The sequence below is a fragment of the Marmota monax genome, unplaced genomic scaffold, assembly GCF_021218885.2.
Source record: "Marmota monax isolate L192 unplaced genomic scaffold, Marmota_monax_Labrador192_F-V1.1 WCK01_AAM20220418_F8-fsc00238, whole genome shotgun sequence".
Classification (NCBI taxonomy): domain Eukaryota; kingdom Metazoa; phylum Chordata; class Mammalia; order Rodentia; family Sciuridae; genus Marmota; species Marmota monax.
In genome coordinates this window covers 1,936,713-2,048,709 of record NW_026693175.1, presented here as the reverse complement: position 1 = coordinate 2,048,709, position 111,997 = coordinate 1,936,713, and the positions used below count along the sequence as shown (strand labels likewise).

Genomic DNA, 111,997 nt, shown 5'->3' with positions numbered 1-111,997 from the left:
CACTGTATCTCGGGGATGTGACTAATGTGACCGTGGTGTCCGATCTTTTTGAGGTTCTATTGAGTTCAGCTGCTGGTGTTTTGCTGAGTTTGCTTCTGTTCATCGGGGATCTCAGTCTGGAGTCTCTGTTTTGCTGTGTCCCTATCTGGTGTTGGCAATGGGGCAGTGAGGCCCCAGGGATTTGGAGGTGTCTGCCCTTCGGCTCTGGGAGCAGTGAGGAGCGTGGTGTTCTTCCAGGGTCTGGTGGTCAGCAGCGGCAGCCCAGGGTCCTGGGCTCATCTCTGGTGGACTTCACTACTGGTCCAACTACCTGCTTGTTATTGGGCTCTTTGGGATTTTTTTTAATATGCTCTTAGTTCAGTTTTGGCATGTCATATGTCCAGAATTTGCCTATTTCTTCTAGATTGTCCAATTTGTTAACATAAAGGTTTTCAAAATAACCCTTAATGGTGCTCTTTGAATTTCTGTGGTATCAGTGGGGATGTTCCCTGATTCATCTCCAATTTTATTTACGATATTCTTCTGTCTCTCTTTTCCGTTAGTCTAGCTAAAGGTTTCTCAGTTCTCAGCACTTTTTCACAGAAGCAATTCTCTGATTTATGGACTCTTCACATTGTCCTTTTAGCCTCTCTTTCATTGGCTTTTGCTCTGCTCTTTCCTCCTACTAGTTCCGGGTTTGGTTTACTTTTGCTTTTGTGAGACCTTGAAAGTCACCCTCAGCTTGTGTATTTGGAACTTACTGTTTTGATATGGGCACACGTTGCTGTGCGTGGGGATCCAGAGGCTGGGGCTGGAGCTGGGCCGCCATCTCCACAGGTGCTCGCGGGAGGGGATGTGGAGCACGGTGGGCTGTGGCTCCTGGGCTCAGGCATGTCCTGTTTCCATTTTCATTTGTTTCAAAGAGTTTTTAAATTTCCCTTCTGGTTTGCTCAATGACTTGCTGTTGTGTGCTGTTCACTTTCCCTATGTTTGCGTAAATTCTAAAGTTGCTGTTGATTTTTAGTTTCATTCTTCAACATAGTAAGGGTGACCCATAGCCAACATCACAGGGTGGGGAAAACTGAATTCATTGCCTCCAGGATCGAGAACAAGGCAAGCGGTCCCCTCTTGTTGCTCTTAGTATAGTACTGGAAATCCTAGGCAGATCAGTTAGGCAAACAAAGAGATGAAGGACAGACACACAGGAAAGGAGGGAGTCAAATTATCCCTGTTTGCAGATGATTCGACCTGATACCTGGAAAACCCTAAAGATTCCACCAAAAGACTCTTGGAACTGATAAATAAATTCAATAAAGCAGCAGGATCCAAAATCAACATGCAGAACCCAGTAGCTCTTCCATATACCAACAATGAACTTGCTGAGAAGGAAGCAAGAAAGCAATCCCACTTACAATAGCCACAGATAAAACAAAATACCTGGGAATAAACTGAGGAAGTGAAAGCTCTCTACAGTGAAAACTACAAAACTGGAGAGAAATCGAAGCCCTCCGTGTTCACGGACTGGAAGAATTCAGAGTTAAAAAGTCCACTGTCTTAAGCAATTTGGAGATTCAATGCAATCCCCATCAAAATACTAAAGACATTCTTCAAAGAACTGGAGAAAGGACCCTGAAGTTCATATGGAAGAATAAAAGACGCAGAATGGCCACAGTGAGCGGAGAGAACAAAGCTGGAGATACTACAGTACCCCATGTCCTGATAGTAAAGCCACATCACAGAGTCGGCATGGCATGGATATACGCAGACACAGGCCAGGCGCGGTGTCACACACGTACACACAATCCCAGCGACTATGGAGGCTAAGGTAGGACAATTGCAAGTCGGAGCCCAACCTGATCATAGCTCAAAAAGAAAAAAAGCCAGGCACAGGGGTGCACACACCTGCCTTAGGAGGCTGAGGCAGGAGGACTGAGTTCAAGGCCAGCCTCAGCAACTTAGTAAGACTCTAAGCAATTCAGTGAGACCCTGTCTCTAAATAAAATACAAAAAAGGGTTGGGGATGTGGCTCAGTGGTAGAGTGCCTCTGGGCTCAATGCTGGTACCGAAAAGAAAAGAAACTGCTCCCCACAAAATAAAAACCCCAAACACATAAGTGATGGAACAGAATAGAGAAGACAGCAATAAACCCACAAAGCTTTACCAATGAAGTCTCAACAAGTGTGCCAAAAACCTACACGTGACCTTTTAAAGATGGTGTGGGGAACACTGGGTGTCCACCTGCAAAACAAACCCAACCATTGTCTCTCGCCCTGTCCAAGAGTCAGCCAAAACAGAACAGAAACCGTAGTGCAAGACCTGGAACTCTGAAAACTACTAGGGGAACACGGGGACACTCCAAGACAGCAGCACAGGCCACGGCTGCCTGGGTAGGGCTCCAACAGCACAGGAAATAAAGCAAGAATTGAAAAACGAACGGGACCACAGCAAACCATAAAGCTTCTGCACACAAAAGAAACGATCGACACAGTGAAGAGAGAGCCTGCAGCACGGAAGGTGGCTGCCAATCACCTGATGAGGGTTCCCATCCAGAATATGTAAAGAACTTCGAAAATTTAAGAACAAGTAGTCCCGTTTTTAAAATGGGCAAATAAGCAGCTGGGTCTGGGGCTCTGTGGTAGAGCACTTGCCTGGCATGTGTGAGGTCCTCGGTTCAATTCTCAGCACCACGTATAAATTTAAAAAAACCAAAGGTCTGTTGACAACTAAAAAATTTTTTTTAAAAAGAAAATGGGCAAATAATCTAAACAGACATTTCTTAAAAGAAGAAAATACAAATGTCCAATAAGTATATGGAAAAATGCTCAATATCATTAGCCATCAGAGAAAAGCAAATCAAAACAATGATTGCCTAGTATTCTAGAGGCCCTGGGTTCCACCTCTAGTAATGAGAAGAAAATTATATATCTATTTACATATGTATAAATAATACTAAACTACAAGGTGATACCACCTCACCTCAGAGTGGCCATTACATTACAAAAACAAGCCAGTGCTGCCCAGGATGCGGAGAGAGACACTCACATTAACTGGTGGGAATGTCAGGGCAGCCTCTGTGGAAGGTAATATGGAGGTTTCTCATAAAACAAGACAGAACTAACATATGATCCAACTGTACCACTCCCAGGTATTTATCTGAAGGAAATACAAGAGATACCTACGTGGCTATGGTTGTTGCACGATTCGCAATAACTAAGATATGAAATCAGCCCAGGTACCTGTCCATAGATGATGGATATAGCAAATATGGTACACACAATGGAATATTATGCAGCCTTAAAGAAGAATGAAATCCTGTTAGCTGTAAGAAAAAAGATGGATCTGGAGGTCATTATGTATAATAAGCCAGACACAGAAAAACAAGTACTGTACATTCAGTTTCACATGTGAAAACATGAAAGGAAGAAAAGGAAAGGAAAGGAGAGGGGAAAGGAGAAAGGCCAACCTGGAAATTGAACAGTGTGATTATGAGGGACTGGGAAGGGGAGAGGGCAAGATAAAAAGGTGGATGGACGTGATCTACACAGAAACTGCTTGTGTATGCACTAATTTCATTAATCAGAAAATGAAAAAATAAAGAGCTAAACAAAAAAAATATAGAAAACATTGTGTAATTAAGTTTTTTAAAAGAATGTCGTGCTGGATACAGTGGTGTAGCTTGTAATCCCAGCTACTTGGGAGGCTGAGGCAGGAGGGTCACTAGGTAAAGGCCAGCCTGGGCTACTAGTGAGACCCCGTCTCAAAAAATAAAGCGGCCTGGGGCGCAGCGCAGTGGTAGCGCAGCGCAGTGGTAGCGCAGCCTGGGATCAACCCTCTGCGGAAGGAAGAAGAATCCCAATGCCAAACGCAGATCAAAGCCTCAGATCCCAGACACCTTCTCCAGGAAGGAGACCCGGCCCAGACCCAGTGGGCACCGCCTGACTCAGTGCGCGGGGGCGCTCACCTGCCCCGCGGACCGCATCCTGCACTGCCTGGCCAGGCCCCAGAGACCCCGGTGAACTGCCGATGGCTCGGTGGCTTCCTGGGAAGGCATCCAACAAGCGCAGTTTGGGGCCATTTTCCCTGAGGGAGTGGACAGAACCACCAGCCCCAGCACTTCTCCCCGGAGGGGCTCCAAGCTGCGACTCTAGGCCACCCGGGAGCATCTGGGATCCCTTAAGGAGGACTCCCCTGCGAGTCTACCCCCGCAACTGCCGTGCCTGCCACCAGGTGGCTCACGCTCACCTTTCCTCCAAGAAGCTCGCAGACAGTGGGCTCAGCGCCCTGACCCCCTGCGTCCAGCACGCCTACAGCGACTGACCTGAGCTAGCCGCGTGCCAGCTGTGTACGCAAGACTCGACCATACAAAGTTTCCTGGCACTTTTGCCATAAACTGTTTTTAAATTCCTCACAGGGACGATGACTTAAAGCAGAAGACAGGAAGTTAACCTAGCGACCACTTCCAAGGACCTCAACGTCCAGTCTCTTACTAGGCACCTCCTCTTTGGGGCGTGGGAGTAGCCAGCCCCCCTGCTGGTGCCTCCTTCCCCCTCTGGGAGACTCAGAAACGTTGGGGGAAGTAGAGAAGTGCCTGGGCAGTGGCTCCGGGGAGTAGGAGAACTCTGGTCGGTGGGGTGGGCAGTAGACCAATGGAAGCAAGAAGGCCAGGACCTCAATTGGCCCAATGTAGGTGGACAAGATAGCTACTGAGCTTCCCTTCCAGAACTTCTGTGGAACCCAGGAGGGGGTGGCTAGGGGCAGAAGGCTGGCTAGTGCCCCTTTTGAGGATGGTGGGTTTCCCAGGATTCGGTGGTAAAAGTTGGGGTCTTAATGGAAAGCCAAAGAAAGCTCCTGAACTGAGGAAGGACACGGTGACACATTTTAAAGTCACTGTGGCAAGTGAGCAGGAGGGCTGCCCAGAGGGAGGAGCTGAGCCAGGGGCCAGGTGGAAGGCCAGGCCTTCACACAGCATGAGCCAGAGACAGCTCCATGTGCACCCACCACCACCCAGAGGGGCACTCTTTGGTGGCTTTTGGTGTGGAGTTTGGAGGGACTTAATGGGGGTGCTGTGGTGGTGGCTTCCTGTCGGGAAGAACCCATCAACTTCCTGAATGATGATAGCCCAGAGAACATCCTCATGACAGGTGACAGTCACCCTGGCCCAGTGCCTCTCTTGTGCTCCCCGGGGAATGTGGTAGAACTTACCAGGGGATGTGCAGAGCTTCCCAGCCCAGAATTAGGGTGCCACCCAGGAGGAGCTGGGGAGTATGCTCACTGCCCAGCAAGGTCACAGCTCCACCTGGGGGCAGGGGGAGAGCTTGACATCAGAAGTAATGAAGGAGAAGGTGTCCCCTCTCCAGGAGGGTCTTCTGAGGGCTGGGCGCGCTGCATGGTGCCAATCCCAGCACCACCTGCATCCACACCCAAGGGCTCTTCTGACGACCTCAGAGCAGCTGAATAAACTAAGTGTTCCAGTGGAGAGGCCTCCCGGCCATTCTCTGGATGTGAAGCACCTGCGAAAGCAAAGGAGTGGGCAGCAGAAGTGGAACCACTAAACGGCTTAGTCACACCAAGGTTGATAAATGGCACATTCAAATTTAGAGATGTGAATAGTCGGACTGTGGCCAAGCCAGATAGCTCCGCTGCCTGTGTCAATGGGCATGAAGTTTTTAAGGGACCCACACCCAAAGGCTACACTGGTCACCTCGGGGAAGCTGGGAGGAGATGTTAACTTTAATGTGCACCTCAGTGGGGTTTGACTTCTTTCCAAGGGTGTAATTAATAATTTTTGGAGGTGCTGGGGACTAAATAATGTTGGGAGCTGCCACATAGGAACCAAGTGTCCCTTAGCTTTGAGCGATGAGAGTGTGGAAATGTGGCCAGCCAGTCATAGGCTGTGTGTGAACTATGAGCACTGAGCGCACAGGGTGGACTGAACTCACATTGCCTCTCTGTTTGGGCCGTCGACATAAGGATCTTTTCCCTCTTCTGCCATGATCCCCACAGGGCACATGAGATGGGTGTGGCCTTTCTAGCTGTCAGTCAATCTACTGACACAGACATCAGGAAGCCAGGCTCAACCCCCTGAAACCTGACCCCTTGCGTCAATTGAATGGCTTCTCCCCAGTAAAAGGGTTCAGCAGGTGCTCCTCAAGTGTTCTTGCCTGCCTTGTCCCCCTTGTGGGAGCTGCAGCTGAGGAGCAGTCACTGAATCCAAAGAAAAGATACTTCTTGTGTCTGTGTCTTTATTTATTCCCCAACTCACTTGCAGTGACCCTGATGGGTTTAGTCCAGTGAAGTGACAAAATAATGTTGCAGTTTTGCTGGCGGTGCTGCTGGGCCTGTAGCGTGTGAGCACGCTGAGCTTTACACTGAGCCACATCCCAGCCCCATATTGTTTTCAAACATTAGGGAAAGAGGTGCCAGTAAGCAGCATGTGCAGTATCCCAGTGGCTCTCATATTCTCGGGTTTGTCCTCTGCCAACAAAAGAACTTGACATGGTCTCCTTTCTTCTACCACAACCTGGCGAAGCAGGTCCTTCTCACTGTTTTACCTGTGAGGGAGCAGCTTGCACTGATTAAAGTAACTACAGTAAGCCAACAGGAAGTTCAACTACCCACTCAGCCTTCCACCACCTTCTTGCAGACAGTGCCACTTCTCTGCCTTCCGCAGTCTGGAGGGTGTTTCAGAGGAGTGGCAGGTGACAAGGTAACTTTGGGCTTTGGACTGCAGCTTGAGGGTACCTTGATTTTACTTTGGCTCTGGACTGCTTCCTCCGCTCGCCTCGCATGGCGCGTGGTGTGGAGATTAAACAATGAAACGTTTCACCCGGAGCACAGAATATGGGTAATCGTGCGAATTCAATAAGGAGAGATTCCCTGCACTCTGACCTGGGTGCATTCCGTGGAAGGTCATGCCGAGGACTTGGTGACATGACCACGAGTTAGGAGATAGGCTAGCGTGTGCTATATGCTCACAAAGCTGAGAACCCGGGGCTGCTCCGTTGGCCCCTCGGGGAGTGAAGGAAGGAAACCCCAGAGCCAACTGCGAGGTCCGCGGGGACTGGAGAGAGAAAACTCCATGTCCCCCATCCTCCGCGCTGGGGCGGGGGCAAAGCCGTGCAGGGACGACATGTGCCCTCGGTCCCCCGCAGGGCCTTGGACCAGGACCGCTGCAGGCGACAGCTTCCCTTAGGCGCTACCGCAACGGTGTGGGCGGGAGCCACGGGCGGTCAATGCGCACCTGCACGGAGGCGGGCGTCTCGGGACCTGGCGCACCCCTGACCCAGGAGTGTGTCCATGGGGGCTCGTGGGGTCCCTCGGCATCGCAGGACAGGGACGCGTGCCTAGCCCGAGGAATGACCCACGTGGGTATAATCAGGCACATCTCCGTTGAATTGTTAATAGTTTTTAATTTTTTTTAAGAATAAAATGAACTCCGCCCAGGTTACTCTTCGGGAAGTACAAGGAAGGCACCAGTAGGGTCCCATTTTTTCCACTTTTAAAGCGGCAAAAAATTTTAAAGATTTGCCTGTGCGAGTGGAGGTATGAGGAGGAATTCCCTCCTCCGTTCCTTGGAACCGCAAACTGAAATGCATTTTTATGAGGTTTTCTCAACAGTGTCTGTCGAAATTGGAAAAATTCCCTCGACACAGCAATTCTGCATTTGAGATCCACCATTTAACCTGCAGGTGCGGCCAGTGTTGTCCATAGTGGAAAGGGCCCGTCCGAGGGCTGGTGGGTTTCTTTGTTTCCATCACCCATCCTGGGTGCTGGGAAACAGGAACCTGGAAGTGAAGGGGCTGCCCAGCCACATGCTCGCCCTGGGCTCCAGGGACCACACTGCATCTTCAGGACCCGTCCCCTCTTCCAAGTGGGTTTCCCTTCGCCTGAGATGGCACCTCCAGGCATACACATGCCTTCCAGGGCCTCTTCTAAGACATCGAAACCAAAAGCTCTAAGGGGGATCGTCCTAGAACAGACGTACTTTTTGGTGGTGGAGGAGGAGCTGGGCAGTGAACCAGGGCCCTCTGCCACTGAGCTACATCCCAGATCCCCGCCCCCCATTTTTTTTTTCTTTTTATTTTGAGACAAGGTCTGACTGAGTGTTGCCCAGGCTGGTCTTGGACTTGCCATCCTGCTGCATTGCTGGGATGACAGGCCTGTGCCATTGCTCCCAGTTTAGAACTGACGTTTTAAAGATGTTTTCTAGGTGACTCTAATGTACCACTTCTCAGTCCTGATGGTGCATTAGAATGCTTAGATCTTTTTTTTTTTTTTTGGTACTGGGGATTGAACTCAGGGGCCCTCGACCACTGAGCCACATCCCCAGCCCTATTTTGTATTTTATTTGGAGACAGGGTCTCACTAAGTTGCTTAGCACCTCACCATTGTTGAGGCTGTCTTTGAACTTGTGATCCTCCTGCTCAGCCTCCCCAGCCGCTGGGATTGCAGGCATGCACCACTGTGTCTGACCAGGATACTGAGACCTTTAAGGCATCAGACTCAGAGGCTCAGTGGCAGGGTGCTTGCCTAGCGCATGTGAGGGCCTGTGGTCAGTCCCCAGCACCACACACGGTGCTGAGCCCATCTCCAAGCCTCACTTCAGCCTACACATCTCAGCCTGTGGCCGAACAGCCCAGGTATCAGTTTCTTCATTACTTATTATTTTGTGTTGGACATCAAACCCACAGCCTTAGCTGGGCACAGTGGCACACGCCTGTAATTCCAATGGCTCGGGAAGCTGAGGTAGGAGGATCACAAATTCAAAGCCAGCCTCAGCAACTTAGCAAGGCCCTCAGCAATTTAGCCAGATCCCATCTTTAAGTAAAATACAAAAAATGGCTGGGGATGTGGCTCAGTGGTTCAGTGCCCCTGGGTTCATTCAATACCTGGTACAAAACAAAAGAGCCACGGCCTTGTGCATGTGAAGCACATTCTGTCGCTCGGCTGCACCCCCGGCCCATGGGTTTGTTAAGGCTCCCAGATGACTTCCGTGCCACAGGTCGTGCCACCCACACGGGTTCTGTTAATGCACAAGAAAAATTGCATAAAAACCTTTCACCCCACACCTGTATCACAGTTCCCACCCCTTGCTGGCTTTAGTGGGGAGAATCCAGTGGGGCCCAGTCCAAGAAAGAATTCCCTCAAGGACAGAACTGTCATGGAACGGAAGCCGCGATGCGCTCCACACCTGGAAGTCATGCTCCCGGATGACTGGCCGCTCTACCATGGTCAGGTACTTCCTGCCTCCACGAGTCAGTGCCCCGTCTCAGCTCCCATAGCTAACCACAGGGGACCTCGGTCCAAGTCTGCATTGGATGGCTTTGCGCTGGGGAACACCTACCCAGATTAACTGCCTCTCAGAGAGGTCTGCCCTGAGCACCATCCCCTGAGGGGACAACAGACCTCTCCTATCCTGTGTGTCTGCATCTCCCCCCCACCCCCTGGTAGGGTTTCTCTGTGGCGTTGGGGATTGAGCCCAAGGCAGTGTGCATGCTTGATGGCATGCTGTCACCGGGTGCCTCCCCAGCCAGTTGCTTGTGATCCTCAGAGATACGAACCTGGGGTTCCCATCCTGCTCTTCCTTCACTAGCTGTGGGAGGGTGATTCTGTGCCTCAGTCTTCTCATCTTAAAAAGGGAAGAACAATAGTACCTGCCTTCTCAGGGTTGTTGAGAGCATAGTTACCTCTAACGAGGCCACCTTGGTGGCTCTGCTCTCACAGAGGAGGGCCCCCTTTCTCCAGAGTACATTACGTCATGAGGAGCGCTGCCTTCCCCTGACTGGGCAGGGGGTGGCCTAAGGAATCCAGGTCCTCAGGGGGACCACCAGATGCTGGCTCTGCATGACAATTTTGGGACCAGGAATCTGTGTCTTCACATGCCACCAAGTGATGGGGTGAGGGGAGTGGGTGCCACTGGGTTAGAGAACCCCAAAGTCCCCTCTGGCCCTGCCAGATATGACCCCCGTGTGAACTGGTGTTTTAGACTTAATTCTTAGGACAGTCCATGAACAGGGTTAAAATGTCAATCAGTGCGAAAGGAGCCTCTCCCTCCTCAACCCGCCCTCCTTCCCAGCCAGTCCTGTATGGGCTTTCAGACGGGGAGTGGGGGGTAGGTGTACCCGTTCCTAACAATACAGGCAGCTCTGTGCCGTGCGTCCTTGCTTCTAGTTCACGCAGTAAGTCCACATCTGCACACATGGCTGCCTGTGTTCTGCTCACGGCTGCACCCTGAGGCCAGCACATGGACATCTGGACTGCAGCCAGCCCTTGGCTAATTCAAATAACAACACTGAACATGTGCATTCAGGGTTAAGTGCGTCTTCTCCCAAGCAGATTTGGAGGAGAACACCTGGCTGAGAGTAAGTGCATTCACCATCCAGAAAGGCAGTATGAATTTAAAGTCCTGGCCATGGTGGGTGGGAGCTGGCTTCTCTGCCTTTCCCAGCACTATTTTGCTGACTTTTAAATCTCTTCTAATCTGACAGTGTAAAGTGACTTCTCTTCATTGTGACACTTACTGGATTTTGAAGTTGTCCTTTCTATATATCTGAAAGCCACGTGTTTCCATTTATGTTCCCACTTCTTTGCCCAGTCTGACTCCATTGCACCTGTCAGTGTATCCATGCTGTATATGCTGCCTCCCTGACAGTCACCTAAGTGGCTGTCTAGTTATCAGATAGACGGTCAGGTGTCCTGGTGCTTGTATTCAGGTGACTCCTACATTACTTAACGTGGACTCTAAAGAGCAAAGACAGTGGTGCTGGCAATTCAGAGGTGATGAAAGACGACTCACATTCCTCCCAGGACAGAGATTTCCTGACACTACTCAGAAAGCATGAGATCTAAAGTCTGTGATGTGCTCATGTCTGGAATTTCCCATGACCACAGCTGCATGTAACTGAAACCAAAGGAAGCAGAAGTTCACAAGGGGGGGGGGGGACGACTCCGGGCCTCAGGTCTGTTTTCTCCCCACTCTGGCCACGCCGTGGCCACCTGAGCCTAGACTGGCTGGTCCCCTGCCCTGCTGCTGCCTTTGCCCTGGTCTTTTCTCCACCCAGTGGACAATGGATCCTTCTAAACCAGAAGCCGGTCATGCCTCTCTTCTGCTCACCGCCTTCCACCGGCTCCATCTACCCAGAGTCAAAGGCTTTGCTGTGGCTCACCTGTCCCTGGAAAGCCCCGAGGGGCCTGGGCCCTCTGCTCCTGCGCCCCCTCAGGCCCTCTGGGGTTTTGCTCTCCTGGCCATTGGTCCCTGGAGAAGGTCCCTCCCCTTCCTCAACTCTGCTCAGAGGCCCCTGCTCATCAACACCTGCCTGGTGGGTCCCGGCCTCTACCACAGCTCCTGCTCTTGCTGGCTTTAGGCTCACTGTGACCTTCCAACATGCCATGCTTTCCTGCCGTTTATGGCCATTGTCCCCAAATGGAATGGAATCTCCTTGTTTTCCCATTTTTAAAGTTGCCATGGTGGCCGCCACTTAGAATTTGCTGTCAAATAAACATGAGATAAATATTTGCCAAATGAGCAGATGGTTGAGTTAAATAGTCACTTATACTCCTGCAGGGTGGCCTTTTTTTCTCTTTGTGGTACTGGAGATGGAAGCCAGGCCTTGTGTGCTAGGCCAGTGCCCCACCACTGAGCAGCCCCCAGCTCCTCGCCAGAACCGGGCTCAGGGGTGTGAGGAATGCCAACAGCCCTTCAATGTGTATATTTTTATTTATTTTGAGACAGGGTCTCACTAGGTGGCTGAGGCTGGTCTTCAACTTGCAATCTCCTGCCTCAGCCTCCCAGATAGCTGATCACAGGTGTGCACCATCATGACCAACAGTCTTTCTCTTGGTGTGAAGGGAATCAGATGTTTCTGGCATTAATGTAGCAAATATCTTCCTAGTTTTTGCTTTATGATTTTATTTAGGTATTTTTTTCTATGCAGAAGTTTTGATAACTAAGTAGGCAAAATATTTAATTTTTAATTTGTGGTTTCTGGATTTTATTCAGATTAAAAAACTTTTATTTGTTTGCGCATATATATATATATATGCTAAAATATACATAGAACATAAAATTTGTCATTTTACATGTGCCCTTCAGTGATATTAAGCACATTCACACTTTGCACAACCGCCCATCTCTCCACCTCCCTCTTACCCTCTCTCCCTCCCTGTCTCCCTCTCCCTGTCTCTCCCTCTCCCTCTCCCTGTCTCTCCCTCTCCCTGTCTCTCCACCCCCTGTCTCCCTCTCCCTGTCTCTCCCTCTCTGTCTCTCCATCTTCTGCTTCCACCTCCCTCTCTCTCCCTCCCTGTCTCCCTCTCCCTGTCTCCACCTCCCTCTCTCCCTCTCCCTGTCTCTCCACCTCCCTGTCTCCCTCTCCCAATCTCTCCCTCTCTGTCTCTCCACCCCCCTGTCTCTCCACCCGCTGTCTCTCCCTCCCTATCTCCACCTCCCAATCTCTGCCTCCCTGTCTCTCCACCCCCATCTCTCCCTTTCTCTCCCTCCCTCCCTTTCCCGCCTTCCCTGTCTCTCCCTCTCCGTCTCTCCCTCCCTGTCTCTCCCTCTCTGTCTCTCACCCTTCTCTCCGTCTCCCTGTCTCTTTCCTTCCCTCTCTCTCTCTTCCTCCCTCCCTCTCTTCCTCCCTGTCTCTCCCTCTCTGTCTCTCCACCCCCGTCTCTCTCTGTCTCCACCTCCCTCTCCCAATCTCTCTTGTCTCTGTCCCCCCCCACTCCACCTCCCTGCCTCCCTGCTTACACACCTGTTCCCTCTGAACACTAAGACTCCTTCCGGCCTCGCCCCGTTTCTACCTGTCTCCAGGGGTTGGACTACTGTCCAGGCACCTTGAATTTGAGGAACGTATCTCTGTTTTGATGTTCGGGGATAGGGGACACATTCTGGCCACTATTTATTAAGAACGGCGGCGTTGAGATGTTTCCTTCCTTCGGGCTTGAACCCAGTCGGCCCTTGCACCCAGCCCGCCTGGTAGGAAGCTCATCTCCAGTGGGACTGACCATTGCCTCCCAGGAGCTCCGCCTCCACTGACCTGGATAACTGTGGGTTCCCAGGGTGGCTCCCTCTCCCTGTCTCCACCTCCAGTGGCCAGTGGAGCTGAGGGGTCAGCCTTTTACCAGGGCACCCTGAGACCCACCGGCTACAGGGGCCGCTGAACCTACCAGAGGATGCCCTGCAAGAGAAACCTAGAGTGTGAATCCCACCCAACCCCATGGTGAGTGTCCCCTCTGAAGTGGGTATGAGAATTCCCAGGTCCCAGAGACAAAGGAGGTGCCGATGCCCTCCGGGGCTGGTCTGTCAACTCTGAGCGCATGGGCTAGCAGGAGGGGTCAGCTCACCTTCCAGCCCCAGCCCCTCCTGCGGCCTGCCAGCCACAGTGGGCGGGCAGCTGAGCAGGAGGGTCTGCCATCAAGTGCAGGAAGCGAGAGCCAGTGGGGGAGAGGGAGGCGTCACTAACCATGGCCGCTCCCGTGTTCCTGCCCGTTGCTGTTGGTACCTGGGGGCGGGTGGAACTGTCTTCACTCCGGTGTTTTGTGTTCGGTTTTGGTTTTGGTGTTGGTGTGCATCCCCGCCCAGTGCATGCCTGGCGATCCCTGTGCCCATAAGCAGCATCCCCAGTCCTAGTTACCCTCGCTTCACCCACGAGAAGACGGAGGGTCACAGGGAGATTTCATGGGAGAAAGAAGCCTGGCTGAGATGGCAGCAGGGGGACCTTGGGTCTGAGGCTCAAGCTCGCCTGAGGAATCAAGCAGTGTCAGGATGACTCTGGGCGTCCTAGAAGAATTCCTGGCCCTTCTCTGCCTCAGCGGCAACCCAGGCAAGGAGCACAGTGTGGTTCTGAGAACTCAGAGGGTGTGCAGCCCACGGCAGGCTCCTCCCACATCTACTCATGAGATAGTTACTGGACCAGGCCAGAGCTGGCACGAGGCAGGCACGGGGCAGACAGACACCACTCAAACCCAGTGTGGAGTCCCCACAATCCTGCTTTCTCCCCAAAGACTGCATCAGTCGGTAGAAAATAGAAGTCAGTGGACAAAGTTGCAGGCCATCCTTAGGAACATGAAGCCCTGGAGGCCAGAGCCCAGCGCTCAGAAGGGAATAGAGCATGTGGGTCAAGCCAGTGTACTTGGGCTCTGTGTTACAGCGACTTGGCGGTTCCCAAGCTGACTCATGCATGTGTGGTGTGCTGCATGGTGAGGTTTCCATCAACAATGGCCTCCCACATGGTACTCCCAGAAGATCGTATTGCCGAGTGATGTCACAGCTTCAGCACAACACACCTCCAGTTTGCACACATACACTCCACGATGTTTGCAGTGATATACTTGCCTAACAAGGTATTTCCCAGAACATATGTTTTTACATACAGTCCACCAAGCAAGAAGGACAGTATGAACAGTGTCCTCTCAACTGTTTCCATGGATTACTACGAGGGTGGACAGGGTGGGAAAACAACACAGGAGTGTTGAGGGGAAAGTTCTCCAACAGCGTCTCAGTTTCACAATCACACCCAATATCTGGGTGACTGTGGGAAACACACCTTCTCCCACTTCATGTCGTAGTCTTATTCTCTATTGCCACAAGAAAATACCAGAGGCCTGATAACTTATAAATAAGAGAAGTTCTGGAGGCGGGGAAGTCCATGAATACGGTGCCTGGCTTCTGGCGAGGTGGTGAGACAGCAAGTGTGCATGCTCAGGTCTCATCCTCTTGTAAGGCCACGGATGCCATCATAGCCCCATGACCTCATCAAATCCTGTGTCTCCCCAAAGGCCCTACTACCACGTGCCAGTAACACGAGCCTGGGGACCAGGTCCCCACCTGGTGGGAGGAGGCACCTACAGCAGGAGGGAGCTGTGGAGCAGGACTCGTAACCACAACAAAATGTGGCCAATTTCAGTTCTCCACGCACCCTGGCCCTCCTCCCTCTGCAGGGAGGAGGCTGTGCCCTGGGGCAGGGGCAGCAGGAGGAATGCATGGACTGTCAGTCTAGTTGGAATCTGTCCCTTTTATTTTCAATATCCCTCTGGGTACCCGAAGGCAAAGCAGTGGGTGCAGGGTTCCCACGTGCCCTGGGAACAGCCCTTGGCAGGTGTCCTTGCCACTCCTACTGGTAAAATGGCAGGAGAGGCCCCCACCGATACAAGATGGGGACCTTGAGCATTTGGTGACGAGGACAGGGACAGCCAGGCAGCAGAAGGTAGCCTTTGCCCTCCACTGCAGCAGGTTGGTGCCAGGGTTCCAGGAGGCACGGGAAGTGGGTGATCTGGGGAAGCTTATTGGGGTCGCCCTGGGCCAGGCACAGGTTGGGGGAAGCCGGGTACGCCCAGGGGCAGATGCTGGACAGCAAGCACCTCGACCCCGACTCCGACTCCGCGCTGGCCCCAGAGTCCTGTGGAGGGAAGAAGCCAGGCAGTCCCTGGTCTCTGGCAGTCATGAGCGGTCTTTCGAAGGCGGGGAACCCATCCTCCAGCTTGGGGTTGGGGCTGGCCACAGGCCTATAGAACTCTTTGTAGCGGAGCTGGGCATCGAGCTTGGCCTGCTGTGGAGACAGATCACAGGCCAGGGCTGAGGGGGACACCCGGCCTCCCCATGCACCCCAAAGTGCTTTTCTTTATTTTTAAAAGTTCTAAACTCTGTTTGCGTGGTGGTATAAGTGGCAGAGGGGCTGCTGGGGGACAGAGGGCTTAGGTGGGACTCAGGCTTGCTCCCCCAGGGAAGCCCCCGGTGTCTGTGCCTTTCTAGAATGTTTCGTGGACGTGGGAACATCTGCGTGTGCATCTGCCCCAGCTGCTGGCTCTGCGTGGCCCGCCATTCTGCTCCCTCTGGGTTCCCGTCTGTGGATCGACACCTCCCTCAGTCTGGGTCTTGTTTTGGGTGGGGAAAGAGGCCCCGGGAGAGGAATGATAGTGACTCTGACCACTGTGCACATGACAGTTATGTCCAGTACAAACCAGCGACTGAGACCACTCCTGCTGTGCGGCCCCCGGAGGCTGCCAGCCCGGCGCATCTGAGCGCCCTGCAGGTTCACTAGCCCACCTGGCGCCCGCTGGGTAGCGACAAGGGACAGCCTGCAACAGGGGACATCCTGCGACAGGGCACGACCTCTCACTGGGGAAGAGACGGCCCATCTGCAGTCATGACTGGAACCACGACCACACGCACTGAGCAGCAGTCAAAGGCCTGGCAATGCCCATGACAGCCAGAGGGTAGGGGACAGGAGTGACCGTCCACTACTGGGGGGACACACATGGGTGCCTCTGCTGGAGAGAGGAAGGGGCTCGGCCTCCCCCAGACCCCCGTCCCACCTCTGGGTGGGTGAACACCACAGGCCAGGTGGCCAGGTGTGGCTGAGTGGGACAAGTGCCCAGAGGAAAGGGGAAGTCCCCTGCTAGGTCACCCAGGGCGCTCGGTCATGAAGGCCAGGGGAGGGTGTGAGTGGCCCAGGCCAACACGTGAGAACATTCAAAGGCCATTTGTTCAAAGGGACACACATAGGGAGAAGCCACTGCACAGGAGGCCCACAGGAAGGAGGGCTTGGGGCTACACAGGAGGCGCGGGCGTGGGGGGCCCTGAGTGGTGATGTGGGTACTTGGTGCTCCCTCTGTCAATGTCATGTATAATTTACAGTCTTTCCTACGTGGTGCTTTTTTGTTTGTGTTTTGCAGTAGGAGGGACTGAACCCAGGGGGGCCTGACTACTGAGCCATGTCCCCAGCATTTTTGACTTTTTATTTTGAGACAGGGTCTCGTTGTGTTGCTGAGGCTGGCTTTGAACTTGCAGTCCTCCTGCCTCAGCCTCCTGAGATGCTGGAATTACAGGTGTGCGCCACCGTGCCTGGCTGTGTGCATAATTTCTATATGATGTGCATTTTAACCAGTGCCCACACACGTGCAGACACACACGTGCACACACACATGCAGACACATAGGTGCAGACACGCATGCAGGCACACACATGCAGACACACATGCAGGCACACACGTGCGCACACACAGGGCCTCTGAGCCAGGCTTCCTGGCACTGGGTGTTGTTTTTGGTAAGTGTGTAAGGTCTGCACTCATAGGGGATGAGCAGGGTGACTCGGGTGGAGAGCTGAGTGGGTGTCAAGGTGGTGACACTGTCCTACCTCTCCCGGCATGACCCTGGAGTATCTGTGCTTCCCATAAGGCTGGAAGTGCACCATGTAGGAGCTCTGGTACATGTCTAAATCCACAGGGGCCTAAGCACAGGGAGAGTGGGAAAGAAGATCCCGTCTCGTCACCCTTCCTCTAAGCCATCCAAGAGCTTCTCACTGCAGGACGAGGGCCAGCTGTGGGGCCTGGCATCCACCTGCCTTCACCACCTCCCCACCACGGCGTGTCCAGCTGCTCCTCTTCCCACTTGTCTCAGGGCTGCACCCTGCTGTCTCCTGATGGAAACAGGGTTCCCTCTTCTCCCACCAGCGAACTCCTAGGTATCCTTCAAGACCCAGATCAAGTGCCACTTCCCCCAAAGTCTCTCTCCCAACCTTCCATTCTCCACCTCACCGAAATCAAACCCTTTCCCTTCTGCTCGGAGAGCAGTTTCACCCCCCTCCAGGGCGGTCCTGTGGTGTGTCGTGAGAAAAGAACCTTGTCTTAGGCATCTCTGTAGCCCAAGCCCAGCACAGGTGCCTGGCACGCTGAGGGTGCCTAATAAATGCATGCTGGATAAATAAATAGATCCCAGAATGCTGTAATGCTTAGCTGCTCTATGCCTGTTGCAAAAACATAAAAACAAAGGCCTTTGCTCCAGATGAGCAGAGGGAGCCTCCAAAGAGCCCCGTCCTCTCCTGGGGCTCCTTGCTGAGATGGTCACAGGGGACCACACCACTCACCTGTCCTGGGTACACCGTACGTTCCATGTCCAAGGCTCTAGAGGGACAAATTGGTTAGCCAGCAGCTACCATTGACAGTCGTGCCGACCGAGGCCTGCTCCTGCTCCTCCTGACTGTACCTCCCACCTCCCAGCCACCTCCCTGCACAGAGCCCCCACCCAGGGTTGCTGGAGGCACCAGAGACCCATGGATGGTGGACAGGGGCCCTGGGTCAGGGGACCTAAGGCCTCTCACACATCAGATTTACCTCTCCCACAGGAGAGGCAGACAGAGGGCAGGTGGTTTGTGGGAAATGTCAAACCACCACCTGTGTAGGGAATGTAAGCCCTGAGCCCATATTTCCTGCCAATTCCATGGTGTAAACACTCCACCTAGGAAGTCACTGAGGCTGGACTGCAGGACATGCACACTCAGGCCCTGGGGAGCCAGCTCCCCGCACCCAGTTCCCACGGGCCCGAGGCTCAGCCTGCCTGGGGGAGGCTGACTCAGGCCCAGTCCCGGGCACCCCACAGGAGCAGGCGTGTTCTGGGCCAAGAGTCAATAGCTCTGCATTTGGGTTTCAGGACGGCAGCTCCAAGTCCAGCCTGCCCCTCGGCTGCAGCACCCGTGAGCTCAGAGAGCTCACTCCACTGCATGTGTGTGGACCCTTGGGAGTCTTGGGGGTCACAAGCTCTGGGGCTTGAACCCAGGGAAGCTCTCCTACTGAGCTAGATCCCCAGCCCTTTTTATTTTATTTTGAGACAGGGTCTTGCCAAGCTACCCAGGCTGGCCTTGAACTTGCCATCCCCCTGCTCAGCCTCTCGAGTAGCAGGCATCACAGGTGTGGGCCTCTGTGCCCAATGACCTGACACTCTTGATGAGGGCTCCATTCACTCTGCTGAGCAAGCCGTGGCCAGTAGGAGGGGCGCAGGCACAGCTCAGCTGGCCCCATGTCCCTCCTGTGCAGACAACTGCTCTTCCAGGGCTGTGGACCCTCTTCCATGCTCGGAGCCTACCCCTCCTTCTGCCAGCGTGCACGGTGTTCCTGCCCTTGTAGCCCAAGTGCCCCTGCTGCAGGGAGAGCTGCCGTGGTGTCCCATGCCACACCTGTGCTGAGACAGCCTGACCCATGCCATGGGGCTGTTGTGGTCACAGGCCTGGCCATTGTGAAGTGGTGGTGAGTCAGCTGTCCTGCATGGCAGTGCCCCGTGCCTGGCTCACATCTTCAGGGAGAGCCTCAGCAGTCTGCACCCCAGGGCCAACATGAACCCTGGTGGCACTGAGTGGCACCAGGATCAGGCACTGCCGACATTGCACAGCAAGCAGAGAAGCAGGTGAACAGAATCCCAGGTGGTTTGTGACATCAGACTGTCCAGCTGAATTACCTTATGCCACAGTCCCCAAGCCTCTGCTGCTTGGGGGGGCCGCTCACTCTGCGTCCAAATCCCACCCTCTTTTGCATGCGTTAGGATGAATAAAATCAGAAAAACAATACAACACAGAAAATAAGAGCAGTAGTGGAGGGCACTGAGAAATCCCAGCCTTTGTTCATTGCTGGTGATCATGCACAGGGGCAGCAGCTGCTACGGAAAATAGTTCGGTGCTTTCTCCAGAGGTTAATCCCAGACTCACCACACAATCCAGCAATTTTAGTTGTTATAAATCAAACAGTTGCAAGCAGGGACTCAAACACATCATGTGTATGCCGGTGTTTAAGGCAGCATGACTCACTACGCCCAACACCCATCAGAAGATGAATGGATCATCCGAATGTGGTACATACACATAGTGGAATATTACGCAGCCTTGATGCTAAACATTCATAAACTTGAAGATACTGTACTTAGTGGAAAAAAAGAGCATCACGAAAAAATAAATGAGGTATGATTCCACTTAATTAAGGTGCCTAGTCCAACCAGATTCACAGAATGAGGGAAGAGCTTCCAGGGACTGGGGGAAGAGAAAATGAAGAGTGATGTTTAAATGGGCACGGAGGTGGGAAGAGGGTGAGGTGCGGGAATAGGCAGTGGTGATGGCTGCTCACCTCTGTGGCTGTGCTTAGTGCCTATGAACTGTCACTGAAAATGGCTAAGATAGCTGGACACAGTGGTCCCCAGTATACACAGTGGTGCATGGTGTACACAGTGGTGCACAGCACTGCACACCTGCATTCCCAGCTAGTCAGGAGGCTGAGCTGGAGGATAACAAGTTCAAGGTCAATTTGGGCAAATTAACCAGACGTTGTCTCAAAATATAAACAGCTAGGGCCTCGCACGGTGGTAGAGTGCTTGCCTCTGGTGCCACAAAAGGGAAAAACAAAGCAAACAAAGAGCAGCGGTTAACTGGTGTGTATATACACAGCCAGGCCCAGGGCGCACGCCTGTCATCCCAGCAGCCCAGGAGGCTGAGGCAGGAGGACCGCAAGTTCAAATCCAGCCTCTGCAACTTAGTGAGACCCTGTCCCTAAATAAAAATAAAAAAGGCTGGGGACGTGGCTCAGTGGTTAAGTGCCCCAGGGTTCAATCCCTGGTACAAAAGAAAAGGAAAAAAAAGAAAAAAGTTCCTGTGAATCCGATAAAGCTGAAAGAGACAGCAGGGAGCGGGCACAGCAGGAATTCCACAAGGGACGGCTGGTGAGGCCAGTGGTTCTGTGGCCCAAGCATAATCTTTTTCAGGGAAATACGGGCCACTAGCCTTTGCAACCTGGCCTCATGCTGACACTGTGGGTGCCCCTTCATGGCAGTGCGGTCAGCAGGCACCCTGGAACGCAGTCCCAGCAGACCCTAGAGGGCTGAGACTCCTATTGCCTGGGACAGCGAGGTGGCAGTGCGTGCGTCCCCGCATGCCCAGGAGAGGCCGCCCGTCAGTCCAGGACAGCAGGGCAGTGTGCACAGTACGTGGGCTCCACATCTGCTGTGCCGCGGGGCAGTGTGCTCCTGCTTAGAACCAAGGCCCTTGAGGGGCAGCAGCCCAGGCCCCCTCACTCGGTCCCTGCCCGAGTGAATCTCGTGTCGGTTTGCTCCTCAGCCTCCCAAGTTGCTGGAATCACAGGCATGGCCACCACACCCCACACCCAGTGAACTACTAAGAACAGGTCCTTTTTTGCTAAACAATGTGAGTCTATACTTACTGTCCTGCTGCCCTGATCAATGGTGTAAGTTCAGAAGAAGGCAGCTGGACCATCTGAGGGACAGACGCTATAGCTACCTGGAGAGGGTGCAGGAGTCAAGTACATGTGTCTGTGAGGGAACCCAGGCTCGTCCTGCCAATGTGGCCCAGGTTCCTGAAGGGCTCTATGCCAGGCACCCGTAAGGGCCCAGACAGTGATAAACAAACAGAGATGACCTCTGCCCTCCGGCACTTACAGCTCGATAGTAGGCAAATTCCTAAAGAATCACACAGGCGAGTCTTTAATGGCAGTTATGACAGCGTACAGAGGGAGCTGGGCGGGGAGCCCATCCAGCCCCGGGCAGCCAGAGAAGACCTGCTTGGTCCTGGGGATAGTCCTCCATGCCGGAGGGCTGGAGAGGCAGCTCTGTCAGTGCAGAGAGGAGAGGCCTCCTGCATGGCATCCTGAGTGCTGTGCCTTCAACGCAGGCCAAACACTGTGGCTGTGCGCAATGTCACAATGTCGTGTTCAGTGCCAGCAACACATTCGCAGGCTGAGCCTCTTTCCTCATTGGCAGGTCACTGAACACTGGTGAGTCACCTGGCAGGCCTGAGCTGGGCCATCACCGGTCCTTTCATACCAGTCTTGCTTCCTAATACCTGTGACACTCCAGCCACAATCAGACTTGACACAGGTACATATGTGGTCACAGCAAGGCTGGGAAAGGGCCAGGCAGCCCCAGGGTGCGGCAGGCTGGACTGACAGCAGAGCAGAGAGCAGATATGAAGGCACAGGGTCACTGCAGGTGGTGACATGGTTAGGACCGGCCAAGGTACTTCTGCAGGGCGCAGAGCCACCAAAGCACAGGACTTCTTCCAGGCCAAGGTCCAGACAGGGCAGTGTCACAGTGTCAGCCTGAGGAGTGGGACTTCTGTGATTGTCACAGACAGGAGAAACCACATTTTGCTAAAGCAGAGGTCCTGAGGTTCCTGGCTGTGGTTCACTCGCTCAAGATGAATGACCAGGTGATAGGGTCCAGGCAGCTGGACCATCTGAGGGACAGACGCCATAGCTACCTGGAGAGGGTGCAGTAGTCAAGCGCATGTGTCGCGTGTCTGTGAGGGAACCCGGCCTGGTCCTGCCAAGGTGGCTCAGGTTCCTGAAGGGCTCTATGCCAGGTGCCCCTCCTCTTGGGGGTCTGGGGGTGCATCCTTGGTGGTCTGGTGTGCTCCATAACTCACAGGCCTGGTTTGCCAACATGGATTTGGTGTGTCTGCGATTTCGCCTGCTTCTGACTGATTTGATGGATTCACAGATGGTCATTCTCATTAGTGTGGCTAATTTACTTTTCAGCTGTGCCTGGTGGCTGTGCCAGGCAGGTGGTGGCTGTCCACTGGGACAGACAAAGCACACAGTCATTTCTTCCAGCACTAAGACCCAACGTGGAGGAGCTCGTGGCCGCTAGCCTTGCAGAACCGGCAAAGCCCTGGGCAAGCCGAGCCCTGCTGCTCCACAGACCGTGGAGGAACTCGGGGAGCTCCCTCCCTGGGCACAGGGGGGTCCGTGACTTTATCCTCTACCCCTGCGTGATGAAGGTGGCTGGGGGGTGAGACGAGGTGCCAGCGGACCTGGAGAGATGTGGATTGGTTGAGGGGCATTTTGAAAGGAGAGGGTCCAGGGTTCAGCCATGGTTATAATGGAAGCGGCAGGGACGAGGCCCAGAGAGGTGCCTTTTGGAAGGAGCCCCTGGGTCCTTTGATGAGGAAGGAAACACTGGAGGCGCAAGTCGGGGAGCAAGGCCAGGAACGCAGTAGGGCTCGGTCTATAGCTGAAGGGCCTCCGGAGAGGGATCCCGTGGGCAAGGAGCAGGCTCCGAGCGCTGGTGACCCGGTGATACCTGGAGTTGTTAGGGCTCTCTAAGTCCCTAAGTCTGCCTCCCAGGCAGCCCTGTGGGGGGCGGGGGACACTGGCAGCAGCAGGGGGTCCTGCGGCCTCCCAGGAGTGTTCCAGCATGCGGGCCTCCCTCCGGCACCTTTGGTTGCCTCCTTCGCTGCACCTGGATTCCTGCAGAACCTCTGGGCTCCAGCAAGGCCATGTTAGATGCAGCAGGATGCTCTGCGAGAGGCTGGTGCTGTGACAGGCCAGGCGCCTGGCCCCAGGAGCCTCAGGGTCCCCTTCAGGGTAGCTGACATCCTGTGTGGCAGGACCTCCTCCGCCGCAGACCATCGCAGCCTCCAGAGCGCCTGGGCCTGCCCTGAACAGCATCACATGTTACTGTTGTTAAGCGTTTCCACGGTGAGTCCATCTTGTGTTTCCAGAGTATGAAACAGTTGTATTTCTCCTGGTTCCTGTCCACTTTGGCAGACTGCAAAGGGGTCACCTGTACTTTTTTTTTTTTTTTTGATACCAGGTATTGAACCCAGGGGCATTTAACCACTGAGCCACGTCCTGGGACCTTTCGGTATTTTATATAGAGACAGGGTCTCACTGAGTTGCTTAGGGCTTCACTTTTGTTGAGACTGGCATTGAACTCTGGGTCTTCTTGCCTCAGCCTCCCAAGCTGCTGGGATTACAACTGTGCGCCACCGCACCATTTCAATCACATGTAAGTTTTTACTTCAAACTGTGCAGGAAAAAATGAATTAATTGCATTATAGGAATGTGAATGTAGAAGTTCTGGGACGTTAAAATGAACATTAGTTAGCCTGGTGCCTGGCGCATGCCTGTAACCCTTGCAACTGGGGAGGCTGAGACAGGTCGGTGGCAAGTTGGAGGCCAGCCTCAGCAACTCAGTGAGACCCTCTCTCAAAATAGAACATACAGAGCTGGGGATATAGCTCAATGATAAGGCACTCTTGGGTTCAATTCCCAGTACAAAAAACCAATAAAATAAAATAAATATTATTTGAAAGGATGCAAAAAAGATGTGTGGACAGGATCAATGCCCAGTGTACACCACGCTCCCTGGGCTCTCAACAAGCCTCCTTCAATCCGCCCCTCCCTCCTTGGGTGGCGATATTCACCTTTAAATCTACTTTTTTTTTTTTTTTTTTTTAGTGATAAAACAACTCATACGGGTTCATGGCCTTGGATGTGAAAATGGAAGGAGAAAAACATGTAAATTGATTACCTGGCTCCTGGCCTGGTATGCCGTAGGAGCTTAATGATTGTTAGGGAATGCCCCCAGAGTGACTTCCATGTCACCCTGCAGCCTGGAAGGAGTGCCTGCCCCAGCTCCTGTCTGTGTAAACCCAACAGGTTCACGTTGGACTCAACTCGCAGGAGGAAAGCCTCCTGAGCGGGAGCCTCCAGCCTCCTAATAAGGGGATTACAATCCATTTCCTTCCTGACCCGATAATGCCCATGGAAGGCCCCAGGCCAGGATTAGGGCCTTTAATTACAGCCACCGCTTCTGGCTGCTCACAGCTGGACACTGAGGGCGGTGAGCTGCCACCCCCCCTCAGGCCCAGGCCCCAGGAGGCCCAACCAATGCCCCCTCCTGAAGGGCCACCTCCTGCAGGGACCGGCCTCCAGGGGAGCCCAGGGCAGGCAAACCAAGGGCAGCCCCCGCGCACAGCAGGCAGGACAGGAGGCCAGCTGGGCACGCTTAGCTTTTGAGTGGACACGCCTGAAGACTCGTTTGGGCTCCCCTGGGCCACTCAATGGCCTCCACTCCACGGCCTGGGGGACCTTCCCATCCTGGGACCCACCCTGTAACACAGAGCCTTCCAGGGCTGGGACAGAGGTGGACAGCCCATCAGCGCCATCCTGCGCTGCCTGAAGGTGGTGGGTGTGCAGGGTGGGCACCCTGCGAGGTGATTAGGCAGAGACAGGACCTCAGGAAGTTAGCGTCCTCGGTCAACACACGTACAGGGGTGCCCCCCTATCCACCGGGACAAGGCCCAAGACCCCCAGATTGCCGGCACTGCAGAGTGGTACCCGACCCTATATGTCTGACTCTGTTTCCCCTGACATACATTATCTATGATCAAGTGTGACTTACAGTTAGGCACGGGAAGAGATTGAAGGCAATAACTGGCAATAAAATACAAGAACATACTGTGTACTGTTGAACAGTAACACCATGGACTGTAGTAAAAGTTCCTCAAGACCTACGGATTGCATAACCACAGAGAAAGTAACCACCCATAAGGAGGTGCAGTGCGCTGACTTCAGTGGCCCTAGGAGAGCACGGTGGTGCTAGCTGCCCAGGGAGTGGTGTCCGGGATGATTAAAGAGCCCACTACAAGATCCTGCCTCTAGCTCTTTGCAGGCTGGGAGAGGCATGAGCGACACAGGTGGGCAGGGCAGAGGCAGGTGCTAGAGCAGGGACAGCGAGGACCCGAGGACCCCCGGGCTGCGGTCCTCTTGTTCAAACCTGGCCCACCCCTGCAGGCTGCGCACTCTTGACAGTGGAGAGAACCACTCTGGCTGCCCACCCCCCATGGAAGGTCCCTCCTGGCTCCCGCCCAGCCTGCCAGACTAGACCTGTCCATGAGAATTGTAACTGTGTCTTTGGTGGCTGGGGATTTTTAAAGGTCAGGCTGTGGCTGGTCACCAAGGACATTCAGTGCAGGCCCAGGGGATGTGGGCGATCACAGCGGAGGCTTTAGGGCAAGCTGGTTTTGCAGTAGAACTCAGCGCTGCTGCTTATACACGGTGTGTCAGTGGGTAAGTGACTTATGCTGTCCTCTCCATTTCCACCGGAAGTGATAAAATGAGATAAAAGTGTCAGCCTTGCAGGAGAATGGGGCAAGGTCCTGGGAATGTCCTCCTGAGCTCAACTCCCACCAGTAGTGCGTGCTTGATAGACTAGAGTGCGCTAGTTCATTCCCCTAGGGTGAAGGGAGCCTTAAACAAGTGCTCTACCACTGAGGTACTCCCCAGTCCCCCATTTATTATTATTTTCAGACAGGATCTCACTAAATTGCCCAGGCTGCTCCTGCCTCAGCCTCCTGATTTGCTCCTTACAGATGAGTGCCACCTTGCCCAGCACGAATGGGGACTTCTAAGAGATCAGTGTGGGATCAGGCACAGTGGCACACACCTGTAGTCCCAGTGACCAGGAGACTGAGGCAGGAGGCTCGCAAGTTCCAGGCCAGCCTGGGCAACTCAGGGAGACCCTGTCCCAAAACAGAGAATAAATAGGCTGGGGCTGGGGCTCAGTGATGACAGCACTTGCCTGGTACGTGTGAGGAACTGAGCTCAATCCTCAGCACCACATAAAGATAAATAAATAAAATAAAGATATTGTGTCCATCTACAACTAAAATTAAAAAAAAATAGAGAATAGGGCTGGGGGTGTAGCTCAGTTGGTAGAGTGCTTGCCTGGCATGCACAGGGCCCTGGGTTCAATCCCAGCACCGCACATTTAAAAAATATGCAAAAAAAAAAAAAAGAGAGAGAATAAAGAGGGCTGGGGTTGGAGCCAGGGTAGAGCACCCTTGGATTTAATCCCAGCACAAAAATAAATAAGTGAATAATTTCAGTATGGGAAAGATAGCAGCACAGCCAGGAAAGAAAAGAGTGGAGGAGAAAGGACAGCGGCCAGAGGCCAGGTGCCTGCAAGCACTGTGCATTGAGGACTGGCATGGTGACTTGATGCTGGGCAGGGTTCTGACAGCTGGATGTGGACAGACTTCATTTAATCCTCCTCCTAACCACATGCAGAGGTCCTTTTTATTCTGCCTACTGGGTAAGCAGGAAAATGAGGCACAGAGAGTATGAGTATACTAAAGTTCCCCAGACAAACAGAACCAGTAGTGTGTGGAGACAGAGATGTAGAGATCAGGAAGAGGAGTGGAGAGAAGGGAGACGGGGAGAGATTTACTCTCCATATGCCGGGTGCAGTGGGGCAACCTGTCATCCCAGCAGCTCAGGAGGCTGAGGCAGGAGGATCACGAGTTCAGAGCCAGCCTCAGCAACTTAGTGAACCAACTGACTGAGACTCTGTCACTAAATAAACCATCAAAAGGGCTGGGGGATGTGGCTCAGGGTGAAGCGTCCGGTTCAATCCTCAGTACCAAAAAGAAAGAGAGAGAAAGAAAGAAAAGAACAAAGGGAGGAGGGAGGAAAGAAAAAGAAAGAAAGGAAGGAAGGGAGGGAGGGAGGGAGGGAGGAAGGAAGGAAGACAGAAAGCGAGAGAGAAATAGCTCACATGATTATAGAGGCTGAGCAGCCCACGAGTTGCCCTCTGTGAGCTGGAGAAGCAGAAAGGCCAGGCGTCCTCCAGCCTGACCCGGAGACCTGAGGACCAGGAGCTCAGTGTCAAGGGCAGGAGAAGATGATGCCCAGCTCAAGCAGCCTTTTCAGGGCAGCTGGAGGTTTCCCCAGGAGGTCAGTGCTGTCCCTTTGACCTTGTGGCTGCCTTTCCAGATGTCGGTCACACAGCCGTGATCGCTCCCTGTGCCAAGGACAGGCATGGCTGGAAATTGGAAAAACTTGCATTAACTTATGTCTACACTGGCAGAAACGGAGGAGGTGAACATGGTGTGAGCAGTGTTCACCTGGGGAACAGCAGTCTCTTTCTAGAGAAAACAATCTCTTCGGACCAGCGGAACCAGAAAGAGCCCATGTGCAGGAGAGGCACGTATGTATGACATCAAAACAACTCTGATAGTCTCCAAGATGGCTGGCTATGGTCCTGTGCGGAAAGGACCGGAAGAGGAGCGGAGACTCATAGCCCAGGGGCTCTTTCCCGTGCAGATCTAGGGTGCCCCCACCCCGGCCCCGGGAGTGCTCACTAACTACTGATGGCTGCTGTGACCGCAGCTGCTGATAGTGAAGATGGACAGCTGCCGAGTCTGGGCCCCAGAGACCTGGAAGCCGGCCATTGCCCCTTAGAGACCCTCTTTGCCTAACAATTACGGAAACGTCAGCCAAGCATATTCTGTCTCGCTGTCCCTCCGTCAACTTTCCTAAATTCTTTCAAATGCTTTTTGGGACCTGTGTCCAGGGTCAGTGCTGGGTCGGCCACGGGATGTTGAAAGCACCTGGCCATCAGTAAGTCCTGCCGGTCCTCACCCCGCCTGACTGATGCGGCAGGTGTAATCTGTGAGCGCATCTCCCCCCAGGCAGCACGCTGCCTCCAGGTCGAGCTGACAGGCTGCCATTCATCGCGGGTCAGCTCTGTGATGCGCAGGCACAAGCTGGCAGGGCGAGGTTGAGGGACCCACTCTTCTGGTCTCAGCACTTTCAAGATGAGTAGGTGGGTCCTAAGTGTTGTCCTTGTCCCTCTCGGTGTGATAGCTAAGAGAATCCAAGGTCCCCTCCAGATCTTCCAGCTCAGAATTTCACTGGGAGGCAGCAATGGGGACAGAAATCAGCATTTTAAACAGGAGCTGACGAGGTCTTCTGTGTCCTGAAGTTTGGACCCGACTGAGGGAGGATTGGGGATAGCCTGTCCCCAATCATCTTTCAGGGTCCCATCCTGTCTGATTCTGAGTGGAGCATTGTCACAAGCTGTCAAGAGGCCCTCTATTCTGTTACACTGGCATAGAAAACAACTGGAAATCGTAAAGGCTGATTTTACCCTCTGTGTGTACTCCAGCAACCACGACACAACTCCAAAAGCAGTAGCAATAATGTTTGAAAAAAAAGAAAAAGAAAACATCAAGACAAGTTGTGTGAATATATGCCCTTACTGATCCCTGTGTTTCACAGCATTTATCAAATAGCTCTACATAAACACCTGTCTTCAGGGGCTGGGGTTGTGGCTCAGAGGTTGAGTGCTTGCCTCACACTGGGTTCGATCCTCAGCACCACATAAAAATAAAATAAAATGAAAGTATTGTGTCCATCTACAACTAGAACAAACAAAACTGTCTTCAGTCCCTGGAGATGTCCTCTCTATCTGAATTCATTTGTGACATGTCATATACACAGGTTAAAAAAAAAAAATTCTCCATTCTTCTTCCCAGAACCTTGAGTGTAGCTTTATCATTAATCAGAACCGATTAACTACTCGTGTATGACAGCACCTGGGAGCTGTCATCACCCCTTCCTTCCTATGAATGTTTATTGAGCAGCTGCTACATGCCATGCACCCATAAATGAACAAAAAACATGTTCCTACTCCTTGTACCTCCACGATGTTTAATGGGCTTCGTGTGTGTGTGTGTGTGTGTTTGTGTGTGTGTACGCATGCGCGTGTGCATCTGGGTAATCAATCACATAAGTGCAGCTGTATCAAGGTCTATGGGTAATGCATGAAGACAGTGCCCCATAGCTGTTCCTAATGGTGGCTGGACTGGAGGTTGGGGACAGACTTAAGGTTGTTTTTCCTTCTGTGTTCTGCCGTGCTGGGGATTGAACCCAGGGCCTTACGCGTGCTAGGCAAGTGCTCCACCCTTGGCCACGTCACCAGCCCCACACAGGTCTAAAGACAGGGCTCTGCCATTCACCAGTGTGATTCCTGCGCAGGTCATTTAGCTCTGCATGGCCGTGTGGAAAAAACAGGGAAAACCAGTGGTGTAAATATAATGCGCGTGCTGAGGAGGCAGAGGCAGGAGGGTCGCAGGTTCAAAGTCAGCCCCGGCAAGTTAGAGGGCACCAAAGTGCACAGTGACCGGTACAGAATAGCCACAGTCTGTCATGATAGTCATCTAAGTACTGAGGGCGATGTCCATCAGGGTGGCCCTCCAGTATCCTGTCCATCCTGCTGCCCTGGCGTGGCCGTTAGGCCTCTGGGCAGCAGAAACACCACACCAGCTCCACAGGCGGCTCTGATCAGCCCCTGAGTAAACTGAGCGGCGTCAACCTCGCCTGGATGCCTAGTGCTGAGCCCACCCTCAGGGTGAAAACTCCCATTTCTAGAAAGTTCCCAGAGGTGCTGCACTGGAGCCGGTACTTTGACAAAACAGGGCTTCTCGTTCCTTTTCCTTATGCATAGTCAGGGGTGGGCTCCCAGATCCTGGTTGCTGGATGCCCCCTCCCCAGCGTGAAGCAGGCCGCTGTGGCCACTGTGGGACCAAAGGAGAGGCCAGCCTCAGTGGATCCCACACTCAGAAGAGAAGGTCACAGAGAATGAAGTCCAATCTTAGCTCACAGAGGGAGCCCAGATCCATGGTTGTTACTGAGGTTACAACTTCTTTTATTGTTTAGATCAGCTGACGTTGAATTTTCTGTTACTTGCAACCAAAATATTCCAATATGCCAGTCATTCCTGTGAGTGTAAGACCCACATTTACCCCCTCAGTAGTCCATGCTGGGTCTGAGCTGGCTCAGAGTAGATCCTCAATAGATCTATGTCAAGGACATCCAGTCTCCCCTCACAAGACCCAGGGGTGGCCATAACAGGGGGCTAAGAGCAGTCAGAACTGGCCTGCCTCTGCCGCTTGCCCGGCTTCTGTCCTGCCCCCCCCCCATCTCCCCTGTGCTGAAATGGCCAGCTTGTTTCAGGCCCCAGGCACCAAGGGGGCCTTGTAGGTCCAGCTGCCATCTTTCAGGTCACCTGCTTGCAAATGCTCTGCGTTCCCTTACAGTTGTAGCTGGATGCAAGGGTGCACACCTGTAATCCCAGCAGCCCGGGAGGCTGGGGCAGGAGGATCACGAGTTCAAAGCCAGCCTCAGCAACTTAGTGAGGCCCTAAGCAACTTACTGAGGCCCTATCTCTAAATAAAACATAAAAAGGGCTCAGTGATCAAGCACCCTGGATTCAATCCCCTGTAACAAAACAAAAACAAACAAACAAATAGACTCTAGCACCTGATTTCCACTGAGGGTTTTCTCGCAAGATGGGCTGCCTGATCTCCTCCCCATGGCTGGACGTGTGCTGTGGCCCTGTACCCTCAGCACGACACCCTGGCCACTGTCCGAGTGCTGGGAGGGCCAGAGCAGCAAGGAGGCCCTGGAGCAGGAGGGCTCCATTGTAGTTTCCTCTGGCTACCAGGGCAGACCCCTGGAGGCCCGTTGCCTAGAGCAACAGGACACTGGCAGTTCTGGAAGCGACCACCCAGGTGGCAGCCGGCCTCACCCCCGAGGTGAGGGGACGCTCCCTGCCCCCTCAGCACCTGGTGTGGGCAGAGGCTTCCTGGCCCCTGCAGCCCAATTCCAGCAGAGTCCGGAGGAGGTGAGCAGCAGGAGAAGGATGCTGGTGGGCCTTCCTTTGAGCCCCAGGCTGGTCCTGCTCTTCCCAGGGGACCCAGCACTCCTCCAAGAACTCTCCTGCAGCAGGTTCTTCCTCTAGGAAGCCATCCCTGACACTCGCCTTTTGTCATCTCCCCAAGAACCGTCCCCATCTTGCAGCCCCAGTTGGACCGCACCATGGGTTGGCTGTATCCAGCAATGTGCTGTTTGACACCAAAGACATGGTCCTGGTCCACAGTGTCCACTGATGGAAGGTGCTGGACATGCCCTTCTGCATCACGGGCAAGGAGTGGACAAAAGGCCACAGATAATGTTAAATTGATTATACTGAGCATATTTTTAAAGTTTACAGATATCTTGATGGATATTCCCAGGGAAGTCCTCTTTGGGGGGCCAAAGTTTCCACACTAAAGAAGCCCTTCTCTCAAGAATCCGTGTTCCCCTGGCCACGGGACCCCCTGAGAGCAAGGGGTGTCTCTGGCTGTACCTGGTCGGTGGCTGATGCAGAGTCAGCACAGCTACTTCCCGGAGTCTGAAAGTATCTTCTGCAGTCACATCACGGGGCTCACCCAGCAGTGAGAAGGGGCCACTGCTGGGACAGCAACGTGGCAATAAGCCAGGAGGGAAAGGCCACCCAGAGGCCACAGGCTGCAGACTTCTTCTGATACCTCGCTCTCTAAATGGCAAATCCTAGAGACAGAGCGTCTGGGGTTGGCACAGGCCGGTGGAGGCGGGGGAGGGGGGTGGCGGTGTGCAGTGCTGGAGATGGACCTCACGGCCTTGCGTTGGTGGGTAGTGGATCTACCTCTGAGCCCCATGCCTGGCTCCATGTCACCTTGAGTCAGAGTCTTGCTAATTGCTGAGGCTGGCCTCAAACTTGTGATCCTTCTCCCCAGCCTCCCGCCCTGAGGATCACAGGTGTGTGCCACCGAGCCTGGTGCCAACTCTGCCTCTCGACGTACTGGAGGTTGAGTGAGCTCACACTTGTGGCAAAATCGCAGTCACACGCACCATCACGTGTGAACGAGAGCAGGTAGGCTGAGCTCTGGATGGGCCTGAGGATATGCCGCGCCCACTTCCCCATTGACAGTGGGGGTCCCTGGACACCCAGTGGGAAGTGGGTGGATGGGAGAGGAGACCTCTGCGCGGTTCCTGCTGCTTCCTGTGAATCTAGACGCATTTTGGAAACAAGAAACTCTCTAAGAAATTCACTCTGTGGGTGAAAGAGTGACTGTGGGAGCTCAGGACAGGGAATCCCAGAGGAGCTGGGAGGCCAGGAGGAAGGCCAGGAGGGAGGCCAGGAGGGACGGAGGCTTCAGAGTGCTGACGGACTGGTGGGAAGGACGGGTGGGAGCCCCAGGCCTAGACCTCAGTGACTGATGGGGCTGGGGTGGGGCTCAGGGGGAGGGCACCAACATTGAAGAGCAGATCATCAGTAGTGCTGTGGGTCACGGAGGAGGAGGGGAAGGGGAGGCCAGGGCCAGGTTGGTGAGGCTCACAGACACGCTTGTTGTCCATTATGAAAAGCTTCATCTAAAAAAAAAGACAAAATATACAAATTCTTTTTTTTTGGGGGGGGTCACCAGAGATGAACCCAGGAAGGGTTTAACCACTGAGCCACATCCCCAGCCCTTTTAAAATATTTTATTTATAGCCAGGGTTCCACTAAGTTTCTTAGGGCCTTGCTAAATTGCTGAGGCTGAATTCGGCAATTCACGATCCTCCTGCCTCAGCCTCTCCAACTGGAATCATAAGCAGGTGCCACTGTGCCCGGCTACACATAATCTTAATAAATTGGGACTTCTTGCTGGGCACAGTGTTGCACACCTGTAATCCCAGTGACTCTAGAGCCCGAGGCAGGAGGATCACAGGTTCTAAGTCAGCTTGGGCAACTAGTGAGGCCCTAAGCAACTTAACAAGACCCCGTCACAAAATAAAATAGGCTTGAGATGTGGCTCAGGGGTAAAGCGCTCCTGCATTCAATCCTCAGAAGAAGGAAGGAAGGAAAGAAGGAAGGAAGGAAGGAAGGAAGGAAGGAAGGAAGGAAGGAAGGCTTTTGTATGTGTGTAACTTCTACCCAGGTTCAGAAAAAACCCTGGGATTCCTCACCCCAAGTTTCCTTCCATCACGAACATCCCACCCGCAGAGCTCCCAAAACCCGCCCTGACTTTTGGAGATTGCATCCTTGGTTTTCTTTCCAGTTCCACTACTGAGGTGTGTGGGAGCCACATTCAGTAGGAGACACCAAGAGGTGTCCAGGCGGGTGTTGGCTCTACAGAGCTGCAGGCCTCCCTGCAACAGCTGCAGCATCGATCAGATGCCATGGTGTCCGGGGTCCCGCAGGCCCTGCCTCCTCCAGGCTGGAGGAAGACAGGAGGCAGCCTCACCTTCACCTCACCATTGCCGGCCCTGTGGGGCAGGCCTGTGGCTTGCTGGAAGCTGCCCAGCTGCCTTGCTATTCCCGTCCCTGCATCCTGTGCCTGAAGTCTGACTCTGAGCACAGTTGGGTACATTGGCGGTCCCCTGGGCACCCTGACTGCAGCAGTGTGCACAGCTGGGCCCAGCTTGGCTCCTGCCCCCACTGCCTGAGCAGGAGCACTCTCCAACTCTGGCAGCTCCGATCTCCCTAGAGGGGCAAGGCCCATCCATGCTGCTAACAAAGGCCTCCATCTCCAGGGAGCACTGTCCTAGCAAAGGCATCGACACGGATACTGCCACCAACATCCACAGACATGGGACGTTGGGCTCAAGGTATCACAAAGGTGAGGTCCCCTACTGTTAACTCAGGCGGCACTGACTGGGCCAGGGAGGCAAAGCAGAGCGGGTCTGGCTGTAGGAAGATGCAGCATGTCCAGCAGATCTGAGTCTCCTCCTGCGAAACCTCTCAAACGGCCCCTCCGGCAACCCTCAGCCCCTGGCAGGAGCAGATCAGGGGACTGCGGGACGGTGTCCCCCAGAGCACGTGTCTGGCCCCGTAGTCACCTCTCTGGGGAACATGACCTCTCTAGCTGCCTCTCCACGCGCCCGTGTGTGCTTCTGGGGCTCTGTGTGCTGGACTCCTTCCTCAGGACTGCACTGCGGCCTCCAGCCTCCCAGACACTCCGTCCACAGGCAGGAGCCTGAGGCCAGAGGCCCCTCCAGAGCCAAATGCCCAAACTGAAGAACCTCCTCTCTTGCCTTACACGACATGTGCAGGACACCGTATGCAAGTAGTGCTGTGTGCTCCGACGCAGGAGAGGCCAGACGGACCTGAGACTGCTCTGGGTCCATTTTGCACACGCGGTGATGTGAGTGCGATCTGTAGCAGCTAGTGGATGGAAACGCTATCTGAAGGCACAATTCACCGGATTCGCAGTCCAGATCAGGGTGCTACCGGAGAACTGTAATGAAGAACTATGTAGAGGTGACTTTAGCGTTTCCCACTGATAGGTACAGAAGCCCATTTAAATAGTCTTTTAAAAATTTGTTCTCGTAGCTGCACTCGACAGTGGAAGGCACTCTGACACATCATACATGGATGAGCATGACTTCCCAGGCTTCTGGTTGCACGTGATGTAGAGTCACACTGGTCGTGTAGACATATATGCACACAGGGTGATAATGTCAACCCACTACTGTCCTTCGTACCCCAGGCCCCTCCCCTCCCTCCACTCCCCTCTTCCTAATCCAAAGAACCTCTGTTTTTCCCTAGCCCCTTCTTATTATGAATCAGCATCTGCATATCGGAGAGAACTTTCAGCCTTTGGTTTTCTGAGACTAGCTTATTTCACTTAGCATGATCCCTTTTTATTTTTTATTTTGAGACAAGATCTCCCTAAGTTGCTAAGGGTCTTGCTAAGTGGCTCAGGATGGCCTTCAACGTGTGATCCTCTTGCCTCAACTCCTTGAGGTGCTGGGATTACGGGTGCGTGCCCGTGGTAGAGCTCTTGCCTAGCATGGGCACAATCCTAGGCTCAATCTCCAGGACCACACAAAAAAATCCAGTATTTCAAGAAAAATTTACTGCTCACCCCTGCACTTAAGAAATATAATCAGATAAAACCACGAATATTTATGCATATGCACACACTCACAAAAGTGATCATGCCTGCATCTTGAAGGAATTCCCACAGCCCCTGAGGCCTATCCATCCACCCCAGTGGTAAGAAATTCTAGGGATTTACAATTGGTGAGATCCTTTGTGAAGGAGATATTCTTCCTCTGATTTGTATTTTATAACTCTCTCTGCCCTTCTCGCTTTTCCTCTGCACTTCAAGGTGAGTCCTCCCTGAACTGCCCTCACTGGCACATTTCCCTTACATCCCATGTTTCAAACAGACCTCACCAACAGACCCCGCAGTTTTGCAGAACACAAGCCGCGTTCCAGCTCCGTCTTCTGGTGGCACGGCCAGGGCAGCGAGCGTGCAGACCTCTCGTCTTCAAGCCTGAACTTGGCTTTGAGCCTAGGGGTGGCTTTTCCACAGCATGTCTCAGCATTGCTGTGGCCCCAGAGCCACGCCAGGCCCACACAAGGGTGTGGTGGGACAGGCTGCACCAGGCTTCAGAAGCCACTTGTTCACCTAGGACAAACACATGCTGCTGATAGGACAGTCACCTCTCCTGACTTGGATTTAAAAGGCTGGATATGCCCTTCAGGTACAGTGTTAGGACTGTAGTTGATGGGCAGGCACACTTCTCCTGATCCCTAAGTTCACTGGACTTGCAGGCACAACTAGGGTGCTCAAGGGTAAGTGGTAGCAGGGTACAGAATCAATCTGCTTCACCCAAGTCACCTCTTGAGAATCATGTGCTGCTTACTCCACAAACATTATCAATAATCCTCAGCCCGCTGTCAAATGGCAGAACACCAGTCTTACAGACAGGAAACTAAGGACCAGAGACTCGCATTATCTTGCCCAAGGTCACACAGCCAGGAAGAGGCTCCTGATTTGTTTGGCTACAAAGTCCACACTTTTTTAGCTATCGTGTTGCTTTCCTGGCCTTGGGCTCAATTTGGGTTCAGGCCAGCATTTATAGTGTCCTCACTGCCCGTGGAGCGATTCACTTCACCCTTTGCAGGGCCACATTTGCCAACTCACTGTAACCTTTAAACTCAAAGCTGACAAAGAGGACGCTCACACTAAACCAGTGGAGGGCGTTTCAGCTGACGTTTCTAACACTGCCACGTGATCTGTGTTAGAATACCGAAGGAAGGCATTTGGCTATTAAAAGACGCAAAAGAAAAAAATAATGTAAGACCTGAGCATGCATCCGGTTCTGAGTCAAGACTGGCTAGGGCTGGGACATTTCTGTCCCTAAGCGTCACCGCAACCTGAACAATTAGATGCACATATGTATGAGTTGCCCATTTGGCTCTGGTAGGTAACAGAGACCTGTGCGGACAATCAAAGACTTGCTGGGGACGCCCCGCCTGTACTGACAGACAGGCAGAGAGGGAGGCCATCGCACAGACCGTCAAACACCAGGGCTGTCTGAAGTCCCCTCTCCCTTTGATCTGCACTCAGCTGAGGTGCGGCGGGGACCTTGGGGTCATGGGAGAAGAGGGGCAGTGCGGGAGGAATTTCAGGGCACCCAGGAGTGAGAAGTGTTTGTTTCCGTCTTCTCGTCTCGCTTCCTCTCTGGTGAAAATCTACCCTCTGTTTCCTAATGAGGGTCCCCAGCATTCCTCAGCCTGCTTCCCAGACTTCAGGAATCTCAGCTCGAGTCCTGGCTTCTGAGAGGCTTCCAGTGCCAAGTACCATGCAGGCTGTGGGTTCTGGGGCGCGTCCTGGGTTTCTTGGGCTCCTGTGACTTTTTTTTCTTTAATGTAGTAGTTTTGTCTCATTTTGCTTTTGCGGTGCTGGAGATGGAACCTAGGGCCTGGCGCGTGAGGCCGGTGCTGACCACTGAACCACACCCAGCAGGGGCAGCAAAGTTGTCTTTGGTGCAGAATACAAGCAGCTCTGTCTACCCTCTGAACACCAGAATCATGGCTGTGTTAATTAAGAGTCCAGGAAGTCTGTCACTCTAGAATGGGGAAAAGGTCCTGTGGATCACATGCTTGCAGAAAGAGGGCTTTTCTCTGCTGCTGGGAGCCCACTTCCAGGAGGCAGTCCTTTCCTTTGTGTCCCTCCCAGGACTCCGTACCTGAGCAGGGCAGTCAAGCTGGGTATTCTTTGTGCTTTCCCAACTGCAAGGCCCCAGGCCCATCAGGTGGAAGAAAGATGAGCCTGGCAGACCCACTCTGGCTCACTCCGCTTTTACCTGAGTCAATCAGAAATCCTGGAACCTAGCGGAGCCCATCACTAGGGTCTTTCCAGATGCAGAAGCCTCAGTTCTCTGGGACATAGGACTTCAGTTTCTCGGCTGCACAACCATGAAATATGCCATCTGCCATTTCAGTTTGAAGGTGATGCTGATCAACACAGTCAGTGTTCCTTTCAGATCTAACCGACTAAAGCAAGGAGGGCTGAGGGCCGTGGCACAGGGCTGTAATCCCAGCCACTCAGGAGGCTGAGGAAGAAGGCTTCCAAGTTCAAGGCCAGCCTCCGCAACTTAGTGAGGCCCTGAGCAACTTAGTGAGACCCTGACTCTAAATAAAATGCAAAATAGGCCTGGGGGCTGGGGTTGTGGCTCAGCAGTAGAGCGCTCACCTAGCATGTGTGAGGTGCTGGGTTTAATCCTCAGCACGACATAAATAAAGTAAAGGTATGTGTCCACCTACAACTAAAAAAATATTTTTAAAAAGGGGGGAAGGAGCTGGGGGTGTAGTTCAGTGGCTGAATGCGCCTGAGTTCAATCCTTGGTACAAAAAAAAAAAGAGGAAGACGGGCGGTTCCAATCAGGAGATGTGGAATCAGGAAGGTGGCAACATTCCTCTGGAGGAAATCGGGGTCCCCCTGGGCCTCCATGGCCACCACCCACACTCACTGTCACAGGAAGCTGGAGGGAGCTAACCCCAGGGGCACTTGGGACAAGCTGAAGACCCTATGACGCGTCCCCTGTTACATCTTAGAGCAGAAATCACACAATGCTTTTTTGGAAATTGAGAAAACAGCTGTTCCTCTCCACAGCTCCCGTAGGTCTTACACAAAATACATAGTCCTTGTTGTCCCTCGAAGTCTCTGTCCACTGGTGGCTTTGACTGACGGACTCCTGGGATTCTAGCACTGACCATTCAGTTCAGGGAAACTTTTTACATTCAGTGACCGAGAGTGGGTGGTGACTTTTAAGTGACCTGTGCCTGCACTGTGCAGACCCCAGAGGCGGGTTTAATCAGTGCAGGCTGAGGAAGGAAGTCAGGACCCATCTCCATAATCAGGCTCCTGGGTGTCAGGTGCTCCCGCGGGAGCATCCAGAAGCTGGGTGATGCCAGGCCCATGGGTTTCCGTGCATTTGGGGAATGGGGGGGCATTCCCATTTTAAGAGTAATTCTCAGGCTGGGTGCATGCCTATAATCCCAGCAACTCAGGAGGCTGAGGTGCAAGTATTAAAATTTTGAGGCCAGCCTCAGCAATTTAGCAAGGCCCTAAGCAACTTAGTGAGATTCTGTCTCAAAATAAAAAGACTAAAAGGCTGGGGATGTGACTCTGTCATAGAGCCCTCTGGGTTCAACCCCCTGTGCCACACATGGAAGGAAAGATGGAAGGAAGGAAAGAAAAGAAAGTAATTCTCAGAGATTCCAGGGCTCCCCATATTTTTGACAGGATTTATTTTTTTTCTTATTTAAAAAAAGATTTCAAAACTAGTGTAGGAAAAAGAAAGTCTGAATAAAATAGCATGATTGGTGGAACAGCACACATTCTTTCTATATGACAGAGGCACTAGTTTACAACACTTTATTTAGTTTAGTTTAGTTTTTGGTACCAGGGATTGAACTCAGGGGCACTGGGGTATGAGTCACATCCCCAGCCCTTTTTTGTATTTTATGTACAGATGGGGTCTCACTGATTTGCATAGGGCCTCACTAAGTTGCAGAGGCTGACTTTGAACTCACAATCCTCCTACCTCAGCCTCCGGAGCTGCTGGGATCACAGGCATGGATAGCTATCATACTCAGCACAACACGATTATTTTATAAGCATTTTTTCATGCTGGGAATTAGACTCACTAAACACACTGAGTCAGAGCCCTCAGCCCTGTAAGTCTTATTTTAAAAGAATAATTCACCAATGACCTCAGTCAATGTTAAATATACAAAATATGAACCCTCGTTTGTTCTAGAACTTTCCTCTGCACTCATGCTCCTCTCACATTCCCGTGAAGAGTATGGTCTCCCATCAGGTACAGATTCAAACAGCCCCACCAGAAGCCTGTTCTCAATATCTATACCCTTTGTAAAGTTTGGAGTTTATGAGGACAAAGAAGGACTTGGGCACAGCATCGTGGGTTTTGGTTTGGGGGAATCAAATCCAAGGCCTCCCATGTGCCAGGCTAACGTCCACGGCATCCCGGCTCCTGGGTGGGACTTTCCCTGACAGCCGGGAGACCTACAGAGGCCGAATCAGAAGCTTTGATATTTCTGTGTTTTTCTGTCCCTGTGTTTTTTGGATTTAAAACTGCCTGGGTTATACTTGGTAGGGTGTAAACCTCAGCCAAAACCGATGCCCCTACATGATTAGTGTCATCCCACAGAACGCAGAGTAGTCACAGAACTGCAGAAACACGAGCAGAGAAAGAACAACGGGGCCAGAGCCCAGGAGGCATCGCCAGTGACTGTCCCCTCCCTGCATTTCACCTGGTCTCCTCCATTGCTGCTAGACGTCCAGTGCTGGGGGTGAGCAGCCCCTCTGGGATGATCATTGTCCTTACACTGCTTGATTTGTCCCTGGATCACCACCTGCCCTTGGGGAAAGACCGAGAAGCCTCCACAGGCTTCAGAAAGATCAACCAAATCCTGGTCTGAGCTGTCCAGCAAAGCAAGCCTCATCCCTGCTTGGCTCTGGTCAGAACTTCATGAGTCAATGTCCTCCCAGTGTGGGACAGAAAGACCTGGCTTCTCCCAGCCTCCCACCTTTCAGCCTCAATGGCCATTTCTCTCTCTCTCTGTGAAAGGTCTTTCCCTGTCATCTCTTTGGACCTCCGTACTGTTCTTTCGGTCTGAGCGAATCTGATTCTGTGGCCATACCACCCTCAATGTGCCCGATATCATCTGAATAAATCGTGCTATGGTGGCCACCGGTTCCAATGCCACCTCCTCCAGTTGCCTCCCCTGGTTGCCCCAGATTCTCACTGCCAGTCTGTGCCGTGCCTGCTCCTCCTCAAACAGGCTGAGATGACTCAGAGACCACCTGACATGAGAGGTACCCATTTTTTTTCTTTAATATTTATTTTTTAGTTTTCAGAGGACACAACATCTTTGTTTGTATGTGGTGCTGAGGATCGAACCCGGGCCTCACGCATGCCAGGCGAGCGCGCTATCGCTTGAGCCACATCCCCAGCCCCCAGCATTTTCTTTTCTAATCTTCATTGCCTCTGCAAAGAGCAGAGCCCTTTCCTCAATCCTGCAGCCTCCATGCCTACTTTGGAAGGTGTGGTTTCCCATCCGTCCTAGGAGTCAGGGAACCAAGACTTGAGAATTGCTTTTCCTTGATGGGCTAAGGATATAACTTCTGCTCCTCATTGGACTTCCAGCTTCCAAGGGGTGGGAAGGTCCCACATCCCACAGGTCAACAGATGACCATCTGCACATTGCCTCCAGCTCCTGGAGTAAGTGTGGAGTGGCAGGCTCGGGGGCAGGGGGCATTTATGCTGATCCCAAAGAGCAGCTGGAACTGGGAAGCACTAGAGGGAGGAAGCAGGGACATTCCAGGGAGGAAACCAGTGTGAGCAAAAAGAAGGAAAGAAAAAAGAACTTTGTTCTGCTTAGCTTTCCACCACCAGCTCCTCCACCATAAAAAGAAGGAAAAAAAAATAAGATGAGTGGCAAATACAGAGCGTTTCCACGGTTACTTGTGCTCTTATTGTTGCAGGTGCATGAATCTTCTTCTCCTTCACCTTGTCCTCCTTCTCCTCCTCCTCCTCCTTCTCCTCCTCCTCCTCCTCCTTCTTCTCCTCCTCCTCCTCCTCCTTTTTTTTTCCCTGGTACTGGGGATTGAACCCAGGGGTGCTTGACCCCTGAGCCACATCCCAGCCCTTTTTATTTTTTATTTTTAGACAGAGTCTCACTGAGTTGCTTAGGGCCATACTAAGTTTCTGAAAGATAATTTTGCCTCCTCAAAGGGCCCACTTCTGCCAATGCATCTTGGCTTGGGCTTAATGGAATTGCCTCGTGTCCACACAGCTGAGAGTAGAAAGGCAGACCCCCGCATACTTGTTCTGTAGGGTTGGTAACCTAAATTTTTTTTTAAATGGTGGTGGGAAATATCCAGTGGTCCTCCAGCTGTGAACTGAGGTCCCTGGATCAGCAGAAGCTCCCAGTGAAGGCGGAGGGACAGAGAGGTGCCATAAGACAGGTCCCGGGGCAGACCCAGGAAGCCAGACTCTGACGCTGGGGCCAGGACCCTAAATGCTTGAAACCTGTACTCATTCAAGTTTGGAAACAAATGCAGACAAATAACACACCAGGAAGGATATGCAGCTTTTGAAAACATCGCATTTGCTATGGTCTCGGACCCTCTACTTTATATACCTTGGTATTCATTCTTTCAGGAAAAAGAAAGAAAGCTACTTCAATGTCTGATGCGTAAGTACAGGGAAAACATCCCAGAGATGAACAGACTCAGTAAGAAGTAACTCTGCAGATCTACCAGGACCCACGTTAGCTGCAACGATACAATAAATTTAGGGCAAGCATATGGAGAAATAAATAGACCATGATAACTTAAAAAAAAAAAGCTGGAATGGCTATATTAATATCAAAGTAGGTTTCAGAGGAAAGACCATCACTGGGATGAAGAGGGTCACTTCATAACCACAAAAGCAGGGAGAACTAACGACACTAAATATTTATGCACCAAATACTGAAACTTCAAAATACATGGAGCAAAACCTGAGAGATTTGCAGGAAGAAACGGACGAACCTACAGTCAGGACTGGAGACTCTGGTCAGGAGAGCAGCTTGGGTGGAGGGTTCATCCTCACACTGGAGGCTCGGAGTTCAGTCGGCAGAGAGGGAAAGAGAGTGGTATCTCAGCATTCCTCTGTCCCCACTTAATAAAACAAGTGAAACCAGCAAGGATGGGGAAGACTTGGCAACAGGATTGACACCTGACCAAGCAGACATCTGTAGACCCCTCTATTCAACAAATGCAGGGTGTACATTCTTTTCAATTCTCATAGACCACGTTCTGGACCATAAAAGGAATCTCCATAAATTTTAAAAGTCTCAAATCATACGAAGCACATTCTCTTATCTCCATGGAATTAAATTAGAAATAAAAGCAAATATTTCTAGAAAATTCCTAAATATTTGAAAACCAAATAATGTATGTCTAAAGAAATCAAAAGGGAAATTGGGAAGTGTTTTGAACTAAATGAAAATTAAAATATAACATCAAAATTTGTGTGATGCAGCTGGGCACAATGGCACACGCCTGTAATCCCAGTGGCTCAGGAGGCTGAGGCAGGAGGATAGCGAGTTCAAAGCCAGCTTCAGCAAAAGTGAGGCGCTGAACAACTCATTGAGACCCTGACTCTAAATAAAATAGCAAAAAGGGCTGAGGACGTGGCTCTAAACTGATCTTAGCTTTATTACAATTTCAAACAAATTTCCAGCAGAATTTTTGTAAAACTCAATAGCTTATTTGAAAATTTACATGGAAAGGCAAAGAAAAATAACCAGAGCAATTTTAAAAATAACAAAGGTGGCTGGATGTGGTGGTGCACACCTGTAATCACAGTGGCTCAGGAGGCTGAGGCAGGAGTATCACAAGTTCAAGGCCAGTCTGAGCAATTTAGTGAGGCCCTAAGCAAATGAGTGAGACCCTGTCTCTAAATATCTGTATATATAGGGTGTGGTGGCTCATGCCTGTAATCCCAGCAGCTCGGGAGGCTGAGACAGGAGAATCACAAGTTCAAAGGCAGCCTGAGCAATGGTGAGGTGCTAAGCAATTCAGTGAGACCCTGTCTCTAATAAAATACAAAATAGGGCTGGGGATGTGGCTCAGGGGTCAAGTGCCCTTGAATTCAGCTCCCGGTATCTTGCAAAAAAAAAAAAAATAGTGGAGTGGGCTTGGGTGATTCCATGAGACCCTGGCTCAAAATATAAAATTAAGTGGTCTGGGATGCAGCTCTGTGGTAGAGGTGCTTGCCTAGCACACACAAGGCCCGAGATGCATCCCCAGCATTACAAAAATGATGCTTCCAGAAAAAACATTAGACAAAATTTTGTGACTCTGGGATGGTAAAGATTCCTCCGCTGTGACACCAAGAGCATGCTCCTTGGGGGAGTCATTTGGTGCTCATCTGTGACTGCACATCTGCATGTGTGTGTTCAGATTCCTGGAAACAGACATGAGCATGGTGAATTTCATGTATGAACTCAATACATACAATGGATTTAAATGGAGAAGGGTGGGGGAGAAAGGAAGAAAGAAAGGGGGAGGGGGAGGAGGAGGGAAGGCAGGAATGAAAGGGGAAGTAGTGTGCTCTGTAGGCCCTAGCTGTGTACACGCAGAGCTTCCCAGGAGCCCATCATCCTGGGGGACCCATGGAGTAGCTGGCCGGTTGGGGGCAGAGACAAGCAGCTGATGAGGTGCTAACAGGAAGTCAGTAAAGGCTTTAAATTAGACCACGAGGGGCTGGGGAGAAGCACCTGGCTGTGGAAACGGGGAGAGAGGCTCAGACTCCTGGGGCCCTGGCTCCTCGCTGGGCAGCTGCGCGCTACAAAAGCTGCTGGCAGCCCAGCTGGTGGAAGTGGAGGAGGACCAGGGCAGCCCTGGGGACAGGCCCAGGCCTGGAGGCTCATGCTGAGCTCAAGCCACTGACCCTGTGGTGGCAGGCAATGGGAGGGAGGAGGCTCCAGGAACCAGGACACCCGGGTTCCAGCACTGCCTGCCTGGGGAGCGGAGCAGTCAGGGCAGCCACACCGGCCTCCGAGCCACGTCCACACAACGAGCTCCCCGCAACCGTGCGCCCTAAAGGGCCTGGCCCATGGGAACATGCACCTGCCCAGTCCCGGCCGCCTCACGGCCCAGGGGGTGTGGCCTGCCAGCTGCTCCTGTTAAACCCAGGCAACTGCGCCTTAGAGGAGACCATAGCTCGGTCGTCAAGTCAGCCCAATCCAGTGCCCATCTTCCAACCCTCACAAGGGACAGGGCAGCCAGGGGCCAGGTTCAGCAGGGAGGACCCCCAGGAGCAGTCTTTGGGCCAGAGATCAGACAGACAGGTGCATTCCTGGACACTCAGTGACAGCGTGCCAGGAGCACTAACCCCCTCCCGACCAGTCCATGGGCTGACAGGTGCTCAGTGAAGGTGTGCTGGACTGAATCCTGACCCCTGCCCAATGCCTTCACCCAAATCCTGGAGACTGGCTACAGCAGCTCGCCCAGGGGAAGGGCCTCTGCAGATGATTCAGTTCAGGATCTTGCAATGGGAGATGACCCTGCCTTGCCCTCCAGGATTAGTCTTTTTTGGTGCTGAGGAGTGACTCCAGGGTTGCTTAACCACTGAGCTACATCCCAGCCCTTTTTATTTTTTATTTTGAGACAGTCTCACTAAATTGCTTAGGGCCTCACTAAGTTACTGAGGCTGGCCTTGAACTTGAGATCCTCCTGCCTTAGCCTCCCAACAACTGGGATTGCAAGCAGTCACCACTGCTCCTAGTGCACCAGGGTCATTCTAAGCAGGAAGCAGAAGGGTGAGGGTGAGGAAGAACTGAGAGGATAGAGCAGGGGATGGAATCGTGTGCTTTGATGAGGAAGAAAGGGACCACTAGCCTAGAGATGCAGGCAGCCTCGAGAGGCTGAGGAAGGCAGGGGGTGGCGGAGGCTCAGTGAGCAGTGCGGCTACCGGACACCTCGACTCCAAGCTCTTGGCCTCCAGCACTGATGGAGGATAAACGTGTGTTGCTTGGCCTCCAAGCTTGTGGTCACTTATAGTCATCTTTTGGAGGGTGCTGGGAATGGAACCCAGGGCCTCACACATGGTAGGCAAGCACCTTACCACCAGGCCACACCCCCGGCCCTGTGAGCATTTGTTACAGCAGCAATCGGAAACTAATACAGTGGGGAAGGGCAACCTTGGCATTTTGGAATTAGATATATTCAGAAAAGTTAAAGCCAAGTATTTTTAAAATCATTTCCTCACATTTGTGCACACACACACACACACACACAAACACATCTCTGTCCATAGTAAAATCAATGTAGTCCATCTGTCTTATAATGATAGGATCGTGAATTTGCTGTGTTTAAGACATACTATTTAACTGAAAGAAATTACTATGCAATTCACTCTAGAGCTCCAAACAACTGAGAAAAAAGATCCTGAGAACACTCTTTTACCCAAATAACTGGGGATAATTTTCACCAATGCCAGCCCATTCCAGGGAGAAGACCTTGAATTGAGAAAAACCCGTGATCTAAAATTTGGCTGGAGGTTTGGATGGTTCTATCATTTCCCACCCCAATTCTAAAGTTGTTACCCTTGTCTCAAAAAATATACGTAGACTTCTGAGGTACAGATTTTTTACTTAGAAAATCTGTTCCTGATTCTCAGAAAACAAGTGCTGAGGTGTCTGGACAAAGGTCCGTGGGCCCAGCTTTCTTCTGATTGTGAGCCTTCTCTTGTGAGTGTGCTCTAGGGCGCTGTCACTGCACTGAAGCCTGCCATTCCAGGACGTGTTAACAGATGTGACATCACCCCAAGCAGGAAATGGCTCTCGAGTTACCCTATAAATTGACTTAAGCTTCGGGGAAGGATTACAGGGCCGACCTCTGCTAGGTGTGGAGATGCCGTTTCACCTAAATCAAAGGTAACTGTGGGGTCTGGCAGGCACCTGTCAACAGGTAAGGGAAGGGGGAGCCCAGGAGGGAGTCCGAGTCAGGGTTACGTTCTCCACCTTTATTTTTATTTCAGGTTAAAGGGTCAGAAGAGGCCATTCGCAGAGGCCTTTATTTACGGTTCTCGGCAGCCAGGCAGGCGAAGCGTCATGAGGAAGAGGGATGGTGTGGGCGGACCCCCCCCCCTGGCGGGGCGATGAGAGACTGGAGCCTCCAGCTTTGTGAAAGCCCAGGTTTTTAACGAATATGCATCAATGTCCCCTCTGTCACCCCTGCAGGGGCAGTGTGTGTTTCCATCCCCCTCTCTCCTGCCCCCTCTGTCACCCCTGCAAGGGGAGCATGTGTTTGCACCCCGCCCCCTGCTCTCCCTGCACCTGAAAGGACCTGTCGGCACTACTGTCCTCACCTCTGAAGGACAGTGGGGAGGCCCGTGCCCTGAGTGCCAAGCTGGGCCCAAGAGAGTCGCACATGGTCGGCCAGCTTGTTCCTGGCAGGGACTGCCTCATAACTGATGCGGTAGTGACCATCGCCCATCCCAAAAGACAAGGGATTTCAGCGTCCCAAACAAGAACTTCACAGTTGGCCAAACAAAAGGGTGATGAGTGGACCCTAGAACCCAGCTGAGAACACTTCCGTCACCCCCTAAGAACACCTCTGCGCCCATCAGCAGTGATCCCCTTCACCATTAACGATCACTGACCTCTCTCTCGCCCTGCACCTGTGGGTCCTGGGTGGCACACATAGACTCCTGTGACTGGTTCCATAACTCTGGATTGGCAAGGCCCATCCACGCCAGAGCAGGATCAGTGTTTTGTTCCTTTATTTATGTTTGCAAAGCTGGGGCTTGAACCCAGGCCTCGTGCAAGCCGGGCACGGTCTGCCCCACTGGGTACAGCCCCGGCTCCCTTCATTCCTTGTTACTTTATGGATATCCTTGTATTTACCCGTTAGTCAGTCCATGGGTACATGGTTGTTTCCTCATTTGGGGAAATTCCTCTGGATTCTGAAGACATTTCTGTTTCTCTCCTACCCAGAATTATTATGTTAATATAGTCTGATATAGTCCTCAGTATGGGGTGCTTTTGTTGTTGTTGTACTGGAGATTGAATCCAGGGGCCCTTTACCCTGAGTTACATCCCCAGTGCTAGCTAACTATTTTTTTTTATAATGTTTTAAATTTTAAGACATGGTCTTGTAAGTTGATGAGGCTGGCCTTGAATTTGGGATTCTCCTGCCCCATCCCCGAGTCTCTGCGATTCCAGGCGTGGACCACTGTGCTCAGCTATTCAATAGATCCTTTAACTTAGATGCCAGAGGCTCCAAAACTGCATGGTTTTCTTTGATTTCTTTCATTTCTATGATTTCTTTCTATTCCACCTCCCATTTTCTTGGCTCTTCTTGGAATTCATGTTATTAGATATTGGATTCTCTGGCTTGATGCTCTGATTTTCTTATCTATCTTGTCCTATATCACTTCTTTGTATTTTTGTTCTATTTTCTAAGAATGCCTTCAACTTTATTTTCTAACTTTCCTGTTAAACAGTGGCATGTATGTGTATGTGTTTTGGTATTAAAATGAATAATCTAAGTGGAATATCTGAATATTTATTTCCAACAGTAAAACATGAATAGCACTCACTAAACTAATGTGTGCAATAAAAATTTAAAGGTCAGTTGAAGGTTAATATTTTGTTACCAGGGATTGAACCCAGGGACAGCCAACCACTGAGCCACATCCCCAGCCCTTTTACATTTTATTTAGAGACAAGGTCTCACTAACTTTGCTGAGGCTGTCTTTGGACTTGTGATCCTCCTGCCTCAGCCTCCAGAGCCACTGGGACTACAGGTTGAACCACCGTGCCCGGCTAACTGTCCCCTCTACAGGATCTCCTACTGCAGGTCAAGCTGTAGGCCCCTTTTGCTGGCAACAGCTCCTGCCTGTTGTGAGTGGAGCCTTCTTGCTCTGTCACCCAAGGCTTCCCTGGTCCCCGGTTACATGGGTTCCCTTGGCAGGGGCAGAAAGAAACCGTTGGAAGGCTGCCTTTATTTTGGCCTTGTCTTGGCCAATAAAATGCCCTCCAGGAGTGATGTGGCTTGTAACTCACCCCTTGCTGACCCTCCCCAAGGGCCTCACTGACCCTGCCAGTGGCAGACTGCACGTTCAGGGCACAGAGGACGAAGCCAGAGAGGCTCACAGCTGAGGACCCTCAGGCTTGACCCCTTCTGCCTCAGCGTCCTCAGTCACAGACGCCACTAGTGGTGGGCTTCAGTGACTCGTGGCTGCAGTCCCCGTCACTGGGGAGGCTGAGGCAGCAGCATCGCTGAGGCTCAGGAGTTCACAGCCAGCCTGGGCCACATAGCAAGACCCTGTCACTAAAAGAAAAAAGAAAAAAGAAAAGAAGAAAAAAAATATATATATATATAATATGATAAGAATGAGTAGTGAGTGGCCCATAATGGAAGCCACCCTTCTGTGCAGCAAGTAGGGCGTGCTGGTGGCCAGAGGCAGCGCCGAGCCAGCAGTGAACAACTAATTCCTCTCCTCCTGTGTCCGTTTCCTGTGGCAGGTAAGACAAATTCCCCAAAACCGAGGGGTTTAAAACAACACAGATTGACGATCTCACAGTCTGGGACCAGAGGTCCTAGAATCAAGGTGCCAAGACCCTCCGGAGGCTCCAGGAAGATCCGTGCAGGGTCTTTCCCAGCCTCTAGCTCCTGCCTCCTCCCTCCTCAAGAGTATCTCTGCAACTGCTGCCGCTGTGGCCGATTGGCTCTTCCTGACCCTGACCTCTGGCTCCCTCTCCCAGGAACTCTTGGATTACACCAGACCCAACCAGGCAGCCCAGCATAATCTTCCATCTCAAGCCCTTTCACTCAATCACATTAAAAAAAGACTTTTTCCAATGTATTCTCAGGGTCCAGAGGAGGATGTAGATCTTTGGAGTGGGGGGCGGTTTGCATGGCTTTGCCTACCTCATCTTTCTGCCAGGCTGGTGAAAACATTGTCTCTGCGTCACATGGCGGGCAGGTGACACTCTGTGCCTGATAAATGCAGGATCACAATGTTGATGAGATGTCTAATGGATATAAGTCATGCTGGTTATAATTCCATTTAGTCCTCAACTGATAGGTGAAATACTCTTAATTATTATATACCAGTTTATCAAAGAATTGTTGATTGTTTATAACATGCAGTGCAGAGTTAATTTTAATAAGTTATTTTAATTTTAAAATGAATGTGTAATTTTAGTGCTCTGATCTTTTCGATTTCCAGGAATACACTGGCTTATCTGGAGGCTGAATTGGAACAAATGTCAGAGATGCTGGATGGTGAGCACACACTTCAGAGTGAACCCACCTCCCACCCTCTTGAAGAAACGCTTCTGCTACTAGGTCTGCAGCCGGTTCCTCCACGGTCTGCCAAGAGCAAGCTGAGACCTGAGACCTGAGTGCCCATCTACCAAGCCGTCAGGCTCTCCCTTCAGAGAAAGTCAGACGTGGAAAATAATTCAGAGCAAGACCCTCTCAGAGACATCTCAATTCAAAATAAGACCTTCTCAATCAAAGATCAACATTCCAGCACCAGTTTCTTATTTTATTGCACAATAATAAAGAAGAAGAGGAGGAGGAGGAGGAGGAGGAGGAGGAGGAGGAGGAGCTGCTCGTGGATGAGTTACTCTGATTAGCACGGCTCCAGGGTCTTATTGGAATTCTTCTTTGTATTGGGATTAACTATATATATATATATATTATATGCAGCACTCCTGCGCACCCCCATCCAAGGTGAATGTGTTTGTTCCAAGACCCAAGGGGTTGCCTGAAGTTCTGGGTGGTACTGGACCCCGTATGTACTGATACACACACACACACACAGTCACACATATCTCCCTGTGATAAAGTTACATTTTCAAAGCAGACACAATAAGAAGCCGACAAGTGATAGTAAGATAGTTTGTGTTGTTCTGTTTCCAGTTCTACGGACTGAGCCTGGGTGCCCTGATCCCACGTTGGTCGCTGGGCAGGTCAGGTGAGACAGTAAGCTTTTCCTCTTCTGTGAAAACACTGTCAGTGTTTGCAGCAGGATTAAGGAAGCAGCAGACCCGGGGACATCTTCCTGAGTCTGAACCGGTTTTGCCAATCAGAGGACTCGTGCTGGGGAACGACTCTCTGATGACTGAGGATGGTCCCTGCTGGGGTCCCCTTGGAGCTTCTGCAGTGACACTGTGCAGAGACAGTGTCCTCCCTTGGTGTCTCCTGTATGCAACTTTCAACGCCAAGCCTCAGGTTGGCAGCTGCCATTTCTCAAGTTTGACTGAGAGGCCAGCGGCATGCAGGAGAACTGAGTGTCAGGCAGACTAATCCCAAGTTAATGGGGTACATTTCCTACATGTTAATTTTTTAGATTTAAAAGTTTATTTTGTATAATGGTCACCTCTCTCTGGTCTGCAGGACCTGAGGGAGTAAAGTGGCTAGGTACTATAAGAGGAGCAAGCTTCCACTCTCTGCTAACCCCGGCCAGCCTTGAGCTCCTGGGTTAGGCAATCTTCCGTCTCGGCCTTTGGAGTAGCAGGGACCACAGGTGCCACTGCTGTGGCCAGCAAATCCCTGTATTTCTTTTCTTTTTTTTTTTTAAAGAATGATTTTTTTTAAGTTGTTGATGGACCTTTATTTTATTTATTTATATGTGGTGCTGAGATTCGAACCCAGGGCCTCACACATGCCAAGCAAGCGCTCTACCACTGAGCCCCAGCCCCAGCCCCATATTCCCTGTATTTCTAGAGGATCTTTTTTAAAGATGCTGAAAAACTACTCTCAGCTCCAACCCTGAGGCTCCTGTTTGCATAAACAGCTCCAGTTACTGCCCGGAATCCTAGTGGGGGACCAGAACCTCCGCGGTGGGGGGGAGGGTGCCAGAGCTTTCTCCTGGTGTGTGACTAAAGGTGACAGACAGCTTTGCCACCCCAAAAGCCTGGGGTGGGACCTTTATTCCCAAGATTGGAAGACACAGCTTTGGGAGCCTGAGGAACAGCAGAGGGAGAGGGGAGTCCTGGGGCAGGCGGGGAGGTCACAGGAGCCAGGTCAGTGAGAACCGGGGCTTCTCAGGCGTTCCAAAGCCAGCTCCTGGAGCACAGCCTCTGCACTCCCTCCAGAGGAGTATCTCTCCTGGAGGAGTGTCTCTCCTGGCTCAGGAAGAAAATGCATCTAACAAAGGTGCTGAGCAGACATCCAGGCTGCTCTCAGTGGAGAGCCAGGCAGAAGTGTCCACTCCAAGCCACCTCATGGCCAAGCCCAGCCCTACTGCAGTTTCCTCCACGGATGTGCAAAGCTGCCAGGGACAGATGGCTCCAGTGCAACCTCAGAGACGTGAGGCCTCACACTGTTGGCCTTATGTCCACCCTGCACTGGCCCCAGCAGCCGGCGTGCACTCCTGCAGGGTCAGCAAGGCAACTCTGCCTGCTTGGAATTGGCTGCACTCAGTACTCTTCTAAAGACTTGCCTCTCTGCAAACAGAACTGAGGCGGCCCCGACATGATGAACAGACAAGTCACGTTTAAGATGTCTTCCCTCCAAGTTCTCTGTCAAGGATGTGACAGAAATGGATGCTGGCCGGCAGTACAAGCCACAAGCACAGCTTGCTCTTGGCTTCTGCAGCGCCCACAGGGCCTGATGACGCAGGGGAGCAGGCTGAGGACCGCCCACTGGCCACCCACTCTGGTTTCCTTCCTCCTTCCTTTCACTTTCCTGAAGCTGAGGTCACTTGAGAGCTGCACAAGGGGCAGGGAGATGCTCTACTATAAAGTGCTTCAATGTCCCAAAGTGAACATAGGCAAAGCTCTGGTCAGCAAGAGATAAACAGATATATTCCATATAACGCAGCTTGCAGCCCTCCAAAATGAAAGGGTGCTTCAGCAGTTATTTTGTTATTCAAAATGCCGCACACCCCATTGACCAGGACACCTGTCAAATGCCAACAGTAACATCAGAAAGTGTGCTGAGGAGATGGGGATGTGCCGGTCGTGCGTGAGGCCCTGGGTGGACCATCCCCAGACACACACACACACACACACACACACTGACAAGAAGGAGCCGTGGCATCCTGATCACCTTTATTGTGCCACCACTCCTAATATAAATCTCCCCTTTTAGATGAGTAGCAAATACTCTGCAAAGGTCTCTGAGGAGGACTTCACTTCAGAAAATGAATGAAGTCATGGAACCAGTAATGTTATCTCACAGAGGAGGCCAGGAGCCAATGTGTGATATTTTGTGAATTCAGCAATCATCATCAGGCCACCTCAAAAGGGACAGGGGCCTGAGCCCCAGCACCAGAGTGAGGCAGGATTGTCCCCAGCACCCCTCTGCCCCTGGAGGCATCCCTTTCTCATTCCCAGCCATGCATGGAGCTCCTGGGCTTTCCCAGTGGCCTGGCCAGTTCTGGCCCACCTTCCCCAAGTGGCAGCCTATCTCCCAGGTTATGCAAGAGGGCAGCTGCTTCCGCCCCTGCCTGCCTGTTCTCTCCTCCGCCATCCTCACTCCTGTGCTCCTGGGAGGAAAGATCACCAAGGACCTACTCTGTGCTGTGCCCATCTGGAGGTGAGCAAATGGGCACAGCCCCTGCCTTCCAAAGTCCACACCCAGTGCTGCCCAGCAAGTGTAGCTAGCTACCCACTGAACCCTGCAGTGAACACAGACTCGGGAGCCCTCAGCCATGCAGGAGGGCAAGAGCAGGGAGGGAGCACGGCTGCCCTTCTGAGGACTCAGGTGCCCAGCTGGGGAGGCTGGCAAAGTCCCGGCCAGCCAAGCAGAACATCTCAAGACCCCCGGGGGCGAGCAGTGTCACCTGTCTTGTCTTTTCCTAGTCCTGAGTCACCTCATGTAACTGACCAACAAGAGACCTGGAGGAAACCCTGTGTGCACAGAGCTGCCGCTGTGGAGCCGAGGACAGGCTGTCTAGCAGGGCGCTCAGAGGAGGGAAGGCACACACACTGCCAGGCACACCAGTGTCCTCTGATTGTCTTGGTGACAGCCAGCCTCTGCCCACCACAGTGTCTCCCCAGGGCACAGCCCAGCCAGCTGAAGACCACTCCTCCCAGCTGCCCTCACAACTGGGAGAGGTCATGAGACCAGGGTCCAGTGGAATTCAGGGCAGTTTACGGCACCACCTGAAAGAGGAATGATTTCTCTTCTTGCCCCACCTCCCTTTCCCTTGGGTAGGACAGAGGAGATGGGGTACTAGCCTCTGGGGTGGGCCCAGGACAGGTGAGAGACAGCAACGGAGCACTGGTGGGTTCCTGGGAGGCTCGCAGGGCTGTGTGACCACCTCATGAGAGAACTCAGTGTGATCTTGTCTTCCGGGGTCTCTCCAAATCAGCCTGTTCCCATTAACACAGGAATGGTTTACTTGCTCAATTATTTTGTCTTTTAACCTGGACTCTGGCTCTTCCTGACTCCAGGGCCACTTGGTTGGCCCCGCCCAGCCAGGCGGGGGCTGCAGGAGCTGCTTAAGGCTTTTCCCAGCCTGCCCCTCCCATTCCTACTGAGGAGCTGTCTCCACCCTACAGTCTCCAGGGTCAAAGAGCCTGAACCTCCCGGGTGGATGCCTCAGGCTACATTTCTTTTGGTGTTGAGATTAAATCCTTGCATAGGCTAAGTGCAAGTTTTAGACTAAACTCTGCCCCCAGCCAGTGCTCTTTGTAATCTCCACCTCCCCCAGTCAGCAGTTCTGATGCTGTTGAGTTTGGGGCATCATCCCCAAGCATTATTTAGAGCTTCTGAAAGCCAGAGGTGGTGGCACATTATCGCTACTGTCATCACCAATTTCACCATTATCATAGTCATCATCATAGAAAAACATCAGTGGGTGGGGGGGTGGCACACACCTGTAATCCCAGCTGCTCCTGCTGGGGAGTCTGTGGCTGGAGGATCCTGAGTTCAAAGCCAGCCTGGGCAATTTAGTGAGGCCCTAAGTCTGTGAGAGCAGACGGGAAGAGTGGATCAGGCGGCTGCGGGGAGCCTCCTGCAGAAGGACAGGCCATGGGACACCCAGGGCCACCCCAGGTAAGGGGGGGGGTGTGTAGCCATTCTTCTGCCCCTGCTAGCATCTGGCACCTGGGAACCCCGAGTAGCCTGGCAGAGCGGCTGGCTCAAGGCCACCTGCTGTGGTGGCTCATCCGCAGTGTCTGTCCTGTGATCAGGAGTGCGGGCTCTGCACCCTGCTGTGTGGAGCTCGGTCACTCCCCTAAGCAAAGAGCAAGGCTTGGCAGGTTCCGCAGGTTTACATTTGGGAAGCCTGCAGTAAATTCTTAGTGCTTCATGCTGTCGCTGTCTTGAAAACCTGCTCGTTGTTGCTGAAAGCCTTATTACTACATGTCCAGAAGAAGAAAGAGGAGGAGGTGGCGGTGGAGGAGGGGGAGGAAGAAAGAAGGAGGAGGACAAAGAAGGGAGGAGGAGGAGGAGAAGAGGAAGAGAAGGAGGAGGAAGTGATGAGGAAAAGTAGTAGTAGGAGTAGTCAGGCACATGCCTATAATCCCAGTGACTCTGGAGGCTGAGGCAAGAGGATTGCAAATTTGAGGCCAGCCTCAGAAGCTTAGCAAGACCCTCAGCAAATGTGCAGGACCCAGTCTTAAGATAAAAAATAGAAAGGACTGGGGATGTAGCTCAGTGGTAGAGTGCCCCGGGTTCAATCCCAGTACTGGAAGGAAAGAAAGAAAGGGACATTCTTGGAGAATGTACTGCCCATGTGTAGGGTTCTTTCAATGAACCTTCACTTGAAGGGAACCAAAGGGGAAAGTGGTTAAGAAATTAAACACTGAACAGTAGAAGGGAAAAAAGAGGGGCTGGGCTGGGGCTAGTAGTGGAGCACTTGCCTGGCACTGTGAGGCCCTGGGTCCATCCTCAGCACCACAAAAAAATAAATAAATAAAACAAAAGTATTGTATCCATCTGCAACTAAAAAATATTATAGAAAAAAAAGAAGGAGGGAAGAAAAAAAGAATGAATTGGGTTCAGCTGGAAGGTTCTTAAGAAGGGGTACAGGAAGCCAGTCAGACACTCTGATGCTCACACAGAGACTTGATGGATCTTGGGGGTCACGAGCAGACGAAGCTGCACTGTGCAGTTGGCTCATCCCAGGACAGGCTGATGAAGCCCGTGGTCACAGGTGACCCACAGCTGACACAAGGAGGAAAAGTGGCTTCTGAATACATTTACTCACAGGGCTTGGGAGGGGGCCCAGGGAGAGCATGCAGGGTGCCAGGGCCCCAGTGGCTCAGGGGGGGACAAGTCCCCCTGCAGGCTCTGTGCAGAAGCCACAAGTGGTCACTGATGGGCAGGCCATGGAGGTCTTGGCCATAGAGGTCAGACAGGAAAACTCCAGAAGGCTGATGATACTGTCAGTGATGTTAAGCAGAGGTCACTGGATTCTGCCCTTCAGCTGTGGGGAGGGCGGGCAGTGATGGCTTCTTCACACTGAAGCTGCATACTCATCTTTGCAAAATGGAGAATTAATTCTTTGAGGAAGAAAACGTCTATTTTTAGAGATCTATGTGTGATTTGTGAGGATTTGCAAATCAGCATATCTTTAGATAAGTTTCCATCATTTGAAAGCCCAATTTATTCTTAAAGGACAAACTTGTTTCAGGTCTCTCTGGCATGATAAAGTGACCTTGGGGACTGGAAGCCTCAGAGTCCCCTGGCCCAGGGTCCTGTGGAACTTCTGGCCTGAAGCCCTGCAGGACCAGGCGAGCACTGTTTATCATCCCAGCCTGGAGCCAGAGCGGGGCTGTCAGGCTCAGGGTAGAGTCTTGAACAAGTCAACCCCTCGTTGCAAACTCACCTGAAATATGTGCTGGGAATGTTTCACGGAGCCTGAACAATACTCACAGAATCAATAGGTTTGCATAAGTGTCATCGCTCTCCATAGACCAGGAACAAGAGGTCCTTCCTCCATCCCTTCTGTATATTACCTTGGATTAAATTTCTAACAGATCCCAAGGATCTCTTCAGATGGCTTCTTGAAGCAAAGATGGATTGGACAAAAGCCAAACCATCAAAGGGGACAACCGAACTTTTTTTCCATTCCCATGTAGACACTTAGGAGCTACAAATCTTTATGCTGGTTTAAAAAAGCACACACACACACACACACACACACAAAACCCTGAATTTATTTTACTAAAGTGGAATTTAATCTTTATTTGAAAATAAGTACCATAGAACTGAACATCACTAGGGAAAAGCTATTTTCCGGTTTGGTTCTTTGTTAACTGAGTCTGCTATTACCTGCAATATGTTACTTATCCTTTAAAAACCAGCTGAGCTACTTGGGAGACTGAGGCAGGAGGATCATAAGTTCCAGCACCCCCAGGGCAATGTAATTAGACCCTGTCTCAAAATAAAATAAAGTCTGGGGACAGGGAAGTAGCCCCATGCAACAGCACCTGCTAGTTCAGGAGAGCCCTTGGATTCCATCCCCAGGACCCAGAACCACATGCAGGGTTGGGAGGTGGGATTAATATTCACCATCATTACATAAAGAAACAATTTTATCAGTAATAAATGATGATCCATATTATCATCCATTTAAGTTGCTTTGCTTTCTATTTATGGCAAGTAATCTTTATTGTGTTCATTTAAAGATTTTTTTTGTTATTGGGTATTGAACCCAGAGGTGCTTAACCACTTATCTACATTCCAATCCCACCCCCACCCCCCTTTTTGGAGGGTAGTAGAGCTTGAACTCAGGAGCACTCCACCACTGGCTACAAACCACCCGCAAGTGGCCACACAAGCAGGTTCCCAGGGTAGTCCATGAGAAGGAACACAGGTTTGGGGAGGGGGGGGAAAGGAGGCAGACTTCAAGCTGTTCTGAAAACCCTCCAGAATACATCCAAGAAAGTGAGAAGTATGGAGCCAGGTGAGCAGTTTGTAACTCTTCCTGTATGTTTTTAAATTTTGTTTGCAGGACTGGAGATTGAACCCAGGACCTGAGCAGTCCAGACAAGGGCTCAACCACTGAGCCACCTCCCAGGCCTTTTTATTTTAGTTTGAGGCAGGCTGGTCTTAAACTTGCCTCAGCCTCCTGAATAGCTAGGATTACAGGCGTGCGTCATAGCACCTGGCTCATCTTGTACATTTTCGATGCTTGTAACTGTGTGCAGATATGTACCTGAAAAACACTGTTTGCAAGAAAGCACCAGAAATGGGTGACAAGTGGCCACTACTGAGAGGGACTGGGGTACAGAAGGGGTAGGAGACACCTTGTTTCGTTTCATACCATTTAATGCTTTTTTTTTTTTTTAAGATAGAGTGAGGGGGGGAGAGAGAGAGAGAATTTTTAATATTTATTTTTTTTTAGTTTTCGGCGGACACAACAACTTTGTTTTGTATGTGGTGCTGAGGATCGAACCCGGGCCGCACGCATGCCAGGAGAGCGCGCTACCGCTTGAGCCACATCCCCAGCCCTCATTTAATGCTTTTTAATTTATTCTGGAAACAACCAAGAGTTGGGCACTCACTAGGGTCCAGCATTGTCCAGGTCCTGGGAATAACAGCAGAGGCATGGACAGCTGGGCCCCAGCCTGGGTTCGCCAGCCAGACACCTGCGCTGGAACCCAGTGCACCCTCACAGGTTAGGGACAGTTAAGTGACTTGGCCTCCCCAGGCCTGCTGCTCTGTTTGTGGTACGTGGAATCTCACTTCCTCTGCTGCAGACTGCTGAGAAGGTGGTAGGAGCACGCATGTGGGGTGCTGTGCTCAGGGCCAGGGGTTCGCACGCCTCATAAACTGCCAACTTTCAAAGTGACATCGCCCTTTCCTGGAGAAAGCGGTGCAGTGGGTGGCTGGACCTGAGAGGAGTTGCTGAACCACGGGGCCAGGGTCTGCATCAGGTGGATGGTGGCCATTCAGCAAAATGGCAGGCTTGAGGGACAAGAAGACCATGGACAGAGGACGAAGGCTGAGGAAGAGGAAGCAGGAAGGGAGGCCAACTGCGGAGGACCTGAGGAGCACTCCCCAGAGAGGGAGAAGGGCTGGGCAGGGTTCCTGGTGGAATGGGTGCTTAGCAGCACAAGGCTCTGGGCTGCCCCAGCACCACACACAACAATAACAAATAAAGTAAGAGGGAGGAGGAAGATGCCCAAGCAGGGGATGGATGGTGAGCCAGGAGGACAGCAGCCCCCCAGCCTGAGCTGGGAGGAGTCAGGGGATGACCCAGCCTTTGGTGAGACCCCTCAGGAAGGCACAGGGGAGACTCCTGGGCCAGGACCTACCTTGGACAGGGAATCCCTGCAGGCAATCTTCCCAGGCGAGCTATGGACACACAGGGAGGCTGGGAGGCTCATCTGCAGCAGCAAAAAAAAAAAGTGTGAGAAATTAGCTGAGAAAGCTCAAGAATGGGGCTAATCAGCCATGCCTGGCAGCCATGCCTGCAATACCAGCAACTCTGGAGGCCGGGGCAGGAGAATCAAAAGTTCAAGACCAGACCCAGCAATATAATGAGACCCTAAGTGACTTAGCAAGACCCTCTGTCTGAATAAAAAATAAAAAGGGCTGGGGATGGGGCTCAGTGGTAGAGCCCCCTGGGTTCCCTCCCAGGAGGGAGAGAAAGGGCTTGGGCTAGGGCCTGGCCAGGGAGCGTTCCACAGGCGGGGAGGGGTGCACCATGGGTAGGAAGGGGCTGGGAGTTCAGGCGGGGCTCAGTTGAGGAGGTGCTGGAGCACCACCCTCTGGCACTGATCACTTCTTATTTTTCTGGGTTAAGTACCTGAAACTTCCGTGGGGTCCTCAGATGCTTTAGACTTCTAATGTCCTTTAGATGCGCCCTTTTGCTAGACTTTCTGGCCTGACTAAAGGGGAAGGAGGGGACTGGTCTTGGGTCTGCTGGTGCACCAGCTGCAGTCAGCATGAGGCCCAGAAGGGAAAGGGATTCCTGGAACAGAAGACGAATCCCACACTGGTGGGGAGCTAGCTGTCCCCAGGAGAGGGGCTGCCTCCGCTTCCCTCAGTGCTGAGTGAAGCCATCAGTGTTTGTTAAGGAGCAAAGGAAAGGTCCTCTGAGTTCTGTCTGTGAATCACAGTGGGTGAGGTGCCGCTGGAGGGGAGGGCAGAGGCACAGCAGGTGAGGTGCCTGAAGTGAGAACCAGCCACGTGGGCAGAGCTGGAAGAACCTGGAGCAGGTCAGGATGTGTCCATCTCTGCCTCGGCCCCCTCTGTCCTCGGGTGCCACTTACACAAAGCTGAGTGTGTCAGGGCCACTTGATCTTGACGCTGGATTCTAAGATGACAGTGACCTGAGGTTCTCTGCTCGCCTCCTTCCCATCCCTACTTGGGACAGAGTTCGCCTGATTCTCTTCCTCTTCTGGCTTCTTATTTCATAAATGCCACACTCCCTTACCTCTTACAAAACACTTAGAAATTGTCCAAAGCCTCTCTTCCATGATGCGTCTGTAATGTATTGTCAGGGTCGGGCTCCCTCCACCCCAATCTGGGGAATGCTTCAACTCTTTTTTGCTTTAGAAATTTTCCCCAAGTCCCATCTGGGTTTTTGCTTATTTTGTATGTACATGTATTTACACACCCTTGAGTGGGTTTGTTCTTGTCCCAATGTGGCATTAGTAAGTAGTCGTTCACTGATGCCATAGACACGGATGTTTTTAAAAAGGGGTGTTGGGCTGGGTGTGGTGGAAGCCTACAATCCCAGCAACTCGGGAGGCTAAGTAGGATCACAAATTCAAGGCTAGTCTCAGCAACTTGGTGAGACCCTATCTCTAAATGAGAATAAAAAGGGCTGGGATGTGGCTCAGTGACTAAGGTCCCCTGGTTCAAGGAAGGGGGGGAGGGGGAGAGGGAGGGAGGGAAAACAAAAGACATAATTAATTCTGCACAGACTCCTCTTCAGTGAGTCTAAAGAGGTAGGATCAGCACACTAACTGTAGTGCCAAGAAGACCAGGGAGGAAACATGGGTGGGTGGGTTTCCTCTTGCTCCTGGGTTTTCCTAGGTGCTGTGAGGTAAACCACCATGCTGAGCTGGGAAGGATCTGGCTGTGCAAATACGGGGAAATGCTAGCAAACCCTAACATGATGACTTTTCTGTGATACTGCAGATTAACAAGTGTGATCAATTTTACATTCCATTACAGTGTCTGCTCAAAATTACCACATTCCTTTAAATTTATTGTTGTTCAGCAATTTCAAAGATGCAGCTAGAATGTGACCCAATGGCAGCAGAAAATCAGTGAGATGTTTTCTGTGGGTTAAATAATTATTTTCCAGTGATGCAAACATGTAACAGCCTGTCCATATTTTTCACTGATATAAATGCATCAATTTTCTTGATTATATATCTTGTGAAAAGCAATGGAACAAAACTGAACAAAAGATTCTTTCAGGGAACTTGCATTTGAAGCACTTTTTTTTAATCTTTTTTTTTTTTTTAAGTATCTCAAATGCTTTTTAAGTTTGTTTATTGGGGGCCTGAGAGCGCTTGCCTGGCATGTGTGAGGCACTGGGTTCAATTCTCAACACCACATATGAATAAACAACATAAATACAAAGGTCCATCAAGAACTAAAAAACATTTTTTAAAAAGTTTGTTCATTTTTTTAAAATGGGGATTTATTTATCTATTTATTAATGTGATGCTAAGGGTTGAGCCCAGGGATTCACTTTGCACAGGCTAGGAAAGCACTCTACCTTGGAGCTACATCTCTAGCCTTTTTTATTTTGAGATAGGTTCTTGCTGAATTGCCTTGCCTACTCTCAAATTTACCACCCTCTTTCCTCAGTCTCTTGAGTAGCTAGGATTACAGGCACCTGGCACGCCTGGCCAAAAGCATTATTTTGATGTTGACATTAAATAACTCAGGCCATGACCCAAACTAGTTTTATGTTTATATAATTAAAATGTAATTGAAAATATTGAAATGTAACTTCCAATTCCCTAGAGGGGGTGCCCCCACCCATCTCTTACAGGTGTGTGCTGTAATAGAAACAAAGAGTCGCTAGGTGGCTCTGTCCTTTTTAAATAAAAAATAAATACATAAAGACTAAAGTCTGCAAAGGATACAGTTAGGAAACAAAGTATCGTTACTCAGTAGAACCTTTAATCAAAACAATAAACTATAATCTCCAACATGGTCCCTCATTCAGAATAATTTGGAGCTACTGGGTGAAGAATTAGACCCTAAAGGAAACCTTCAAAACTGCTTTCTGTATGGGTGATGAATTTGCTGAAAAGAAAGATATTGTATTCTTAAAGGCACCAATTACTAAAGGGGAGATGGCTTCAAACTTTAGTAATGTTCTGCCATCCAGCCAACTTTTCTTTTGGACCTCCTCTTTTTAGCTTTGAACTTTACAATTTAAGAACAGATATTAAATTGGGGCATTATAATAACATCAAGGATTTCTTTCCAATTTCTTGGAAATAGTTTTACTATTAACTATTAACACCCCAGGAGAGAAATCTCAAAATCCAACAAATTTGTTTATCTACATTAAGAAAACATTTAGGGGCTGGAATTGTGGCTCAGTGGTAGAGCACGTACCTTGCATGTGTGAGGCACTGGGTTCCATCCTCAGCACCATATAAAAATAAAGTTATTGTGTCTATCTACAACTAAAAAATATATTTTTTTAAAAAAGAAAGAAAACATTTAGATCCTTAAATCTAAATCAAAATATGATGTAGACAAACACTATTCCTTTTATTCCTTTCCACAGTATTTGGTAGGAGATTTAAAGAAATTGTTTCTGGTTCCAAAAAGATGACTAGCTACATTTGAAGTGAGATTAACATTCTTAGCACCAAAATTTGCTAAGTAAATATCTCTCAATTTCTTTAAGTACCAAAGTACATAAATAAATTTATCATGAAAATAAATGCCCTGCTATATGGGTGGGTGGGTGGGGTGACAAACGATTAAATATTCCGAACTGTTAGCCTGTAATTGGCATATGCAGAATAAAACGTTTTCCTTTCTCTCCTCCAGCATTTTTTTTTTCTTTTTTGGCGGAGGGGTGAGTACAGGAGATTGAACTCAGGATTTTACTTAGAGACAGGGTGTCCTTCAGACGTAAGGACACATTTAGGAATACTTTGTATTGGAAGAGACCATTTTCTTATTGTTGTTTTGAACCAATAAATAATGATTGCGCGGTACTTGGGATCGCCACAGTATTTTACTGCATTTGTTTTTTCTAGGCAGGGAGCCACATATTAAAATAAGTGGAATGCAAGTCATATAATCCGATTAGACTTTTAAAAAAATGAACATTTTTTCACAACTTAAATGACTTTAAACTAGTTTTAAAAGGCTAATTCCGAAACCACTTAATTGAAAGTCTTTGAAAAAGTTCACCGTTTTAAAGGTAACGAAATTACACCAGAAGTCTGAACAAACCGGACCTAAGATGAGCAAGTGCTTCCCGGAGTGATGGAACACAGGGTTTGGCTAGAAGAACTGAACCCCGACTTCAGTGGCTCTGATCATAGAATCCCCAGGGAGCGCAGATACGCCTAGGTGCCGGGGAACACCTCCCGCCGCACCCCCAAAAGGGCTGAAATTTTCCTCTACGGCTTACGATTGGGAGACGATCTGCATCGCGGAACGTGCATCGCCCTGGATCACAAAAGGTTTGGGGCTCGAGGTAGAAGAAGCGAAGAGGTCTGGGCAGGTGGCCTGAGCGGCCCCCGAATTAACGTGCAGACTTTCCCGAAGAGATTTATAAGTTTGCGTTACCTCCTCTTTTTAACATTTGTGCTCTTATCTCGTCGCCTAGTTGAGAGGACGGGAAGCGTTGCTCACCTTAAACCCGGTGGCTCGGCCAGCGCACGCGGGGAGGGGCGGGGCGGGGCGCGGCAGGTGGGGCGGGCCGGGGGCGTGGAGAGCGGGCCGCGGCCCGGGGGTGGCGCGCGGATATAAGCCGCTGCTCTCTGGGTTCCGCCCGCACCTGCCGGACCCCGGCCCGGGAGCCGGCGCCGAGCGCAGGCGAGGCGGGCCGCAGGGTGGCCCGCAGAGGGATGCTCTCGACCGAGCGGCGGGACCAGCCGCGCTCCCCGCTCGCCGCGGCCGCGCCGCACCCGCCCTCGGCCGCCGACATGGCCCTCTACTGCGGCGACAACTTCGGCGTGTACTCGCAGCCCAGCCTGCCCCCCGCCGCCGCCGCCCCGGGCGCGCCCCCGGCCTCCAGGGCGCCCTACACGCTGGCCGACTACGCCGCTCCGCCGGCCGCTGCCGCCAACCCTTACCTGTGGCTCAATGGGCCCGGGGTGGGCGGCCCGTCCTCCGCCGCTGCCGCCGCGGCCGCCGCCTACCTGGGCGCGCCGCCGCCGCCGCCGCCGCCGCCCGGGGCCGCGGCCGGGCCCTTCCTGCAGCCGCCGCCCGCCGCCGGCTCCTTCACGTGCGCCCAGCGGCCCTTCGCGCAACCCGCGCCCGCCGCGCCCGCCTCGCCCGCGGGGTCCGCGGCGCCCGGAGAGCTGGGCTGGCTGTCCATGGCCAGCCGCGAGGACTTGATGAAGATGGTGCGGCCGCCCTACTCGTACTCAGCGCTCATCGCCATGGCCATCCAGAGCGCGCCCGAGCGCAAGCTTACGCTCAGCCACATCTACCAGTTCGTGGCCGACAGCTTCCCCTTCTACCAGCGCAGCAAGGCCGGCTGGCAGAACTCTATTCGCCACAACCTGTCGCTCAACGACTGCTTCAAGAAGGTGCCCCGCGACGAGGATGACCCAGGTGAGGGCGGCGAGGCAGGTGCTTCGCAGCTCAGTCGGCGGGCGCGGGCAGGAGCCGGGCAGGGTCTGTGGCTGCCTGGTCTCCTCCGAGCCGGGGCGGGAGCAGGTGGAGGGGCAGCCACCTCGTCTGACCAGGGTGAGGGGAACCGGAGGAGAAAGAAACGTCAGAGAGGTCTGGAGGGAGCACCCGGTGAGCGGGGAGCTGGTCCCTTACCTCCGTACCTCCAGTTAGATAGAGGAGAGGGGGAACGTTCGTGTCAAACGAGAGGCCACCCCTGGGCAGTGTTCATCGGCCCTCTTGAAGGGTCGCCTAGTTACAAGGAAGGCCGATGGGGAGTAGGAATGCCGGGAAACTCACCCGAAAGGGGAGATAGATGGTTGAGAAAGCTGGGATCCCCGTCGGCTTTCACAAAGGAAGCGGACTCTGGCGCATTTCCTCCTCTATCCGACTCCTACGAATCTCACTGTGGCCACCTGAGAGAGAAGACCTGACCACCGTGGCTCCGGCACCATTAGATAGAGCTGGGACAGCTTTCATGACCCTACAAATTGTGATTTTGATGCCTTAACTAGTTAGAAATTTAAAAAGAATGTCCCCAACTTTCTTCTGCTCTGAGCTCCAAAACCCCTGGAGCAGGGAGGGCCACCTTACAGCGCTGAGTGTCCTTTCTTACCTGGCCTAGGAGCGGGAGGTGGAGAGAAGCAGCTTAAAAACAAGAGAGAAACTTGAGGTTTTTCCCAAGGAGCCCAAGACAAGGGGAGGGGAGGGGAGAGAGCTGCCTTGGGAAACAATATTAGTCAAACAGAAGTGTTCTCAGGCATGGCGCTCAGGCTGGGATTTTCCCTAGCCCCCTGAAGCCATGCTGCAGCAGCACTTTCCAACAGGAATACTGTACAAAGTCACATTCAAAAAGTCCAGAGTCTGGTGACATTTTTAATATTATTTAAGTATCCAAAATGTTTCAATTATAAAAATTACTAGTGCATTCTTTATATTATTTCCTTGGTTCTAAATGTTCAGATTCCTGTGAGCATTTTATTCCACATCTCAATTCCAAGTGCCCATAGCCAACTGTGGCTGGTGGGTACTGTATTGAACAGAGTAGACAGTTCTAGAAGATGCATCTTCCTGATTTGGCCTCTGAATTATTATTATAATAATAAAGATTATAATAAAGATTATCTTGTTAGTTATATGAACTCTTGAACTTTCGTAAACATTTAAAGTTATTGGTAGTGTCATCAAAGCTCTTGGTACTTGCAAAACAAAACATTTTGGGCTGAAGGTGTGGTTCAGTAGTAAAGCACTTGCCTGCATGCATGAGGCCCTGGGTTCCATTCCCAGCAACCCCTCCCCCCACACACATAATAATAATAATCTGTTGGTACCTAATTGGTCCAATATATACACCTGATAGATGCAGGTATTGTTACCTAAACTGTAGTCATATAAAACTTTCTTTTTCCTACAATTATCTGCAGAAAATGCAGATAATGGGCTTGGAAGAGTGAGTGCCTGCTAGTTTGTGGAAGCAGCTTAACACAGTAGTTAACAAAGAATTCTGGGTCTGGAGTCAGCCTGCCTAGATGCTGGCTCTATCATGGCAGTGATTGTGTAGCTCTTGAATACAGCAAGTTGCTGACCAGTCTGCATCTCATTTTCCCCATCTGAAGAGTGAGGGCAATTGTATTAGGAGTCTCCATAGAACTGTGAGGAGGTACTAAGGTTTTCCATGTAAAACTCTCATTAAAGGTAAATGCTTGGTAGTGCTTTGAAACATCAAAGGTTCTTTTTTCTAGAAGTGAAAAGGGCTATTGGATGAGATATCCCTCTTTCCCACCTTGGTTGTAGAACATAAGGGACATTTTCTAAGCAGACAAGCTTTGTCCATGTTTGCCATGTGGACAGAAGGCTTAGAAGATTTTCAGGGGTGTGTTCTGCCCAACAGGAATGGAGGTCGATGGCCAGCATTTCCTCAAACTCCAAAGGAGCGCCATCCCATGAGCTGCTAATACCGAGGAGATTGCACAGTAATTATCTTCATTTGCAGGCTGCTTTTTTTCCAGTAGGATAGTTTTTTCAATGGTGGGAGTTTTATACTTTTAGGGAATAAGAATTTTACAATAAATACTGTATTTTTCACTGCTCGCCATGTGCCAGCTACTATGCTTGAGATGTTATTTAAACCTCAATCTGGTAGATGGGTGCTGTTCTCATCCCTATCATTGTAAAAAATGGAAGCCCAAGTTTTTTTTTTTTTATTTATTTTTTATTTTTTAATATTTATTTTTTAGTTTTCAGCAGACACAACATCTTTATTTGTATGTGGTGCTGAGGATCGAACCCAGGCCACACGCATGCCAGGCAAGCACGCTACCGCTTGAGCCACATCCCCAGCCCCAAAGCCCAAGTTTTAAGTAGCAACAGAGTTCCATGATTTTGCAAGGTCACACTTTTTTGGATCTAGAATAAGGGAAGGTGTGTTGGGCAATTTAATTATAAGTGCTTTGGGAATCTAATTAAGTCTGGGGGAGGAGGCATGGAACCCAGGGCCTCACACATGCTAGGCAAGCACTCTACTGCTGAGCTAATTCAGTCCTGCAATCTCCAACTTTGACATCTATATGGGGTCCTGCCAAGTTGCCCAGGCTGGTCTGGAATTTGCCATGCCCCTGCCTCAGTTTCCCCAGTCTCTGGGGAGACAGGGGCATGTCCAGATCACATGATTTCTATCACAGTTACATTTTCCTTAATTGTGCTACTTTATTATTAGTTATTAGTAGTAACTTTTACCTTGCCTCATTTTAGAAATTAAACTGTATCGTGGGTAAATATGTATAGGGAAAAAAAAAAAAAAAACAGAAAAAAGAGGTTTGGCGCTTCCAGGGTTGTAGGCAGCCCCGGGGGTCTTGGGACCTGAGGGGACCGTGGACGACTATGCACGGGCATAAACAGGTCCTTCTCTAATATGTCCTTCGTTCCCAGGGAAAGGTAATTACTGGACTCTGGATCCAAACTGCGAGAAGATGTTTGATAATGGAAACTTCCGTCGGAAGCGCAAGCGGCGCTCGGAGGCCAGCGGCAGCTCTGCGGTGGCCACCGGGACTTCCAAGTCAGAAGAAGGGCTGTCCTCGGGATTGGGGGCCCGAGTGGGCGGCGCCCCGGAGGGAGAAGGCCCCTCCTCTGTGCTGCGGCCAGCGCAGTCGCCGGAGCCTGAGGGCGCCAAGAGCCCCGCGTCCCCACCAGGTGGCCCGGTGCTGGCCTCCGCCCCCTGCCTCGGTGCCTTCTTCAGCAGCCTCAGCGGTCTCAGCGTCGGCAGCGGTGGGAGTGCCCAGCGCGCCGGCCCTGGCGGCCGCCACCTGGGGGCCCAAGGCCCTCAGCTGCCCTCCAGCAGCGCCTTCCCCGCCACCTCCATCTCTGAGGCCTCTGCAGACACCTTGGCGCTGGGCACCAGCAGCAGCAGCAGCCAGCGATCTTCCTACTACAGCCCGTTCCCGGCCAGCGCCGGTGGGGGCCAGAGCAGCCCCTTCAGCAGCCCCTTCTACAACCTGGGCATGGTCAACAGCCTCATCTACCCACGGGAGGGCTCCGAGGTGTAGGAGCCCTCAGACTTGGAGGCACTGCTGAGCAGATCGAGGTCTGGGGTGGGGCTGAGCTTCGTATTTGTTTGAACTCCTGGGTGATCCCATGGTGTAACTGCCAGGGAGCAGGGAACCCCCAGACCCCAGCAAACTTTTACAGATCTCCTGAAGATGGGCCTCTGGGCAGAAGTCTGCCTGCATTCTGAGGCAGGTAGCCTGCAGCCCTGTGAGGCAGAGACTGGGTCTGGGGGCTTGTTGGTCTGTGCCGGGTTGTGGGCTCAGGGATGCTCAATTGGAGCCCGCCCTGAAGTCCCTAGGTGGTAAACAGCAGCTGGCACTTGGAGCCGGTGGTTGAACCCACCAGCCAAAGGCTCGGAAGCAGCTGGCCATCCCCTGTCCTACTCTCTGATCTTTTCTAGAAAAGCCAGGTAATTTGGCCTTTTATAGGAAACTTCCAACTTTGTGTCCTTGGCCTCCAGTTAAAGTTTGTATCAGTGTGCCAGGAAGCACTACAAGTGTGCAGCAATTCACCTCTGACTGGTACCTGTGACATACTTATTGCCTTAAGGCTGCCCTAGGTACCAAGCATTGCCCTAGTCTCAATGGGTTTAGCCCATCAAGTCTGCCTCACAGGGGTGGCCACAGAGCCCTGTCCCACACTTGCTGTCTATGCAAGCGACATGGACTTCTGAGATGAGATGTGACTTGCCCCAGGTCCCAGGGAGAAAATGGTGGAACTGGGCCTGGCTGCAGAGCTGGAGCTGGTAACCTGTATCCCAGCTGCTGAGACCAACTGCACCGTGTCAGGCTAAGGAGGCAGGCATGACAGGAGCTGGGTCTCGCCCCACCAGAGACTCTGGTGGAAATGGCAGTCCCTGGCAATGCTCCCCTGGGCAGGAAGGGAAACGCTCACTGGCTCTGCCTCACCTCCTGCCCAAGTCCAAGGCTGAGGTGACCGCTGAGCCAGCTGACCATGGTAGCCTGTCCCTCTTAGCTCCTGTCCTGGGCATTTCATTTTGTAGTCAAGTATTGTTAGAATTTTATTAAAAATAGTTTTAAAATGGAATTTCATAGCTTTTAATATGATAAACCATTTGTGCTCAAATTTTAAAAAAAGATGATTTTATTTATATTAGCACCCTTTCATTCAGAGGCATGGTCCCTTGAGTAACTCTTGCCCTCACCCTCCCAGGGCCCAGCAGAGACCTGGCACCTTACATGGCAAACACTTGGCCATTATTGGTGGACTAGTGAGTTAGTAAGAAAATGTTAATTAAAAATGACACCCTGGGAACAGCATTCTATTCAGATGAAGATAGTCTGAGTCCCCTTTATCATGGTTTTGAGCCTTTGATGTGAGCATTTTTTGTCTGGGGTTTGGAATTTTCTAGAAACAGGATCACATGCACATTGTAATTAAAAAAAAAAACTGTTTCCTGAATACTCCTGAAGATACAATATTTTTTTTAAAAAATCCTTATTTTGAAATAGAGCATGTGGAAAAAATCATGAACTTATTGAGCTCAAGATCGTCACCACTACCTTTTATACAAAGACAACCAAAGAGACTCCCTACCCTCTACTATGTGTACAGAAAACCATTTCTATGGATATTTTTGTATGTGAGCAAGCATATGAACTTTTATAAATATTGTTTCTAGCACAACTCTATATTTGTGAGTTAATTTATAATGTGAACCAGGGCAGCAAAGAAAAAATTTTTTTAGGAAAGTAAACTGCCTGCTGAGAAAGACCATAGGAAATAAACTCAAGTGGGGTGACTTCTGGCCTCTTTGGGGCATTCCTGCTTTGTCCTAAAGGAATAGAGGGGTAAGGGGCATGGCATCAGCCACTGGGGGACGAGCTGTCACCTGTCCCTCAGGTTCGCACCCCCCACACACACAACATGACTGTTGGCTTCTGACGGGCTCACTATCTGGATCAACCAGATTTCAGTGCATCAGACAAACCGTGCTCTGAGGGGAAGGGACTTGGCACCCCATCAATGCTAAGGAAAGAGCTGGTATTGCAAACTTGCCCCATCTGAAAAGAATCCAAAGGACCAGGGCTTCAAAAGCTGCCCAGAGGCCCCTGAGGAGGTGAGGGACAGGTGATCTAGCCCAACACCTGCCATTTGCCAAAAAGCCGCTTCCAAAACCCTAGGTCCTGGGGCCAGAGGGTGAGCCCGGTCTGTCTGCATAGGCCTCTGGCTTCGGTCCAGGCAGCTTCTGACCTATACAGTGCCTTTTCTCCCTAAAGACCATTGGAGCAGAAGCAACCCAAATGACTAGGGCATTTCTTGGAACTGAGGTCACAGCTGGCCGCATTGTCACGTGGAGGTAGAATCTGTCAGTGTTTCAGTTCCTGATTATAGATTCTCAAGGTAGCTTTCTTCTTGACATCAAGTTATTAGAGACCAAAGGCTGGGAATATTTTGACTAAGCCTCTTTGGGGCGGGAAGTGTGGGGCTCAGGCATCCAGGTTTCTTGGGAAGAAACAGAAAACCATACAATGCATCTGAAAGTCCTGGGTCTGGGTAGTTGATGGACATTAAATGTCAGAATGATGCCCTTTATGAGGACAAAGGTGAAGAGAACCAGTTTCCCTCTTTTGGGGAGGCTGGGTCCCTGCTGCCCACACTGCGGGAGCTGTGCTCTTGTGTGTCCACCAGCCTGGCCCCTGCTGGGCACCGGCAGGAAGAGCAGGGAAGCAGCTGCCTGGGCCTGGGCTGCTTCCAGGTCCCATGGGCCAGCGCCCAGTTCACACAGATTTCCTGCAGCAGTGACACTGCCTGGGAACCATGTCTGACACTGGATCTGGGTCACACCCTGTGGCTCCGGTCGAGTCAGCGCAGAGGATGAGATGTGGCCCACAGCACTCAGTTAAGGTGCATCTCTGGGGAGCCGGAGGCCCCGCAGTGGCCTCCCTGCATCCCAGGACTGGGGCATCCGGGATGCCGATGGGACCCAGGGAGAATTTGAGGAGCTGAAGAGCAGGTTTCAAGTTTCCTTCTTGACACTCTTTTAGATCCTCTGTCCCATTCTTGAACTTACTGGAAAACACAGCCAGGAGCCCAGAGGCTTTGAAAGCCCTGTGCCTCTCGGCCCTCCCCCTGCCTGGCCCGAGGGCTCTCACTGGGCAAAGGGCCAAGCGCAGGCCACTGCCCTTCAGAGCAGACTCCAAACTGCCTCTCTTCCTTCCTGAGGCTTCCCAGATCTTCCACAGGTCCTGTCTTGGGGTCCAGCTGGGCTTTTGTTTCCTTTGGCTGCCCCTGTAGCTAAAACCTGGAGGTGGCTAATGAAACAGAAGCCCCAGTCTGTCCTGAGGCGAGATCTGCAGGCCAGCTAGAGACCTGGCCCGCCCTGCCTTTGTCATGGAAAGCCATCGAGGGGCTGTGACTGGGTGGCTGGCACCACTGAGAAAAGAGGGAATTTCCCCCATCAGATTCCAAACAAAAAAAGGTCAGAAAGGAACAGCTACCCACGAGGCCCTCCAGTTTACCATTCGCGATGTTAAAGGGTCCTTGAAAACAGGCAGGGAACAGTCCTTTACCGTTTTAAAAAGAGACAAGCGTTGCAATAATAAAAACCCACTTACCAGGTGCCGGCACCTTCCCAAGCCCACAGGTGAAGTATAAAGTAGCCCTCTGCCCACGGCCCCACCCGGCGGACGCCCAGGCCTGGAGCCTGGGTCCCTGCTCTTGCTCACCCACCTAAGTGGTGCTGTAGGTAAGGGCTTGAACTGGGATTCAAACTAAACCATCTGATGTCAGAGCCCACCTGCCCTCCACCTACCTCACCACCTCTGCATTTCAAAAGGCAGAAAGGGGAGGGACAGAGGGGCTGGAGGACTTCCCAAGGTGGCTACTAGGTTGCCAACTTGGGCCTAGAACCCCGGCTCCTGCCCCCAGCAGAGTGGTGTTCCTGATGAGGCACTTCCTTTGCGTGTCCCCAAGGCTGGATTGGGGTCTGGGCTCCTGCTCTGAACACAGGAAGGTGAGCCGTGGGAAGGGAAGTCACTTTTCCTTGGCATATCCTCCTCCACATCAGCCGGCAGCCAGATCAAGGCCCAGGTCTTGGGCTCTGAAGCTGCCCAGGGAAGCCGGACATTGGGAACCATGGTTGGGAACTCATGAGGAATGTATCCGCTGACTCAGCAACCCCCAGTGGCCACCAGGATGACCAAGCCCCAGGCCCTGGTTTGAGTTGCTCACCACTCAGAAGAGAGGAGATCAGTCCTTAAAAAATATGGGGGAGGCCAAGAAGAGAGGTGCACAGAGCAGGGGCCACAAGCCCCCCTGAGCCTCTTTATCAGCCTCCAAATGGAGGCCAGCGAGGGGTAGGCTGGTTCAAGCTCCCCAGGCCTGGGCCAAGAGGCTGCAGCCCCAGTCTCTTCCCTTTTTGACAGCTCCTACTAGATCTTTGTGCCAAGAGGGTCCCAGGCACACAGATCCATGGTGCGTCTGGGCCACAGAGCTGGTCAGAATAAAGCAGCCTCAGGCTTTGTGACTGCCTAGAGCAGGTTCCCTGGCCCCCTTCCAGGCCTGGAGTGCACTGCCCTCCGTGGCATTGCACCCCCGGCTCCCCGCTCTCGCCCCTGTGCCAGCCTTGGGGGTCGGGGACTGATTTCTTTGGACTGCACTTGAGCGGAGGTTCACTGGAGCTCCGCGTGTATAGGGTTTTCTCCTCTCCATTATCCTCGTGAGTGGCCTGTGTCACCACATGGAGATACCTCCGTTCCACCTGGATGGGAAACCAGGCACCAGGCAGCAGGAGGACTTGTCCAAGGATGAGGCCCACTGACCCTGTCCCCCCTCGCCTTCGACTCCACACCTGGGCCTGGCCCAGTTCCACAAACTACCTAGGCCTGCATCCCCTCCAAGGTGAAGTGGGTGAAGGCCTCTCTCGGGCCAGGGTGGCCGGGAGGGGCAATGTGTGGATATCACCTTTAATCTGTGTGTGCCGACTCTGTCCACCCACAGCGCCCCACGGGTCTCTTTTCAGAAAGTCGCTGTCAGGATGCCCGTGTTGTGGTTCAACAGCTGGAAGGTGAGGCTAGTTAGCCTCCTGTTACAGAAGGGTGAAAGCAGGCAGGGGTCTCGGCAGAAAGGGACGTTCCTTCACCAACCCCACAGTCCCAGGTGGCCCCCCACCTTGCCGCCTGTTTTCCTCAGCTCCTTGTTGTCTGTGGGTCCTGGGGCTGGGAGGGAGCCCAGGCCCTGAGCAGGCTAAGCCCACGCTCCTGCTGGGCTAACCTGCCAGTGAGTAAAATAAGAGCTGTTGGCTCCGGGTCTCGGCTTCTGACAGCTCACCTGTTCACCTGGGGGCACCTCACCTCTTTTGGGGAGGGTGGGGACACTGGGGATTAAAACTGGGAATGCTTTACCACTGAGCTATGTCCCCAGTCCTTTTGTTATTTTAAGACAGATTCTCACTAACTTGTGTGGCTGACCTTGAACTTTCCTGCCTCAGCCTCCTGAGATGGTGGGATTATAGGCGTGGCCCCGGCACCTGACTACCAGCATGATATGTAAATATCATGCCAGAAGCACATTTCTCTCCCACTTAGAGCCTCTCCGGAAATTCTAGTAGCAGCGAACGCAGAGGCTTATCTGGCCCTGCACATTCCAGGTCCTGGCCTTCCACAGCCTCTCATCGGCCTCACACTCCCAGCCGCTCACCGCTGTGCGGCCCTCAAACCCTGTCTGCTCCTTCTGCCAGGACGGAGCACCTCCCCAGGTCCTCTGGCTCCGGTTCACAGTTCCCTCTTGGGAGCAGCTGTCCCTGGCATCCTGACCCCTCCCACTCCCACCAACTCCCCCAGGCGGTCTTAACGGTCTGACTCAAAATAAGATAAAAGCATCTTATCAATAAGGATGACTTCTGGGGTTGTGGCTGGAGCTAGCATTAGGGCCAGAGGGGGACAAGGTACATGCACTCTGAGGTACACTCTGAGGTGACCCCATTCATAGCCACCTACTTTTGCTTAAAAAATAAAGCCCACATCCAAGTGAAGAAATTGTCATAGACCCTAAGAGAAAGGTACAGTATTCCTCTCCCTTGTTTGGGGGACCAAGGCACAGAGCAGCCACATCTCCATGATTTCATCACTATTTATTTATTTATTTTGGATCGAACCCAGGGGTGCTTAACCACAGAGCCTCATCCGAGCCCTTTTGATTATTATTTAGAGCAGAGCCTCACTAAGTTGCTTAGGGTCTCGCCAAGTTGCTGAGGCTGGCTTTGAACTTGCAATCCTCCTGCCTCAGCCTCCTGAGCTGCTGGGATGATAGGCATGTGCCACTGCGGCCTCATAGGTACAGAGAACAGGAAAAGTTATCCTTGTCCTTTGGCTTTAAATGGGCAGACTCCCAAGAACTTCTGCTCTGTTCTGCCTGGATCTAGACCTCAGCACCACCTCCCCAAACCCCCACCCCCCACCCTGGCTCTGGCTTGTCACAGAGGAGAATCCCACCAACACCTGGAGCCTCCAGAGGCCCAGCACTCCTGCAGCTAGGACACTTCCCAGGTCTCCCCTTTCTGGTTTGGCAGCCTTCACCAAGTGCCTTTAGGAGCAGAAGGACTGCCTTCAGCCCAACCTAGAGCCTCTCCTTCCGTGAGATTCACTGCGGTGCCCCAGACACGCCCCCCGTGCTGCTCAGAAGCAGTGGCCATCGGCTGCCCTCTTCCCTGCCTCCTCAGAACACGTGCCCCTCCTGGGAAACCCACCTTCCTGGACTCAGGAGTCAGGGAGAGCTGGTGTCCTGGCAGCACAGGATTCTTACTCACAGGGTGGCCACGGTCCGGCTCAGCCTCGCTAAGGTGACTCTGGAGGGGCAGCATCAGACCATTCTGTCCTCTCCAACTGTGCTTGAAGATAAGTACCTACTGTGCCCACTGGGGGAAGCAGCCACATGCCACGCCCCAAGGAGTGTGGTACTTGGACCCTGCAAAGGGACAGCAGTTGGGGGACAAGTGGCCACGGGGGGAGGGGGCAGTGGGATGCTGGGGATAGCCCCCCCCCCCGCCCAGTAGGACTTGAGCAGGTGAGGGATGCGGGAAGGGAGGGACCAGGGCAGGTGGGGAGCAGCCCAGCAGAGGCCTGGACAGGAGGGCTTCTGTAGGGAGCTGAAGGAGCTGGCTGGGGACAGGTAGCCAGGCAGGCCTGGACAGCAAGGGCAGGCCGAGGAAGCCAGGGAAGAAGCGCAGTTGGATAAGACAGAAAGAAAGAAGTCTGATTTTATTGTAAGAATGAAATTGGCGTTTCAAATAGAACTGTCAGTTTCACAAATCGGGAATACCAGAAAGAAGAAACTGAGACAGGAATGGAAGGGACATTCATGGCCATCATGGCTGAGAATTCTCCAAAAATTTAATGAAAGCTTCCTTGAGGCTGTGGAAGGAGTCACTTAGCAAGCAGAGTGGCATGCGGATGGGGAGGAGAGCACCTGGAGGATGCCATGACTTCCTGGGGACACGGACGAGTCCCCAGAGGAACCACAGGAGGAAGAGGGCAAGGCAGGCTCCGAAGCCCAGAGCCAAGGGGAGGACGGCAGAGAAGGGCTGCCCCTTATGGCCAGTTGTGCTTTTTGTTTGTATTTTTTCAGTGCTGGGGGTGGAACCCAGGCCCTCCTGGGCACTAGGTAAGTGCTCTACCTCTGAGCCCCAGCCCTAACCCCAGTCCCAGCCCTGAACTCCCCGTTTTAATTCTAAGAGAACACCACGTTGTTTCCTAAAGATTCATGACTCATCTCTGTAAGCGCCCAGCTGTGGTGACATCGATATTTCTGTGTTTACTAATCTTAAGTGGCTGGGTACAGACTGAAGAAAAATCTCACCTATTGATGTATTTTGAAGACAGAGCTGATGTCACTGCTGACAACTTACTATGCTGTGAGAGGACAAGGGACAGCCACCTCACAAACTCATGGTAGGAAACACAGGTGGGACCCGTAGCCAGTGTCGAGGGTTTGGGGAGAAAAGAGATCAGATAGCAAGTCTGCAGTAGCTTCCGCTGCAGGAGAACGCCTGAGGCAGTCAGCTTAGGAAGAGGACAGGCGGACTTGGGCTGGGGTAGTGCCAGCATGCGGCAGTCGGCCCGGAGCTCTCGGGCCTGAGGTTGGGCAGCACATCTTGGGGGGTGCATTGGTGAAGTTGCTCAGCTTGCCATCAGCCTGGAAGCCCAGAGGGAGACAGAAGTGGCAGTGATCACTGCGCCTGGGCATCGCCATGAGGCAACCTCCCACGGAGTCCCCCCAGCAGCAGGGCTTTGGGCATGTGAGCCACCTACCATGCAGGGAGGGATGGGACTCCAGGGTGGGTCCAGGAGGCTGGGAGCCCCAGAGAAGTCCTGGGCTCCCAGGACCCAGTGGGCTCAGAGCAGGCCAGGCAGGGCCCTGACAGTCCAAGGCCCACTCTGACCCGAGGCTGTAGAGTGAGGGGAGGCAGCTCAGAGCTTAGCTGGTGTTTCAGGGCGCCCTGTGCTGTCACTCATTGCCCTCCTTTCTTGCATTTCTTCAGGGCTGTTTTTCTCCTGCTGAAATAATGTCCATAGTGACCCTTCTGGTGAAGTCCTCCTAGTCATAATCTCCCTGGTCTTTATTTGTGTAGAAATGCTTCATTTTGACAGGCAGGTAGGTGTGTCCAAGACCCAGGTCCTCTCAGCCCTGCTCTGGGGAGATGTTGGTCCCTATCTTCTGGCTTCTGTTACCGGCCTCTCTCTCTGGCTGCTTTTAGAATGTCCTCGTTGCCTTTGGTATCCTGCAACTTCACTGAAATCTGTCCGGTTATGGGGCCCTGCTCTGTGATGTCAGAGAGGCGGGAGAGGGAAGGGTACAGAATGTATTTATACCCACACAGACTTCTTCTGAATCATTTGAGAGGCAGACATAATACTCCACTACCCATAAATCCTTAAGTATTTAACCCAGCTCTAGATTGGTTTCTTTTTTTGTTTGTTTCTTTTTTGTGTGTGGGATTGAACGCAGGGTTGCTTAACAACTGAGCCACATCCCCAGCCCTTTTGTAAATTTTACTTACAGACAAGGTCTCACTGAATTGCTTAGGGCCTTGCAAAGTTGCCGGAGGCTGGCTTTGAACTTGTGATTCTCCCGCCTCAGCCTCCTGAGCTGCTGGGATCTCAGGCGTGGCCACTGCTCCTGGCTCTAGGTTGGTTTGTTAGGTGGAGATTTGAATAGCCCTCCGTCAGGAGCAGCTCTGGCTGGATGAGGGGCAGGATGACAGGGGACATTGGAGGGCTCAGGCTTCCCCTGGTGCAAAAGTGACTCACCTGCTCTGCTACGTGAAGCTAGTTTCCTCGATGCAGGGACTGCTGGTGCCTGTCACAGTGTGCACGGCTCCTACAGAGGTGTGATGAGCAGAACAAACCCAACCCAGAGCGACCTACATCTGCCAAGGCATGTTCCCCTTCCTCCATCATGGAAGTTCTGCCACGTGACCCCTGGAGCCAGGTGGACGTGAGGCCGGGGCGTCCCAGGGACAGCGCAGGGCTGCAGTGCCAAAGTAGGATTGGCGTGGGGTGACTGAGGTCTGGAAGCTGCCAATGGATCTTCTCTCACAGGGAACGTGAACCCCGTTGAAGTGCGCTGGCTTGTTTATACGGTGTGCTCGGGGACAGATCTGTGTGGGGATCCACGTGTGTCATGGAGTGAGGCCTGGCCCAGGGACACCGACCCCTTGCCTGTGCCAGGTCCTGGGTTCCACCCAGCACACACAAAATTACCAAAAGAAAATGCAGTTGGCCACGGGCCTCTGCTCAGGCTTTCAGCCAGGGCCTTTTTCTCTGGGCCACGTCAGCAAGGCCCACAGGCAGAGCCTTGTCCTTTGGCAGAGTTGGCTTCTCTGCCGTGGTCAGGGCTGCTCGCTGTGTGGGGAAGGGTGATGTCAGGCACCTCTGGCTGAGGTGGGACAGATGCTGAGAAGTGGTGTGTGTTTGTTAAATCACCAGCCAATCTCCTTGGCCCCCCGAGGTTTATGCACCCACAGGTCCATGCAAGACGCCCACTGTGCCAGTCCCTCTGTCTCTGTCTCTTCATTGCCACATGATGAAGGGCTGCTCTGAGCAACCAGGACGGGCAGTCAAGCCTCCAGGGCCACCTGCTCACAACAGGGTGTGTAGTGCTTGCCAAATCCCGTCCTCAAGACACAGCTGCATTTTCTTTTATGGTACTGGGGATTGAACCCGGGGTCTTTTACCACTGAGCCACATCCTCAGCCCTTTTTTTAAAATTTTTTTATTTTGAGACAGGATCTTGCTAAGTTGCCTAAGACCTTGCTGAGTTGCTTAGGCTGGCTTTGAACTTGTGATCCTCCTGCCTCAGCCTCCCAAGCCCCTAGGATTGCAGGCGTGAGCCACCGCACAAGGCCAGGAGCTGCATCTTAAAGGGAGAGAGCATGGAGCATGTGTCTATTCCAATTCTAGCATCTTCCATAATGTTCTCCTGCTGGAACTGGCCATAAACTCCAGGAGACATCTCCATCTCTTTGGACACATGGGGCATGGTGCACATCGTCACATAGGGTGGGGCTCCCCATGAGCCCATAGATGGAGCTAGAGAGACTCTTCTTCCTCTGCTCCACTCAAGGATGCTGCATTGTAGATCCACCCTCGAGCAGGACAAGGAAGGACAGGCTGACCCACCACGCAGTGCTCTTCTTTCTCAGCCACATGGGAGGCGGATGACTGGAATTTGGGAGAGGTGTTTTGTCCGGCTTCATAGTACATGACCTCAGAACTTCACTAGGTGGCAGCCCTATATGTTTCTGGAGTCTTTTTTCCCTACTTCCTCTCATAAGCATGTCTTAGACAAAGCTGAGCCAGGCATGATGATGTACACCTGTAATCCTAGTGACATTGGAGACCCACAGGAGGATTGCAAGTTGGAGGCCAGCCTCAGCAATTTAGCAAGACCCTCTATCAAAACAAATAAAAAAGGCTGGGGATGTAGTGCACCCCTGGTTCAATCCCCAGTCTCAAAAAACAAGACACATGTGAGAGCAACATCTTTTTCTGTTACGATGCCGCTCCTGGAGAACACTTGTGCGATGTCCTGGGCGCGGAGGGGGTAAAATGACAAAGTTGCTGAGAGGAAACCCGTCGCTGCCCGTGGAGATGCAGCAGTCCCACTGGCGGAGCTGTGGGAGTGTAAGTGCCCCTGCCAGAGGACAGCAGACCACCTCCCAGTGTCTTTACTGAATGAAGAAAAATAAAGCCACATCATGTAGAGAGTGACATGTCAGGTACTGAAGTCCATGTTCACTTTCTTTAGTGAAGGGACCACGTCTCAGTCAGGAAAGGCTGTGAGTCACCCAGAGTAGGTTCATCATACACTCCGGGCACCCGCAACTTCACCTTTATCCCCGCCTGGCAGGAGACTCCATCTAGTCAAAGTCAATCTTATGTCTTTCACACACCAGTGCTTCAGACATCTTGGTATTGTTTAGTTTGGGTTAAATGACATAAATTAGTAAGTTTGTACACAGTGAATACTGAATAATCGTAAATGATTAAATCTAGATGAAAACTTAATGCCAATAAATAATATACCTAAAATGGTTAAAATGATCAATTTTTGTTATGTGTATCTGCCATAATAAAAAAAAGAATATTGCTGGGCGTGGTGGTGTACGCCTGTAATCCCAGCAGCTCAGGAGGCCAAGGCAGGAGAATTGAGAGTTCAAAGTCAGCCTCAGAAACATCGAGGTGCTAAGCAATTCAGTGAGACCCTGTCTGTAAATAAAATACAAAATAGGGCTGGGGATGTGACTCAGTGGTTGAGTGCCCCTGAGTTCAAGCCCTGGTATCTGCCCCCCACACACACACACATCAAAAGAATATCATGCCCTTAAAAAAAATCTAGATGAAATAGAATATTTCTAGGACTTACTTCAATGAATAAAATTAACACTAAAGGCTTAAATCCTTGAAAATATCTGTGCCCAAAGAAGAAATCTGAATGGTTGCCAGAAATTTACACCTAAGGAAAGTGTGGCACACATCTGTGTATCCCAGTGACTTAGGAGGCTGAGACAGGAGGAGCCCAAGTTCAATGTCAGTGGCAATTCAGCAAGATCCTGCCGCTCCCTGCAGAGCCATAGAGCGCAGCCTCAGAGGTGGAGGGGGCAGGGCCAGCGAGGCTCACCTGGGGTCCACACTTGGTGCACTGGGTGCACACAGGGCTGCCCTGACGTCCTTGTTCCCGCCTCCACGCCTCTGCTTGAAACCTGAGGCACAGGTGTCCTGCCCCTAGATAGAGCGGAATGTGCCCCAACTCCACCCCAAGCACAGGAATTTGGACCTGTCACTCGGGAAGCAACTCCTCACTGGCCCACAGACGCGTGGGCAGCGCTTCCCGGCCGACCTCTTCATTCACCCCGCTTTGGGGCTGGGTGTAGGACTCTGGCCATTTTGTCTCACTGCACATCCAAGGCCTCCGTGACACTGGCCCCAGCGCTGGGACGAGGCGAATCCCGTTCTTTTCTATGTTTACCTTCTGGCCTGAGAACCGTCGGGAAGGTGGGGACTCACCAGACCCCTGCGCTGGGAGGTTTCTGCTCTGAGAGCTGGGTGCCAGTCCCTGCGAGGCCTGGCTGCAGGACCCCATCCTCCAGCTTTCACGGTGTTGTCTGGTCTGACCTTGGAGAGGCGACTGAGGTTAGGATCTGTCCCTGGCACCCTGCAGCAGTCCTTCATCCCGCTACAAGCCCTGGTAAAGGCCCGGGGGCTTTCATCTCTCACCGTGGTGGTCAGGAGAAGCCTGGCCCAGCTTCTCCCAGCCCTCTCCCACTGTGTCCTGTGTCTGTGGCCCACGGCGGGCACAGCACAGAGCCACACGCCTGTGGGAGACAGGTCCAGAAGCCTCTTGCAACCCAGGGCGACGTGGGGACCCACAGGTGTTCTGTTACAGTTCCTCCTTGCTAGGAATGGGGCCGTCCAAGGGAAGGCAAGTCCCGCCTAAGGGCTTCAGTGGCACAGGGACAGCTGTGCTGGGTGGGGCACAGGAGGTAGGAGCACCTGGAAGAAAGGATCAGGCCCCTCAGGCTGGGAAAGAGACCCCCCCTCACAGCCCGGGGAAGCCTGGCGAACCTCAGCCTAAGGGCAGGCTCCAGAGGAATGTGAGGAGGCTGTGGTCCACACCCATAATGCCAGCTACTGGGCTGGGGCTGGAGGGCGGAGGCTGGAGGGCTGCAAATTCAAGGCCAGCCCGGGCAGTTCAGCAAGAGGCTCTGTCTCAAAATAGAATAAATAGAAGATCTGGGAATGTAGCTCAGTGGTAGAGCACTCGTGGAACATGCACCAGGCCTGGCTTCCATCCCCAGTACAAAAAAAGAAAAAACAACCCATAGTAGGTCTACATACACCAGTAGTCAGCAAACTACAGCCTTCAGGCCAAATCCTACCATAGCCTGAGAGCCAAGAATGGTTTACTCTTTAAATGGAAGGAAGAGATGGGAACAGTCTCTCATGACGGGGAAATTCCAATTTCAGTACCTCGTGCAGGAAGCTCTGTCCTAGCCCAGCCTCCCGCAGTCAAGTGTTGTCGAGGCCGAGACCATGTGGCCTCCAAGCTTAAAATGTCTACTCTCCCAACAGAAAGAGTGTGCCCAAGCGAGGTGGAGACCACAGATGAAGCCCAGCCTGGCTCGGTGTGGCAGAGGGAAGACATCCCAGGTCGGCCGCACTCTGCTCTGTTTGTGCTTAGTTAAGCGACACTTTTAGCAAATTTCATCCTGGAGAATCTGTCAGTGAGTCAGAGAGATGGCTGGTGCCGCCTTGGTCTCGGTGATCTTTCCTTTTGAACTCTTAGCCGTTTTGCCTTTTATGAGAATGTCTTAATTACTTTCAGAAGGAGGACGTGAAACTTCTCCAACACAGAGTAAGACTCGCTCATTCCCTTTGCAGGCACCAGGGCCACCTAATTGTTTGCTCCACACAAAAGACGGATCAGAGAAAAGTCTTGTCTTTATTCTTCCCTATTCGTGTCTCCCCGCACCTGGGGAGTCTGGGAGCCCTGGGCTGAGCGTAGCCTGCAGCTGATGATGGGTTAGGCCAGAACACAGCAAGACCTAAATCCCTCCCAGGTTTAGGAAGATTTTCTACAGCTTACCTCCATTTCTAATTGTCCTGCCACCTGTACAAAGTGTACAGTGGGTGCTAATCTCAGATTCTTTCCTGTTTCCATAATCTTGATGAAGTTTCCTGCACTCAAACAGTAAACCCAGTTTGGCCCACGGGTTTTGAAGAGGGAGTTCAAGGTGATGTTAAGGATCTCAGCACAAAGGCTTCTGGGAGGTACCTGGGCAAGTGACAGCCCCCCAGGGCTGTGTTCTCCCCAGAGTGTTCCTTTTGTTTGTTTGTTTGTTTGTTTGCGGGTGGCACTGAGATCATAGAAGGAAAAGATGGACTGGTGCTTATTTCTGTAAGCACTTTTCTGGACGTTTCGGAAGGCGGCTGTATGGAAGTCAGCTGTGCAACTCAGACGTGTTGTCAAAACTCCACTCTCCTCGGATCTCAAGCTGCAAACATGCATCACCCACCCGCTGCTGCTTCCAGAAATGAAGGTGAAAAATGTATAGCCACTTCTGGAAAAGCAGAAGCATTCTGCAAGTGACACTACACTTAGAAAAGAAGATTTCTGTTGGGCACAGAGGCGCACACCTGTCATCCCAGCAACTCAGGAGGCTGAGGCAGGAGGATTGCAGGTTCCAGACCAGTCTCAGAAATAAAAAATCAAAATGTGAATCAGTGGCAGAGCACCCTGGGTTCAATCCCCACAGCCAAAAAGAAAAAGAAAAAGAAAACACTATGTATATGTGATATGTGTAAATGTATAAAATGTCCCTCTAGGGGAAGGGGGCAGCCTCTCCTCACTGCCTTGGCAATTTCCTGTGAGCCTATAATTACTCCAGAATCAGGAGTTTGTATAAAGTATCTGCAGAGCACTTGACACAGTGCTAGGAAGGCCTGGGTATTCGAGGAGATCTGTCCTTTGTTATGAGGATTGTGTCACCTGAGCTCTATTTGATATTGTCATCTTACACCATATTAAGAGTAGTATTTGTTGAATGCTTGCTGTGATGAGCACCATTTTCAGGAGCATATTATAAAATTCTGACGTACTCAGGTGGTAGTCAACAATGATGTCCCGTTTTTAACAGGGAGAGCCGGAGCACAGAGAGCCGGATCATCTGTCCAGGCTCACAGCGTTCAGAGGCAGGGAAGCAGGAGGCAAGCTCTAGCCATCTGACCTGATAACTCCCGCCCAGGGGAAGGCCAGACTTGGTCCTCTGCAGACTGAGGCTGGGTGAAGCCTGTAGGTGGGGAACCGCCCTTTGCCCTACCTTCCTGCCAGACTCGGAGGATGGGATTGTTCGGATTCCAGAGGATCAGTCCACCCCTCCCAGTAGTCCACCTCACCCAGCTCTCCTGCTGGTGGGAACCTCACGGACAAGGAGCTCCTTCCATTCCACAGTTGGTTCCCAAACTGGGGCACCTTGGGAGAAGCCTGGGCTGAGGGTGCAAACCCAGTGGCATGGGCTGCTGGGACCCCAGCACCTTTTTCAATGTGGCTTCAGATGGATCCTTCCCATGAACCAGGTTTAGGAAGCAAGGCCCTAGGAGTGCCTCCAAGACCCAAAGCCCTGCGGTGGCTGGGGTGACAGTGGGAAGGGGGGTGCTGGAGCGTGAACCTTCCCGGGGCCCTCAGGTGAGTGTGGACAGGAGGCAGCCCATCCTGACTTACTCCAGGCTCCTGCCTTCCGCTTTCCCAGTCCTGAGGCTTCAGTCTTGCCATTTTAAAATAGAGGCCACTGGACACATCTCACAGGAGAGGAGGGCTGACGTCATGCCGTTGCTGTGATTTACCGTCAACCACCCTGCACACAGGCCAGCGAATGAGGAATAGCTGGCACCATGCTAGAGGGTGGGCCCTGGGGAAGGCCACTGCACGGCCAGCTGGACTGAGGGTGGGAGCACCAGAGGGAGATGTGCTGGGAGTCTGGAAAGCAGCTCGGTGACACCAGCCCCACAAGACGCCCCTCTTGCTGGGCACCGTGGCACACTCCTGCAATCCCACCACTTGGGAGGCTGAGGCAGGAGGATCACAAGCTCTAGACCAATCTGGGAAACTTAGCAAGGCCCCAAGCAACTTAGTGAGGCCCTGTCTCAAAAAATAAGAAGGGCTGGGGATGTGGCTCAGTGGTTAAGCACCCTGGTTCAACCCTAGAACCAAAAAAGCCAAGTGTGGCCAGTGTCACCACCACTGGAAGAGCGTCTTGGACAAGCAAGCCCATGGCTGCTGGGCGATGGCATGCTGGGACGAGAGCACCCAGCTTCTCACCAACCCTCAGATGCCAGAGACGACCGAGCCCCGCCTCTTACCTCTAGCCCAGGACCTCCCCTGGGGGCCTCCACAGGGATACAGGGTCAGGACATCCGGGACATCAGGGTCCTTGGAGCAGTGATGGCTAACTCAGCCGATCTGCATATCTGCAGCAGAGATCTGGAGCAGGAATGAGTTCAGGAGATGAGCAAGTCTGCCCAGGAAGAGGCAGTGGCCAAGGAGAACTTTAATGTCTTCAAATTCAGCCTCTGCTAAGCAAGATAAAGGGCTGTCTTTTCCAGTGAGAGCGTGCTCACTCGCTCTCTGTCTCACTCACTCGCGCTTTCTCTCTCTCTCTCTCACTGAGGAGTGAACCCAGGGGTGCTTAACCACTGAGCCACGTCCCCAGCCCATTTTTGCATTTCATTTAGAGACAGGGTCTCACTGAGTTGCTTTGGGCCTCACTAAGTTACTGAGGCTGGCTCTGAACTCGTGATCCTCCTGCCTTAGCCTCCCTGAGATACAGGCGTGAGGCCACCATGCCTGGCTCTACCTTCTTCTCCTTCTCCTTCTCCTTCTTCTTCAACTCTGTCTTTTCCATCTTACCCGTGGAAGTGATGTGCTGGGGGACTGGGTTAGGAGCACGAGTCTGGGTGCTTTAGGGCACCATCGCTGTGATGGTCCGTGGAGTTGCCATTTGGGGCACCCCTCGCTGGGACATAAGGCCACAGGCAGAACACGATGACCCTGTGCCTGGCCGCCTTCCTGCTCTACGACACCGCAGCCGAGCAGAGATGTGAGCATGGATCCCAGCGCTTAGCAGGAGATGTCGGTACCAGCGACCAAAGCCCGGCTCAGGCAGCCCTGTTGGCAGACTGCGCCCAAGATAAGGCGGGAGCGAGTCTTCCAGTGGTCCGTTGCCCGTCTGTCCAGAAGGTCTCGGCGGCAATGGCGCTTGCGGCCGCAGCCTACCCGGTGTCCCTCCTGTCTCGGTGCCCCAGGCTGCACACAGCGGGCCACAGGCCCTGCCGGGTGCCCCTAAATCACACAGTTGGCTGGGTCCTCAGAAGCCTCGGGGACCCCGCAGCCCTTCCTGCCTCCATCTTGCAATTGTGATCTGAGCTCAGCCCCAGAGTCGGGGTCAGTTGCAGCCGTGACCCCCCCTTTGCCAAGTGGGGGGGGATGGGCAGGGACAACTGAGAAGCGCCACAGCCTCCCCCCACCCCCATTGGTCCCCACTGAGGGCCCTGGCCATGGAGGCAGCCCAGGGACTGTGGATGGCACTCGCTGCTCGGCTCCCCACTGGGTGCTGGGACACGGAACAGGTGAATCCACCATCATACCCTGTTTCTCTCTTGCTGTAGAAGAAGTTCCTAAGTCAGACCGCAAGGACACAGTGGTGGCCTTGTCAGAGCCCTGCAGGAGGGACACAGCTAAAAGCAGGGCCAGGGGTCAGCCAGAACAGAGGAAACACCTTTCTTAACCGTGTGCAGGAAATGCCTGCAATCCCAGCAACTCAGGAGGCTGAGGCAGGAGGATCCCAAGTTGGAGGCCAGCCTCAGCATTTAGCAAGACCCTATCAAAAAATGAGAAAGGCTGGAGGCATAGCTCAGTGGTACAACTGGAGACATAGCTCAGGGGTACAACACCCCTGGGTTCAATCCCCGGTACACACACACAAAACTTGTGGAGAATTTAAACTATAAAAGGTAATAAAAGGGAAAAACCCAATTCACCCTCCTCCCTTGCTTTTCCTCCTTCCCTGTCTGTGCACGACAGCATATTCTCAACAGAGATTTGACCACTAGTCCTTGGGGCTGTATTCCCTGTGCTTTTTCCTGTGCATTTATGCACGTACATGAGCGTGTGGAAACGGACCTTTCTTCCTTAATGTGAGTGGGCTCTTCTTGCACACACCATTGTAGAATTTCTTTCTTATTTATGTATCTGGCACCAGGGACTGAACCCAGGGGCACTTAACCAACAATCAGCCACATCCTCTGAGACAGGGTCTCACTAAATTGCTGAGGCTGGCCCTTAAAATTGCAATCGTCCTGCCTCAGCCTCCTGAGTCCCTGGGATTACAGGCCTGCCACACCATGCCCAGCCTTATGACCCATTTTGAGTTAGTATTTCTATAAGGTTTAAGGTTGAACCAAGTGTTTCTGTTTTGTTTTCCCCCCTCGACTGCTGGGTATTGAATCCTGGCAAGTGCGTCTACCGCTGAGCTACATAGCTAGTCCTCAAGGTTTCCCTCTCTTTCAACCTTCAGTATCCAGGTCATCCTTCTCTATTGAATTCCTCTCACACCGTCGTCAAAGGCCTGTTGGTGCTGGGGAGAGAGATTGAGCAAATTGTGAATAGCAGTGGGTGCCATCATTACATAAGAATACCACCCCACAAAAATAAATACATAAATAAGCATCACGTCACACACAGGCCTCTGTCGGAGAGACTGGGCGGGACTGCCTCTGGGCTCTGTCCTGGTCCCCCCCCCACCCCAGAAGTCCCCTGTTCTCTGCCAAGACCCATCTTCATTATCGCAGCTAGGTACATGTTGAGCATCCCGAACCCAAAACTCCACGATTTTTTGAGTGTTCATGTGATGCCACAAGAGGAAAATTCCACAGCTGGCCTCATCTGAGGGGCCACTGTCACTACACAGGTGCACCAAAGACGTCGTGTAAAGCCACCTGCAGCCTGTCACCTACTGTGCAGATGAGACATGAACAAATCTCAGAATTAGAGCTCAGTCCATCTCCAGGTTGTCACTGCACACATGCAAATCTGCCACAACCTGAAAGGTCCCAAACTTTGAGACGCTGCTGGTCCCGAGCATTTCAGGTGGGAGACCCAAGCTGGAACAAGGAGTCTCGGAGTCGGAGTTGGTGGCTGGTCCCTCCCACCTGGTTCTTTGCCAGACTTCCCGGCTACTCTGGTCCCTTGGCTTCAGGGTGAGTTCCAGAGTCAGCTCATCTATATCCACAGACCCCGGCCGGGATGTCCACAGATGGATCTGGGATGATCGACATCTTTACCATGCTGAGTCTTCCAATTAATGAACATCGTGTGTCTCTCCATTTCCTTGGGTTTTATTTTGTTCTGTTTTTTTTTTCTTTTTTTTTAAACTTTTTTTCCATCAGCATTTTGTAGCACACAGATCTGGTACATGTTTCCTTAGATTGACAACCAGTATTTCCTCTTTTTAAAAAGCCATTATAAATGGAATCGTGCTTTTCATTCTTGCTTCAACTGTTCCTTGTTGGCAGTAGCTGGTGGCTTGTGTGCATGCACGTTGCCATCTGAGCACCTGCTATGCTCACTTCTTAATTCAAGACACTTTTCTTTTCAGTAAATCCTTGTGATTCTCTGGACAATTGTGTCCCCTGCAAATAGGGTCAGTTGACTTCCCCCATCCCAATCCTTATGGAAATTTCAATCCGTGGGAGACAACCAGCTAGTGCCTCCATTTCCTGTGGCTGGAAACCTGGCTCCTCTTTTATTCTGGGCACCTCCTCTGCTATCAGCATGAGCCACACCCTGCATTGTACCCCAGGGGCTGGCTGTGGCTTCGAATCCCCTTCCTGGAGTTTAGAATTACTGAAGATTCCATAACATCCCAAGCAGGCTTAGGATGGCACCTGTAATCATATATATGTATATATACTTTTTTTTTTTTTTTGCAAATGAATAAATGGATGTTCACACTACGTGAGATAACACCTATAAATAGCTCATCTCGGTTCTGGTCAGTTCTGGTCAGGTTCTGGTCAGGTGTCACTGTACATGAGATGGTGCCAAACTTAGGGGGAAAAGTGTTCTGTGTGAGAGCATTTTGGATTTAGGAATTCCAGATGAGAGACTGTGATCTATGGTTGACTCAGTGTTGCCTTCGACTATTCTTCCTTACAGTAGTTTTTACCAGAGACTGAAGTTTCCCTTCATCTGTTTCCTTCTGCTGTCAGTAGTTTGGAGTTCATTATGATTTCTAGTTTCTTAGCAGTACCTGTTGCTCATTGATATCATCATTATTATTGAGTACTGGGAATTGAACCCAGGGGCACTAAGTCACTGAGCCACATCCCCAGCCCTTTCTATTGTTTGTTTGTTTGTTTTTAAATTTTGAGAGTCTCACTGAGTTGCTTAGGGCTTCAATAAGTTGCTGAGGCTGGCCTTGAACTTGTGATCCTCCTGCCTCAGACTCCCAATTCACTGGGATTACAGGTGTGGCCAAAGGTCACATGCTTACAGGGTAAGACTGCTGTGCTCCATATTTCTTATAAGGGTACAAATCCATGGTTTTCAGCATATCTCTACATGCAGCCAACACTGCAATCAGTCCTAGAACATTTCTGACACCTCAGAAGAGACTCCACATGCCTTAGATATTCACTCCCAACTTTCCCTTCTCCTTAACCACAAGCAACCACTAATCTACTTTGCCTATAGCCATCCATCCTGGACAGTCAGACAAATAAAACAACATAATATGTGTTTTGTACATATGTGACTGGCTTCTTCACAAAATGTTTTCAATGTTCATTCATGTTATAGCTTGTATCAGAACTCTATTCTTCTCTCTCTGCTTTCTTTTGGGGACTGGATCTTCCTAAGTTGCTGAGGTTGGCCTTGAACTTGTGTTCCTCCTGCTTTGGCCTCCTGAGTTCCTGGGATTATAGGTGTGTGCCACTGTGCCTGATTTATACCTTTTTATGATTGAATAGTATTCCACTGTATGGGTGTACCACATTTGTCTACCCATCCATCAACTGGTAAACATTTAGGTTATTTTCACTTCCTGGCTATTGTAAGTAATGCTGCTATGAATATTGGTGTACACGTTTTTGTGTGGATATATGTTCTTATTTCTCTTGGATGCATCCCTAGGAGTAGAATTGCTGGTCAAATGTTAACCCTATGTTTAACCCTTTGATAAACTTCCAGGTCATTCCAGAGGTTCATGACTGCTGCCTGAGTGTTCAAATTGATGTCTATAATAACAAGCAATTGTATTTTCTTTTTCAAAAGAAAAGAACTTATTGTAAACCAGTTGTGGGTTCTAATTTTGTAAGTGACTTTCCCTTCATGGAATGGGAATGGCCACCAGCATGGTCTGAAGCCCTCTGACTGGGGCAGCAGGTCCGTGCTTGCCAAATACCAGGAGCAGAATTCCTTCATCGAGTTCTTTGAACCTGAAACTGGGCAGTGCTCGGTGGCCACGGCCCTGGGTCTTCGGGAAGCCTTAATCAGCCTTGACCAGGGGCAGAGCCCGTGCGGGAGCCTGTGGGGTCTGCCCCAGCCTGCAATTAAAGGGCCGTTCTGCAACCTGCCTCCCTCGGGATCGCAGCCAGGGTCATTGTTGGGCAGAGGTAACATTAATTATTTTTCCGCTTGTCGGATCCCATGAAAAGGTCGTGAAAACGGCCTGTTTGTGAAAGAGCGCGAGCAGGGCTGTGAGCTGAATATGTCAAACCCAGTCAGAGCCTTGGGGTGTGGGCGATCCTAAGTGACAAAGCACGGTGGCATCTGTGCCCACGGCAGGCGCAGCCCGGCCATCCACGGCTCCCCAGCAGGGACTGGAGCTGCATTAACCCTTGCTGCACGGAGCCGATCACGGTGTGACAGTGTGATGCAGAAGCCACTCAGAGGTCCGCCGTGCTCCTGCAGGGGTGGGGAGGGCTGGGGGCTCCTCGCTGGTGACCTGGCACCCAGTTCTTCCTGTGACTTGGGCAGCTGTACAGATGGGGGAAAGTGCACAGGGACAAAGCCCAAAAGGTAAGTCAGAAGAAACACGCTGGAGTACAAAAAATCGTGCTCTCCATGCGTAATAACACTTGTGATGCATTCCACTGCTGTCGTGTATCAAAAAAATTAAAATCAATAAAAGATTAAAAAAAAAGATTTAGAATATCTGGGGGTAAAAAAAAGAAGGAACGTTCTGGAAAAGACCTTGGAGTTAGTGAGCAGGGCTCCCCAACCTTCATACAGCGGGTCCGGCTGAGCGATGTCTCCAAGTGGCCCCTGATCACACTCAGCTGTGTGCAGGATCGGACTCCTGAGGAGTCCTTATCTCCACTCCTCTCAGGGTGTAAAGCCAAGCCGTCACCAGGGTCACACACCCCTGTTGTTGGCAGTCATCCGAGTCAGTGATCATCAAGCCTGTGAAGCCAATTTTATTTTGTTATTTTAATTTTTTGTGGTATAGGACATTGAACCTGGGGCCTTGAATATGCTAAGCAAGCTCTTTATTTTTTCTTCTGAGACAAGGCCTCACTAAGTGGCTGAAGCTGGCCTCTAACTTGCAATCCTCCTGCTTCAGCCTCCTGAATCACTGCGATTATAGGCATGTGCCACCATGCCCAGTCCAGTTGTATTTTTCTAATAACTGATATGAAACAAACTACATCAATGAGAAAGCCTATTTACACACATGACTATAAAAAGATCAATATGCTGTCAACATAAAATAAATCTTTACTGATCTGCAGTGAGATAAAAAGCTGACACCAGAATGAAAATCAAGTCCACCCCACGTGCATTATTAGTGCAGGGGACATTTTCTTCACTGACTTTCCTGAGAGAAGCCAGAGGGTGATGAGCCTTCTGTTGCACGCTCCTGGCCTTGCAGCAAGCGGAGCTTCCTGTAGCACACCCTCAGGAAGGCCAGCAGACGCCCGAACCCGTCAGTCAAGGCGCAGGACCAACTCAGGCTTGGGATGGGCAATGTAACTTGAGGCTGAGGGTGGAGGTGCCATTCCCCACAGTGGTGGAGAATTCCACATATACAAAGTGCAACCCTCTCCTGATCCACAGCTGTTTCTCATTCAGTTCTACTTCTCACACAGAGCCACCTGGGGGCAGTTTGGGGTTCCAGGATCAGAACATGGGAAGCAGCTCATGCGAATGTCCAGAGGAGCTTGCAAAAACCATGCAGCCTCCAGATGAGAGACCACCCTACGGACACTGCACACACAGGGACCCCACCCCACGCACCCCATATCAGCGGAGACCATTTCAACCCAAGTCCCTTCTGCAGCTCCACGGTGCCCCATCGGCGGTGCCATCCAGTCTGATCCAAACCTGCATGACAGGTTATTCTAGGAGGCAAATGTCTCCCCCAGATCACACACAGATCTGCCTGAACAACTAGGACCATGTCATCAGCCCAGAGTTTCCTAGGGATGATGCGTCACTCCGTGCTGTCCACTAACTCATGATCTGAGAAGTTAAACTTCTAGCTGATGTGGTGGTGCACATGCCTGTAATCCCAGTAGCTTGGGAGGCTGAGGCAGGAGGATCTCAAGTTCAAAGCCAGCCTCAGCAACTTATCGAGGCCCTAAGCAACTGAGCAAGACCCTGTCTCAAAATAAAATCTAAAACAGGCTGGGGATGTGGCTGGGTTCAATTCTTGGTACCAAAAAAATTTTAAGTTCTGAAAGTCTCTCTGCAAGATTTTGATAATCACCCCCCCCCACCTCCCCACCCCCGATTATTCTGATTGACATGAAAAAAGTTGCACATACCTCCCAGGCACGGTGGTGCAGGCCTATGATCCCAACTTAGCCAGATCCTGTGTCAGGATAAGGGCTGGGGTGGGGCTCAGAGTTAGAGTGCTTTCCAGGCAGGCACCAGGACCTGGGTCCTATCCCCAGCACCTAACTAAATAAATAATTTAAAAATTAAGTAAAAAGGTTTCTTCAGTCAGATGTGATCTGGAAATTCTGGACTAGCCAAAGCCGAAAATCTTTTTTCAAACCCTTTAATAATAAAGTGTGTGCATCTCCAGGGTGGAGCAGGGCTCCCCTCGGCACCTCCACAATGGAGCAGGGCTCCCCCCCGGCATGTCCTGGGTGGAGCTGGGAAGGTCTGGGAAGGTCTAGCAGTGCACACGCTGTGTGTCGAGGTCTTTACGTCCACCCACTCATCTTTCAGACTTCCTCCATCAGGCACTGCCCACTTCACCCTGTGTTTGTTGGCTGAATGGCTGTTGATCACCACCAATGTGGATCAATCCGCATCTCTGCTGTCACTTTGGAGATGAAAGAAAGGGGGTAAGAGACAATGACTGAGGGGAGAAGTATAACGAAGTGGAGAAGATTTGTATATTATTTCAAATAGAAAATAAAAGACATATTTTATAATCCTTTTATTTTAACTTTCTGAGTTCCACGAGAATAATTTCAAGTTCTATTTATTGAATTATTTTTTCTGGTTCTTTCCATTGCCTGGGCATAGAACCTGGCCTATAGTTGTTGCTCAGATACTATTTGCTAACTGAGCTACTTAATCAATTGAATAATCATTAGCAATCTACTCAAAAGGCAATGGGACCACTTCAGGTCTTTCTGAGAGATGAGATGTTTCCCTGTGTTTCTTAGAAGCAGGCGGCTCAGACAGCGCTAGAGAAAGCACATCACAGAAAACCTTTCACCTGTACCTGAGACGCCAATCGTACCCAGGACGGGCAGGAGCAGCTGTGCAGGCCCTGCCCTGCAGAGTCTGCAGCAGGTCCACTCTGAAAAGCGTGTTTCCACTGACCGAGGACAGTCAAAGGAGCCAAGAGCTCTCTGCTTGCCGGGTGCCCTGGGTGAAGTCAGGTCTTCGTTTACATGTGTATGTATTTGGCTGCCCTCTGGGGGACCAGTGGCCACGCACTGGAGCTCGGCTGCAGGGGTTCTCACACTCTTCTATGCTAGACTGTGGTTGCCGTGGCCTCGCTTTCTGCTCATGACCACTTCTCAGTCAGCACTAGGTGACCTGCCGCTGCCCAGATCCTTCCTTCTACTGATCAGGCACTGTCCCTTTGGTCTTCCTGACGCATGTGGCATATCCTTCAGGGCCCTCGAATGTCACCTGTCTGGGTGGGTTCTGCTAGCACTCTCTGTCCATGACCACAGTGACCAGAGAGAGTGGCTAAGCCAGACAGAGGGCTCCAGTATAGGGTCCCTGGGGTGGCCAAGAGGCCAGGTAAGTTGTCCCTTTTCCAAGTTCCTGGTTCTCTGGTCTGAAGAGAGAAGGGACACTCCTCCTTCATAAGACTGGGCTGCGGTCTATGGGATATTGCAAATCTGGCCCCCGAACAGTTCCTGCTGCAGCTGAGGCTCAGCAAGGTCATGGCACCAGCTCTGCCTGGGCTCGCCTGGGCCCTGTCCCCATGGGTGAGGCCAGCCACCCCACAGTCACCGAGCTCCTGTGTCCACTGTGCACTCACCAAGTTACACTGCATGGCCTGGGCTGGAGGGGAGGCCAGGTTGACCTCTCAGCCCATCAGGGTATGTGGGGGGCCCAGTGCAGAAGAAGGCAGCCATGTGGTACCAACAGAAGCCTCTAGAAGGGAGGGAGGTCTGGCAGTGAACACCCCCGTGTTGAGGTCTGTTACATCCATTCCTCATCAATAAACTGGACTGGTTGTTGTGTTTCACCCAGAACGTTCTTGAGGGGGCTGGGCTGGGGCGCAGTGGGGAGACTTGCCTGGCACATGCGAGGTGCTGGGTTCGACCCTCAGCACCACATAAAAGTAGATAAATAAAACACAGGTAGAGTGTCCACTTACAACTAAACTGGGACACACCCCTTCAGGGGGCAGGAAGGCTAGGCGCCCACCCAAGACCCTTCTTGAGTGCAGACATCCCTGTTTTATCCTGGGACACTGACCAAACCCCAAACACCAGCCCCTGGGACTTGCCTAGAAGGATTTCCTTGCAGTTCAATTGTAAAGTGCGTCTGTCGCTTCCTCCCTGTGTCTGCGGGTCCCTTCCTCCGCTGCAGCCACGCTGACGTCAGCCCGAGTCCCTCACGCTGACGTCAGTCCCCGTGGGACCCCCTTCCCACCCACGGGAAGTGGGTCAGGACTGAGGACCGGGTCTTGGGCTGGAGGCCGGCAGCCAGCTGTGGCGTCCAGGAGCCGCGTGGCTGCAGCGGAGCAGCTCCTCTTGCTCGGCCCCGCTGTTCCCAGCAGAGGCGACAGGGTGACAGCGAAGCCCTTGCACAGCCCTCCAGGGAAGAGCCTCGCAGTCAGCCCGCCCGGTGCCTCCCCGAGGACAGGGGTGCCCAGCCTTCCCGCCACCTGCGGCGTTGTGACCCCCAGGTGACGTCCAGCCTGGGCCGCCTGGCGACCTGCTGTCAGTCTCAGGGCTTTGGTGATGGCCAGTGCGGCAGGCTCCCCACACTGGCCTGTGTTCTCCCCTCACCTCACCTGATGGGGACTGGGGTCTACCAAGCCCGGCCTACCTCTCCCTCTAACATCCCCCTCCACCCTGACTGCAGGTCCAGTCCCCGCTCTGGATCCTGTGCTGTCCACTTCAGTCACCTAAGGGTAACGACAGCTGGACAATGCTACCTGGAGAATTCTAGAAATGGACTGTTTTGTGTGTGGTTCTGGGGTGGAGGCCAGGGCCTCCCTGTGCTGGGACAGGCTCCACCCCTTGGCCACACCAGCCCATATGCTGCTCACCCAGAGTGGGCTGCATGCCCTTCAGGGGGACAATAGACCTACTCCAGTCCTCTTCCCATCCTGGACACGACCAGGACCCGCAAGTCACCAGCAGCTGCCTGAGTTCTTGGGTGGATGTCACAGCACTTTGGTGCCTGTGTTCAGGTGACCCTTGCTTTACTAGATGTCCCCGTGGGGCAAATTAGGGCACCCATGGCCACTCACCACAGTCTTGTCCTCACTGTTCTGTTGTGCAGAAGGTTATCCTTGACCTCTTACTGGGTCCAGTTTATAAATTAAGCTACATCACGGTAAAGAGGGTAAAGCAGGAAGAGGGGTCAGTGCTGTCCTACTTCTAGGCACCCACTTGGGCCCTGGAATGTCCTCTCCGCAGAGAAAGGGGAGATTCCTGTGTATAAATCTCACACTGCCACTCTGATCCTCTTTGCATTCTCTTCTCAGGCTTTTTCAATGATTTTTTTTTTTTTTCTGGCACTGGGGATTGAACCAAGGGAGCCATCCCAGACCTTTTTATTTTTTATTTTGAGGCAGGGTCTGTCTCACTAAGTTGCTGAGGCTGGCCTCAAACTTGTAGTCCTTCTGCTTCAGCCTCCCAAGTCACTGGGCCTATGAACTTCACCACCACACACAACTGACCTTAGTTTTTTACTTATATGAAGTCAGTGTGTACCTATCCTCTGTTTTTTTCTGCTTATCTTTATGTCATACCTACTCAACTTTATGTCATACCTACTCATGATATATTGGCCATAATTCTTGTAATTGTCACTTAAAAATCTGTAGTTTGCTATCTTGTTAATTAATGAAAGTTTCAGTTGGGTGTGGAAGTGCAGGCCTGTGATCCCAGCAACTGGGGAGGCTGAGGCAGGAGGATTGCAAGATCAAGGCCAGCCTCAGCAACTTGGCAAGACTCTGTCTCAAAATAAATAGATAGATAAAAAGGGCTGGGGAGGTAGCTCAGTGATAGAGTGCCCCCAGGTTCATTTCCTAGTACTGAGGAAGGCATGCAGGTAGGCAGGCAGGAAGGAAGGAAAAAGAAAAAGAAATGGAAGTTTTAGGTGGGTGTGATGGCACACGCTTTTAGTTCCTTACCTTGACCCTGGAACCACTCATCTACTTTCCATCTCTATAGATTTGCCTTTGATTTCATGACCATCTAATATTCCATTGTCTTATTGTCCATTCCTCCTTCCCTCCCTCCCTCCCCCCTCCCCCCTCCCTCCCCATTCCCTCTCTCCCCTAGGGTGGAACCCAGGGCCTGGGTGTCACAAGCACTCTCTCTAGGATGCTCCCAGCCCCAGTGGTCTTCTCGGTTCGCTCCCTATTCTGTTGTGTTGCTCTCCTATTGTCTTTTTTGGTGTACTTTGGACCATAAAAGCTTTACATTTTGTTAATGTCCAGTTTATCTATTTTTTTGTTTTGTTGCTTGGGTACTTGGTACCACATCTGAGAAGTCAGTGTTCGGCCCACGCTCATGAAGATTCATACTTATACTTTCTTCTAAGAATCCTGCGGGTTTGGCTTCAGTGTTTAAGTCTTTGATGGGCTCTGCGTTACCTTTTGCTCGTGGTGTGAGGTAGGGGTCCAGAGCCATCCACCTGTGTACAGGTGCCGGGGTCCCAGCACCACTGGCTGAAGACTGGACAGTATAAAATCCAATATAAAAAGCTCCCCATTGGATGGTCTTGGCACGGTGCCTTCGCCTTCTCAGTTCCTCTTCCCTGCAGGACTGCACATGTTGTGAGCAGGCAAATATATTTCTGGAATCAAAGTGTAATTCTGAATAATTGAAGCTCTTTTACACAAGGGCTAAACTTTCAGAGAGGACTTCCTCTGGGGAGAAAACCAAATAAACCCATTGTTTTCAGGGAATTGGGTTCACAGTACTGCAGCAGAGTTCCCATTACTCCCAAGATGGGCCTAATCTACTCAGAAACGCCACCATCATTCAGTCCCCTTGAATCAAACCAGCTTCTGAAAGCAGAACTCGTCAAGCCTGTCACACTGCTAACATGTGCCAAGTAAATGCATCATTGATCTGAAGGCACTGAGGATGTGTTTTGAGCCTCTATCTTGGGCACCATAAAAAATAATGGTATTAAGTTGAATTTAGACTAAAAACTGTTTCCATAGGGGTTTGTGGCACACACCTGTACTCCCAGGAACTTGGGAGGCTGAGGCAGGAGTATGGCAAGTTGGAGGCCAGTCTCTGCAATTTGGCAAGGCTTTCGGAAACTTCACGAGACAAAAAACAAAACCAGAAAAATCCAAACAACAACAAAAAAAACCCTCAAAGACAGTCTAACCAATTAGAATACAGAATCTTTTTTGGCCTTCACTTTTGGTGTGAAGAATTGGAACAGCAAGGTGATTCTTTCACACAAGACGTTGGGGAAGATTTTATACTGCCCAGCACAGGAGCCTTGACCGGGATCAGCCTGGTGTCCTCCACCAGAGTGCCCAGCACACCTCACGTATGATCTAGCCCCTCTCCTGCTGAGCCCAGGAGGACCTCAGACTCTTCCCAGCCCTGGACTTCAGGCAAACCCACCGCTCAGTCTAAATGGGAACAAAGTGAAGACTGTCTGTCTGCCCCTGACCAGGAGAAAGAGATCCCTGAACAGTGAGAAGCTGGGGACTGAAGCTCTCTGTGGGCTGCCTGCCAAGCAGACAGAGGGCGACACCCTGGAGCCTGTCATTTAAAACTGTGTTCAGTTGTGAGCCCAGTATTTGACTTTCCAGGCTCCTGCCAGTTCACATTGCCGGCACTGTTCCTGCTAGAGCGGGCTTACTAGGTACACAACACGTGGTGCTATTAGTAAGCACATTATGTGTTTTGATTTATGATATTTTGCATGGGATTTTTGTTTATGTGGTGAAGTGTTTCTCTTTTTCCTTTATTTGGTATCAGTGGTTGAAACCAGGGCTTCGCACATGCCAGGTAAGCACTGTGTCACTGAGCTACACCCAGCCCTCTACTTATTTGTTTATTCTATTTCCTTTTTTTTGAATATATATATATATATATATATATATATATATATATATATATATATATTTAGTTGTAGTTGGACACAATCCCTTTATTTTATTTATCCATTTTTATGTGGTGCTGAGGATTGAACCCAGGGCCTCGCAGAAGCTAGGCAAGTGCTCTACTACTGAGCCCCAGTTCAGCCTCTGTTATTCTATTTCAAGACAGGGCCTCACTAAGTTACAGAGGCTGGCCTCTAACATGTGATCCTCTTGCCTCAGCCTCCAAGTCATTGGGATGACAGGTGTGGGCCATAACCCCCTGGCCTTTTTTATAAAAAAGAATATCACGTACCAAGAGGTCCACATGTAGATGGGCCTAGAGTCCCTTTCTCTGGAGTTCTCTGGGCTCTTCCTTCTCCAGGAACACAGAATCTTTTTCAGCTGCAGACTGTTGTCAAAGAGCAGTGTGTCCCCTGCCTACTGGAGACCCTCAGGATGCTTGGCACGGAGAGGTTGGAGCCAGCCCAGCTGTCCGTGGGCATCTGTGATTAGAGTGACTCCAGCTGGTTGAGAGGCAGTAAAAGGCAGGGTGGCTGCTGTCACCCTATGGGGTGGTCACGGGCACCCCTGGCCCCTGGGGAGGGCAGTGGCAGGGTGCTGCAGCTCTGCAGCTGCCCTGAGCAGCCGGGTGGCGGTGGTGGGAAGCACCCGCCAGCCCAGGGAGCCAGGTACCAATTAAGTGGGGATAAATAGCCATTACGCGGAGGCCGGCAACCGCGGAGGCCGCAGCCCGCTGGAGCAACTGCTTATTTTCCCATTGATCCCCGGCAGGGTAAGGCCTCGCCTTCTGCAGTGCCCCAAATAACAGGCTGGCAAAGCCGCTGCTCAGAGGTGGCATCTGGGAGAATCCGCTCGGTCTTCCTGTTTCATCTCGGGGCCTGCCGCAGGAGAGATAATTACGGGCCTGGGCTTTGTACCTCGCAGACAATGGGGGGATCAGCCCGTGCCCTCTGAAATCAGATTAGGAAATTCTAAAGGTCTGGGCTCAGGAGGATGCCAGGCCTTCCCACAGCCCCTGCGAGAAAGGGAAGAGGTGCAGGGGAACGGGGGAGGAGTAACCGTGGTGAGGTGCTGAACAGACCCCTGCCCGCTGCCGGGCCCTTTCCTCCAGGTACCTTTCCCTGGCCTGTCCACACCTTGAGGCGTGGACTGGTTCCATGCAGAGCCAGCACCGCCTAAGCCCCAGTCCCCACACAGCCTATGCAGTCAGGCTGCTCCTTGGCGGGCAGGGGTGCCTCCCTCCTCCAGGGTCCTTGCCAGGCAGGGATGCCCCCCTGTGGGGAGGTGCACTGTCTAGGGTCAAGGACCACCCCCCTCCCCTATGGGGAGTGCACTGCCCAGGGTCAGTGATCCCTGGGGCCCTCGCCTGTGGCGAGTGCACTGTTCAGGGTCAGGGACCACCCCCTCTCTCCTGTGGGGAGGTGCACTGTCCAGGGTCAGAGACCACCCTCCTCCCCTATGGGGAGTGCACTGCCCAGGGTCAGTGATCCCTGGGGCCCTCCCCTGTGGGGAAGTGTACTGTCCAGGGTCAGGGACCTCCACCCACCCCCACCTGGCCCTCCCCTGTGGGGAGGTGCACTGTTCAAGGTCAGGGGTCCCTGGGCCCTCCTCTGTGGGGAGGTAGCAACATCTAGGGTCAACTCCAGGGCTCAGAATCAGAGCTCAGCCTTCCACTGGGCCTCCTGTTTTCGCCAGTTGACCTTGAGGAGGCTACTTGGCCTTAACCTTGGACTCCCTGTACCCTTATCTGTAAAACAAGCCCCAGGCCTCTCTCTGAGGCTGGTTTCCAGGATCTGATGAGACAAGTGGGCCTCAAGGGAGGCCAGGAGGGGTGCCCACTACAGGGCAGCAGGTCCAGCCACAGGAGCTGCAGCGGGCTCCTTCATCCACCGGAGAGCTTCCGTGGCAGTGTCCTTCCATTGTTCCCCCTCGAGAAGTACTTCCTGTGGAACGAGGCATCTTTAGAAACCCTGTCCTGTATATTACTAATATACATTCTATTAGTTTGTTTTCCTCCCTCCCCTTCTAATCCTCCTCCCCTTCCTCACTCCCTCCTCCCCTCCCTCTCTTCCTCCTCCCCCCTCCCTCTCTCCTCCCTCTCCCTCCTTCCTCTTTTCCTCTTCCTCCCCCTCCCTCTCTTTCTCCTTCCTCCCTCCCTCCTCCCTGCTTCCCTCCCTCTCTTCCACCCTCATATATATATATATATATATATATATATATATATATATATATGTGTGTGTGTGTGTTTGTGTGTGTACACATATATACATATATATGTAAGGGCAGGACATAATGTTTTGATACATTATACACATACCTTGTGAACTAAGAACCATAATGAAGCTTAATTAGCATATCCATCACCTCATAGCTTTTTAAAAAATTTTCATTTTTATATCTTTATTTATTTATTTTTATATGGTGCTGAGGATGGAAGCTGGTGCCTCACTTCATGCATGCTAGGCAAGCGCTCTACCACTGAGCCACACCCCCACCTCATAGCTTTTCGGGCAGTAGTAAGAACATACTCTTTTTGAATTTAAATTCATACAATTGTACATATTTATGGGGTACAATGTGATATTTTAATATCATGTATACAATGCGTAATGATCCCATCAGGGTAGTTGGTACATCCTCACCTCAGAGGTCCCTCCCCCCCTTTTTTTTCTTTTTGGTACTGGGGATTGAACCCAAGGGTGCTTTGAACTTGCCCCAGCCTCCCAAGCCACCCACTGGGTCACAGGCACATGCCACCACACCTGGCTGTTTATCATTTCTTTAGAAGACACCAACTCTTTTATATATATAGTTGTCAATGGATCTTTATTTAAATGTTATGCTGAGGATTGAACCCAGTGCCTCACACATGCTCAGCAAGTGCTCTACCATTGAGCCACCACCTTAGGCCACCAACCAACTATTTTATTTACTTAACTTTATTTATTTATTTTGGGCAATATTGGGGACTGAACCCAGGGCCTCCCTCATGCAAGGCAAGCACTCTGCCCCTGAGCTACATCCCCCTCCTTTTTATATTCTGTTTTGAGACAGGGCCTAAGTACCTGGGGTCACACACAGGGGCCCTGCACCCAGTTAGGACACCCCGGGTCTTGAGAAGGTTCTGAGGGGCAGGGTCAGTGGCTGGGGCTGAGGACGGCCTGTGTGGCCGTCCTCCTGCAAGAACAGATTACACATTCTCAGCTCTGGGTTGGAAGGCACAGCCATCTCTGACCAGGTCTGCAGAGCAGCAGCAAGGCCAGAGGTCACAGAGTCCGAAGGGCAGGTCCAAGTCCTGCGTCTGAATCCATGTTCTGAGAAGTCCTCTGCCTCCTTGGGGATCCTAGGGAGAGGCAGCTGGTGCTGTGTGGCTCGCTGGAGCAGCAGTGTTCAGAGGTAGGGCTCCCTGCTGACCAGCTCCTGCAGCCCTGCTCCCAGGGCCACCACCTGGAGCTGCCTCCTGCCTCAGCTCCCCAGCAGCTGGGACCACAGGTGCACAGTTACACCTGCTCGGAACACTTTTGAATCTGACTTTCTTTGTCCCCAAATTAAGGAAAAAAAAGAGATGCCTCTCAGGATTGTTGCATTAAAGGCTTACATTTGTGGAAATTGTATGTAGATTGCTAAGTGTTATGGAGATGTCAATCACAAAAGAGTGAGTTTTAATCAGGCCTGGTCCTCGCCTCTCCATTTACTGGTCTGAGTGTCGGTCATCTGCAGAGGCCTGAGCAGGAGCCTCCTGTCTTGCAGAGCTCTTGGGGTAGTCGGGTCTGCTCCGAGGACAAGGTTAGCCCCACCTACAGGGGGCTGTTCTCTGCCTCCAGGGTAGCACCTTGAACTTGGGGTCTGCCAGAGGGCCAAGTGCAGCATCTCACCTGGCAGAAGGTAGGGGGCCATGAAAGGACCAAACTCCCCCCTCAGGCCTGTTTAGAGTGGCATTCATGAGGGTGGAGCCCTGGGGACCCCATATCTCTGCTGCCCCCCAACAGTGTTGTACTGGGGATTGAGTTCCCTACACACAAATTTTAAGGGGACACATTTAGACCAAAGTAACTATTGTGAATTTTTATATGAAAGAGATTTTGCATTTTCTTGATGACTCACGATGTTGAACATAATGTTATGTGCTTTTTAGCCATTTATATAGACTCTCTGATGAAACTTCTGGTCAAAATTTTGACCATTTAGAGCTGACCATGGTGGCACACACCTGTAATCCCAGAAACTTGGGAGATACTGAATGTTTCTTGTCTCCCAGATACTGAGGCAAGAGGATCAAAAGTTTGAGGCCAGCCTCAGCAAATTAGTGACACCCTGTATCAAAATTTAAAAAGGGCTGGGCATATAGCTCAGTGGTAAAGTGCCCCTAGATCCAATCCCCATTATCCATCCCCACACACCTGCCAATAAGGGAGTTTGACCATTTAAAAAGTAGACTTGGGCTGGGCATGGTGGCACACACCTGTAATCCCAGTGACTCCAGAGGCTGAGGCAGAAGGATCACAAAGTTGAGGCCAGCCTCAGCAAATGAATGAGACACTCAACAAAAGTACTGGGGATGGGGTTCATTAGCAAAGAAACCCTGATTCCATCCTCCAGAACCCTCACTCCCAAAATTAAATAAATAAATTTGGTGGATTCTTTGGATCTTACATTCAGCACTCCTGTTACGTGTGTGCATTCTGAGTATCTTCTCCAGTCTTATCACCTCTGGGAAATAGAAGTATTTACTGATGAAGTGACATTTCTTTCTCTCTTTGGTACCAGGGATTGAACCCAGGGGCACTCAACCACTGAGCCCCATCCCTAACCCTTTTAAATATTTTATTTAGATACAGGGTCTCTACTGAGTTGCTTTAGGGCCTTTAAGTTGCTGAGGCTGGCTTTGAACTTGGGATCCTCCTGCTCTAGCCTCCTGACCCAGTGGGATGACAGGTGTGGGCCACTGCGCCCAGCTATTTATTTCTTTTTAATGGTTCAGTATTTCTTGTCTCCTGTCTGATGAATCTTTGCTAACTTCAGGATGGTTTTCCTCTGGAAGCTTGATGGTTTTGGCTTTCATGTATGGTCTGTGACCCCTCTCAAACTGAACTTACGTGTAGAGTAAGATTGAGTTGGGGTTACTTATTTTCCTTAAAAGATTTGCAGTTGTTTTATCCCAATTGTTTAAAAGGCTTTTCTTTCTCCACGGAATTGACAAGACACTTTGGTAGAAAACCAGCTGACTATATACAGTGGTTCGTCTCTGGATTCTCCATTCCGTTTGCTTCATTTTGCTTGCTGTATTCTTGAGACAGGGTCTTGCAAAGTTGCCCAGGTTGGCCTTGAACTCACAATCCTCCCTCCCCAAGTAGCTGGGATTACAGGCGTGCACCATCATGACTGCTCGACCCTGTATCTTGCAATCAACTACAAGCTGGGAGTTATTTTGTGGATTCCGGAAGATCTTTTTACATACAAAATCAAGTTGTCTGCACATTTTAGTTTTAGTGCTTCATTTCCAACCCTTGTGTTCTTTATTTCTTTTTCATGTCCTAATTTTGAATAAAACTGGTAAGAGCCAATACCTTTGGCTTGTTCCCTAATTCACTGAGAAGTGGTTTCACATGTCACCATTAAACATGATACTAGGTATAAGCTTCTATCATTGCCCTCAATGGGGGGGGTGGGGGGATTTACCCTTAATTTGCTGAGAGCTTAGATGATGAGAAGATGTTAAATACTATCAGATGCTTTTTCTGCATCTATTGAGATTTTGTTATTGGGGTTATGTTATGTTAGACTCGGTGGAAATTGTTTTTTCTTCCTTTGTTTTCCTGAAAGAGTCTGTATAGGACTGGTGTTATTTCTCTTTCTCTCTCCTCTCTCTCTCTCTCTCTCTCTCTCACTGGGGATTGAACCCCAGGGGCGCTGTACCACTGAGCTACTTCCCCAGCCCTTTTTATTTCTATTTTGAGGCAGGGTTGGTCTAAGTTGCTGAGACTGGCCTCCAATTTCCCAACCTCCTTTTTCATACTGCTGATTACTAGGATTATACTTACGTGCCACTGTGCCCGGCTTCTCTCTCTCTTTAATGCTTCGTAGAATTCATCAATAAGCCCTCTGGAGCTGGAGGTTTAGTGTGTGTGTACTTGTAAGAGTTTGATTATAAATTTAAAGTACTTAGTTTATATAAGGCTGTCTAGGTTTTCTATTTCTCCTTGTGTCAGTTTTGACAAACTGTGTTTTTAAAGGTTGCTGGATAGATTGGCATGAAGTTGCTCATAAGGTATTATAATTTTTTGTTTGTATATGTGGGATCCATAGTGAATAAAAAGTACATTCCTGCTCTTAATGGGTGGCAGAAAACCTCCAAGAGTTTTCCACATGGGGAATTCCAGGTTAATGCCATCATGGAAGACGGCGCGGATCATCTGTAGAGTCTTGTTTCTAGGTGTCTTAGCTCTTCAGGTATAGATCAGAAAGGGGAATGGTATGCTCACCCATAGCCATGTTTTCCTCATCTTCCTTTTTCTCTCTACTTTTTAGAGGATTTGCCCCAGTCTTTGGCTCTATTGCAAAGGAACCTAAGATTGCAACTTCAATTTGCAATGGTAGTTTGAACGCATTTGTTTCCTTAGCAACAAGAACATATTTGTACTTCAGACTTTGGAATTTAAAAAATCCTGGAGGTCTAATTAATACTTACCTTTGAGCAAGCCATTCACAGTCAAGATTTTGAAAACCCAGCATAGGTTTAAAATAGAGAATTAAGATGATGTGATCACAGTAGGTATATGAGGCACTGGTTTCCCCAGCCCTCTCCCCACAAACTCTTTGGAACTAAAACTTGCAAAAAATTCAAAAGAACACACGACCCAGCAGAAGGCATGTGCAACAACCCCTCCAGTCAAGCAAGAATAGCAGGGGCAAAACGCTGACCACAGAAGCTCGGCCACCCTTGTCCACCCCCAGCCACTTTAACCCAATAGCAGGCCTTGCTCAGGGATGGGAAGCTCTCTTTCCTGGGTGGCCTGGGCATTTGGGGGTCAATCCTCCTCCCTGTACACCCACCACTCCTACTTCACACACACACACACACACACACACATTCTCCAGTGTTCTGCACTGTTTCTTCTTCAAATTGCCCAGTGATCAGAAGGTATTTGGTCCCATCCAGTCCCTCTCGGTCTGTGGTAGGACTAATTTGTTAATAGGGCTCCAGAGGAAAGTGCCTAATGTGGCTTCTAATTGGACATGACTGCCTCAGAATGACCGCGGCCGCCCGCCAGCTCTCACCGACCTGGAGGCTAGATAATAAGCTACTGCCACTGGCCCTGGGTCCTGACCAGGACCATCTGCGGTAATGAACTTGGAAGGTTCATTGTAGATTGCAGAAATGGAAAAGAGAGAAAAGTGCAGTCCAGCTCTTGTCAGGGGGTTCAATTATGGCTTCTGTCAGCTTAACAAAAGAAAAAGCTCCGTTAGGATGGACGGAGGAAAGGAGGAGTGCTGGGGACCCAGGACAGCGGGCCAGGCTGACATTCCCCAGACCGAGGCTTCCAGAAGGAGAAGCCCAGAGGTCACAGCCGCCGGGCGTGAGGCTCTGCAGCTGTGGGCACCCGAGGGCAGGGTTCACTGCGTGTCACTGATCTGAGGGCATCAGCCTCCTCACATCTGTGCTCAGAGCAAACCCCTCCCTCACACTGCTCGAGGGACAGGGCCCAGGTGCACGTCACACACTGCTCGTTGCTCTTGTTGTTGAGAATCTGTTTTCTGAGACAAGATCTTAGATCGCTGGCTGAGTCCATATCTATTTCCAAAGCCATTCCAAAGGTACTTTTTTAAAAAAATCTTTTTATCATGAAATATGTCAGTAAACAGAAAAATGCACGAAACATGAATGTCTGCCTGAATATAACAGAGTTCCTGAAAAGGGAACCGCTGCAGCACACCTGTGACCACAGCGAATCTGGAAGCTGAGGCAGGAGCATCAAGAGTTCAAGGCCAGCCTCAGCCACTTAGCTGGACCGAGTCAAAATAAAAAATAAAAATAAAAGGGCTGAGGGTGTAGCTCAGGGGTAGAGTCCCCTGGGTTCAGTCCCCAGCACCAAAAATAGATAGATAGATAGATAACAAGGGAAAAACGGAAAGAGAAGGGAAGGGAACTGGCTCAGGCAAGGAAACAGAGCTTTGTCAGAAGTCCCACCACCCCTTTCTGATCTGGACGCCTTTCACCACCCCTCAGAGCAGCCACTCCCTGGAGTGTGTGCGTGAGTGTGTGTGTGTGTGTTAGTTACTGGGGATTGAGCCCAGGGATGCTCTATCACTGAGCTCCACACCTAGTCCTTTTCATTTTATTTTGAGATACGTCCTCACTAAGTTGCCCAGCCTTGCCTCAAAAATGGGATCCTTCTGCCCCAGTCTCCAGAGAAGCTGGGATGACAAGCGAGTGCCACTGTCTATGGCACCTGACTCTTATTCTGATTATTTCCTTGCTTTCCTCATCACTTCCCCACTGACGTGGGCAGCCCCAACAGTGAAGCTCAGTTTTACCTGTCCTCAGCTTTGTACTGGTGGGGCGAATAGAGCATATTTCTGCCCAGCTTCTTTATTTTTGCGTGTGGTGCTGGGGAGTCTCCCTTTTACTTGTCCTAGGTCCCCTCTGTCAATGTCTTTCTTTCCCTGGTCCCAGCGCTTACATTCCCCCCTCACCCCTTTGTTCTTCCACTTTCCCTACCTCCTTTTCTTCTGCAAAACGTGCTTCCTGTGGCTGGGGTTTCCCAACAGGAGCTTGTGTGGCCATGCAGGGGACCAGCCTAGCCCAGCAGCAGCTTTCTGTCCTGGCTCTGGGCACCTGACTGACCCACGGGCTCTGAGCAGGCACCAGGAGGATGCCTCAAGCTCTGGGTCTCTTAGGAAGACTGCATTTCCCTGACTGCAGAGAGCTCCTCCCTGCAGATCAGCTTCAACACTTAAAAACACTAATCAATGTCGTACTGTAACGAAAACACCCAATTGCTGTACAGTGTCCACTCAGAAGAGGACAGACAAGGGCCTGGGCCTGCCCTGTCACTCCCGGGTGGCGTGAAGCCCTCTGGAGCCTTTTCTGTGTGCACACAGGCCTGGCTTGTCCTTGTTATGTGATGGGATCTCGCTCTCCGTAGCGTGCTGGGACTCTCTACTCAAGGACAGTATTCTCGGACCTGTGTCCTCACCAGGACTCACTGACCCTTCTTCCCAGGGGTGCATCTGTACAGACACTTAGCCACTCCTCTCTTGAAGGATGTTTAAATGTTTTATTTATTTATTTATTTACTTACTTACTTACTTATTTTAGGTACTGGGGACTGAATGCCGAGGCACTCTAAAACGGGGCTACACCCCCAACCCTTTTCTTTTTTTATTTTGTGATAAGCTCTCACTGAGTTGCTGATATGACCATGAGCTTTCTGTCCTCCTGCCTCAGCCTCCTGGGATAACAAGTAAGGCCCACTGGGCTGGGAGAAGGCTTTCGCTTATTTGGGGGAAGGGGTAGGTACCAGGGATTGAACTCAGAGGCACTCGTCCAGTGAGCCACGTCCCAGCCCTCTTTTGCATTTTATTTAGAGACAGGGTCTCACTGAGTTGCCTTGTGCCTCGCTGTTGCTGAGCCTAGCTTTGAACTCATGATCCTCCTGCCTCAGCCTCCCGAGCCACTGGAATTACAGGTATGAGCCATTGTGCCCAGCTAGGTTTTTGCTTTGATGCAATCTCATTTGTCTATTTTTGCCTTTGTCTCCTGTGCTTTGAGAACAAATCCAAAAAGCATTGCCTGTACCAGGGTTGCAGTGTTTCCTTGTGCTTTTTCTTTTCTTTTTTAATTAAATTAATTTATTTATATTGGTACTGGGGATCAAACCCCCAGGGGTTACCACTCAGCCACAACCCCAGCCCTTTTTATTTTTTTATTTTGAGACAGGGTCTGGCTGACCTGCTAAGGATGGCCTTGAACTTGCTGTCCTCTGGCCTCAGCCTCCTGAGCTGCACTCAGCATATGTAGCTATCTTAGACTCAACCTTCCCAAGCTGAAAGTCTGGATCTTTCCCATCACAGGAAGGACACCCCACCTCTGTGGTGCTCAGGCCAGGCCTGAGCATCTTTCACTCTTCTTTCCCTCCTCCCAGACTTGACTTACCAGTAAGTCTATGGCGGTAGGCCTACAGCATGGCATTTGTTTTGTTTTGCTTTCACCAAGTGGAAATTTGTACGATGTCATTTGTGTTTTAGCATTGGTGCCTCCACACAAATCAAGGCAATTTCACCAAAAACTCTCCCTAAATAAAAAGAAAACAAGTTGGTTCCACTTAAGGGTGCCCTTGGTGAGCAGTGGGAATCCTCCACCTTGTTCAGTCCTGATCCTCAGTATTCTGCGTGACAAGTGGGAGGTAGGTGACCGGTCCGACTGCCTTACGCCCGAAGGACAGGAGAAGGAGCATTAGATTGGGCTGTGCACTAAAACACTTGAGCTTTTATGACTGTCATTTTCATTGAAAGAATTGCAAGTAGATACATTGTAATTAAAGACTTGTGATGAAAGTGTGTGGGGGGGATATTAATGAATGTGACTTTGAGATTTAAATGATGATATGTTTCAGGATTTGGAAGATCTGCATAACTGAGGGAAACAGTATTTCCTAAATGACCCACGGGTGTTACAGAATCATGCAGGGGCTGTGAACTCTTACTCATGGCAATGCTACCCAGAAACAGTGAAGTTTCTGGAGAAGGTATAGAAGTCCCCCAGCTTCCGATGAGGTTACGACCTGATAAACATCGGAGCCATGGTTTCTACCCAATATAATTTGCTTTCTTACTGTCATAAAGCTGAAAAACTGTAAGTCAAAACACTGTAAGTTGGACACTGTACATGTCTTCAGAAAGAATTTGCATTTTTTTCTTGAACATCTTGAAGCAGCTGGGCGTGGTGGCACGTACCTGTACTCTGAGCTACTTGGGAGGCTGAGGCAGAAGGTTGCCAAGTTTGAGGACAGCCTGGGCAACTTAGCAAGACCCTGCCTCAAAATAAAAAATAGAGCCTGGGTATGAAGCTCAGGGTAAAGCATTGTCAGCATGCACAGGCCCTGGGTTTGATCCCTAGTGCGGAGAAAGAAAGGAAGAGAGGAAGGAAGAAAAGGAAGGAAGGACAGACGGACGGATGGACGACATGGACATACCTCTTAAGCACCGCCAGGTTTGGTACACTTCATTTTATTGTTTTAGCTCATGACAGTTTCAAACAAGTTCAGAATTAGAAAGAAGACTCCCCCATCCAGGTACACATCACCCAGCTGCACCAATGGTCAACTGTAGTAGCCACTGATGACCTCTGGCCACTTCTCCCTCCTATATCTTCATGAGCGAATTCCAACATCATACAATTGTGTCCACAAACCTTTCACTACATACTCTTCTAGTAAGTACTTTTTCTATCCCCCTCCCCCACCCCCCGCAATTCTAGGGACTGAAGTCAGGGTACTTTACCACTTGGCTACACTCCCACTCCTTTTTATTTTTTATTTTGAGACAGGGTCTCACTAAGTTGCAGAGGCTGGCCTGGAACTTGTGATCTTCCTGCCTCTGTCTCCAGAGTGGCTGGGATTACAGGTGGGCACCATTTCACCAAATAACAAACATCTTTGAAAAAAATCCCAAAGCCACAATACCATCATCACACCTCCAAATACTGACATCAATTCCTTAATATCGTCGGGTGTCGGGGCAGAACCCCATTGTTTATGAAGTTGTTCGTGTACATCCAGGTGTTCACATCTCCAATTGCTTACAAAAGTCTTATTTTTTTATTGCATACAATTGAACCATGATTCAGATAAGGCCCACGCGTTGCAATTGGTTGAATTACATATTGAGAACCATAATTTTTTGTTTATTTCTTTTCTTTCTGTTGTGGTGTTGGGGATGGACCCAGGGCCTCGAAAATGCTAGCAGGTGCTCTACCACTGAGCTCCATCCCTACCCACATCCCTTCAGTAGTAATGTCCTTGCCACCTCTTCTTAATCTTGTTCCCTGGTGATTTGTTCATCCTGCAGCGTCCCGCCCTCGAGGAGCTCACCAAATGCACCCACAGCGTACCCCTGGATTCCAAAGCTCCACAGTGTCAGGGTTTGCTGTGGTTGCTTCAGGTGTTTCCCTCTAAATTAAAATGTTTGCTTGTTATTTACCTGAATAATATGAATGCAGGCCTATGTCCATAGGAACTTACGCCACTGTTGACTAAGTTTCCTTTTTCTGTCTTTGTTGTTGTTTGTTAATTTGGCACTGGGGATTGAACCCAGGGACGCTCTACCACTGAGCTGCATCCCCAGTTCTTTTTATTTTGAGACAGGGTCTTACTAAGTTGCTCAGGCTGGCCTTGAACTTGTGATCCTCCTGCCTCAGCCTCCCCAGACCTCAGGATTACAGGCGAGCATCATTGTGCTGAGTTTAGGGTTGGATTGTTTCTAATCCATCACGTGCGTCTACTCGGCATCCAAGTCAGAAAATCCACTGGACAGCACTGGGATGGAGTCCAGGGGCAGGGCACCTAACATATGCAGGGCCCTGGGTTCAACCTTCAGGCAGTGGGGTGGGCATGAAAGTCCACGAGGCGGTCACCTGTGACTCTGGAGGGAGATAAACTCTGAACTCAGTGGATAATTCTAGGTTCAGAATTAATGCCTTGCCCTAGAAAGGGAGAGAAAGGAAAGGAGGAAGGAGCTAATAAAGGAAAACCTGTCCCTGCTGTCCCTTCCTGGTCAGACCTTTTCAGCTCCCTCTTTCCTAAGTGCCACCCCATGGAGGTCCACCCTGGCTCCCCACTGGCGTCCCCTCCCTGGGGTCTGACCGGCAGCACCTGGTTGGGGAGCCGGTGCCCAACTTCAGCCTTCACAAGCGGCTCCCCTTTCCTAGCTCTCTGTTTCTTTTTCTTTTCTGCAAGCCTGGGGCACCTGGGAGGTGGAGTGGATTCTGGATTGGAGAATTTCGGTGCATTAGATCACCTTATTCCTGGAAAACCTTAACACATGCTTGATCCTGCAGTTCTGAGATGATCTTTTAACTAGGCCCTATCTAAAATTTTGAGTAGAAAGTATGGTGTTGCCTGGAGATCAGAAAATGATGCCTGGGGGCTAAGAAGGAGGGTCTAGGTGGGCAGGTGAGGACCGGGAGGACCCAGCCGGGAGTCTGGGTGGGAGGAGGCAACCGGAAGCCCACAGGCTGGGTTGGGCCGGTTGGGTGGAGCAGCGGGTCCCCCACACAGCTCCCTGTTTATAAAGGTGTGGGCTGACAAAGGACTTCTTTCTTCCACAGCTGGTGGAGGTTGTCGCTGCGCCCACCAGGGCACTGTCCCCAGTGCTGTGGCATGTGCCTCTAGTCTAATCAACTCGGGAGGCTGAGGCAGGACATCACTTGCATGCAGGACTTTGAAATCAACTTGGGTGACAAGGCAAGAGCTGGTTCTGTCTGGAGGACTTCTGGGCAGGGCGCTTGGTGGCTTCCCTGGGGCAGTTGCCTGGGGGACCAGGGTACAGGCTGGGCCCTCTCCCTGTGCCCCAGCCACCTGACCCTCCTCTGCCACCAGCCTTCTCTTTATAAAGTTGACTGTGCCCATGGCGGAAGGAGACCAGGGTGCACTGCTCTTTTCTGATGAATTTAAACTCCTAAGGAAGAGTAGAGTTTACACACACACACACACACACACCAAGCTGAGCAGTGGGCACCGTGGAGCGTGTGGCCCCCCAGCCACTGGATGGAGCAGGAGATTCCTGGAGGCATGACTGCATGGGCAGCCCGAGAGATGCTCACCTGCTGGTGGACTTTGAAGAACCCATGGCAATGATGCCCAAACAACAGTCCCCCTTTCCAGAGGGTGTAAGGACTCCAAGGGCCACATGACAGCGCATCCCACCCTGGGTGGTTGGAAGAGAAGCTGCTTCTCACCCAGCTCTGGAGCTGGGCTGTCCAAGGTCAGTTGCTGGCAGAGTTGTCCTGCTGAGGGCTCCAGCCAGGCCGTCCACCTCCCTGGCTCACAGGGCATCCCTCCAGTTCCTGATCGGCCTTCATGTGTGCGTCTGTGTGCATCTGTGTGTCTGTGCATCTCTGTGTGTGTCTCTGTTTGCCTCTGTGTGTCTGCATCTATGTGCCTATTAGTTCTTGTCTCTATGTTGCCATGTGTCTCTCTGTGTGCATCTGTGTTTCTGTGTTTGCCTGTGCCTGTGTAAGTGTTTGTGTCTATGTGTTGCTGTGTTTTTGTGTTTGCATCTGTCTCTGTGTCTGTGACTATGTACGTTTGTGTGCAGGTGTCCCTGTGTCTATATGTGCACCTGTGTCTGTGCATTGCTGTGCGTCTCTGTGTGTGCTGTGTGTGAGCACGTGCCTGGGCTCACATGGTCATTTTCTTAAGAGGACACCAGTCCCATTGGGCTAACAGCCCACCTGTATGACCTCATTTTCACTTAACTACACCTGCAATGATCCTATTTCCTAATGAATCCACATTCTGATGTCCCAGGAGTTAGGGCTGCAACATGGTTCTTTAAGGAGTCCATAAGGAAGGGTAAAGGTATCAGCACAGCTCTATGTTTGCCTAGAAGGTGGCTGCTCAGGCTCTGGCTAAGCGCAGCCCACAGTTCAGCCTCAGCGTTGCTCTGCGCTCTATGCCCGAGGGTGAGACAGGCCCACTAGTGAAGAAGGCTGGAGAGGTCTCCACATGTCCTCTGTGGTGGACATGGCCCAGCACAGCATCATGGCCTCTGACTTTGTGAGATGCCCCCTGAAACACAAGGGATAGTTGTAGGACCCTGGCAAGGACAGCTGCTGTGACCAGGGGTGGGCTGTAGCTCAGTGGCATGCACAGGCCTTGGGTTTGATCCCTAGCACTGGGGGGAGGGGGGGTGGGGAAAAG

The 111,997-nt window shown here is 51.4% G+C and overlaps 2 protein-coding genes across 2 annotated transcripts; one reads left to right on the top strand and one right to left on the bottom strand.

The window, feature by feature from the left end:
- Positions 1 to 15,089: 15,089 nt before the first annotated feature.
- Positions 15,090 to 63,035, bottom strand: Spmip9 (sperm microtubule inner protein 9). Its single transcript, XM_046455951.1, has 5 exons — positions 62,886 to 63,035; positions 62,517 to 62,614; positions 17,840 to 17,876; positions 17,111 to 17,203; positions 15,090 to 15,524 (listed from the first exon to the last, which is right to left on the bottom strand). Exons 1-5 carry the CDS (start codon positions 63,033 to 63,035, stop codon positions 15,090 to 15,092), a joined length of 813 nt encoding a protein of 270 aa, XP_046311907.1.
- Positions 63,034 to 68,928, top strand: Foxi3 (forkhead box I3). The gene is made up of 2 exons (XM_046455953.2): positions 63,034 to 63,667; positions 66,653 to 68,928. Exons 1-2 carry the CDS (start codon positions 63,034 to 63,036, stop codon positions 67,264 to 67,266), a joined length of 1,248 nt encoding a protein of 415 aa, XP_046311909.1. The 3' UTR covers positions 67,267 to 68,928.
- The last annotated feature ends 43,069 nt before the right edge of the window (positions 68,929 to 111,997 follow it).

What these genes read in the sequence shown, in the direction of transcription:
- Foxi3 (XM_046455953.2), top strand. Translation starts at nt 63,034, where the DNA reads ATGGCCCTCTACTGCGGCGACAACTTCGGCGTGTACTCGCAGCCCAGC. An exon ending in CCGCGACGAGGATGACCCAG is followed by an intron (nt 63,668 to 66,652) that starts GTGAGGGCGGCG and finishes CTTCGTTCCCAG; the next exon opens with GGAAAGGTAATTACTGGACT.
- Spmip9 (XM_046455951.1), bottom strand. Translation starts at nt 63,035, where the DNA reads ATGTCGGCGGCCGAGGGCGGGTGCGGCGCGGCCGCGGCGAGCGGGGAG. An exon ending in GTACGGTGTACCCAGGACAG is followed by an intron (nt 17,204 to 17,839) that starts GTGAGTGGTGTG and finishes CCCTGTGCTTAG; the next exon opens with GCCCCTGTGGATTTAGACAT. An exon ending in CCAGGGTCATGCCGGGAGAG is followed by an intron (nt 15,525 to 17,110) that starts GTAGGACAGTGT and finishes CTGTCTCCACAG; the next exon opens with CAGGCCAAGCTCGATGCCCA.